The sequence below is a fragment of the Mixophyes fleayi genome, chromosome 4 (assembly GCF_038048845.1).
Source record: "Mixophyes fleayi isolate aMixFle1 chromosome 4, aMixFle1.hap1, whole genome shotgun sequence".
NCBI lineage: Eukaryota > Metazoa > Chordata > Amphibia > Anura > Limnodynastidae > Mixophyes > Mixophyes fleayi.
In genome coordinates this window covers 328,702,448-328,839,542 of record NC_134405.1, presented here as the reverse complement: position 1 = coordinate 328,839,542, position 137,095 = coordinate 328,702,448, and the positions used below count along the sequence as shown (strand labels likewise).

Below are 137,095 nucleotides of genomic sequence, written 5' to 3'. Positions count from 1 at the left end.
AACTGGCACTAGGTCTATGGGACCTACAAGGGTACAGATACCCCCTTCATCTGCACAGTACATGCCCCCTCCCTCGCCACAGTAAATACCCCTTTCCTCGCCAATGTGCATGGAACAGCAGCACGGTGGCTCAGTGGTTAGCACTTCTGCCTCACAGCACTGGGGTCATGAGTCCAATTCCCGACCATGACCTTATCTGTGAGGAGTTTGTATGTTCTCCCTGTGTTTGCGTGGGTTTCCTCCAGGTGCTCTGGTTTCTTCCCACACTCCAAAAACATACTGGTAGGTTAATTGGCTGCTAACAAAATTGACCCTAATCTTGGTGTGTCTGTGTGTGTATGTGTGTGTGTATGTTAGGGAATTTAGTCTGTAAGCCCCAATGGGGCAGGGACTGATGTGAGTGAGTTCTCTGTACAGCGCTGCGGAATAAGTGGCGCTATATAAATGAATGGTGGTGATGATGATGATGGGTCAGTGTGATAAAATATCCCCCTTAATTCTTACAATCTTCCCCTAGATGCAGCACACTTTTTATTTGAACCATGTTCTCATATTAGGCTTTTTAGTCTTTATCTGCACTCCATGATGGAGTGAAGTACCACTTACAGCCTTAAGGTGGCACTATCGCTATTGATAGACATCTTTACTTAGTCAAGTCCTTTTCTAAATAACAGGAACACCGGTTTAACAGGGTATTTTATTCAGTAGAAGAAAAAAAAATGCAGCTCACTTTTATTATGTCTAAAGATAAGCCGGACAAAACGTGTATTTTTACACTAAATAAAACCTTATGCATATCCCTTTAAATAATAACTATTCCACAAATGTAAAAATATGTCAGAATTTTATGGAGTTAATATAGTAATCTCTTGTCATAAATAAACCCCCAAAATACTAGATTACGAGTTCTTATGATATACGCATGTTTATTTGTAAAATAAAGTAGATGATCGATCATTATGAGAGTAGATGATGATCATTATTTTTGATTGCTGACTGGGCGTTGAAAAAACATATCTATATACGGGGTCACTACTAAGCATTTTATTAATAATGGGGACACAATGGGAAAGGAAAGCAAAAAAAAAAATGAGTAACTTTGAAATTGGCAAAACCATGTTGCATTGGAGGGAGAGGTAAATTTAAAAAGTGAGGACAGATTCATAGTTGGGATAGGGCATGTCCTAGATAAACTTTTAATGTCAGTGTAAAAATAAAGTTATCTAGTATTTGTGCGCTACATGAAAAGCAGCCAGTATTTTCCTTATGTGCACAATGATAAACTAATTTGCACCCCTTGCATTGCAACATGGTTTTGCCAATGTTCAAAGTTACTCATATTTTTGCTTTTACTTTCCTTTTTTACTAATGAAACTGGTCCAATAACTTAGTTACCCCAGTGCTTTAGCGCATTGGGCCAGGAGTATCTAGATGTGAGGGTCCAATCATAAAGCCTCTGGTTCGGAGCTGGAAACTGCATCCGATGTGTGGCAATTTGCAAAGCGCCCCCAAAATATTGCCCCTTAGTAAATTTACCCAAAAGGTTGCCAAAAACTATTTCTAGCAGGACCAGGAGATACCGATCAACATTTTCATCCAACCAATTCTGGATTTGAAAAGAACAGAGAAGTGGTACAACTAAGTAACTCAAAACTATATCCACAGAAAAAAAATCAAAACACACGAGCCCTAGCTAGGGGAATCCCATCTGAGCATAGCTCTAGATATTGAGGTAACGGTAAACAGAGACTGGTAGATTTACTAAAACTTCTAAAAAGGAAAAGTAGAGTTGTTGCCTATAGCAACCAATCAGATTCTAGCTGTCATTTTCTAGACTGTACTAGATAAATGATAACTAGTATGTGATTGGTTGCTATGGGCAACATCTCTGCGTTTCTTTTTTAGACGTTTTAGTCTCTCTCAGTGGCGGATCCAGGGGAGGGCGATCGGGGCGATCGCCTTCCCCTAGCAGGGGCTTGCTGCCGGCGGCTGCACAATATGTGCAGCTCCGCTAGGCAGTGACAATGTGCTGCCCGGCTGCTCTGATTGTGTTTTAAACACAATCAGAGCAGCCGGGCAGCACACTGTCACTGCCGAGCGGACCTGCACATATTGTGCAGCCGCCGGCAGCAAGCCCCTGCTAGGGGGGGGGGCGATCGCCCCGATCGCCCTCCCCTGGATCCGCCACTGAGAGAGACTGAGTACCTGTAAATGAAAGACTAATATTAAGCGTATAACACCTCAGAACTGTATACAGCTAGACTTAGCCCTTCACTTGGGACAGTATGCAAACATTAAAAACGAATGAGAATATCTATCATCATCATCATCATCACCATTTATTTATATAGTGACACTGATTCCGCAGCGCTGTACAGAGAACTCACTCACATCAGTCCCTGCCCCATAAGGAGCTTACAGTCTAAATTCCCTAACACAGACAGACAGACAGACAGACTAGGGTCAATTTTGATAGCAGCTAATTAACCTACTAGTATGTTTTTGGAGTGTGGGAGGAAACCGGAGCACCCGGAAGAAACCCACGCAAACACAGGGAGAATATATCTATGAACAGTTTTTACTCAAAACTTCCTGTAAGTGCAAATGCTTTTGTATGAATATGAGACAACAGAGTGTTATTGCTAAGGTACAGGAAAACATGGATTTACTGTGCGTTTTAGGAAACTGTATAGAAACTTTAGTGAGTGAAGTGTATAGTGATTCCTATAATCTGAGAGAATAATTGGATTAAGTTACTATATGCAGAATGCAATTGTGTCCAGGGGAGGACTGGCAAATTTTAGCCTCGGGGGACAAGACTTGGCTCAGCAGCCTATTAAGAACATTTTAAAGAAGAAATAAAATTCAGGTAGAGCAGTGACCCAGCCCAAGGTATCTGTGGCTGGATTACGTATATCATTACTAATTATTGTATATCATTGAAAATGTACTGATTTTATTAGATTGTGTTGCATTGTTGTATTAGAAATGTATTCATTTCTGGGGTATTGATTTCTGATGCTGTAGCCATTTGTTGGAAGAAATCTGTTTTGTAACTTCGAGAGGAAATCCTCATTGAGTTAATTAGACCGTTTCATTTCAATGACCAACAGATCTTTTTAGCTTGGATACACAGCAGGGAGTCATCACCTGTATGAACAATGTAAACAGCAAGTGATTTGGGAAATCATTTATTGGTGTAAATTTTGTTAACTATAAATTGCATTTAAAATCCAAGTTAAGAGAGCATATTACAAGCTGATGCTAACCTTTGAATGTAATATCTCAGACATTTTTGGTGCCTGGTCGAAAAAGGGACTGGTTTACCCCCTGCCAACATATGAGTCAGAAACTGTATAAAAAGAGCTCTGTTTTACAGTGAAATGTATCATTCCATCTGTAACTTCTGGATCGCTAGCACCTCAAACTAGCATATAACTGTCCCTGTAAGGACTACTTGAGCAAATAAAACATCACTGCTTCAAGATCCTGCTTTGACACCTACTTACCTGCTGTAATTCCTGTGAGCTACAGATTAGACCAATCTAATCTGTTATCCAGCGGTTCTCAGGTTGGGACCCAGCATCCAGTACCAACGCTCTGCCCGCTACCCTGCAGCTCTGGACAGTGTGACAGGCCAGGGGGGAACCATCCACAGCAACCCTGATCTGAAGGCAAGTGGTCAGGGGTTCCAGCAAGGGGGTACGCTAGCAGCGAGAGATACCCAAAAAGAAGTGGTTCTATGCGATGGTGAAGGAGTCTAGTGGTGGCAGCAGCGCCTCCTACTGCTTTTGGGGGGGTGCATTTGGGATACAGAAAGGGGACGGTGGAAAGCATATTATGATGCAATACAACATGGGGATTCATACCACCAGAGTGTCATGATAACAGACCACTCCATCGAAACTGAATTAAACAGTGACTTCCCCAGTGAAGGTGGACCCTACAGAATAGAACATATACAAAATAAAAATTACATAAATAACAGAATATACTGGCACGGTGGCTCAGTGGTTAGCACTTCTGCCTCACAGCACTGGGGTCATGAGTTTAATTCCCGACCATGGCCTTATCTGTGTGGAGTTTGTATGTTCTCCCCGTGTTTGCGTGGGTTTCCTCCGGGTGCTCCGGTTTCCTCCCACACTCCAAAAACATACTAGTAGATTAAATGGCTGCTATCAAAATTGACCCTAGTCTGTGTGTGTGTATGTTAGGGAATTTAGACTGTAAGCCCCAATGGGGCACGGACTGATACGAGTGAGTTCTCTGTACAGCGCTGCGGAATCAGTGGCGCTATATAAATAAATGGCGATGCTGATGATGAATATAGACAATAATACGAACACTAAAAATAAAACAGACAGACTGTAGTCACAATCAAGGCCGCACGGCTCCATCAAATTTTCTTTCTAATCCAGTAATCTTAACGTCATTTTAAACATATTAAATGAAAGCATAATTACGTGTTTTACATTCAAGGTTGTATGAGCAGGAAAACCCAATGGTCAATACACAAGTAATTTACACCTAAGAAAACATGTACATTAGGCATACAGTGGTCGTGCCAGATTTCGGTGGGAAGCCATATTTAAAATTACATACAAATTATTTCAGAACATATTCCCGCTGCCAGAGTGTAAGTCCACGGTTGTAATGATGAAAAACGAGTCCAGATACCCTGACTCAGCAAATATATCACTAGTTTAAATACAAAATATGCATTTTACTCTATATGTAAACCCAAATCTTCGAGGTCACTCTCTTTGTGGCTACATTTATGTTATATATAAGCTGTAGGTTCTGTTCATAAATTGATGGGTATGAAGACAAAATGCAGCCATGGTTTCCAAATCAGGGTCAAGAGTTCAGCGCGGTCGTCCAGTAATGGCTCGACAAACATCATATATATATATATATATATATATATATATATATATATATACACACACACATATATATATATATATATATACACATATATGCATATGTATATATAAACACATATATATATATATACACACACATATACATATGTATATATATATACACACACACATATATATATATATATATATATATATATATATATATATATATATATATATATATACACATATATACACACACATATATATATATATATATATATATATATATATTCATATACACACACACACATATATATATATATACATACACACACATAGACATATATATATACACACACATATACATATATATACACACACATAGACATATATATATATATATATATATATATATATATATATATAAACACATATATACATATATATATACACACACATATACATATGTATATATATACACATATATATATATATATATATACACATATATACACACATATATATATATATATACACACACACACACACATATATATATATATTTTTTTTTTTTGACCCTTGATATGCTGAGATGCTGGGATGTATCTGAATACATATATAAATACTTAAAGTGGCTATAGAAAGTCATCATACCCTGTCGAAATCAATGGAAAATTAAATAAATTACACCAAAATTTTTCCAGCTGTATTTACACATTATAACCCTCAACATCAAAGTGAAAATAATATTTACAAAAATTGCTAACAATTAATACAATTTAATTACTAAAATATCTGGTTAAATAAGTGATCATACCCTTAGAGTAACCATTATAAACTTGCTCAGGTACAACCAATGACCTTCCAGATCACACAACAGGCTAATTTGCCTCAGCCTGACATCAATTGTAGTGGGTTTGATTTCTTTAGAATAAAATCAGCTGATCCTTGAGGATTCCCCTACTAGTAGTGTCTGGTAAGACAAAGAATTCACCATGGTTGGAAATGTGACCAGGGGATATATTTACTAAACTGCGGGTTTGAAAAAGTGGAGATGTTGCCTATAGCAACCAATCAGATTCTAGCTGTCATTTTATAGAATGTACTAAAGAAATGACAGCTAGAATCTGATTGGTTGTTATAGGCAACATCTCCACTTTTTCAAACCCGCCTCTATACCTCTAAGTGACTTTCTTCCCATCAGTTCTTCCACATTTATTCTCAAGATCGGTGATTTCTTACTACAAGATCTCGTAACTGAATTAGAAGTGTAATTCACAAGCAATTGTTATACTGATTTATTCTATATTTTTCTATATAATCATTTGGATCAGGTCTGGAGTCTAGTGGAAGTTAATAATATAGGTCTTCCTATCACCTATATGTATATTTTGTAGCTTACTGTATTATTTTTATGTTATTCATGCAATGTGAATTCTATATGTTTTTAAGGTCTATATTGTATTTTTACCATATGAGCTCACATTAGTCATGTATTGATAGAATAATATAAGTGTTTAATAAAGTATTATTAATGTTGCATGGATCACTTTTTGGTTTGTATATAGTTCCAGAGCGCTTTTGCAATTTTAATTTTTGGATTTTGATCCTCTATTGGGGTATGTAGTTCCCCTGCAATTAGCAGCCTGAAAGTAATGACCTACCGAGCGCTAAAAGGTTCTTTTTGTATTTTTTAAGGTGGCAAACAATTGTTTTAAGGTTATTTGTACTTTTCTCTTTTCATTTATTTTCCAACTAGATCTCTGCTCGCTGTGTACTTGTCCAATCAGAACAAAGCACTCGAGTAAACAACAACTAAACTCCAAAAGTAATTTACACAATTAAGTATTAACCTGACAATCCACTGCTGTATGACTTCTTCACAGCGGGAATGATTCATTAAGGAAAGTTAAGCAAACAATTGAGTAAGTTTTCTTACTCAAGTTTTGTGGACAAAACCATGTTACAATGCAAGGGGTGAAAATTAGTTTATTTTTTTGCACATAAGTTAAATACTGGCTGTTTTTGCAAGTAGCACACAAATACTTGATAGCTTATTTGTACACTGAAATTCAAAGTTGATCTAGGACATGTACTACCGCAAATATAAATCTGTCCCTACATTTTAAATTTACCTCCCTCCTCCAATGCAACATGGTTTTGCCTTACTTACTTTTGCTTAACTTTCTTAATGAATCAGGCCCACCATCACAGACAGCTCCAGCCTCCACCACATTTTTAGGACAGCTCCAGTCTCCACCACATTTTTAGGACAGCTCCAGTTTCCACCACATTTTTAGGGCAGTAGGTGATATTTATCAATGGGCGAAGGACCTTTTTGGTGGCGAAAACGAATTTTGTGATATGGAACGGATAACTCCGGTGATAACCCTGCCAGCGGTAAGATTTGGTATTGAATGCCTATTTAGCAACTATTGAGGCGGTACCTTGGCAATAAAAGTTCTATAATCAGTATTTCATGAAGGTGATAACAGAACAAAACAATTAAAATATCTAAATATTCAGTCTGGATACCGAATCTGGCAAGCCGGCTCACACACGCGCCCATCTTTAGAGACAGGCTCAGGCGAAGTGGTAATTTTACTGCTCCAGGACAATATCGCTCAGTGCCACGGTGATGTTGTATCGGTAAATTGCAGAAATCATTTAATCAGACTTATCGCCGCTATGTGGTCCTCAAGGACAGATAGCCCCAATATCAGCGATGGGATCTGATGAAGGACAAAAAGACTGCAGTATGTTGTCCCTGACCCCATGTATGAATCCACTAATCCTCATAGAGCCATTATGCAGAGCAAGTCTATCAGCCAGTCAGTCATACTCTGCCCACTAAATAGGAGAATCACCTCCTCCCTAATACGTCAATCTACTGTAGGGAGGAGAAAGAGAGCGTATTTAGTTAAGTATAAACACTCCAGTTATTTCAATTATATTAGTCAGCTCAGTCAAACACACACTTTGATATATATATATATTTATGTCAAATAGTGGTTTTACTTGCTCTTTAAATACATTGGTTGGATCCAAGCAGTGGGTCACATTGTATTTAGATTTCTATTGAAAGCCTGAGACTGTGTTCCTGAAAACCACTGGTGCATCAAAAACGTGCTCAGGTCCCTTTTTACCCAGGTACTAAATCTTCCAAAAGGGAGGACCTTGGAGGTTTCAGAGAGGTGGGAACCACTGGGACCACACCGCCTCCCTTATATCTTCAATGGAGCGGAGCACATGGCTACCTCCCCTCCTACATCACTGTGCCATGCTGCCCCCCTCCTTCATCACTGTGCTATGCAGCCCCCTCCTTCATCACTGTGCCATGCTGCCCCCAGGGCCTGATCAGCCAACAGGCTGACCAGGCTGCAGCCTGGGGCACTGGGTCCCGGGGGGCGCAGTGCCGGGCACAGTAACATTTTTCTATTAGCTTTAAAAAAAAATTTAATTACCGGTGATCAAAGTATTCTTCTTTCAACCTCGAGGCCGCCCCTTAGTCTCTAGGGGGCGGTCCCGACTGTCAGCGGATCCAATTAGGAAGCAGGCAGGCAGCTAACAGTAATCCGAGGATGTTAGCTGTCCTGCCAGAGCGGGTGCGCTGTCACTGCTTATTGTGGTCACGTGAGATTATCACATCTCACGTGACCACATTAAGCAGTGACAGTTCGCGCGCTCTGGCAGGACAGCTAACATCCTCGGATTACTGTTAGCTGTCTGTCAGAAGACAGAAGTTCCAGCGTCTGAAGAGAGGAGGAGCACAAGACAGCCAGGTAAGTTCTGTCCAGAATATAAAGGAAGAGGATGTGATATAGGTGGCAACTGTGTAGGGATGGGGGGAGATTACTGGTGTGGGGAGGGGATTAATGACTCGGCAGCAATGGGTTTGAAGAACTGCCTGGGGGGGGGGAAATGAGTTGCCTGCAATGGATTGATGAATTTGTGTGTGGGGGGAAGTTAATTAACTACCTGCAGAAGGTTGATTATTGAGGTGGGGGGGTGTAATGCACTGCCTGCAATGGGGTGATCAATTTGACTGGGGAGGGGTTAATGAATTGTCAGCAGTGGGTTAAGAGTTGTGGGGGGGAGGGGGGCAATGTATTGGCTGCAACAGGTTGATGAATTTACCTAGGGGGGGTTACTGAATTACCTGCAACTGTTGACGAACTAGCTAGTGGGGGGGGTGTTTATGGATTGGCTATGGAGGGTTAATGGATTTGTTAAAGTGAGGTGATTAATTGGCTGGGGGATGGGTGAGCAAATAAGTGGTTGGGTGGGTGATGATATGAATGGGGTGTCAAACTTTCTGGTGAGGGTTTACAAAAATGACTGGGGTAGGTGATGAAATAGCTTGTGGGGGACATGATCTCTGTATTGTGTGGCTTAGACGTGGATGCTCTCTGTAGTCTCAGTGGTCACTCATTAGAATGTTAAATACTAGATAGATGGGGCTGGTAGATGTTAGTGTATGATTATAAATAATTTTTAAATATTTTATTGTCTATATGTGCCTGTACTAAGGGGTTGTTTTATTTGGTCATAATGAAGTGTTGTGTTTGTATCATTCAGGGTTTGTTAACATTTTGCACTGTAATAAAATTTTTGCATATTTTCAATACAGGACTCCAAGTTTCCAGAATCCAGCCAGCTAGCAACAACGCTCCAAGTACAAGCAAGAGTATCATTTAGTCTACGCTGCAAGATCAGGTAAGAGAACGGCGCAATTTGTCTAACTTTCACTGCGGAATCTTGCTGTAATGACATTTTAATATGTTTGCAGAATTAATTGTGTTTTATGTATTAATATTGTACAATTGTGTGTGAGTGTGTGTGTATATATATATGTATATATACACACATACGCACAGTGGTGGAAGTGGGCTGGTTTAGACTGTTATACGCCATACCGCCACTTCTACCGTCTTCATTGTAAAACTTTGACCACTGTTTATAAATTGGTGGTGGGTGGCAGGGGGGTGGGGGGGGCGGCAACTGGTGTATTAGCCTAGGGCGGCTGGAACCCTTAATCAGGCCCTGGCTGCCCCCCTCCTTCATCCTTCATCATTGTGCCATGCTTCCCCCCTCCATCACTGTGCCATGTTGCTCCCCTCCTTCATCACTGTGCCATGCTGCCCCCTCCTTCATCACTGTGCCATGTTGCTCCCCTCCTTCATCACTGTGCCATGCTGCCCCCTCCTTCATCACTGTGCCATGTTGCTCCCCTCCTTCATCACTGTTCCATGCTGCCCCCCCTCCATCACTGTGCCATGCTGCCCCCTCCTTCATCACTGTGCCATGCTGCTCTCCCTCCTTCATCACTGTGCCATGCTGCCCCCTCCTTCATTACTGTTCCATGCTGCCCCCCTCCTTCATCACTGTGCCATGCTGCTCCCCCTCCTTCATCACTGTGCCATGCTGCTCCCCCTCCTTCATCACTGTGCCATGCTGCTCCCCCTCCTTCATCACTGTGCCATGCTGCCCCCTCCTTCATCACTGTGCCATGCTGCTCCCCCTCCTTCATCACTGTTCCATGCTGCCCCCCTCCTTCATCACTGTGCCATGCTGCCCCCTCATTCATTACTGTTCCATGCTGCCCCCTCCTTCATTACTGTTCCATGCTGCCCCCCTCCTTCATCACTGTGCCATGCTGTTCCCCTCCTTCATCACTGTGCCATGCTGCCCCCCTCCATCACTGTGCCATGCTGCCCCCTCCTTCATCACTGTGCCATGCTGCTCCCCCTCCTTCATCACTGTGCCATGCTGCTCCCCCTCCTTCATCACTGTGCCATGCTGCCCCCTCCTTCATCACTGTGCCATGCTGCCCCCCTCCATCACTGTGCCATGCTGCTCCCCCTTCTTCATCACTGTGCCATGCTGCCCCCTCCTTCATCACTGTTCCATGCTGCCCCCCTCCTTCATCACTGTGCCATGCAGCCCCCTCCTTCATCACTGTTCCATGCTGCCCCCCTCCTTCATCACTGTGCCATGCAGCCCCCCTCCTTCATCACTGTTCCATGCTGCCCCCTCCTTCATCACTGTTCCATGCTGCCCCCCTCCTTCATCACTGTTCCATGCTGCCCCCCTCCATCACTGTGCCATGCTGCCCCCTCCTTCATCACTGTGCAATGCTGCCCCCTCCTTCATCACTGTGCCATGCTGCCCCCTCCTTCATCACTGTGCCATGCTGCTCCCCCTCCTTCATCACTGTGCCATGCTGCCCCCTCCTTCATCACTGTGCCATGCTGCCCCCCTCCTTCATCATTGTGCCATGCTTCCCCCCTCCATCACTGTGCCATGTTGCTCCCCTCCTTCATCACTGTGCCATGCTGCCCCCTCCTTCATCACTGTGCCATGCTGCCCCCTCCTCCATCACTGTGCCATGCTGCTCCCCCTCCATCATCACTGTGCCATGCTGCCCCCTCCTTCATCACTGTGCCATGCTGCCCCCTTAATCACTGTGCCATGCTGCCCCCTCCTTCATCACTGTGCCATGCTGCCCCCCTCCTTCATCACTGTGCCATGCTGCCCCCTCCTTCATCACTGTGCCATGCTGCCCCCCTCTATCACTGTGCCATGCTGCTCCCCCTCCTTCATCACTGTGCCATGCTGCTCCCCCTCCTTCATCACTGTGCCATGCTGCCCTCTCCTTCATCACTGTTCCATGCTGCCCCCCTCCTTCATCACTGTGCCATGCAGCCCCCTCCTTCATCACTGTTCCATGCTGCCCCCCTCCTTCATCACTGTGCCATGCTGCCCCCCTCCATCACTGTGCCATGCTGCTCCCCCTCCTTCATCACTGTGCCATGCAGCCCCCTCCTTCATCACTGTGCAATGCTGACCCCCTCCATCACTGTGCCATGCTGCTCCCCCTCCATCATCACTGTGCCATGCTGCCCCCTCCTTCATCACTGTGCCATGCTGCCCCCTTCATCACTGTGCCATGCTGCCCCCTCCTTCATCACTGTGCCATGCTGCCCCCTTTATCACTGTGCCATGCTGCCCCCTCCTTCATCACTGTGCCATGCTGCTCCCCCTCCTTCATCACTGTGCCATGCTGCCCCCTCCTTCATCACTGTGCCATGCTGCCCCCCTCCTTCATCATTGTGCCATGCTTCCCCCCTCCATCACTGTGCCATGTTGCTCCCCTCCTTCATCACTGTGCCATGCTGCCCCCTCCTTCATCACTGTGCCATGCTGCCCCCTCCTCCATCACTGTGCCATGCTGCTCCCCCTCCATCATCACTGTGCCATGCTGCCCCCTCCTTCATCACTGTGCCATGCTGCCCCCTTCATCACTGTGCCATGCTGCCCCCTCCTTCATCACTGTGCCATGCTGCCCCCTTTATCACTGTGCCATGCTGCCCCCTCCTTCATCACTGTGCCATGCTGCTCCCCTCCTTCATCACTGTGCCATGCTGCCCCCTCCTTCATCACTGTGCCATGCTGCCCCCTTCATCACTGTGCCATGCTGCCCCCTCCTTCATCACTGTGCCATGCTGCCCCCTTCATCACTGTGCCATGCTGCCCCCTCCTTCATCACTGTGCCATGTTGCTCCCCTCCTTCATCACTGTGCAATGCTGCCCCCTTCATCACTGTGCCATGCTGCCCCCTCCTTCATCACTGTTCCATGCTGCCCCTCCTTCATCACTGTGCCATGCTGCCTCCCTCCATCACTGTGCCATGCTGCCCCCTCCTTCATCACTGTTCCATGCTGCCCCTCCTTCATCACTGTGCCATGCTGCCCCCTCCTTCATCACTGTGCCATGCTGCCCCCCTCCATCACTGTGCCATGCTGCCCCCCTCCATCACTGTGCCATATTGCTCGCCTCCTTTATCACTGTGCCATGCTGCCCCCTTCCTTCATCGCTGTGCCATGCTGCCCCCTCCTTCATCACTGTGCCAAGCTGCTCCCCCCCCCTTCATCACCGTGCCATGTTGCCCCCTCCTTCAGCAATATGCCATGCTGCCCCCCTCCATCACTGTGCCATGTTGCTCCTCGCCCCTCCTTCACCAATGTATGTTTCCCCGGGGGTTCCTGGCAAGTCGCAGGGAGGTAAGACCAAGGATGCCGAGAGGAAGGGGGGGTAACATCCAGGCTTTCTTACTGTCGACCCTTTAGCCAAGGTAGCCTGTCCATTACAAGAGGGGCCCCCTACCTCTCCTAGCACAGTACTACACTTGATCTTAGCCAAGAGGCAGAGAAGTCATTATTGCTGTACCCAAAAACCCTGTTACTTTCCCCTTTTGACCAGTAATCTCTTCTGAACGAGCGATATCTGAAATGTTATGTGTAATCACAGTGACATTTTATGTCACTTTAAACCAAATGTCAAAACTGCCTTTGACATCCCCTCCACTACTCCACCAAATTAATAATTACTAAATAAATCCATGTCACAGATTCCAGATTAATGCCGTCCTATTAGCCGGTTATGTACCAGACGCTCAACTCCAAAGGAAAAGTTGTTTCTGGGGATGCGCAGAACTATTTCATGAAAGATACGCTGCGCACACATACGTACGTCCAAACAAACATGAATCAGGCCCTGTGTCTCTATATGTTTAGGATTTATTTACCAACTAGGTACATGTCTAAGTCAGCTGTTCAGGATGCAGCATATTTCGTAATTAATTTTATTTAGTTTTTGCTTTATTTTCTTTGATACTTGTTGTTCGCCAACCACCTAATTTTCCCAGTCGTAGAGAACTTTTGCTACTGCAGATTCAGTTTGCAACATCAGATATTACAGAGCCAAAATGAAGTTGCAACATGAGCCGTTAATTAAGCTGCGCCCAACATGCGGTCATGTATCAGACGGAAGAGTAGGGCTTAGTCTCTTTACATGGTAAAGGATCTAGAAATCCTTGAGACGTGATCTCCCATTTATCAGGTCATTGCTTTCACCACAAACCTTCTATCTTAAACCCTACTTAATGCCTAGGACAGGCTTTGGATTTTGCAAGATTTTTTTGGACAAAACAAACACCTCCTCTTTTCAGCACCTCGAGCAGCCAAGCCACATAAACCCTAACTACGTTTTCCCAGTTTGTTGTCATTAAATCCTTGGAAACCAGTACGGTGTCTTTCGATGTCTGATTATTGCACGACCTTGAACCAGATCAAATGGAGACAACTCTTGGTTCGTTGACCCAGAAAGGAATGCAGATCGGAATATAGAGTTACAGGCTAATTGCCTATCATTAAGCAGAAATAAACCAAAAATAGGTTTGGACGAAGGAATCTCCGACTAAGAGATTTCAACAAGTTTGTTTATTCTTTGATTCGTAGAAAGGCAAATAAATTATTTAATTTTGGTGGTTTTGCCAGTGAAGACATCTCTATTGAAACCTTGATTTATGATTTCAAGAAACAAAGGCAGCTATCTACTAGGTACTGGGTCCGTTTGTTTCACAGAAAACTAAACTGGGAGTGAATGAATCATAAAAACATTGTTTTTTGTAGAACAGTCAAAAAATCCAAATCGATTGACTACAATTATCAAAATATTATCATCAACACCCTCTTAGATCTACCTCTGACCTGCGCCTTGTCTCGTCTCTGGTAACCATCTCTCATTCCAGCCTTCAAGACTTCTCCTGTGCTGCTCCCTACTTATGGAATTCCCTACCACACTCAATCAGACTTTCCCACAGCCTTCAAATCATTAGACACTCTTTGAAAACCCATCTATTTTTTAGAGGTGACTTTATCCACGATAACACTACTCACACTAATGCACCCTCACAACTATCCCAATCTCCACTCTGAGCCACACTCGCTCCTCTTGTTTCAGCTGTGCCCTCTTCCACTTAGAATTTAACTCTCTAATAAGCAGGGTCCTCCATACCCTTTGTTTTCATGACTGCATTTATTTTGTCTGCCTTTATGTCCTGTTTTATGTATGTTCTGTTTTTCCTACTGTACAGCACTGCGGAGCACTGTGGCGCCTTACAAATCTTCTATAATAATAATAATCATAACGGAACCCAGAATATATTCCCATAACTTTGCTATCGTTTTGCAAAGGCAATCTGGGTCACCACTGATCAAACCCCCATCTATTTAAGAAAGTTCAATAAACAAATTCTAAATAAAAGCTGGTAGCATCAGTGTCGTTCTTCAACTCATTTATGTTGTCCGTTTTCTAGTTTGCTGTTAGTTACCCTATGACACCAAGTAACTTGTGCACTGGTTTGGACTAAGGGGTACATTTATCAAACCTTCTAAATAGAAAAAGTGGAAGTGTTGCCCAATGCAACCAATCATATTCTAGGTAGCATTTATTTAGTGCATTCCCAAAGTGATAGCTAGAATTTGATTGGTTGTTATGGGCAACACCTACACTTTCTCTATTTCGATGGTTCGATAAATCTGCCCTTAAATGTTACAACCAAGACAATTTTCTATGTTAAATCTTCAGAAAAGGTCTGTCTAAGCCCCCCTCCTTCCCTCTAACTACCATTACTAATATCTAGTGAGTGCCTGTATTCATATTTACTGGCTGCTAAGGCTTGTTCAATTGTTGGTCAATAAAATCTAAGTGCAAAAACATTAGATAAGTAGCAAGAGGAGACCCCCAACAGGTTTCTGGAACTGTAGTGACTCACGTACCAGTGTTCATGTGCAAGAGTATTGTGATACCATCATGGAACTATGAGTGGCAAATCAGGTTAAACTTGGTCCCCAGACATGGGGACTCTCATACCCCTTTTCAACACGATAACCAGAATCACATTTAGACTTCTTGTGGCCTCATGGACAGCTGATACCAGGCCCATATTATCCACAAAGCAATCTAGGCAACTTCCGAAGGCTTGAAAATGATTGAGAGCCAACATTCCAACATGACCGGAGCTTGCTGTGTATCATTGGATAGCCAGTTCCGTTGGTAGCGTCTACTGAGTTGACTCGTCTAAAGCAATTACACATACAATCTATATGGTTAACCCTGGCAGGTGATATTAAATACATGGCACCTTAAACATATACTATAATCAGGCTCTTGGGGACACTAAGGAGTTGTCACTAGTCTTAAAGTTCGACTCTATGTAGCACGCTTTCAGAGTTCTCCATGAGGAACTTCCGTAAGGAGTTGATCTAACCATTCTGTAAGGGGACGGGTTATCGGTACTGACTACTCCGACACAGAACAGAACGACATGAGGATTCCGAATGAAGACTACAGCGACCTGTGCAAAAACCTACCTACCGGAATGCAGAAGACTTCACATCACGACTCCGTCTTGCTGGGTTGAGAAAATGACATCATCAGGAAACGCGACTTGGCTTAAAAGCGGCGATGGACGTACCCGCCTGTCATTTATGTAAAGTAAGTACTGTTTTAGGGGTTAGGGGTGTTAGGGATATTAGGGTTAGGAGTTAGGGTTAACCCTAATCCTAACCATAACCTTAACCCCTAAAATAGTAGAATAGAAAAGCATATTAAAAAATAGTGATTATAATGATGGTGAACAATTCCTCTCTTTATTTTTTCCTTTACTTCCTTGCTTTTTAAAGATCATTTCCTTGAAAAGCATGATAAATATCCGACTGGTAGATATACGAAGGTATGACCCTTGTTAGCTTAACAGTTGACATCTTCATTATTGAAACCTGACATCTACTGCGTATACCTAAAAGAAAAAAAGCAGAGAGATAGGATGAACAAATTCCCCAAGGGTCAGACGGCCTTAACATGAGAAAATATTTGTGAATGAGACTGAGGTCTCTTCATCGTGTGAATTCCTCGGCTTAAAGATTAGTCCTGGACAGCAAACAAGGGGTTTGTAGCCCCAACAACAGCCGTATCACCTTTCTGTCAACAGTCATCACTGAGATTTCCTTCCCTAGTCAACCTGAGCTGTGACCTCTCCATTGTGAAGGTCGTGTTCTGACAGGGATTAGCATCGACTACTGAGATATGTAGCTCCATAGACCAAATAAACAGCAGAGTAGAGAATGCCGGGCAGACGAAGATGATACATTCTACATGCTACCATGGGGCAATGGTGGATGCTTTCTTCCTCTCTGTGAAATCTATGTACTAAATAAATCTCTTTACAGAATTGGGTACCCTTCAGCTATCCAGTTGTTTCTGAACTACAACTCCCAGCATGCAAATCCATATATGTGCCAAAAATAAATAAAATAGCAAAGTAAAATAAAAGAAGAAAGAACTCATTGTCAAAATAAATAAATATGTGAGATTTAAGATACCCCTTCACATTGTTTCTTTAAACTCATAGGGGTAAATTTACTAAACTGAGGGTTTGAAAAAGTGGAGAAGTTGCCTATAGCAACCAATTAGATTCTAGTTGCCATTTATGTAGTACATTCTACAAAATGAAAGCTAGAATCTGATTGGTTGCTGTAGGCAACATCTCCAGGGCTCTTCATGTGTTGTGAAACTACAAGTCCCAGCATGCCCTGCCAGATTTCAGCTGGTTATCTACTGGCAAAGCATGCTGGGGCTTGTAGTCTCACTGCACTTGGAGAGTCACAGGTTGGCCAGGCCTGTGCTAACAAATGGTTTCAGAGTTAATTATAGAGGTTTGCTTGAAATATGACTTTGGGTAATGCTGTCTATATCTGCACATTACATTTCTTAATAAGGAGCTAAAGAACTAATCTCACATTGTAATATTACCTTGGCTGCTGAAATATTGATTTATTTTTATGCAATTACATAGATACATACCTAAAAGTGCTATTTCCCTTAAATATAAGTCTGTACCTACCTTATCCTCATACAATCCGTTACAGAGATTTCCTATTTCTTCAGATTGAAAAATTGCACAAACACCACAAATCCTGAGGATAATTGTAGAGCTAAGTCCACAGTTGGTGTCTGTCTCTGATTTCAGACAGAACGTGGAAAACTATTTACTCCAAAAAATATTCTATTATTTTTTTGTTAACAATGTCATTTTCAACTAACATTCCTGAATATATTGAGGTTTTTCGGCATATAAGCTGCGCACATCTACAATGTTTGTTCACAGCCAAGTTTCATAGCTTCTCTGTGGGTAAAGGAAAACGGTACTTAAATCTGTAAGAAAATCCCCGTTATTATAAGACAGAGTTTATTAGATGCAAATGAAACATGTTAATGGTGCGGACCTCGTATTACATATATCGAAGGATACATAGTGTGCCAATGAGAATATGCCCTGAGGCTGGTTGGCACGGTTTTGTTAGAGGGTGTGATAGACGACAGAGAATGTTTAAAATTGGATAGATTTTAAATTCAAAAATGGAGAATTCAATTATCAGGTATTATCCAAAACTAGGTTTGTTTGCTTATTACAATTATGTTTGTACCTAGTCTCTTTAATCATTTATATTATGTATGCTGGTTTGATTATCTTGAAGCTTTCAGGCATTTCGGTTTACAAAAACCCCCCAAAAAACTGGAACTATGGAGGAAAAAGTCACATTTTAAATTGTCTCTTAACTTTCAATAGGTAGTTTATTTTTATACTTACACAAAACCATAAATCAAAGGGTATTTTAGCATAGACCATGGATAGCTGGATGTATTGCAGGTGTCTTTGCTATGTAGAATGCATTGAAGAGCTTTAACGAGGTTGAAACTGGTTGTCTGCAGGATATTCCATGTTAGCTACTGTCATGTTCTTAGCGCCCAGTGGGTAAAGCATTGGTTCAGTGTAGTTCTGCTGCTGTTTTGAGCAGTGCCTTCCCCCCCCCCCCCCCCCAACCCTTCCTGCCTGGGGTTACCCATAATCAGGGCTCAGATATTGCGCCACCAGAGATATTGCGGGTCTGCATGCCCAACAGAGATTTTAGGGTCTTCGTGACCACATGAGTTATAGAGCAAGGAGAGCATCACAGGAGAGGGATCCGCGGACACACTCCGGCAGCGTTGCTGCTCTCCTCTGCACTGTTTTCCGCAAATGGCAACTGCGCATGCGGAACCCTAGCTCGCGTCTGCGCAGTCTAGACCCTGCGTCAAAACCCAGAGTCTTCAGTTGAAAAAAGTCATCGCAGAGACAGCCTTCTATCAGATGCGCTGTCCCAACATGATTATTAGTAAATTGCCCTGCAGGGTCATCTGTCATCATTGTGATGATAGATGATACTTTACAGGGCAAAAAGCCGGTAATTATTAATTAGACCCCTTTGTTTGTTTCAGGGAACCAATGGAGGCACCAAAACAACATACACAGCTGTAGTGGCATGGAATATTTTAGCTTCATTTATGAAAAATTCCACTATTGTGTTTTATTCTTCAGTTTTTGTGGGTTGTGAGGGAGTGACACAAATTTCCAATATCTCTTCCTTTCATTCCAATCGTCAGTTCCCGCATACATTCTTTCCTCTTCTAATTGGCTGACATAAAGCATGTACCGGCTGGTTTTATAACAAGACTGGAAGCAAACTGACAATTTAGACCGTCTCCTGCAGGCATTGTCAGCCCTATTACAAAATATCATTTACTGAAAAGAAGAACAAAAATTCCACCCTAAAAGGCAATTCTTTCATAGTCCCAGAAATTAAATATCAAAAGCCTTATGTAATATAGAGTTAAAGGGAAACACTGAAAAGTGGTTAAAGAAATCCAGGCTTGTCCTACCTCCATGAAGGCAGCTGAGGCTCACATACACTACGGGTCCTATTTATTTATTTTATAGCCCGTTATTGCAGTGACAATAAAATCACTTATTGCTGCAATTTCTAAAAAAAAAATATATTGGCTCAGGGCATCAGCAAGTTGGCAGCCAATGTCCATGGAAAAGAAGCACGGGGGCTCAGTGGTTAGCATTTCTGCCTTACAGCACTGGGGTCATGAGTTCAATTCCTGACCATGGCCTTATCTGTGTGGAGTTTGTATGTTCTCCCCGTGTTTGCGTGGGTTTCCTCCGGGTGCTCCGGTTTCCTCCCACACTCCAAAAACATACTAGTAGGTTAATTGGCTGCTAACAAATTGACCCTAGTCTCTCTCTGTCTGTCTGTCTGTCTGTGTGTGTTAGGGAATTTAGACTGTAAGCCCCAATGGGGCAGGGACTGATGTGAATGAGTTCTCTGTACAGCGCTGCGGAATTAGTGGCGCTATATAAATAAATGGTGATGATGGAAGTAAAAGCCCAGATTTGGCCTTCCATATTTAAAAAAATAAATACATACATACAATAAAATGATGTCTACAAATAAAAAAAATACGTAAACTATATAGACATTAAATAATATATCATATTGTAAATTATTTTCATCTGTTATCGCCAAGTACCACCGTAATACTTAACCTTTTTGTACAGGGCACAATTAAAATAGGTTTGGCGCCCTTTGATAAATCAGTCCCATGGTGTTAATCGGTGATATAAAAGCACTCATTTTTATTAAAAGAAATCCCAAAAAATCCTAATAGAGCAATGATATTTGCTCCAGGAAGATCAGTAACAACAATGAATGAACTTAATTAACCTTCAGGGTCAGGCACAAGTCATTCTGATTGGCTGATTGCATATTGACCTCATTTTCATTGGTTCCATTGTTAGGATCTTCCCATAGCGGTGTTGTGGAATATTGGCAGGAAGAAGCAGCTAATTTGGACTTTGAAAAACTTTATTCATGTTCATTTTGTGTGTGCAATGTGAGCGCTGTTTTAGGTGTTCATGATATTCAGTGCACTATATAGCTCCAGAATAGGGCTGGCATTGTGTACTATGCATTGTGTTTTGCATAGTGATAACTGAAATGCTCTTTGTATTGTATATCTGTCACTAGAAATAATATTAACTACAGGCAGAGACAAGCCAAGCACTCAGCAGTTTTTGTGCAAGTATTTCTCCATTAAGGATAGTTCATATCGAAGCACAAAAGAAAATTGATCATCATCGTCATCACCATTTATTTATAATATTCCGCAGCGCTGTACAGAGAACTCGCTCACATCAGTCCCTGCATCACAGATAATACGTAGAAGGAATAAGTGCAACATTTAGATCAGGACCAGAGGTTGAGCCTTACGGCAGATACGACTTCCGACAGATGTATCTGCAGCTGCATCTCGACCTCAACATAAGTATGTGGTTACGTCTTTAGCTTACTTGCCCTACATTTCAAACGGCGCTTTCCTCTCCTGTTCCACCTCTGTGGACGTACAGAGCAGTAAGAGTACACTAACACATTCTTCATGCACATGCGTAGTACATTTCATGCAACTCTCCATGGGGCTCAATGTGTATGGTACAGAGGGGGCACAATCAAAGTGCTGTCTCATCTGGTGCCTGCGTCCACAGCTGAAACCTACATATCATTATGTAGGCAAGCTTGAGGTGGGAAGGGCTTGGCCAACATGTAGTCAATCTGAGCACCCAACACCATTAGAGTGGTCCTGTGAGGCTCTCTCCAAACTGGTGCCAAATGCACCTTTATATGAAACGAGGCTTATACATACAACGTGCCTGTACGTGTAGATTCTGTTCTGTTACCGATTCTTGCCCCTGAACTGTAATAAGTGTAAACCTAAATAATTTACACAGGTCTACCAAGGAAAGCTACAGGCATTTTCTCCCATTATCTTTTATTGATATTTTCAAAAATTTCAGTGGTACAGAAGAAAATAAACTGAGATGGGGGAGAGAGAGGGGACACAGCCGAACGGTTCTATACATAAAGTAACTTCTTATATTGACATTATAGAAATCAGGTTTATTCTTCATTAAGAGATTTGTTCAATCTCAATAGTTAGTTTTAGATTATCAGGCAGCGTTCATCTGATCAGTGTTATATACTGTATGTTCCACTTATGCTATGTAACTGAAGGGGAGAGCACTGCTGAGATGTACATTAGAGCTTTATGTCTTTTGGCTATAATCTTGGGGAATGATGTAGGATTAGGGACCCACCAATTCTGTGCTAGTGTTGCTCTAGCGGCTAGGAGAATACGACCCTACACATATTGCTACAAGCACATTTAAATGCCTGACGTTCTGCGGAGCGCAAGTAAACTTTCCATACACTTTGGGAATGTTAGCGCTCAACTATTTAGGTGCTCCAGGGTCCTTTAAATAGGAATATTAGAAAAGAGCATATAACATGGATGGTTGAACTCATTTCATACATTGACTGTTTCAGACTGATCTAATCTATGTCCTAGTCTGGATGGTTGTAATTCCAGACACATCTTGTCTATCTGTATCACCCATCTTTCTAGCTGATAATAAAATCTCCTTGGTAATAGAATCCTTTGTAAAGTAACACTGGGATGCGGGACAAAGCTTCTCTTCACAGAGATATAACAAGCCAGACATGTAACACGCCTTCACATCGCAATTAAAAATGCATTACAACCCCTCTGTACTGTGCAACGGAGCTGCGGATGAAGTAGGTTGCAAAACAATACAGTATTCTCAGCACCAAGGGACACACTGTAACAAGCGTTTTATATACACCTAGAAAATAGGTAAAATATTATTATATCAGTACTCTCCTTACCACCCCGTACACATTTTTCAGAGTGTATTTTCTTATAGTATAGTATAAGTTTATAATATAACATAATTAGTTTTCAAACATAAATTTTGTCTTCCACAAAATAGAGTTTATTTAAATAAGTTGTAATACAAACAGCTAATCAGATGCTAGCTTCTCTCCAAAGTCATCCAATTTCTCCCACTTTCAAAATTATCTGCCCCTCACTAGGTTCCTCCTTGCAAGTCTGCATCCATGAACTATTGTATTTCCTGCATCCACCTGACAAGCTGACCTACACAAGCAGACACAAACCTCACATGCACAAATCTTCTTCCCGTACTCTTTCTATTTCTGCCCCTTTTCGTTGCTGATGGCAACATCTCACCAACGTTTGATCACGAATGGATATAATAAGCTAGCATCCATCCATGATAATGCCTCAACCTCCTTCCCATTAGAAAAAACTAGCTTATCTTGTCTGACACTGCATCTCATACAGTTCTTACCTTCAGGGGACTCTTCCTCAACCATATTTCGACATCCGGAGACAGAGCAGCAGGTGTCCTACTTTGTCCACTCCACACTTTCAGTCATATCCTCGGAACCCTACCTCTCCTTCTCTTCATTTGAAGTCCACACCCAGGGCCAGATTAAGGGAATGGAGGGCCCTGGACAAAGGGGACCACCATTCCCCCGTGAGGCCCCCCCTGAGAACCACGATCCCCTGAGAGCTGTATGCTGCTTACTGAGAAGGTCTCATGAGAGTGAGACTCACAAGATATTCTCAGTAAGGCGAATACTGAGCGCTGCGGAAGAACTACAGTGACAGGCTCAGCATCATTGATTGGGCCAGGGGTGGCCCTGCCCCGATCAATAATGCTGCTGAGCACTGTCAAAGGCCCCCTGGATTCCGGGCTGTGAGAGGAGAATCCTGGAGGCGGGCTGTGAGAGAATCCTGGAGGCGGGCTGTGAGAGGAGAATCCTGGAGGCGGACTGTGAGAGAATCCTGGAGGCGGACTGTGAGAGAATCCTGAAGGCGGGCTGTGAGAGGAGAATCCTGGAGGCGGGCTGTGAGAGAATCCTGGAGGCGGACTGTGAGAGAATCCTGGAGGAGGGCTGTGAGAGGAGAATCCTGGAGGCGGGCTGTGAGAGAATCCTGGAGGCGGGCTGTGAGAGAATCCTGGAGGCGGGCTGTGAGAGAATCCTGGAGGGGGGCTGTGAGAGAATCCTGGAGGCGGGCTGTGAGAGAATCCTGGAGGCGGGCTGTGAGAGGAGAATCCTGGAGGCGGACTGTGAGAGAATCCTGGAGGCGGGCTGTGAGAGGAGAATCCTGGAGGCGGGCTGTGAGAGGAGAATCCTGGAGGCGGGCTGTGAGAGAATCCTGGAGGCGGACTGTGAGAGAATCCTGGAAGCGGACTGTGGGAGAATCTTGGAAGCGGACTGTGGGAGAATCCTGGAGGCGGGCTGTGAGAGAATCCTGGAGGAGGGCTGTGAGAGGAGAATCCTGGAGGCGAGCTGTGAGAGAATCCTGGAGGCGGGCTGTGAGAGAATCCTGGAGGCGGGCTGTGAGAGAATCCTGGAGGCGGGCTGTGAGAGAATCCTTGAGGCGGGCTGTGAGAGGAGAATCCTGGAGGCGGACTGTGAGAGAATCCTGGAGGCGGGCTGTGAGAGGAGAATCCTGGAGGCGGGCTGTGAGAGAATCCTGGAGGCGAGCTGTGAGAGAATACAGAAACGGGGTTGTGAGAGAATCCTGGAGGCGGGCTGTGAGAGAATCCTGGAGGCGGGCTGTGAGAGAATCCTGGAGGCGGGCTGTGAGAGGAGAATCCTGGAGGCGGACTGTGAGAGAATCCTGGCGGCGGGCTGTGAGAGGAGAATCCTGGCGGCGGGCTGTAGGAGAATCATGGATTCGGGCTGTGAGAGAATCCTGGAGGCGGGCTGTGAGAGAATCCTGGAGGCGGGCTGTGAGAGAATCCTGGAGGCGGGCTGTGAGAGGAGAATCCTGGAGGCGGACTGTGAGAGAATCCTGGCGGCGGGCTGTGAGAGGAGAATCCTGGCGGCGGGCTGTAGGAGAATCCTGGAGGCGGGCTGTGAGACAATCCTGGAGGCGGGCTGTAAGACAATCCTGGAGGCGGGCTGTAGGAGAATCCTGGAGGCGGGCTGTGAGACAATCCTGGAGGCGGGCTGTGAGAGGAGAATCCTGGAGGCGGGCTGTGAGAGAATCCTGGAGGCGGGCTGTGAGAGAATCCTGGAGGCGGGCTGTGAGAGGAGAATCCTGGAGGCGGACTGTGAGAGAATCCTGGAGGCGGGCTGTGAGAAGAGAATCCTGGAGGCAGGCTGTGAGACAATCCTGGAGGCGGGCTGTAAGAGAATCCTGGATGCGGCTGTGAGACAATCCTGGAGGCGGGCTGTAGGAGAATCCTGGAGGCGGGCTGTGAGACAATCCTGGAGGCGGGCTGTGAGAGGAGAATCCTGGAGGCGGGCTGTGAGAGAATCCTGGAGGCGGGCTGTGAGAGAATCCTGGAGGTGGGCTGTGAGAGGAGAATTCTGGAGGCGGGCTGTGAGAGGAGAATCCTGGCGGCGCACTGTGAGAGAAACCTGGAGGCGGGCTGTGAGAGAATCCTGGAGGCGGGCTGTGAGAGAATCCTGGAGGCGGGCTGTGAGAGGAGAATCCTGGAGGCGGGCTGTGAGAGGAGAATCCTGGAGGCGGGCTGTGAGAGGAGAATCCTGGAGGCGGACTGTGAGAGAATCCTGGAGGCGGGCTGTGAGAGGAGAATCCTGGCGGCGGGCTGTAGGAGAAATCTGGAGGTGGGCTGTGAGACAATCCTGGAGGCGGGCTGTAAGAGAATCCTGGATGCGGCTGTGAGACAATCCTGGAGGTGGGCTGTGAGAGGAGAATTCTGGAGGCGCACTGTGAGAGAAACCTGGAGGCGGGCTGTGAGAGAATCCTGGAGGCGGGCTGTGAGAGAATCCTGGAGGCGGGCTGTAAGAGAATCCTGGAGGCGGGCTGTGAGAGGAGAATCCTGGAGGCGGACTGTGAGAGAATCCTGGAGGCGGGCTGTGAGAGGAGAATCCTGGCGGCGGGCTGTAGGAGAATCCTGGAGGCAGGCTGTGAGACAATCCTGGAGGCGGGCTGTAAGAGAATCCTGGATGCGGCTGTGAGACAATCCTGGAGGTGGGCTGTGAGAGGAGAATTCTGGAGGCGGGCTGTGAGAGGAGAATCCTGGCGGCGCACTGTGAGAGAAACCTGGAGGCGGGCTGTGAGAGAATCCTGGAGGCGGGCTGTGAGAGAATCCTGGAGGCGGGCTGTGAGAGAATCCTGGAGGCGGGCTGTGAGAGGAGAATCCTGGAGGCGGACTGTGAGAGAATCCTGGAGGCGGGCTGTGAGAGGAGAATCCTGGAGGCGGGCTGTGAGAGAATCCTGGAGGCGGACTGTGAGAGAATCCTGGAGGAGGGCTGTGAGAGGAGAATCCTGGAGGCGGGCTGTGAGAGAATCCTGGAGGCGGGCTGTGAGAGAATCCTGGAGGGGGGCTGTGAGAGAATCCTGGAGGCGGGCTGTGAGAGAATCCTGGAGGCGGGCTTTGAGAGGAGAATCCTGGAGGCGGACTGTGAGAGAATCCTGGAGGCGGGCTGTGAGAGGAGAATCCTGGAGGCGGGCTGTGAGAGAATCCTGGAGGCGGACTGTGAGAGAATCCTGGAAGCGGACTGTGGGAGAATCTTGGAAGTGGAATGTGGGAGAATCCTGGAGGCGGGCTGTGAGAGAATCCTGGAGGAGGGCTGTGAGAGGAGAATCCTGGAGGCGAGCTGTGAGAGAATCCTGGAGGCGGGCTGTGAGAGAATCCTGGAGGCGGGCTGTGAGAGAATCCTGGAGGCGGGCTGTGAGAGAATCCTGGAGGCGGGCTGTGAGAGAATCCTTGAGGCGGGCTGTGAGAGGAGAATCCTGGAGGCGGACTGTGAGAGAATCCTGGAGGCGGGCTGTGAGAGGAGAATCCTGGAGGCGGGCTGTGAGAGAATCCTGGAGGCGAGCTGTGAGAGAATACAGGAACGGGGTTGTGAGAGAATCCTGGAGGCGGGCTGTGAGAGAATCCTGGAGGCGGGCTGTGAGAGAATCCTGGAGGCGGGCTGTGAGAGGAGAATCCTGGAGGCGGACTGTGAGAGAATCCTGGCGGCGGGCTGTGAGAGGAGAATCCTGGCGGCGGGCTGTAGGAGAATCATGGAGGCAGGCTGTGAGACAATCCTGGAGGCGGGCTGTGAGAGAATCCTGGAGGCGGGCTGTGAGAGGAGAATCCTGGAGGCGGACTGTGAGAGAATCCTGGCGGCGGGCTGTGAGAGGAGAATCCTGGCGGCCGGCTGTAGGAGAATCCTGGAGGCGGGCTGTGAGACAATCCTGGAGGCGGGCTGTAAGAGAATCCTGGATGCGGCTGTGAGACAATCCTGGAGGCGGGCTGTAGGAGAATCCTGGAGGCGGGCTGTAGGAGAATCCTGGAGGCGGGCTGTGAGACAATCCTGGAGGCGGGCTGTGAGAGGAGAATCCTGGAGGCGGGCTGTGAGAGAATCCTGGAGGCGGGCTGTGAGAGAATCCTGGAGGCGGGCTGTGAGAGGAGAATCCTGGAGGCGGACTGTGAGAGGAGAATCCTGGAGGCGGGCTGTGAGAGGAGAATCCTGGCGGCGGGCTGTAGGAGAATCCTGGAGGCGGGCTGTGAGACAATCCTGGAGGCGGGCTGTAAGAGAATCCTGGAGGCGGGCTGTAAGAGAATCCTGGATGCGGCTGTGAGAGAATCCTGGAGGCGGGCTGTGAGAGAATCCTGGAGGCGGGCTGTGAGAGGAGAATCCTGGAGGCGGACTGTGAGAGAATCCTGGAGGCGGGCTGTGAGAGGAGAATCCTGGCGGCGGGCTGTAGGAGAATCCTGGAGGCGGGCTGTGAGACAATCCTGGAGGCGGGCTGTAGGAGAATCCTGGAGGCGGGCTGTGAGACAATCCTGGAGGCGGGCTGTGAGAGGAGAATCCTGGAGACGGGCTGTGAGAGAATCCTGGAGGTGGGCTGTGAGAGGAGAATTCTGGAGGCGGGCTGTGAGAGGAGAATCCTGGCGGCGCACTGTGAGAGAAACCTGGAGGCGGGCTGTGAGAGAATCCTGGAGGTGGGCTGTGAGAGAATCCTGGAGGTGGGCTGTGAGAGAATCCTGGAGGCGGGCTGTAAGAGGAGAATCCTGGAGGCGGGCTATGAGAGGAGAATCCTGGCGGCGGGCTATGAAAGGAGAATCCTGGAGGCGGGCTGTGAGAGAATCCTGTATGGGGAAGTGAATGGTGAGAGAAGAAGAGGAATGAGACCACTTTTAACAGAGGGAAAGGGGGGGAGTGAGAGAAACCTGGAGGGTGGGCAGGGAAGTGTCAGTATGGCATACCACTGTATACCAGTCCACTTTGACCACTGTGTGTGTAATATATATATATATATATATATATATATATATATATATATATATATATATATATATATATTGATTATATACACAATATATATAGTGCATATCTATCTATCTATATATATATCTATATCCATATATATATATATATATACACATATACACACACATATAGATAGATAGATAGATAGATAGATAGATAGATAGATAGATACTGGCAATCGGCAGATGACAGCCACAAACCACTTCTTGCCTGGAAAAATGATGCTTTTTTCACGTCACAAATAGCACAGCAGACTTTTGTTGGGATGACACCAGGCGACCCTCGCTCTAGCTAGACACAGTTCACCTGCCTAGTTACTGGCGAACTAGCTGGCTTCAGATGCCCTTACCACAAGAGCAGACAGTGTGTTTTTTCTCCACCCAAACACTATAAATCAACCAAAAAAAACCCAAAAAACAATTACACCCCTGTGGTGCAACTGTGTGTTTGTGTGCTGCAAGGGTAACCCTATCTGCAGCCTCTTCCTGCAGACTCCTTGGCTTTCTATCTATCCCTAAGCCTCTTTGTCGCAATATATATATATATTACTGTTATATATCACTATTTTTACACTGTTCAAATTCACTTTTTTATATTTTGCGGATACATGATCATTGTGAAGACAATATGTACCCTGTATGATTTAAACTTATTTAGTAATAAATGAATTTTAAAATAATATACTGTATCTCTTTTTGAGATTGCTTTCCTCCCTTTTGAAAAATGTATTTTACCATCAGACGACAGTAGGGGTGTGGGGCCAAAGTTCAGCAAGTAACATCAGAACAGTCGTACGATATTTAAACTAGACTCAAGGTTGATGCACATACCCAGTAGTGATGGCACTAGACTGACATATACATATAATTTATACATTCCTCCAGCCAGCAAACATTTGCTCCTTCTATGAGGACTGGGAGAGAAGTTTGGTAAAAGAAGGTGGCTGGACTGGAGTCTAGCCGGGGCAGTCAGTAAGTAGTTGTAAAAAGCGCACACACTTCGCTGGGTTTCCTTCATCTCTGGACCCCATAACAGCTGTTCCTCTTGTTGTTACATGCCTGACCTCAACAGCATTCAGTGGTATTTTGCATGGAGCCTGTAGCTGTGTCAACTGGGGCTGTGTGCTTTCAATTTGAGCATTCAATGTGAGGGACGATTTTAGGTACCAGTTGGCATCGGCCCATTAAACACATTTAATAATACTGTAAGTTTGTGCATGAAAAGGACCTGGGATATAAAGTACAGTATGGAAGATATGACGGAATGATCAGAGTGGGTGTTATTTGGGGAAGTGATGGCTTAAAACAAAATGGAATATTTGGGATAACTGGTGTTACAACTGTGTCTGCATTTCTAAGGCTCATATATAATTGCTATTCCAACATTCTCCACTAGATGCCACTACAAAGGCGAGGAGAACATTGACATTCCTTTTCTTCTGTTTGATATTCAAGTATCTTTATAAAAACTCAGTTAAGTGTTTTAAGAGTGTTTTGACGTGAGCATTTTTGGAATATCATAGTAGCTGTACATGCCCTGTAATGTACTTTTTAAAAGTCCGGCACTTTAGGTGCAGACAGGTATTCCCAGAAATGCTAAAGGCCTGTCATCTTATAATTTAAAGTGGAGGAAGTAAGACATGTATCTAGTCATTAGACCCTCCGGGGAGTAATGTAGTACTTGTGGGTAAGAATGTATATAACAGCCAGCCTCAAGAATTCACCTCTTTGTCTGACCACTGAAAAGTATTTACCTCAAGCAGCCGTCATGTGGCCTGAATACAGTCTATTAATTCCAAAGGAACTAACGATGTAAATGAAGCACTTTGTATGGCATATAGCAGACATATGTGGTCTGTAACAAAATTTGATTACGGCCTATGAAACGCGTAGGGTATGTACAGTAGTGGCGTGCCGAGGGTCTTCCACTGCAGGTATGGCATAGTCTTTGTATTAAAAACTACACATATGCCTTCCACTGGTGTATGCAAGGAAGATTGACTATATAATCACATTGGGCCTAATTCATTAAGAAAAGGAAAGAGTAACTTTGAACCTTGACAAAACCATGTTACAATGCAAGGGGTGCAAATGAGCTAATTATTTTGCACATAAGGAAAACAATGGCTGTTTTTTCATGTAGGACGCAAATACTTGCCAGCTTTATTTTTACAATGATATTAAAAGTTGACATGCTCTACCACAATTATAAATATGCCCTCACATTTTAAATTTACCTCCCCCTCCAATAAAACATGGTTTTGCCAAGGTTCAAAGGTACTCACATTTTTTGCTTTACTTTCCTTAATGAATCAGGCCCGTTGTACGTACAGTATAAGAACATCCTGATTTATGCATTTAATGTAAAAAAATTCAAACTTTTTTTTAAAACACATATTTATTGATGATTATAGTATTATGAGTTGATAATTTTTTGTATATTATTTTGTATTGCACATATGCATGCGTGTATACTGCACTCTGTTCTGTCTGTTAACATATGAAGTACTGCTTAAGCAGAGTGCACTTACACCCAGATTCAAATAGAAATGTATCGTGAGATCATCTTGGATTTGAATATGGTGCCCATATTTTATGGTTAAAATAAACAAATCTTTTAACAATTATGTGATTATTTGCTTGATTTTGTAAGAGGTCTTGGCCAGGAATAAAATCACGTATAGTTTCTTATGCCGTAGTTTCTTTTACCAAAGTGCATTTTTCCAATGAAAAAAATACAGATATTGATGCAATATTATTGTAGCAGTAAACTAGACAAGGTACGTCATAGACACAAAATTGTTTCTTCCTACAGTTACAATGAGGAGCTCTAATAAACAATTTAATGAACAGGGGAAGAACAGGGTGTAGTATGGGGGGGATGGGCAGCACAGTGGCTCACTGGTTAGCACTTCTGCCTCACAGCGCTGGGGTCATGATTTCGATTCCCGACCATGGCCTTATGTGTGTGGAGTGTGTATGTTCGCTTTGTGTTTGCGTGGGTTTCCTCCGGGTGCTCCGGTTTCCTCCTACACGGGAAAAAAATACTGGTAGGTTAATTGGCTACTAACAAATTGACCCTAGTCTGTGTGTCTGTATCTGTGTGTGTGTGTTAGGGAATTTAGATTGTAAGCCCCAATGGGGCAGGGACTGATGTGAGGGAGTTCTCTGTACAGCGCTGCGGAATTAGTGGCGCTATATAAATAAATGGTGATGATGATAATAAAAATAGAGAGGTAAATGGGTTTAAAAGTGCTCAAGCATAGATGTGCCTTGTGGTTGCCTGGGGCCTTGGCCTTCTGGCTCCCCTCGCCCTCTTTACTCTCAACCCCTCACCCCCGCCCCCAAGTCATTCCTCTTGCAATGGAAACACATCAGCATATAGATAGATGTTTGACAAGCTGATATTCTTTCATTTGTATCTTGATTATTGCTGTCCCTTAACAGTTTCTGCATCGTAAAAGACTGTTTCAATAGGGGGGTCTTTCCTTCGAACGTCTAGATATTTTGATTAGTTTATTGCAACCCCTCCTTATACTGTCCTTTCTGCACAACTTTGGCTCATTGATAACAATGTTTCAGATGATGTCTTTACTTGCTGACAATATTAATTAATTCTGGCATCAATGGATGTCAATACATGTTATACAGCAGGGTCATTCCACATCAGATCACCCAAAAAAACATGAGTTGTCCACCACCCGTCTCAGAATTGTTTGAACATTTTTCAGTTAAGAGAGGATTTCAAAATAACTATTTCTGCCAAATATCTCGACTGTCTGACAATTAGTTGATTATATATTGATTTTTTAATTTATTAAATAATTTACTAATCGCGGCTTATCCAGTTTATTTGAAGTATTACGGGTGTTTATTAAGGAATCGACACAAAATGTGGACCCCCTAAGGTAACGCTTCCTCCCGAATCCAAAAATCCAAACCAAATTACTGTATCTGCCTCATGTTTTGCGTTACGGCAAAAACGCATGTTTTTTGAATATCAATAAAAGCGCTAGATTCAATTGACATTAGGGATCACATTTTTTTGGGGGTGTTTAAAAAAGGTATAAATTACTACCACAAAAAAAAATCAGCTGGGTACTCTGTTTCATAGTGGAGAAAAAAAATAATGAAGTTGATGCTGATGTTCGATTACTGTTGTACCTCATACATAATTAACACAAGAAATCATGAAATTTAAAACCTTTAACATAACTAAAGCCCTTAACTGAAGTTGAGTGAACAATCTCATTATTTTTCCCTTGTTTGTAACGGTCTGTAATTTTCCTTAAAGTATCAGCAGAAAGTGTATACTGCCTTCCAGTACTTCCTTGGATAGTGGGCACTTCCATTACACAGATGACGTGAATAAAAGGAACAAAACACTTATCTCTTGAAGGCCAGGACAGCACATTTGTTGATTGGCTTCATTAAGTGTATCAGCACATCTTGGGCTGATACATCTTAACTTGTATCATCTTAACTTGAGAAACTTCTTATTTCAGTCTCCTGGACAAAACCATGTTACAATGCAAGGGGTGCAAATTAGTATTCTGTTTTGCACATAAAGTTAAATACTGACTGTTTTTTCATGTAGCACACAAATACTTGATAGCTTATTTGTACACTGAAATTTAAAGTTGATATTTGTGTGCTACATGAAAAAACAGTCAGGCTTGAAAAAGCTACAGAGCGGAACGCACGTTGGCATTTTGTCTCGCTATCCCCAACATCCAGCCTGCCCCTTTCTCCCTATGATCGCTCCCCAGTTACCTACTTAGGCAGGGATTTTCACATATACCCGCGATCATAGGGGACTTAATAATACTTCGTCTCTTCATTCATTTTTTTATGCCAATGCTATTGGGCTATATTACCTAATACTACTAGAAATACCTTGGGTTTTTCAAACTTTATATGGCAACCATCCTAATTTTTGGAGTATCTACTCGATTTTTGCACTTATTATGGGGCAGTTTGATAGGTAGTATAATATCTCTCCCTGATCGCTCTAAGTTACCTATTCAGGCAGGGATTTCCCTTATATTTGCGATCGTAGGGAATTTATTTATGCCACTATAATTGGGCTACACTACCTAATAATATTATTAGAATCACCTTTTGGCTCTTGTGACCTCATATGGTAATTATTCCAACTTTGGAGCATTTACTCAGGCTGAGATCTTTGCACTTATAAAGGCGCATTCTGATAGATAGCAGAGGCAATGCAAATTGTATTTGCATTTTAATTCACCTCCACACTTGTTTGTCCTATATGTGTACTTTTAAATATTTCGCTCCTGTTTAACCAGAACATTTTTTAAAGCATATCTAATAAAGATTTATTTTATTATAGACCTATTCGGAGTGCCCCTTCTATACACTTCTTTTCTTTCCTTCTTGTCCAAAAAAGGATTACAGCATGTATTCTGAAATTCTTCATATCTTAGCAGCAGAAGCTTTTCATGATGGTTAGCAGACTGAGGTTCCAGGATCATTGGTTACTGCATTTGAAACTTCAGTTCTTAGAATCAAAAGTTCTTTTTCTTCATCTGTAGAGTGGTCTCAGCTATATAATCCAATGGTTTTTGAGTAAATAGTAATATGGCAGTCTGTATGTAAAAGACTACCAAATGAGCAGCTGCCATGATTAACTCTGTGTCTCCCTCTCTCTTTCTCTGGAAAGTTTCAATTTTGGTCTCTCTAAAGGGAATCCCCTTCCCATCAGTTTGTTTGTTTCATTTCCTTGTATGGGAGTTTTATCCCATTGCCTCAGTTTAGTTCACTTTTTTGGTATGGTTTTTAACAATGTGTAAATTATGTATGCTGTACAGCAGTAATCGAGCATCAACTTCATTATTTTTTTTCTCCACTATGAAACAGAGTACCCGGCTGATTTTTTTTGTGGTAGTAATTTATACCTTTTTTTAAACACCCCCCAAAAATGGGATCCCTAATGTCAATTGAATCTAGCGTTTTTAATGATATTTGAAAAACGTGCGTTTTTGCCGTAACGCAAAACATGAGGCAGATACAGTAATTTGGTTTGGATTTTTGGATTCGGGAGGAAGCGTTACCTTAGGGGTCCAAATTTTGTGTCGATTCCTTAATAAACACCCGTAATACTTCAAATAAACTGGATAAAGAAGCCATGATTAGTAAATTATTTAATACATTGAAAAATCAATATATAATCAACTAATTGTCAGACAGTCCAGATATTTGGCAGAAATAGTTGTTTTGATATCCTCTCCTAACTAAAAAAAATTCGTAGAAATCTGAGACAGGTGGTGGGGGACAACCCTGGTTGAACTGACATGGAATGACCCAGCACAGTTATGCAGCACAGTGGCTTAGTGGTTAGCACTTCTGCCTCACAGCGCTGGGGTCATGAGTTCAATTCCCGACCATGTGTTAGGAACCCCTCCAGCCGGCACAACACAACCCGGAGTCTACTCTGCCAGTCAGGTGTCCACTGGAGCCCCTGATGGTGGGGACAGGCTGGGCTGCAGACTGACAGAGGGTCGTGAAGTGTGTACCGGCTGGGGAGAACCCAGGCAAGCGGAGTGAAGTCCAAGCAGAGGTCAAGGGCCGGCAGCAGATAGCAATTCCAATTAACAAGCAGAGGTCAAGGGTCACGAGCAGACAGGAAGATCGGTAAACAGGCCAGAGGTCAGGGTCACGAGATACACAAGCAAAGTCCAAATCCAGGCAAAGGGTCATACACGGGTAATCAGCAGAAAGTTCAACAGGCAGGAACAAGGCACAGAGCAGGTCAGCAGACTGGATACAGAAGCTATAACCGGCAATGAGGCAGCAGACCTCACTGCCTTAAATACAGACAGAGACCAATCAGGGCTTGCCCCTGGGAGATACACAGCTGCATACTAATTGCCAGCCATATCAACAGGCCAATCAGGGCTTATCCCTGAGGACTAAAGATGCAGGCTAATTATTGGCCTCACGAATGCGCGTGCGCGCCCAGCTTCCTATATTGCCGGGGCGCCGGGAGGCATAGGAAGCGAGCCGCGGGGGCTGTGCGTACCGCCGCGGCTCGTGACACTATGGCCTTATCTGTGAGCAGTTTGTATCTTCTCCTCGTGTTTGTGTGGGTTTCCTCCCACACTCCAAAAACATACTGGTAGGTTAATTGACTGCTATCAAATTGACCGTAGTTTCTCTCTCTGTTTGTCTGTCTGTGTGTGTGTGTGTATGTTAGGGAATTTAGACCATAAGCTCCAATAGGGCAAGGACTGATGTGAGTGAGTTCTCTGTACAGCGCTGTGCTATATAAATAAATGATGATGATGGTGATACAGAATTATACCCCATTCAGATTAAATACATTGAGGACATGCAAAACTACTGTGGGCTGGGCACTCTCAGTCTGTAGTTAATTTTTAGGTGGAACTCTCATGATTTGATCTGACTTCAAACAAAATTTTAATTCGACTTAACAAATGCTTCTTACAGACTTCTGCAAGATTTATAAGAAAAAAATAATTGTATCCCATTTATCGTGGTTTCATTGCTGATTTCTTGCAGGACCATGTCTGACCTTCGTGCCCGCTATGGATATCCTAAGCACTGTTAAATTGTAGTATTGGTTTTATCCGCACAAGAATCAGATTCTCCTCTATAATCAGTATTATATTAATAAGAAAATTATATATTACAATAGTCATATATTATCCTATTGTTCCTAATTATAAGAGGGGGTGCTCCCAAACATTAGTTCAAGGCCAATTTGCGATATAAAGATCAGAATGTACAGAAAATACAGCACTCCGATCTACTAAATATAATTAAGTTCTTTTATATTTACTATTAAAACATTTCTTCACAAACAGAAAGAAAATCCATCTCTATTATACAGTTTATCGGTTATGTCTTTTATTTTATTTTTATTAAAATAGTAAAGTGTAAAAAAAAGAAAAAGAAACAGTGAATATTAAGAGTTCGCCATTAAAATAGACACAGAAAACTAAATACCCGGCTGGATAGTATTATATTATTTTTATATAATTATACCTAATCTAACAATTTAATCAATTAATATGATGCTCTTTCTGTTATAGATTTGTTAGTAAATTCTTGTAAATTCTAATCATGCCCTAGGTGATCAAGGAGCGTGTTTCTAATAAGATTGTTTTGTTTGTGCCTTATATCACGCTATTGTCTGATATCCTGCTTGTTTTATATTCCCAAAATATTATTTATTTATTAAGACTGGACAAAAAATTCCATCTCTGTTTAGTATAGATAGTATAGAGACTCAATACCAAATGTATTTTCCCTATATCAGGCCGTTCATCAAACGGCTGAGGAACAGTAATATACAGCTTTCTTGAAGAAAGAATCAATGTTCACTGATAGATAGATTTTATAGCCGCTTCTTTAGATTAGCCAGATGTTGGCTGTTTCGACAAAAATGAATAATCTTAGTCAGGATTGAATACTGTATGTCTATCCCTGCATGTCTGTTTATTAAACACAGGATGTAAAGCTATTATTGTTGAAACTTTCTGATTAAACTGCTACATTTTGTCCCCAACCATAACTACATTGTTTTTGTCTTCAGGTACGAGGAACAGCGATGGGGACATTTTGTGCTCCCATGTATGCTAACCTCTACTTAGGCTGGTGGGAGAGAGCATTGCTGAAAAAGTTTATGTTAGCTATGACAGAAAGGTCTCAGAACATAAAGTGCATGGCAGCTTGCTGCGTATGGGGCTGCATAGCAGCAGACCGGTCAGACTGTCCTTGATGACCACCGCCAAAAGCGCCTACTATGGACACATCAGCGCCAGAACTGGACCATGGAGCAATGGAAGAAGGTGACCTGGTCTGATGAATCACATTTTCTTTACATCATGTAGACGGCCGGGTGCGTGTGCGTTGTTTACCTGAAGAAGGCAAGCTAGCAGAGGCAATGTGATACTCTGGGCAATGTTCTGCTGGGAAACCTTGGGTCCTGGCATTCATGTAGATGTTACTTTGACTCGTACCACCTACCCAAACATTGTTGCAGACCAAGTACACCCCTTCAACGGTATTCCCTGATAGCAGTGGCCTGCTCAGCAGGATAATGCTACCTGCCGCACTGCAAAAATTGTTCAGGAATGGATGGAGGAACATGACCAAGAGTTCAAGGTCTTGGCCTCCAAATTCCCCAGATCTCAATCTGATCGAGCATCTGTGGGATGTGCTGGAAACACAAGTCCGAGCCATGGAGGCCCCATCTCGCAACTTACAGGACTTAAAGGATCTGCTGCTAATGTCTTAGCGCCAAAACGTCTTGTGGAGTCCATGCCTCGGATGAATCAGAGCTGTTTTGGTAGCATGATGTGAAGCTACACAATATTAGGCAGGTGGTTTTAAAGGTGTGGTTGATCAGTGTATATTGTGGTTACAATGGAGCATGTTGTCCTCAACTGTAGCAAAAAAAGGCAAAAGGGGGTCTTTACAGCTGTGTTTTTTTCTTGTATCCTTGTTGCTATAAGTGTGGTTCCTATTTGGGATTAGAAATACAGGTATATGTGTGTTTGCAGCAGTGGAATTCGTGTTTCCCTTTGAACGGATGGAAGGTTGGATAATAACTTACCCAACATAGTACAATCAGACTGAATAACATTTTCCATTGATAGTAACCCTGATAACTACGGTTTAAAGTCCCAGAATTTACAATTATTCCCGCCCTAGACCACATATGCTATGTACATATTCTGCTCTCTGGCTAGGCCGCCTGCATAATAATCCCTACTTTCACAGCAGGCACCATTCCTTTTCAATAGGTGACAGTCTGTCAAAAGACACCTTGTTAAAATGGGTTGTCCCGTCCCATACTTATTGCAAGTAGGTTGGCCTCTTCTCCATTACCTAAATCTGAGTGTCACGGCGGCTAGGAATCACAGCCCTGATCCTGCCAATTAGCTGTTACTCACCAAAGGCGCGAAGTCTAACTCAGCAGCTGGTCTTCTCCAGGGACCCCCGCAAGAGGGTATGATTTTAGCGGGTTCCGCAACGCAGGTCGCGACCCTTTGGAGAGTGTGGCGGGATCAGCGGAATTCAGCAACATAGGTATGGCAGAGGGATGATCTCCGGACAATGGAGAAAACACAAGGAAGGAGGTGCAATGGCCAGCGGACTGCAACCAGTTACCATTGGTAAGATAGATAGATGATCTGTGGACAGCAGGATTGAACACTAGGAGGTGAAGCGATGGTCTGCGGAATGCAGGCTATTACCACTGTAATGGTGGAGAAAGATCTGCACACAGCAGAACAGAACGCCAGGAGGTTGTAGCGATGGTCTCCGGACTGCAGGCTATTACCATTGGAATGGTGGAGGTAGATCTGTGGACAGCAGGACAGAACACCAGGAAGTTGTTTCCACAGCTAATTGCAGAGGGAATGAGGACCAAGAACAGGCACTGAAGGTTTAAGGAAAGTGCCTTAATTAGTGTGAGGCAGTCAGAGGACCAATAGGGGGAAGAAAGGAGGTATTAAAAAAGAAGTGTGCAGACCCGAACCTTACATGGCGCCCGGCTGTGGAGGAGCTGGGAGGTAAGTCAGTCTGTCTCGGTTTAGAAAAACCGAAGACCCGGTGGGTGACACTGAGGATTCAATGTCGCCCTCAGAGCTGGAGGACTCAGTTTGTCCATCAATAGAGCCATAATGAGCAGGCACTCTGAATCAGGTAATAAGGGGTTGTTCAATTTTAGCTCTTTAAGATTTGTAACTATTGACCATCATGAAGAGCAAAGGCTATCTCAGAATTGAAAAGAGGGTCAGCATGCACTAGGCTATAAAGAGACCACCTACATGGGGACAGGACCTTCCAAAGGGATAACACACAAGCAATGTTATTAAGAAGCCTACTTACCAATCAGAATTATCCTTGGTGAGCTCTCCTATATTGAAGGTCGTCAGTCTCTCGGCAACAACCTCCATGGTGTAATTGTTTGTCGGATACCTTCATGGCAGGGACATATTGTGAGTATACAATTGAGGGTATTTTATTTAAAAAAATGTAAAAAAAAAATCACCCGCCACCCACAGGCAGTGGAGGCAGACATTTTGTGGGTGTATCCATTCTTTATTAGACAGCAGTCTATTAATTCACTAGAAACCAGTGCCTGTCAGGCTCTCATTCAATGGCAATTGGATCAGCCCACAAAATGACTGCTTCCATTGTGGATATATAACGGATGACATTTTGCATATAACACATACTTACCAACTTTACAATGTTGGTATCCGGGAGCCTGCGGGGGAGGTGGGCGTCATGGGGGGGCGGGCCTCCAAAATACGTGTCATTTTGGACCCGCCCCCATGACGTCATGACGCAAAATGCGTCATTTGACAGTGGGGGCGGGGCCAAACGCCGCGATTCACCAGGAATCGCGGCGTTTGTGACCTAATTCTGCCCACTTCACTAGGAAGTGGGCAGATCCGGGATTTTGCCACACTCGCCCGGGAGTCCGGGAGACTCTCTCAAAATGCGGGAGTCTCCCGGACATTCCGGGAGAGTTGGCAAGTATGATATAACACCACATGCTCTTGCCTGACTATGATTTGTGTAGTAAACAATAGAAAGTTAAAACTTCCCTACCCGCCCCGAAAAAAATGAGGATTAGTGAAACCCAACACCTGCTCTGCAAAATGACTTAAAACACATGTACAACAATGAGGAGAAAACTGTCAGGAGCTACAGAAAGAGCCTGAAGGGCTGTCAGTCATTCCCGCACAACAGTGAGCATCTCTGGAGATTAATTGCACTTTGCTGAAGTATCTAAAATTATCACAGGGCTTTTTGTTTTATTTTAAAGGTGAGATGGGGTGAGAGATAAATGAGATGGAGTCACAGGGAAAATCCCACAGATTTGGGTTGTAAGTAATTATCAAGTCAGCACTGGAAAAACATTTGAAAGCCTTTCAGCGACAAGAAAGATTACAAATATTTAATTATTGAACAGTCTTCATTGATTACTTTAAAATGAAATATTTATGTCCTTTAAAGTGTTTTTTTTGTGTGTTTTTTTTTATTAAACTCTGAGCTGCTTAATTAGAGAAGACATTGACAAAACACTTGACGTAACCTCTGACATTCTATAGACAAATAAAAGTATACTTGTGCAGAAAAGTCAGTTTCCCAAACTATGTTCAGGATATTACTTGAGAAGTATAAGCGAGTTAATACAAAATTACTGTGTGGCAAGGTACAGAAAATCCACTCATCATGTCTGCTCCAACACTAGGCACACAAAGCACTGAGATCTGCATTGCTGAGTCAGTTAAAACACTACTGGCCTAATTACATTGCGATTTACACCGATCAGCCACAACATTAAAACCACCTGCCTAATATTGTGTAGGTCCCCCTCGTGCCGCCAATACAGCCCTGTCCCATCGAGTCGTGGACTCCACAAGACAACTGTAGGTGCCCTGTGGTATCTGGCACGGAGACGTTAACAGCAGATCATGTAAATTACGAAGTGGGGCCTCCATGGCTCTGACTTGTTATTCCAGCACATCCCACAGATGCTCAATCAAATTGAGATCTGGGGAATTTGGAGGCCAAGTCAACACCTATGTCATGTTCCTCCAACCATTCCTGAACAATTTTTGCAGTGTGGCAGTGCACATTATCCTGCTGAAAGAGGCCATTGCCATTAGGGAATACCATTGACATGATGGGGTATACTTGGTCTGCAACAATTTTTAGGTAGGTGGTAGGTGTCAAATTAAAATTCACATGAATGCCAGGACCCAATGTTTCTGAGCAGAACATCACACTACCTCCGCCAGCTGGCCTTCTTCTCATAGTACATCCTGGTGCCATCTCTTCCCCAGGTAAAGAATGCAAAAGCACCCGGCCGTCCACATGATGTAAAAGAAAATGTAATTCATCAGACCAGGCCATCTTCTTCCATTGCTCCATGGTCCAGTTCTGATGCTCATGTGCCCATTGTAGGAGCTTTCGGCGGTGGACAGGTTTCAACATGGCAACGTCCACTCGTCTGCAGCTTCACAGCCTTATATGCAGCAAGCTGTAATAATCTGTGTGTTCTGACACCTTTCTGTCATATTATTATCGTAGATTTGTAAGGCGCCACAGTGCTCCGCAGCGCGTACAGTACGGAAAACTGTACATACATAAAACAGGGACATACAAGGAAGACAAAATAAATACAAACATGAAAACAAAGGGTATGAAGGACCCTGCTCATCAGAGAGCTTCCATTCTAAATGGAAGAGGGCACAGCTGAAACAAGAGGAGCAATTGTGGCTCAGAATAGCCAGCATTAACTTTTTCAGCAATCTGTGCTACAGTAGCTCTTTTGTGGGATTGGACCAGACGATCGAGCCTTTGGTCACCACGTGCATTGATGGGCCTTGGGCATGCATGAGTCTGTTAAGGGGGCAATGCAGGGCTGTAGAACGTTTTTTTAGGGAAGCTCCAACATTGCACAGCCGGCGTCTCCTTGCATTGCCCCCTTAACAGCAGGAATGTAAGTATCTGGCTTCATAATGACGTTCATCTGTGTGCCTTGGTGTTTTTATCTTGCAATTCTTGCCTGTCACTGTTTCAAGCAGTCTGTCGGTAATGAGAGGCTTCACAATTAGCATGTCGGGGTAAATGTTATCAGTATTTTCCTATTCGTTGTAATGACTACCACCAATATAGAGGCATTATGCATCTATATAGTATGGGCATAGGATGCACTGTATGTGTTGAACATTTGTCTCTTTATGATACAGAGTTGGGTCTGAAGTATGCATTAAATACCGATATACATACCAACATTCTAGGGTATCTAGTTTTTTTTTAATAATATAGCTAAAACTTAGGGTTTTCTGCACAAACATCTGGAAAAGATAAGTCCAGATTGCCTTCCTCCTTATTTTCCACTGAGTTTGCACATTGCTGCTTGTTGTATCACTGATTAAACTGTAACCTCTGTTTACTGGGGACTTCTTTCCTATTGCATTCAAGTGTCTGAACTGATATATGATACAGGATGTCCCTTATATGAAACCACTATTTATATACATACAAGTTTGTTTGTTGCATGTGTACATTTACCAGCAGCTGTATGAACCTTCATATGTGTAGTATTCACACAGCACACACCTCATTGACAAGTTTATATCTGTAATTATAAATTCTGACTTTTGCACCATATGATAAAAAAAATACTGACTTTTCTTTTAAGGTAAATATACTCTGTGTTAGGTTGTATATAAGCTATAAAGATCAGTTATTTAATTTCTTATCACATAAGATACAACTATCACAAGGATAAACAGCAGCCATGTGCTCTCTGTGTGACAGACAGCTTATTCAGCCTATCAGAGCACGGACCCCATCTGGCCAATAACATCCCTTATCGGTTGAACCCGTTCTCCAATAGAAATTAGACGTCCTCCGTCTCCCCGGGTTACTATGGCAGCGAATTGGGCGGGCTTTCTTGCAAGATGGCGGCGCCCATGGAGCGTCTGACTGAAGTGTGTATTGAGACAGAAAGATGGGCGAGGGAAGATCTGGAGCGGGGAGACCCGGGTACAGGTGGGGTGCAGCGGCTCACCGAGTTGTTCAGACAGGAAGGGTACAGGTGAGTCCTCCCCATTAATAAACTGAGGGGAATTCACACCCTGTGGTGTAAATAGGCAGCCTTTGCTTCTCTTGTTGTGGAACTACAAGGCTCAGCATGCCTTGCCTTCTTCTGACCTGCTGGGACTTTTAGTAACATGACAGCTGGTGAACTGGTGCAGACCATCCCATAGGCAAGAGCAGTATTGGGATAATATCAGATTAGCATTCTATTTATCAGGGTAGTTATATACATTTCTATTATCAGGATGTGTGAATAATAATTGCTATAAATTCAATGTTGTATTTGGAGAGAATATGTGTATATATATATATATATGTATATGTATGTGTGTGTGTATATGTATGTGTGTGTGTATATGTATGTATGTGTGTGTGTGTGTATATATATATATATATATATATATATATATATATATATATATATATATATATATATATATATACATACACACACACACACACACACACACACACACACACACACACACACATACACATATGAATATACCTTTTTGGTGAATGACAAATTTGGAATCAGTGGAGTGACTATAGGGCAGGGGTGCTGGTGATTCTCCATGCCAACTCAGGTCTACTTCATTTTATTTCTCTCTGGAACCACTAAAGCGCCAGGGTGGAAAGTTTAGCATTTTTAAGGGATTTTCTAAATTAGGATCTTGGTGTGATATCCCTTGAGAATTCAGAACTAGAGAGTCTCCAGTATCCATTGAACGGGTCACATTGGTGCTTCCACATATCCAGGGGACCAGACTCCAATCCTTTAGCAACTCCACTTGTTGGAACCCCTTCAGTCCAAATTTCTGCTCTTGCTCCTAGTATGCTCCCACTTAAGTTACTATTGTAGGTACTTGTGCTGTATTTATTAATTGATTGGAAAGGTGGATTGGGTAACATCAAAAGGAAAACATGGAGTTGCGCAGAAATACTGAAAACAAATGTTTAATATGGTTTAAAACACAAACATATGTAAATTTGCCTAGAGACAGTATAGGCTAACGAAGGATATGTAGAGAGATAATAAAGCATGTATGAGAGCTAGATACATGCATATACACTATCTTACTAGGCATAAAGAAACACATATAGAGTAAATACCAAGCAAAAAAGAAATATGCCTTCATACAAATAATATTAAAAATCTTAAAACATAAAAATCACATGAATTGCAGATATGCACTTAGATCTCCATTAGCTGTAAAAGAATGTCCGATTCAAATGATGTTGACATCAAAAAAATTGTATATAGATATATCTATCCGGATTGGTAGTCAAAAAGAAGACAAATTTGTATAGAAATGACTTTTAGATCATTTATATCCACTTCTATGAGTGTATTTAAAGAGTCAAACAATTATCCACTTTTAAATGAGGAAAAAGAGTAACTCCTTTTGGGCGTCAGTACGGCTGGCACAAACAAAAGACCACATGCAAGCTGATATCGCTGTAGCTGTAACACCCAGTCGTAATCACCCGTTGGGTAAATCTACTTACCGGCTAAGCGGCTAAGATCGGGTTGAAATGAACATGCCTCCGGGAATTACAACATCCGATCTTGCTCCCAGCACCTCACATGAATGGGTCAGAGAGTAATAAAAGGTTTTACCTTCTCGCCGTCACTGCAGCTCGCGGGATAGAGCAGTGTAGAAAGTATCTTCGGTGCGCACCTCCTACGAGTCCGGACAAAATACAAGTATCAAAAAAAGATAGTTCCACTTGTTAACAAGTTCCTCATAGAAATGATACAATCCAGGTAGTACGGGCAGCATGGATAGAGCGACGCGTTTCGTCTGAACCACAGACTTTTTCAAGCAATAAACAACTGAATCAGTAGCTGCCTTTTAAAGAGGAGAGATCTCATTAAGCATAATTGCAAACACATGACTAAAGCGTATGGAGACCCAAAAATGCATAAATCTCTAAAGATCTCATACAGCGAATCATGGATCCATAGATAAATATATAATATAACAGAAAATATATAGACAAAAATTTCCAACCTGTAGAAATATAGATACATATATGTAAATATGCACAAAGTGTATTCTGGACAGGTAACAAGAGTAGTAAATTAAAGGGAATGTACAACTTATGTATGAACTGTCAGTTGCTCCTTTTGGGTTAAAAAATAATTAGACTAAAAAGTGAAGCTATAAATAAAGCCTGTTTCTAAAGCTTAAGCTGGGTACACACTAGACGGTTTTCGTCCCATAATCGGCTCAACCAGCCGACATACGACCGCTCGTTCAAAAGTCGGGTCAGTGTGTAGTGACATGATGGTCGAAAGTCTGCCCAAATGGACGATTGTCGCCTCATTTGGTGGCTCGTACCGTTTAATATTTTCGTTCCAATCTCGTTTCCGCTGTGTAGTGTGTATAAATTTCCGACCGATCCACAACAGTGAGTACGAAATTACAGTCATTGCTCACGACAACATGGCTGTAAAAAGTTGCTAAAGGGACGTCCGCTCTTCCCTTTATCGTCCTAAACAAGGCTAGTGTGTATGCAGTCCATGGACCGAGCGATCGGACCATCGATCTCATGTAAAATCGCTCGGCATAAAAAGTTGGTTGAAATTTCTGTAGTGTGTACCCAGCTTTACTTAGGGCTGATTGGAACACAGTATGGCAGATCCCCAGAGGATTTTCCCAGGTGCTGCTCAGCTTACTACTGCTTGCTTATGCTGTCTGCCTGCCTGTTTTGAAAAAAATGACACGTCATTTGCATGTGTAGTGGAGGAGTGCATAGTATTTCAATCAAAAAGGCCCTCGTGAGTAAGAAAATTAGATTTACAGTCTTTCCTCGTGTTCACTACATTCCCAAGCAATTTCCTTATTAGCTACATGATTGTCATTTGCTCAATCCACCCTCTACCCAGATAGTTTATTTGATCTCTTTATAGATTTTACACTAAATTGTCCGTAGGGACTCTGTAAATATCCACTTTCATAACAAGACTCACCCTAGCCTGCGTGACGTGTTGATGTGAAAGGATTAATCAAAACAAAGCCACCTGTCTAAAAGTGATTATTTTATCCCAATATTATGTCTTGCACTCGCCATTATCTACCCAGTTCTGCCACCAGTAAAATTTGGTTAAAAAGCTGAAACTTTGGAAGTCTTCAGTTACTCGCTTTCACAATACACTCACAACTTAAATTAATCATAGTTGCTATAACCCAAACAGTTATCTGCATAAAATGTAGCATTTATAAACCACTAAGCTAACCTGCCACAGTAATTATTTAAGAACACAAAGACAGAACATTATTAAATGGAGTTTAATATAATAAAAAAAGTCACAATGCTTAAAGTATGTAAAAAAAAAAAAAAAAAAAAAAAAAAAAAAAAAAAAGCATATACTGTAGTATTATTGCAAGACACGTCTATAAAATAAGCAGGAACAAAATATGGAAACTCTCATTTAACTGTGTTGGATGAGGCTGAAACATGGATAAATCTTCAGTAGCAGATTGCCCCTAAGAAATTAAATTTAATGATGGCTATTTGCTGATCACCTAAAATGTGACTTTGCTGTATACTTGGGGGGGGGGGGCAATAAATGAAATATTCTTTTACAACAAAGCCCTCTGATACCTCTTGCTTGTAAATGTTTTCAGTTTATCGTGAGCCACAGTCAAGAGATTTGCCCCATTTATTAAAGAAAACCTTTAACATCAATTTAAGGATGCAAACAACAAAAATAAACACAGAAGTGTATTCCATTAAAAATAAGAATATAAAATACATTGCTGTCTGGATTTGATGGAAGTCTCAGGAAAACATCTCCAGTGAGTGTGAATTAGCTTGAATTTGACTATTGAAAGTGTAACTTTTTCTTTGGGGTCCATCTTCGTCATCTTATTTTCAATGCAATGGTAAAGTCAAGATAAGATTTATGCCCAGTTAGGTCAGCCCATACATGGGGTTGTTTTACAATAGGTATATCTGGGCCAACAACTCCTGGAGCACAAATCTTGTCTCCTTTGGGCGATGCATTAATGAGATTTTTATTATATGGTGTAGTAATACGATAGAAGTCAGATTTTATTTAGCAGCCTGATTCCAATTATATATCTTTAAACTACACTTCTGCAACCTGAGTTACGGAAATTGTATTAATTTGCATTTCAAAGTAGATTATAATATAATTATAACTACATTACTTTTAAGATGTCAATTCCAGTGACTAAATCTATTATTTATTCTCTTACTAATATACCTTTTGGGCAATTTAAACAAATCCATCACAATGGCAGCCAGTTGGAGGACTCTGGTGCTCAAATTGAAGGTTTTGAAGAAGAAATTTAGCGCCAAGGGTATCCATTCTGTTTAGTTCAAGTAGCCTATCAAAAAGCAAGATTATCTATCAGTGCTACCAGACAGGAGAATTCTCTTATAGATGCCGTTAGCAGCTACCTGGGCTTTTTTATGACATCTTTGTCGCATTACAGGATTTCCTTTTGTTAATCAATTAAGTAGCATCATTACTAGCTATATTCTTGGTATGGAGCTAGGTGGTGTTTATAGCTGAGAGTAATGCTCACTGACCGCTGACCGCGTTAAGTAATTTTAACGCTGTTTTTTATCATTTTCGAGCGGGTTAACTTTACCCGCTATTCCATTTTTACATTTTTTTTTTTCATGAAACGGTCCTCTCGCGCTCCAGTAGAAGGTCTATTGAAAGTATAGGGTGTGCGAGAGGCAGAAGCTATTCAATTGTTTTTTAATGCGGCGCGTTAAATAAGAACATATGCTGTTTTATCTTGCACCTATTTGGGGTGTGCTAAAAATAAAAAACCTGAAAACTATTTGAAATCGTGTAATAACGAGAAAAAAAAAAGATATACTATGTTTATCACTAATGCCTAACATGTAAAAAATTAAATAAAAACAAATTAATAATAATAAAAAATTTAAAAATCAATAATTAAATATATTAATGTATGTTTTTGGTACAAATATGTTTGCACTAATGTGTTTTGACATATAGATGATTCTACAGTAAAAACTAGTTGAATAAAAAAATATGCTAAAGAAAGTACAGTAATCTAGATATTATCAATGTGTAATGCAATCTAATGTATGAAAATATATGCTAATCCTTTTTTTTTTGTGTTATACATGACTGCGTTAAAACTCCCCTAAAAACTTGCAAACACAATGATTAAAGCGCGGGGGCAGCGTACCCTGTTTTCCAATTGAATTGCGCAAGTTTTCACGCTGCGTTAACTAAAAACGGTCACTATAGCAGTTAAAAACCCGCGGCTGATTTTTTATTTTTTATTTTTTTTAACGCTGCAGGGAGAAAAAAAACTTGCGGTCAATTGAATATCCCCCTAAGGATCCATTATATGGTGATTTTGAGTACTGTCGTTGTCCTCTGTGTTCTTTCCCCTCCTTCTGCCTGGAGCAGATAAAAAAATGTCTTCTCTTATAGGATGGTGCTCCCATAACACGTACAATATATCATATATCTCACTGCTTCTTTTCTGTGTCTCTGTAATTCAGTATTTTTTTGTATAAGATTGTGTGTGTGGACACTCTGGTATTCCGGTGTTACACTTTCCAACCTGTGGCTGCCTGGCTTGTCCTGACCTTATCCGTTTTGTCCTTAATAAGTATCTTGTGATAGTTCCACATTTCCTGCCATCTGCCCCGCACACTTGCCAGCGTATTTATATTTGTTTGGCTGGCCGTATCGCAACTCTACGTATGCTACAGCTGTGTGTCCGTAGACGGCCTCTCCCATGTGGTAAACCAGAGCTGGGGGGGAGCAGGGAACAGTTCTGCTCACTGAAATTAGTCTCTTAACCCCAGATCCCTTTGGGTGTGTGCACAGACATAGCTGAGCAGCATCCTTAACTCTAAAACGCCAACTGTGAGACAGTCCAGAGCAAATGTTTGAATATAGATTGCCAAAAGTAATAAGTTAAACTTTAAGATATCAACTTTTCACCGTTCTATACCCATGAAAGCTGGTTTTCTAAAAGGCGATCACTTCAGCAGCATACAGAGATGATGCACAGGCCTATAAACGTTTTATTTCATTGACTCTGCTACTTTTTTATATCCTGCATGTGATGCTGTTGTCCTTTGTGCAGAGAGAGGTCTTCTAACTCTTAAACTGATTCTGTAAAGCCGTGCAGTCGTAACTGAAATCTGGAGGTTAAAATAAGGGACGTATTATTTGATTAAAAAGGTACAATTGATTCAGTATGTGTCTATAAATCATATTTATTTAATATGTTAATATTTTTATAATTACTTTCTTTTGCCATTTGCAAGGACACACTTTTCATGTTGTCAGGTAATTCATACCAATAACGAAGGGTCACAAATATAATAAGAATACTATAATCAAATCATGGGGGAATGTAGATAAATGGAGGATGTCTAGAAGAACTTTCAGGCGTTTCATCCAAATATATAAACCCATGGAATGTCCAGACAAACCCTGTTACTTTAAATGCATTGTTTAAGGTGCTAGAATACTGTTTCTAAATATAATGAATTCAAAAGAGCGGGGGTTACACGGTACACGTGAGAATATATGTCACTTTACATCAGTCCCTGCCCCATTGGAACTTAGTCTAAATTCCCTAACACACACACACACACACACACTAGTGTTAATTTTGAGCCACTTAAACGATCAGTATGTTTTTGGAGTGTGGGAGGAGGAGTGTGCAAGTATCATCATCACCATTTATTTATATAGCCCCACTGATTCGCTGTACAGAGAACTCATTCACGTCAGTCCCTGCCCCATTGGAGCTTGCAGTCTAAATTCCCTAACACACTCACACACACACACACAGATTAGGGTCAATTTTGATAGCAGCCAATTAACCTACTAGTATGTTTTTGGAGTGTGGGAGGAAACCGGAGCACCCGGAGGAAACCCACGCAAACACGGGGAGAACATACAAACTCCACACAGATAAGGCCATGGTCGGGAATTGAACTCATGACCCCAGTGCTGTGAGGCAGAAGTGTTAACCACTGAGCCACCCTGCTGCCCACTTAGCCACCACCTGAACATACCAATGGTGATTTGGGGGGATTTGCACCAGTCTTATGTATTGGGTCCCAATGGTTACTGCATTGCTATACTTGCTGTAAAACGGGTGATACAGAAGGTCAATTTGCCCATATTTGACTGTTCAACGTTTTGGGCCGAATGAACGGGGTGCAAATTAAAGAGGCCCGTCTTTCTTCCTGGTTGGCCCACTGGTCTATACGTTCTGACAGATCATCAACCAATATAATGAATTTTATTTGCCAACTTTAAATGTCATGTTGTCAGCTATTAATCTCTGCAATAAAGGTGTTTATTAACGTTACATGAAGAAAGGGGGGATCCAGACATCAATCTTTTAGGAATGGCCGTTCCGTTTCACTTTCCAGTACTGACTTCTCTTCCCCACTGGTTTATGTTTAGAAATAACACTCCGTGTCATAAACGTACATCCTGATTCACAGTGTAATTAGTGAGGAGCGAGACCACAATAATTTCTTCCTTCAGCTACAATTTACAGAGCATTCTCTAGTCAACTTCCTTTGAGTTTGCCATTTTAGTTAGACATGTGAATTTGCAATCTTTCCAAACATAATTGTACTGGGAACGTTTAGTTGGATGCGCTGGAACTGCACAGAAACTTGCATAGTATTTATACACTTTAATTTTTAAAGGTTTATTAAATAAAAAAGACAGACATGCACAAAACTGCGTTACAAGAAATAGTACAGTCTGAATAAAACCTATTTCCAGTGTAGTGTACATTGGCACATAGTGGTGACAGCTACTCCTTTAAAATTACAGCACAATACCCTGTTAAAAATGCTAAATGAGATTTTATTTTTTTATACTTATGACTGGAAAATGCAATTTTACTGTCTGGGTGGTGGAGACACAATCTGGCTTTCAACACTGTTTATGGGGGGCAGTCTGCTATGTAATTTTACGGTGCCACTGACTTGTGTGCAATAATTTGTGGAGTATAATATATCTTGGTGGTGCAAGTTGGTGTGTAATCACTTGTGGTGGCACAGGTGGCATGTCATTTTTTTGGGTGGGATAGGTTGGTGTATTTTGTGGAAACATGAGCTGGTGTGTAATAATTTGGGGCGCACGGGCTGGTGTGTAATAATTTGGGGCGCACGGGCTGGTGTGTAATAATTTGGGGCGCACGGGCTGGTGTCTTGTTCGTTTTTTTTTTTGTTCTTTTTTGTGGCACAGACCGATGTAAAATCACTTTGTGGGGACTTATAGACTAATATGCTGATCATTGCTAGATATGATTCTAATACTTGCCAATGTGCACAACTCAACCCCTGAAAAGCTTGTGGCTTACACATCGTTAAATACAAAATTGCTTGCTTCTAGCTTTGGCTCTGGTTTCTCACTTTTGGATAACGTTTTGTCAAGGCCTCTGTACTACTGGGAAGTTCTTAGAAATGCCCTAGAAGCACTCGGCTTGAGGACAATAAATTGCATTTAGCTGGGGCTGCAGATGGCTCCTAACACGTCAGTACTGCCCCGTGCCCCCTCACCTGCCCATCTCCAAGAACACACTTTTGTGGAAGTGGAAGTTGCTCAGTCACTTAGGAGTCACCTTGTGATTGGTTTAGTCACCTGTCATCATTAACAAATCTGTGCTTAATAAAAAATCTAGTAGATGTGGCAGGCCCTTAATGACAAAAAATGAGCCACCCTCTGTTAGAACGTTCCATGTTGCATCACTTTTTAAAAATAAATAAATATTTAGAGAATGGTCCATTCTGGGAGATTTCATCAGCGAGCTCTTATAATATGTACTGTAATAAACTTACAGCTGGCATTATATCTGGCACAGACCGAAGTACAATTATTCTTTACTGCATGGTAGCTACTGCTTTATTTTTATATACTTTTCATTGGGCAAAAATTTCCTTTCTGCTTTACTTACTTGAAATAATTGAGTGTTGCGTGCTGGGCAGTGGCTCACCACTAATGCCTTCATCATTGGAGTGTTTCAGCAGAGAGACCAACAAGCTGCCTCCTAAGTGTGGGGTTTTGGGCTGGAAGCTCAGGTGAAAAAAAAAAAAAAGTGACCTTAATTTTCCTTCTTCTAAGTACTCAAATATATTTTTATAACATTCTTTCTGTAAATATGAATTAATCAGTGCCATATGCTTTCCTAATCTTCCTGGCAGTACCCGGCTCAGATTAGACTGCTGTGTGGTTGCGTTGCAGTGACAGCCTAGAATTGCATATTTTCAGCATTACAAGGTGTATGTGCACATAGGAAGCCTTTCCCTACGAGCTGGGAGCCACCTATTGCACTCAAGTTAATCAGTCAGTCAGTGTGTACTCAAGAAACATTGGCTTTGTAGAGCTGGATGTACAACCGATTCAGTGAAACTAAACCGCTTTTGTTCTTCTTTCTCTAAAATTGTATGTGTTTAGTGCTTTCAACACAGGGTATGCTTTAGTTTTTATACCGTTATTATCATTTATATAGCGCTATCAATTACGCAGCGCTGGACAGAGAATGGTTGCCATTCACATCAGTCCCTGCCTCATTGGTGCGTACAGCCTAATTCCTTACCACATACAGACACACACACTTGGGTTTATTTTGTCAGCAGCCAGTTAACCTATCGGTATGTTTATTGTGTGGGAGAGAAACTGGAGCACCTGCAAACACAGGAGACCATACAAACTCCACACAGCTGCGGCCCAGGTCGGGAATCGAACTCATGACCACAGCGGCACTTTGAGGCAGTATTGCTAACCACTGTGCTATATGGGGGGGATTAAATCCCCCCCTATATGGCAGCGTTGGTAGCGCACCGAAGTAGCGCAGCGTTAAACCTATTACCGTTAATACGGTAACTTTAATACTAATTTCTGCTCGCGGCTCAGAGAGGTAATTACCAACGTTACTTATGCGCACTATTACCATAGTAACGGTAATAATGCACAGGCCACGTTACTTTTGACAGTAACTTGACCAGTTGAATATGCCCCATAGAAAGGAACCTCCTTAATGTCATTAACAACCTAAAATAGAATCACTTGGGTAATGTGCTTGTGGGATAGCTACACTTGACTTTGGTAACTGTGTGTTTGGAAAAATAAAAAAAAAAAGAGGTAAGCTGTAACCCTTAGCAATAAATAGGATGTTTGCTGTCATGTTCTAACCTGTACTGGCGAAAATTACAGAATTGGATTGATTTCCATAGGTTACAGCTGCTTTTATCACAGTTATCTGTACACTTGGTTTCATAATTGTTTCCTAATAAGTGATATCACAGCTAGGCCTAGCTAGTGACCGGATACGGTGCCTTTACATGGATAGTGTTTGAGCACCAAAAGTTTCTGCCTGATTTGCTGGTATCTCTGGTTCTAGTAAATTTATCCTTACACAATCTGCAGGGAATCGGTACTTTTTACATTCCTGCAGTTGATACTAATAGAAACACAGATCAAATTAGCTGAAATCTGCCCATCGTCCGTTGGGTGTACGCCATTATTTACAAAGCTATTGGTAGTTCCGCAATAGCTTTATTGCTTGTGCCCTTCTATGTGCGGGGTGCTAACAGTGATTTCATGTTCACAATATTCCTGCACATCGTCTGTATTCTGGCATAATTCCAAATATTTCTCTGCCTTTGTAAATTTATACATTTGTTCTTTGTGGCTGTGTTTGCAATGCTGGGTTTGTAAATATGCCAACGTGCTGATGCATTAATGCCCAATTAACTCCCATGATGCTCAGCAGGCTTGTAATTCAGCAGCTGATGGTCTGCAAGACCGTATCTGTCCCTGATCTATAAGGTAGGGTGGCTTTAGCTCTTGCTGGAGACTGAATGCAGGGCCTTTGCTCAGGGAATATGCATTATAAAACCGTGTCAGATTGCTTTATAACTGGTACCTTTGTATTCTCTTGCAGAGAGATCGCTGATGAGAGGACATTCACGTTGATCTTGAAGATATTATCTAAGGGATCACAGGAGATCAAGGCAAAAATCGGAGTGTCTCACCAATCTTTAGAGCGTTGGTTTGATGTGTCCGCCGAATGTTTCCGATGCCTAAGAAATACCTGCGTGCAGTGCCCCCGAAATCAGAATACGATCAGGTAAGTCCAGTATGGTGACCCTTGTTAGCGACACAGCAAGGGTTGGGATGGGCGACGTTAGACACTTTAGTTCATGGTCAACTACTTTGTTAGATTAGGATAAACAAATACTGATACAAATTTGTGGCTGATTCAGAGTACCATTAACAAATGCTTTAGATTTACATGGGAAAAACTGAGAGTGGAGAAAGGAGTTTTAAGCAGCAAATGCATCTGTTACAGATAACTATCCGTAGGCAGATGAATCGTAGCTGTGACTATATCGCATGTGGAATAAAGATTTGCAGTTGGTCACTGTGCGAAGAGCACTCATTAGAAGCCACGTAACAAGGTGACACAGATAAATGAATGTGGCGCTCTTATAGAAGTACGGATGTGTCCCCTGAGGACGCGGATTGTTCTGGTCACTGTACAGGTTAAAAGGAAGCACTGAGTAAGCATAATCTGTGCTCCCAGTTGCCTTGGCACACAGTGCCCTGTGTAAAATACTTGTATGTTCGTGCGGTTTCACTGTGTGGGGCTGTATGCTCTCCCTTTAATTAGGTAGAGAAAGCTTGCATAAACTTACCACAGAGCTTAGGGAGCTGCTGAGCAGATGTCACTGCAAGGTTTGGAGATCTTGGGGTTGAGTACGTCCAGGAAATGGTCTATGGAGAGACCATCAAGCTGAAAGCCGTGGCTCTTTAAAGAGGAGCGTTCATGTGAAATTACAGTTACCCAGTGTGTCATTTTTCCTGCTAATATTTACTAGTAGAATCGCATATGTCCACGTATCCTGTTTCAAACACTAGTACTGCAGTGTGAGGGGAGAGGGCGCAGTCATTTGCCCAATTCTGCAAGATCGCTGCACTTTAGTGAGGACCTCTGTGGCTCGGCATCTGTAATTATGTTTGAGTGACGTAGGAGGAGAGGGCAGCACGGTGGCTCAGTGGTTAGCATTTCTGCCTCACAGCGCTGGGGTCATGAGTTCGATTCCCAACCATGGCCTTATCTGTGTGGAGTTTGTATGTTCTCCCCATGTTTGCGCGGGTTTCCTCCGGGGGCTCCGGTTTCCTCCCACACTCCAAAAATATACTGGTAGGTTAATTGGCTGCTATCAAATTTACCCTAGTCTCTTTCGCTCTCTCTCTATGTGTGTGTGTCTATGTGTGTGTGTTAGGGAATTCAGACTGTAAGCTCCAATGGGGCAGGGACTGATGTGAATGAGTTCTCTGTACAGCGCTGCGGAATCAGTGGCGCTATATAAATAGATGATGATGATGATGATGATGCATGGCTTGAAATGAATGGCAGATCCTGATTGGAGGAGTGCAGAGACCATACACTGGGGAACCAGCTCTCATTTCTGGCCATGCATGAGGTCCCTGAGTTGCTGAAGGACATTGCAGAAGCTGGCCAGTAGAGGTCCTCACTAACTGTAATTAATAGGGCCATGACTAAAATTGGAGGCGGTCCCAGGGGAGGGACCGCCATAAAAGTTGTAGTGTGAAGAAAATGGGAGGGTGGTTTAAAAAATTCATAATGTTTTTTTTTTGTTTTGTTCCTGTTTACATTTGATAATGAAGTACCTGAACTCTGGTATGCTAAAGTCCTCCGGTACTTGAAGTGCTTTTAGTGTACCTACTGCGTGTAGTTACACCTCAGCCCCCGTCATTGCCAAGGTCTGATCCAATGGCACAGTACCTTACACTGCAATGAGTGTATTGTATTAGGATGTTGGTATTCACAGATTTTATTTTATTATGAGGAGGTATAGTTGTAAAAAGTTTACGTGTGTGTGTGTGTGTGTGTAGTTTTTTTTGGACTAAATGTAATCCACTTTTTTTAATTCTACATTTCTTTGTAACAGAAACATGGGGCTGATTGAGGAATCCGTATCTCTCATCAAAGTCTTCAGTACATCAGACACGTTGCAGGAATCCTGTTTAATGGGTGCGCAATCTACAAGTTCCTCTTGTTTTCTGGTGATGTGATTTTATTATTAGTATAGGACAGAAATATGTTCAATTGCAAAAGGGTACAGTGCCCACATACTTAACGTTGCCATCTTTGTATCACAGGCACTTAGATTGTCAGTTGCACTTGGGCACAGGGCACTGTGTGGCGGGCACGGGGCTGGGGCGGTTGTTGCACTGCGTGGCGGGCACGGGGCTTGTTCGGTTGTTGCACTGTGTGGGGGGCACGGGGCTGGGGAGTTTGCCGCACTGTGTGGCGGGCACGGGGCTGGGGCGGTTGTTGCACTGTGTGGCGGGCACGGGGCTTGTTCGGTTGTTGCACTGTGTGGGGGGCACGGGGCTGGGGAGGTTGTTGCACTGTGTGCCGGGCACGGGGCTGGGGCGGTTGTTGCACTGCGTGGGGGGCACGGGGCTGGGGTGGTTGTTGCACTGTGTGGCGGGCACGGGGCTGGGGAGGTTGTTGCACTGTGTGGCGGGCACGGGGCTGGGGAGGTTGTTGCACTGTGTGGCGGACAAGGGGCTGGGGCGGTTGTTGCACTGTGTGGCAGGCACGGGGCTGGGGCGGTTGTTGCACTGCGTGGCGGGCACGGGGCTGGGGCGGTTGTTGCACTGCGTGGCGGGCACGGGGCTGGGGCGGTTGTTGCACTGCGTGGCGGGCACGGGGCTGGGGCGGTTGTTGCACTGCGTGGCGGGCACGGGGCTGGGGCGGTTGTTGCACTGCGTGGCGGGCACGGGGCTGGGGCGGTTGTTGCACTGCGTGGCGGGCACGGGGCTGGGGAGGTTGTTGCACTGCGTGGCGGGCACGGGGCTGGGGCGGTTGTTGCACTGCGTGGCGGGCACGGGGCTGGGGCGGTTGTTGCACTGCGTGGCAGGCACGGGGCTGGGGCGGTTGTTGCACTGTGTGGCAGGCACGGGGCTGGGGCGGTTGTTGCACTGTGTGGCGGGCATAAGTCTGGTATGTCATTGATAATTTTGGCTGTATAACATATAATTTGCAAAGTATGATATGCTGTTAATATGACATGCAATGATGTACTACCCTGCACGCTCTATCGCCAGGTTCTAACACTTACTTTTGCTTTTACATGTGTATTAACCAGTTCTCTGTATGTTGTAGAATATACTATACGCACACACTGTGTGCTGTAGAAAATATATATCTAATAATAATGTTGGCTCCTAAAGCTAGTGCTTATGAATTGATGTACTGGCGGCCCTTTCCTACCCCAGTCTGACACTGTGCAGACTGAATGTATGTTAGAGAGTGGGAGAGTTTTTATCTTCTTATCTTTGGATATATGAACTTGTTGTTTTATTGAGATGTGTTTAACACCACAACCTTCCCACATTAATAAGGCCGGAGCCTCACATAACTACTCTTTGCTGTTGCTCCACTTTCCAGCTCCAAGCTTCCTGTTGGCCTCCCTTTCCCTCATCACGTGACATTGCCCCTGTCACGTGACATTGCCCCTGTCACGTGACATTGCCCCTGTCACGTGACATTGCCCCTGTCACGTGACATTGCCCCTGTCACGTGACATTGCCCCTGTCACGTGACATTGCCCCTGTCACGTGACATTGCCCCTGTCACATGTAGTCCTGTGCTCACTAACATGCTCACTCCAGTGATCACTGCCTCCCACATGTTCAGCTCACTCCTTTGTTAACATTATGTGTGCTCTTGTGAATTTCTACCTGATTGGCTGCAGGTTGTACTATATGTGTCTACTTCAATGCTGGTCAAGAAAATGTATGTGGATAAAATATAAAAATTAATATATTGGGGCTGATTCCAACACCTCTAAATATAGGATATTTACGCCCATATGCTGAATTGGAGGCACCCCAAGTTGTATAGAGCTCTGCACCGATCGCATATGTGCTAAGTTTCCGTCAGGTGTACTTCAGATACACTTCCACCCAACCAGGTCATTGGCAGAAGAAAAGTTGTTTAATGTTTGTTTTGATAGCGAAAAATGCATTCATTATTAGGTTTGACTTAAATAAAAGAAACCTCTATGAAATAGTAGTTATAATCCTTTTTTTGTCTGCAAATGAAATTGGCAAAAAAAATGAATTCTAAAATACACCTACAGAGTCTTATTCTCGCGATCAACGAGGAACGCACCTATCCACTTCACACATCAATCAGCCAATCACAAGCGGCTAGCTATGACTGGCCACCTTCGTCGTCATCATCCGTGTGTATTTGCACCAGTCCTCCGGCTACTAACAGATGTGTCTGTGTTTCCGTGCCGGTCTGTCTCAGTTTGCAACTACACAAACATGTACTTACTGTACTTGGTCTGCATTTGCACACCGCTTCCCTCCCCCATTCCGCCTGTCCAAGCCTATGGAGGCGCAAGTATAAAATCTGCATACAGACATAGGTGTACATTTTTTTTTTTTTTTTTTTTTTTTTTGTAAGCATGTGCAGTACAAATTTGCATAACCCTTCTCAGCATGAGCCCATTAAGTGATCATAGATAAACGCATTTAAAAGCAAGTTGGTTGTAGAGGTGAAACGCTACAGTTTTCCATCAATTTGGTAAGCGCCTGATATCACTAGTCTGAGAGTTATAGAGTAGAAGGAGCAGGGTCCTCCAACAGCACAGTCTGTGGCTTCCTGCTGCCTCCATTCCCCTCCTCACTTCATGTCACTGCCCCTGTCACATGCCGCCCATGTCCTGTCTAAACTGAAGACATTCCAGACAAGTGAGAGTTGTTCATTAGATGCAATAAGGTGCTCAGACAGTAGTCAAATGCAGGGTTGTATCACACTGGCAATTTTTCACCTGCAGTTTTTCACAGAGGAAAATGACTGTTCTTATTTTCGTGAGCAATTTATGAGCGGATTTCTATAGCTGAGAATGGCTGTCCTTTTGTTCGTTCAATCGTGATATGTAACCTGCAAAGGAACAGTGAATAGACTGTGTGTGGCAGGTGCTTGCCATGTACCATTCATATCAGTAGAGCTGCATTTTATCCATCACCGCAGTTACAGCTAGCACATCGCTAGCGAAAAATGCTGCTGTCACATCCTCCAATAACATGTAATGGATGTCTATGGGAAGGTATTTGCAGCAATTTTCAACCGGCTACAGAAAAGATACCTTAAATGCAGCTGATGTATTTACATGGTGCATCGTTGACACTTTACTTTATGTGCTATCTTTCATTCATGTTCCAGAATTCTCCCATCATTCTCTCTGGAATAAACGCTCTCTTCAGTAACCTTGTTTCGTGCTTCAAAATATTAATTATGTTTTGTTAAATAAAAAATAAATTAAAAAGGACACAAAGTACAATATCAGAGTCTGTAGGTCTTGGGCTGATGATATGACGTGTGAGCCTTCTGATTCACATGAATAGTCGTTGTATTCCTATATATGACCCTAGCGATAAGTGGTACAGGGCTGACTATAAGAATAGTACATATATGAGACGGTCTGTCCTGCATTGCAAACGATTAAACCACTTTTTTTTTTTCTTTTTTTGTGGCCTACTAATTGCCAGTGAAGGGTCAGTATGTACTATAGGACGTAAGATGCTGGGAACTGCTGTGCTCAGAGTCTCTGGCAAAACATCTAGCACTGCGGTCTTCAACAAGTATATATTCCACTCTGTGTTTTACTAAGCGCAGGGGCAGCATTGTCATTAAATAGACAGTGATTTATTAACTATAGAAAATTAAAACCAGCTTCTCAATACTCCTCTATGCTAATAGCTCTGTTTCACTTAAATCTGTCATGTAGTTCTCAAATCGCATTTACTGAGGCCGTTTCTACAGCACAATGACGGAGTTTTATTTATGAAAGCACCTTTCTCATCCATTGTAGAATTCTCCAGTTTGATAAATCTATTTTACTGGGATTGTTTAGGTTCATTTTGAGTCCTTGACTTTATATTACTATACTTTTGTAGATTAGTTTGTCCTTAATACAGGTGGGTGGTAAACTGGAATGCAGGTGAAAAGAGGGAGCACACTTGTAGTTCTTTCATAAAGCACTTGATTAATGCATATTTTAAAGGTTTATTGGACTTTTAGACATTTTACAAAATGTTATTAGTATATATTCAAAAAAACTTATCCCTGCCCTGGTTTCCCTCCTTGCTACCTGCAGAACGGAGGAGATTCTCACTTTGAGCATACATGTTCGGGAGGGCGGAATCCCTCCATGCCACAAATTTGCAGAGACCTTGATGGGGTCAAGGTCCTCTGAAGTTGTCCAGTAGAGCTGAGTGGTGGCTGGGCCATGGTGGCGGCCGGGCCTGCATGGTGGATATACGTTTTCTGTAATTGAGGTTGGTAAGTATGCAATTGGTACTTTGAAGTTATTGATTTGGAGTGGACCAGATCTTGATGGATGCTATGAGATGCTCTGACTTTAACACTGTTGATGTTATGTAGTGGATTAGTAGTGGACTTTAGACTTTTTCACATCTGCTGGAAAACCCTCCAGCTTGTTAGCGACATTCAATGATCATTCACACAATCTGAGCAAGTGGTGGGCACAAGAGAGCCAGCCTCTGTCACAGTAACTTCCGGGGCATGATTGGACAGAGGGCTGGAAGACGACCAAACCCAAGAAATTGTACATTTTCATATTCAAGGCATAAGAATTATGGATGTGTCTCAGGACTCTGAAGGAAAATGCGACGGTACAATAATCCCCATCTTTGCTGGTGTGGGATCAGCTGACGGGTAAACGCCACTTTGTGATTCCCTCATGTGGCATGATTGTGGAATGACCAGTGTGTTTGGGCACACGGTAGGCTGGATTGTCCAGAGATCACAGCCGCAAAGACGTTTTATCAGATATACAGCTCGTTCTGCTCAAGAACTTTAATAATTTGAAGAACAGTGATATGAAAAAACAAATACTCTTCTAGAAAATACTCTGTTACCTTCCGAAGCAATAAGATGCTTTAGGTATGGCAGCAATGCCTGTGTTATTTGCTCATATATCATTAATGAAGACGTTCATTTTAAATCTGAGGTCACCAAGAAAATTAGAGAATCCATTCATTCTGAAACTCCCTTGATGATTTACCTTGTAGAGTGTATTTGTGGCCTATTGTATGTGGCCGCACCTACGACTTCTAACGATAAACCTATAAAAACACAGTGGGGCTCATTAGGAGTTGGCGGCATACCCGCCAAAAGCCCCAAAAACCCCCGCTGCATGTACATGTTTATTTTGAATTACACATATCTAATGGTATGTACAACTTAAAACTCCAAAATGCGTTGGGTTTTATGTTTGAAGCTCATAAATATACATTTTAAACATAGTGTCTTATGCCTATAAGGTTTACTGAATGTGTTTAGCAAAATTAAGTGAAAATAAAATTCTAATGAGTAAGGTATAATTTATCCTCTAAGGGGTTTGCAATGTGCAAATTAACTTCTAGTGCTTTTTCAGTTCCAAGAGCACAGTTTTTATAAGCGCTCAGTCAGGTTGACGTGAGGAGAAAACCTCTTTCCTCTGTCGCACACAGGCAATTAAACTCTGAAGATCCCACTGCAATTCTTTTTCTAGATGAAAAAGGTTGGCATTTAAATCTCCCCTGTCACACCACCCTTACCCTTCAAGTGAAATGCGCTGTTTCAGATATCTCATGTTCAGCATGAGGTATAAACGTTTGGAATGTTCAGAAATGTGCTCATACCGGTATAAACCAATCTGGAACTCTGTTACTAATAGATTACATTACCTCCTGGATTGCAATGACGTTTGAAATTTGTCCACTGTGAACTGATGTCGTCTTCGAACATTTAATTATTGCGGGATTCCAGTTTCTCTCTAATTGGTTGTATTCCCTATGAACTCTTGATGGTCAAGTTTAGACTGGCGCTGCTTCTAAAGGCTTCAGCCCTTTCCAACTTCCCCATCCATGTGATCCAGTTTAGCGCTGTATAACGGATGAACTTCCTGTTCTGATTTATTACGACGATTCCGCTGGACTGTAGTGGGTTTGTCAAGGACAGACAACAAGTTGCATTTCAAATTTATAAACCTACTCCTGTGCAGGAATATATATCTATCCACTACTGATTTTATATTCTGTGCTCATTTTATTTTCTGCAATATATTATTTTCCTCATTTTAAAGAATTACTGTGTATGGAGCCAGCTGAGCTCTGTTGCTTCTGAAGACAAGGCTGTAATTATTCTGTCAGAAGAGTATTTATGTTATTATTTTTTCGGGAAATAATTATGGGAGTGTGACAAATATATTATACTTATGAAAATGTAATATAAGTTTAACCATATTTTATTTTTAATGTTGTTTATTCATTTGAGTTATTGGTGTTGTTTTTGGCTGTTCGGAGTGGCCTAGACATTTTACCTCTCAATGACTATAAAAATAAAGAAGGAATTTCAAGTTCTCTTTTCCCCTTACTTTTATTTTTAAATCATGTTTGTAATAAGATCGTGGAGATCAGGTTTTTAAACATGTAAATGTTCCACCTTTCAGAACACACCTCCTAATGCCATTTTCTTCTAGAGTAGAATTGCTGGCTGTGAAGTATTGTTACAGTAATAAAACAAATTAAATTCAATGTAGGTTTTTATAGACTGTGAGGAATGTGTTTTTTTTTTTTTTTTCCATTTTTGTGTTTTATAAAGTTTTATGTAAATATTAGGTTTTAAAATTAAAAAATACTGTACGGATAATGCATTGTAGCCAATCGGCTTCCTCGATATATCTGCACTGAGCAGGGGAGAATGACCAATACCCACAGAGACAGGGCTAACATTTATGGGAAAAGTGGGGTTTTTGTAATAGAAACCCTGCAATTCTGCTATTTGGGGGTAAATTTATTGTAAAATAAAAATATTGGGATTCTCCTCTAACATTATAGAAGTATAGTGTGTGTGTATATGTATGTGTGTATATGTGTGTGTGTGTGTATATATATATATATATATATATATATATATATATATATATATATATATATATATATATATATATATATATATATATATATATATATATATACATTTAATGATGTGTGGTGTACAGAAAAAAAAGGTGCTATAACTCATACCAAATCATCAGAAGCTGTTATTTTATTAGTAGTATTGTAGTATTGGTAGAAGTCTTATGGGTAAATTTATCAAGCTATGAGTTTCTGGTGAGTTTGAAAAGTGGAGATGTTGCCCATAGCAACCAATCAGATTCTAGCTGTCATTTTGCAGATTGTACTAAATTAATGATAACTAGAATCTGATTGGTTGCTATAGGCAACATCTCCTCTTTTCAATCCCACTGCAGACTTGCAACTTGATAAAATTAGCCCTTAGTCTCATTTCCATCCTAGACATTTTCAGCTTAAGAAAGAGACATCCAAGCGGAGATTGCTGGCTGACAAGTGGAGACATGAGAGATGAGGGTCCGGGGAGAGGTGGGGGGAGGTGAGGTAGATTTGGGTGTCAAGAGTGGACCTTTGGGAAATACTGACAGGCAAGGGGAGAGGAGATGAGGTAAATGCTGCAGAGGCACCTTATATTTGGCAATAAGGAAAGACTATTTGAGGCATCTAGTAGCTGGTTCTCTACGAAGTTTCCCTCATTAGTGACCTTATTGAGGGCACTTTCGGTGGCCCTCACGAAGGGCAATGTTTTGAATGCCAGATTGAAGCGGGTGTAGGAGGTAGTGGGAGGAGAGGAAGGTGGTGAGTGAGGCGGTTGTTGACATATCGTTCGAGAAGCTTGGAGGCAGATGGGAGAGGGCAGGTGTTCCTGAGTAAATACTAAAAGATGGAGATATCCCTTTAAATACATTCAGGATAATCTAGAGAGATTGGTTTCCAAAATTCGTATTTGCAATTAACTTTTCAGCTGTGTACAAAATGAAGTAACATTTTATTCAATATGTGGAAAGCGCTTATTACAGAGTCTTCATCACCAAGGATTTATTTTCTGACCTAAAATCCACCTACATTCTTTGTATTTAAGTAGTATCTTGGTGCTTATGTGCCAGACTGGTCCGTGGCTGGAAAGTCGGATTTTGTCCAATATCTTAGGGGTAGAGAAATATAAATGTTGTTCCGACCCTCTAGATACCGGTGACTTATAAAAGGCTATTTTTAACAAATTATAAAAATACTGAGGGATGGACAACAGTTCTCCATGTGCAGTCTGGTCATCCCAAGCTGCAATTCATTCTAACGTTTCCACTTCACAGAATGAGGTAATCCCTTCCGAAACCTGATTCTTAAATGCCAATTTGAGTGGGCTTGTGGGTACTTCAACTTTTTATTGCTATTTTTATAGCTTTTACTTTAAAATTTACATATATAAAGTGGAATTAAACCCCCAAAAATAAAAATGCCTCTTTTAAAACCCTGTGTAAATTGGGTATTTCATATTTGTCAGTTCTACAGTCTGACCTTTTGTCAGGCTCTGCCTCTCACACCATGCCAGGTGTCGGGAGCGGACACATGTCTCTTCCGTCGGATCCCCGCGAACCCGCAAGTACGTCCCGCTGCTAGGCAACAGGACGTATTTCTGGGTTCACGGCTGTGCAAGCGCAGTGTGCGCGTCCCGTTGCTAAGCAACGGGATGCTTTTTCCTCCGTTACATCGGCAGTCAGGTGGTCAGGAGCACCAATCAGGGCTAGTTCCCTACTATAATAAGCCCCTCCTTTTCCTTATCCAGTGCCAGAGTATTGGTTTCACCTTTCTCCAGCGTTGTATCCTGTCCCCATATTCTAGTGACCTTTGGTGTTTGACCCCTGGCTTGTTTCTGACCATTCTCTGTTCCACGATTTGGCTTCTTCATTTATTGTATTCTGACCTTTGGCTTTCCTCCTGACCATTCCTCTGGATCACCCTTGTGTACCGTGCTATCGTTTGGCTACGACCCGGACTGCACGACTACTCCTGCAATATCCCACTGCACTGTTAACTAGCGTGAAGGACCGCGACCTGCGTGCCCCACGCAGCCAAGCCCATACCTCCTTGCGTGGGGGTTCCTGGTGAATACCGGGGGCACGTTAGACTCCGCGCCTTCCTGCCTAGTAGAGTCAATACCAGTCAGCGGCATCTCCAAGTCTGATCGTGACACCTTTTTTCTGAATGGGATGTGTCATGACATTATCTCTCAAAGTCTTTACTCCTCACTTCATTTAGTCAGAGTTGCTGTGTCGATTAATCCTATTTCTAAGTAACCGGCGTATACACCATTCTGCTTCAATAGTAAAAATATCATCCATTGAGAACAGTGCCTCCAGTGGCTGATTGTCATGATGCATATTCACTGGTCAACAGAATTTTTGCTGCCCAACATGTTAAAGTTGTTTTACGACCAGTTTTTGGTGCCGATTCCAAATATGTAATCAGATTTCCCAGATTGACTACAGTTTTTGAGAAATGAGGGGGTCACGAAACTTCATTGAAAACCAACAATTTAGCGTGATCACATGGGTATGATCATAAATAATACATAGGTAATTGCACAAAAAGAACACATTTTATTTTTTCTGAAGCGCACATAAAATCCCTTCCAATAATTACAACTAATAAGTTAGAAAATCCTGTAAAAATCATTTTGTAAAGCAAATATTCGATCGTCAATTTTCTTATACCTTTCAATAACGCTGCCTGTAGGATTTTCTTTTGTACTGTAACTTAGAACAGTCACCCTGGAGGTTCCAACAGTGGTCGGGCATCATATGTATGTCCCAGCTGCCTTGGTATCTCTCCTCCATCACCTTGATGTCCTGGTGAAACCGCTTCCCTTGTTCTTCACTAAAATCACCAAGGTTGTGTCGGAATTTGTCTAGGTGGCTATGAAACCATGGGCACACCGAAGCTTAAGCTTTTCTGTTTCCCATTTTTCCAGTGTCGTAGGTCCTCTACACATGGTTTGCAAACCTTATGTGGAGCCCATGCCTTGTCCTGGTCTCCTAATTTGATCCCAAAATATGCCAAATAAACTTTGTTTCACAAAGTTGGTGATGGGTTTTCTTTGTTTCACAAGAATATAGCTACCACTTATGTAGCAGAATATTTCTGGGTCATTCAAACAGCTTCTATGGGAGGAATTTATTTTTCCGCAAAAAAACAAAACAAAGTTTTATTGACATTATTTATATGTTTGACCAAAGTGTAATAAGCTGCACAACTTGTTATGTTAAAGGAAACTTTAATGTAAAAAGACAACCCAAAAATTATCCACCCATGTTAATCAGTAGCAACGCAAATGTTGCGGAAAATGCACTTGGCTGCTAGAATAGTAGCTATAGAGCTATCTACCTCTGATGAAAACGGCAGCACGACGATAAATGCGTCAGGAAGTCTATTTATCAGGAAGTTTTTACCAGGTGTTGGCCAGTCTTTAACCCCGGGGTGACTTGGATTTTTAGAAAATTCGGCTTGCAATTTGGAAATCATCTGCATGTTATGCTAAGTACTTTATTAGTACCATCTATGACTGTCTTTGGTAATCCTATAGGCTCATACTATCAGATAAGTACCTGTTTACCGTTGAAATCAATGCTGCTATTGGCACATAAAGGTGTATACATTTGCTGGATACCTATACAGTGGATGTTTTTCTGCATGTTATGCTAAGTACTCTAGTAGTACCATCTGTGACTGTCTTTGGATATCTTACAGGCTCATAATATCAGATAAGTACCTGTTTACTGTGGAAATCAATGGTGCTATTGACACATAAAGGTGTATACATTTGCTGGATACCTATACAGTGGATGTCTTTCAGGCTTGTCTTTTGAGCATATTTAGGATTCAACATCTTCATGCTACATCTTCAATTTATGCTACAAACTTTTCAAACTGCGGAGCGGATTTTTGCATTTTATATGGTACCATATTATATATTTTTTGGCCATCATCCTGGGAAATTGTTTTTATATCAGTATTTCTGGGAATACATTAGTTGAGGATTACTATATCCCTATTATAGAATACCATTATTAGGAATTTATCCTGAATAAGCGGTTTACCTATTTGTGTAACAATATTTATATGGCATTATATATGTTTTAATAAATGTTCATTATGTTTGTTATTTGCTGTTTGCTTTGCGCTCTCTTTTCCCTCTTTTTTGCTAGAATAGTACCTCGCATATCTCGCGAACTGTAGTGAATTGCGAAAAACGGATTACATTTCTGAAATCTGCACCACGGATATACCCCAAATCCATTTAAAGTTTCTGGGCAGCAGAAAAAAAGTAACATTTTGTTGAGCAATGATATTCGAAAGATAACAATATCATAGGTTTTAATCCAATGATCTTCTATCTCTCATGAAGTAGAGCTCTAGAAAACATGAATATTTTTGTTTGTTTGTTATCTTGACCTTTACTAGGGAAACATGTTTTTTTTTAGTTTTTTTTTAATCGTTTTGTTTTCCACTCAGGCCAACCTGTCATTTGTGACACAGCGATTAGACTATTTACATCACATGCATACATTTAGAGAATTGAAGACCTTTAAAATCAAATGACCATTTGTGGGACTGAATTTTTAATATAATAATAATAATATTTTTACTGGGTGATTTGTAAGGAATTGTTGAAAGTACTGTAAAATTAAGGAAAGAAAAAAAATAATGCTTCCTCACGTGGGTGGACACCACAAGCTCATCTTAAATCTCTAAAGTGCTGTCAAGGTATAGAAACCTTTACATCTACTCCTACAAGGTATAACATTGAGGTGAAGCTTGTTGTACGGCTGTAATATGAGGCCTGATGTGTTCTGTATAAATTAAGCGTTTTCCCCTAGTTCCGCACTGCGGATCGACAGTACATCATTCTGTATGGTCACAGTGGGTGGCTGCACATCTGACATATTCTTGTTGGTTTTCTTGGTTTCCTGGAGAATTTTGCTAAATGCTGAAATATTAACTACAGTACAATATTCTGACAGTTCTCTTTAATTCATTAATGTGACACTGTTTAACTTGCAGCTGAAGATAGAGCTTAATGTGATAAAGAGTTGTAGAATTCTATTTCTTGTAGGGACTTTGCATTGTTCTAGAGATTGCCAAGGTGCTTTGCGTCTTACCCATCAGAAGGCTCCTCTTCATTGCCTGTAAACTGCAGCAAGCTTTCACTATTGGCAGATGAAGCTGCAAAGATGACAAATTTAAGAGCTGCTACAGTTCGGTCCATTTTAACTGATTGCAAGTCCATGGAAAATGCTCTCTGTTTGTGTTTGTTGCGTTCATGTCCGTGGTGCGACACGCTGCGTCCAATCTGGATTTGCTCATAATTGTCCAACTTTCCTTTATTCCTACTAAGCAGCGTTTTTTTTTTTTTTTGTCTTTTTGGGTTTTCTATTTTTTGTTTTAACAATTATTTTATTTTCAAGATTAAAAATAGAAATCTCCTAATCTATCGCACTCTGTCAAGAACAACTTTCTGGGGTTTGAGGTAAACTTGTTCCTTGTTTTATAGTAATTACGCTTCTGTGCACAATTTGTTTTTAATGGGATTATTGTCCATTAAATATATATTCCTTTTTTCTGTAAAGACTTGTTTCCACATATAATTTCTACCGTGGTTTACCAGCAGAATAAAGATAGGCTGTTCTACCACACACTGTAGTTCTTTATTTGTTTTTAATTTAAAATTAAAATGAAAACTACCCACTTCCAGAAAAGGATTGAGACGTACAACGAGGTTGGTGGGATACATCTGACACGACGTGCAGTTTTATTACATTGTCCACTATGAATATGTGCTGCTCTTAACAGTGGAAATGTTCAGCCTGCTGTGTTTGGGCCTCGTCATCCCACTTCAAACTTATTTCTACATGGGGTGACAGAGGATGGGCTGGTGTACTTGTGGGGGGTATTTGGGTGGTATGTTGCAATAGAGAGCCCTAGGTATAAGACTGAATACCTTGAATAGATGAAATGTAACCAGTTATAGTATCTTTTTATGCACGTATAATTAGTAAATGGATCGTAGCTTAAGACACTATTAGAGTATTTGGGTTGTGGCGCTATTGTGTTGGGGGTGAATGGTTGACGTTGGCTTTGACACTGAGGTAGACGCGGAATCGGCAGTCAATTACAGTAAACAGCGTGTCTTCTGTCGATCTCAATGCATTTTGGCCAGTGTACTTTATCCTGGGAGAAAGCAGATATGCAATAAGGGGCTTTATCCCGATAAATCGCATAGACTTGCTCGCACTTTTGAACAGATCACTGCCTGCCACAAGACCAGGGCAGTCTTCTCCTGAAATATGTTGTGAACGTTCCAAACTGGTTGACTACTAACTGTTCTATCTGTCTTTTCTTCAAAACTGGTAACAGACGTATGTACATATGATGAATTAATACAATAAGTGCTCTGACCCCAGGTAAACGCCTTTAAAATTAGTTGTGAATGAAACTTCATTCTAAATGTTAGGTATGCTGGACACAATGGTTTTACTGCCCCAGTTGTATAATAGCCTGACATCTCTATTGTGCTGTTGGGTAACCCCTATGCCTTCCACTATATAACTCTCTGACGCTCTGTGGCTTCCCACTTGCCGCCATTGTCCTCATCACATCATGATATTGTCCTTGTCACATGGAGAGCTGTCGTCACTAACACAATCATACCAGTGGTTCGGTCACGGTGTTAGTCAAATGTGCCTAATAAGCAAAGTGGAGAATGTCCCCTTTTAGGAAGATATTTCAGCGAATTATTAAAAGCCATGACAGGGGGTTGAGTTGATTGCCCAACCGGTCAGTCCAAGACATCAATCATTGGAGGTATCTTTTGCAAGGATTCAGCACAAAGGAAATGGTTCTTTGTTTCAGAACAATCTGCTTCTGCATTATAGAATATTTCTGTTTCAAGTCTTTTTTTTTTTTTATTTTTAATGAAATAATTTCTCTTGTTGCGTTTTCAGCTTTCCGCTGCGGCCTTCAGTTCCTTGGCAATGTAGCAGGAGGGAACCAGGATTCCCAGAATAGCATCTGGAAGCATGCTTTTCCACATCTCTTCCTGTAAGTATGAACAAGCCGCTTTTCCATCTGATGCACTAAATCCCTGTCTTATAATTAGCAATTTTGTGGCAGGCACAACTTGTAACCCAACTGGTCTTCGCTGATAAGATTTATTCACTTTCTATGTTCGGAGTTGACCCGGAACAAGTGATGAGGAATCCAACAACCAGCTGCAAATCTATTTGTACCATTCTGCTCTTTAATACAGACAGACAATGCAAAGGGTGTAGGATATAAATAAATCCTGTTCTTTATTGTTTTATGTTTTTGTGTTCTTTGTTTTTTCTTTTTTTTTTTGCATAATATGTGTGTTTGCTCCCCTTCTTACATGATCATACTGTCCCTGTCACATGTAGCCTTGTGTTCCCACTAGAGTAAGGAGCAATGCTCATCTGTTGGAATACTCTGTACTGATGTCAACATTCTAATGTCTTGTTACAGTTCCCAACTGGTTACATACAGATTTACTGCAATGAAGAATGACTATAATAGGCACTCTGACCCTAGCCGCACACACTAGGATTGCTGTATTTTTATATTATTCTTAAATTAAAATGGGACCAGAAATGGTGTGCTACTCTCCTACTTTCGTTGAACAGTCCTGAGCTCTGACTGGTATGTGCGTGTGGCTTAATGGCACGTGGGAGTGGCTATACGTAGCATGTGAATGGCTGGACCATCTGTTACTATCAAGGGGATATCCCTACTTTGTCTTACTGGTAGCATTGGGATATTTGGAGGTATATGTTTCTCGGACATGGGAGCTCCCTTGCTTCATTCTGCAACAGACTAATATGTGCATTGTTTTTACTTTTAAGAAACGTTTTCTATGAATGATTGTTCTTCTGTTGTAGGAACTGCCTGACGCATGAAGATGACAAAGTGTCTGCTTACAGTTCCATGGTGTTGTTCTCATGCATGCGGGAAGACAGAATGGGCGAGTTTATGGAGCCGGCGAACCTCCGCGTCGCCTTAAGCGCAGTCACCGCTTACGGCAAGCGGCCGGATGCAGAGTGGTTGTATGTACTTCCTACTTTAAATCATTTGTTTTCAAATAGTTTGAAGCTACATAAAGGCGCAACAAGTCCTTTTTTATTTTACTTATCTATTTGTCTAAACTGAGACCTGAATGTATAAATATATTGTTGTTGAAACACTTTAGCTTTAGCGGAGGTGTCGTTAACTATCTGCAAGTTTAACACCACAAACAGAGGATCATTGTTGTTGTTTCTGTCCTTTAACATTCATGTTTTCTTTTAAAGTCCTCCGGTCAATCTAGGGATTGTGTAAAAACGTTCTTGGGGGCAGATTCAATTCGGCCACTTTAGTCTAGGATTAACGCGGTGTTAGTAGTATTACCTTTAATACTGCACACTTTTACCGTACTAATGGTAATAGTACGCTGGTCACGTTATTCCTAGAATAACGCGGCTGAATTGAATTGGCCCCTAAGTATGTACGTTCTAGGTGAACACTGATCCTAAAAGATATGTCCCAATTTGTTTACAGTCCGTCCTTGTGTTGGTCTATAGCCGGCCCCTCTCCTATAATACGACGCATTGTTCTACAACTGTGCCAGCTTGGATGTCCATACAGAAAGGTCTGCGAAAAATGTGGACTTACAGGGAGAGGCCTTTCAAGAGTTTGCAGGCTTGTTTTAGATCGAACAGATGTTTAGTTAGATAAAAGTGTAATTCCTGCCATTCATTCCTGTTACTGCTGCTTTTTTTTTATTTTTATTTGGGAGGTCATTTGTTTTACAAGTATATGGCTTTAACCCTCGTACAATTAAGACCTCCAGTCCTGTGAAATGCCTTTACCAAGATATAAAGGAGAATTAATCTTATACAAGTGAAGTGATTCACTGAATGAATAGCTTGCAGAAGAAGAAAACCTCCCACTTCAAACACAGAAAGAGGGAGAGTGCTTGTACGATGACCGCTGCAATCATAGTGATTGCTCCCAGTCCAAGTTTCTCCAACGTTTTTATGTGAGCCAAAAATACATTGGTCAGTTCTGTACACTTGGTGAGCATGTTGCCCAGTTGTAGATCCCACTAACTCCTCTCATCCATTTCTGAAGTTGAGGGACGTACAATGGGTTTTATTGTACCAAACTGGACGCAAGCCTAAAAATCAAGGGCTTACATGTCCAGCGTAAATGGAGACAATGAGTCCTCTTAATCTCTCTTCTTCCCTTTGGTCTTAATCAGACGTCTATTTACTCTGCTCACATCTGTGTGTTGCTGAGATTGTAAATTGCATGGTTAGACGACGGGCATTAAAGGAGAAATATAACTTAATGTTTTGAAAGATATTTCCAGTTTCTTAAAAATTGTTGTGAGAAGCATTTTTGCAGGAATTTTACTGCAGACAGGCTGACATTTTGCTCTCCCAAATGATTGTGTTTTTGGGGCCTGCAAAATGTGAACTTTTTATCTCTCTGACATCCATTCGGGGGACCCCGGAACATTGGAGTATCGAGTGCAACCAGGGATCTTTAAATTAAAATCATAGCTCCTCCCCTGTTCTCCTTCATACTCTGCCAGAGCAGAAATCAATTTTTTAAAGTGCCCTTCAGCGGGGTAGTCTAAGTTAGTACTTTTTTATTTAGCATTAAATTGGCGTCAAATTAAAACACAAAATATTCGCAGTGCGCAAATAGTTTGCATACGTGTCTCTCGAGCACATTTTGATCTGTTCGTATAGTGCAAAGTGCAAGTTCTTTGAAAGATCCTTATAAACTCCACTTGGTAATCACGATTAAACATTTGAAACCAAACAGACCGTAATCCACGCGTCTTCCCCCTTTAGTTACCCGAACAGTTCGTCCAGTCTATAAAAAGCAAAGGTAAGGGGTCGCTTCCATGGTGTACTAACATTTAAAACTGTTTTATTAAAAAACGCACAAATTCAACACGTACCGTATGTGAACATATAGCAACAGAAAGCTGAACATCATCCGGATATTTCAGTTTGTCCTTCCCGCATGTAGCGGCTTACATACAATGAACGATTGTGAGCCAAAACCCTCTATGGGTTTCGTCAGAGGCTTCATCATTATTTCCACAAAAATCTTGTTCCCTTTTTTTTTTTTACAATGCACAAATCAATTTCCATTAAATTAGACATAAAGCAAATTCCTTATATTCTAAAACCTTCTATAAAAATTGTGTTAATCACGAAACATTCCACATTAACCTTCACAATTTAACCCGTGGAGGCAGTCGCTGCACCACCGCACATTGGAGAGCTCCCGGTGTGCGATGATAAACGCTATCCCAGCAAATAGTGTTGGGAGAGAGTTTCACTTCAAGCCGCGGTGAGGTTCCAGGGCTAAGGGCTAGGGGCTGTATTTTATTAGTAAATGGCAGCGACAGTTAGCCAGGGGTCAGGTAGGGGTTACTATGACAGTAATGCCCCTACTAGGCACTTGTGCGGACTGAGGCGGCCGTCCTTGGGGAGCTAGAAGTAGCAGACCTCTTCAAGTCCAGCTCTCCCCTTCCATACCGCTGCTGCGGTGAGTTATAGTTTGTGGGTGGTTTATGAGTGAATTCTAACTCGGTTTACTGGTATTGGGTCTGTGAACTGTTTTTGTTTGATCTGTGTTCTGTTGATTTGTATTCGAAATTCTCTGCCTTACTGCTTTGTCTAATAAAGTGAGTTCTTCCAGAGCTAAAGCTGGGAAGGTGATTTATGTAAATATTTTTATATGTTGTAAATGCCGTGTTAAATTACTTTTGGGACAGACAGGCGTGGATATCTTATTCGCAGCCTTCTGTAAATGCCTGAAGGCTCTGGTTCCAATATGGCGGAACCAGACTCTGCTAAGTGTTTAGCCAGTACAATTGCCGAAATTCTTAAGCTGACCTGCTCTTGTGAGAGGAGTCCAGATTCCTACGGGTTCAGGAGGAGAGTGTTGTAGACATGTGTCTATTTTGGTTATGCCTAGCTAGGGGTCTGTGGGTCCCATGGAGGCATTGTGCATTTTAAAGGGAAAAAAAAAATGCACTTTCCGTTTCATTGTGTGTGCCTTAATGAATCGGGCCCAGCTTGTCTACTGCGGTTCAAGGGACTAAAAATCATTCCCTATGTGGATGATCTGTTCATAGAAGCAGAATCGACCAGCCATGCTTCTGGCCCACGTGCAGGAGTCTATTCAGACTTTAGAATCCACATGTGGGTTCCCAATATCATAAAGTCCAAATTAACTCAGTCACAGCGAATGATGTGTTTTAATCTTTGTTTTGACTCCCAGAAACATGGTGTTTTTACCGGCGGACAAAATTCTGTCCTTGTAGAGTATAGTAAAGTCTCTGTTGGCTAACAGACAGTACATTTCTGCATGAGGGTACTGGCAAGATGGCCTTGACTATCAAGGAGCTTCAATTAGAAGTCATCTATAGGTGGAACAAATCCCTCCTTTGTCTATCCAGAGTTACCTGTTCCTTTGATGGCTGAGGAAAGGAGTACCTCAGCAAAGGTTGTCTATTCTCCATTTGAGCGTGGACTCTAGTGACTACGAACACTAGCCTCAGAGTGGGGAGGGGGCAGCTGTCATTCTTCAGGCCTGCTATCAAGGCCTTTGGAGGAGTCTAAGCTTCCAATAAATGTATTAGAGTTGCGAGCAGTATTCTACGCACTAGTTAGTCAGTAAAGATGCAGTTGACCATGGCGGTGGCATACCTCACCACCAAAAAGTTACAAAAAGTAATTTCGTCATACTAGAGACCGGCAAGATCTTGCGATGGCCAGAACGGAGTGTTCAGGCCATCATGGCAGTCTTCATCCCAGGGGTAGACAACTTTGTGAGCAGGCAGACTGTTCACCCAGGGGAATGGTTTCTTCACCCACTGTTCTTTCACCAGATTGTAAACCTGTAAGGTCAGCAGGACATCGATATGATGGTGTTCCAGTTCAACCACAAGATGGACCCTTTTTATTCAAGGGCAAAGGACCCAAAGGCAGTCTTAGTAGACACCATGGAATCCATCTAATTTGCCCATTTCCCCCTTGTAGTAGTGGTTCCGAGAATTCTGAAAACAGTGAAGAAAGAAGGGGTTTTGGTCATTTTGGTGGCTCCAGATTGGCTGTGTACATCCTGGTCCACATACGTCGACAGGTCGGTCGTGGTGCACCCAGGTTTACGGTGTCGAGCTTTAACTGCGTGGCTGCTGAAGCCATGATTCTCAGAGCAAAGAATTTGCCTAACAGTGTGGTCTTAACCATGCTCAAGGCGAGGAAACCAGTTTCAGACAAAATTGACCTCAGAGTGTGATGGAATTATATTGCCTGCCATATAAAATTTCCAGGGGCCCAGGCTCCTTACGTCCTTACAGGATGGGCTGGATGCAGGGTTGAGTCTTACCAAATATTATGCGAACTATTGAAAAATTGTTTGCATCTATGTATTTGAAACCGTAAACTGCTGTGTTAATAATCTGTTCACTGAGAACTGCCTGTACTCTAACTGGCGTTCCCATGGTAGTATTGAAAGAACTACTTGTGCACCAGGGATTAGAATTTCTAATGATCCTGAAAAACAAACAAACAAATGTTTTTTGTCATTTTAGGTTAATGACCAGCATGTCAACTACAAGATATTTTGCCCAAGTTTGCAACAGTATAGTGAAATGGGGGTGGGGGAGATTTAAATGCTAATAAAGGTTTTTTCTTGTTGTATTTTGTTCATAAGTGTACTGTTTTTTTATTTATTTTTTATAGATGTACGCGGCGTGTTGTGTAAATAATCATGGGTAGACTCCTGTCTCGTGTGCGATTTAGGTGAATATACAGAGTTAAAGCCTGTTTGTGAGTGTAACTAAAGATTTACACTAGTATTTCTGATTGTTATAGAAGGGATCTTCACAATAGAGCAGCTTTGTACTTTAATTATACATTTCTATTAGAGTCGTTTATAGCCGAAACAGAGTTCAAAGCTTCTAAAACCTCCAGCGGTTGAAAACCATCGGTTTTCTATGAAGCAATATTAATTCTAGTCCAGTAAATCACTGCACAGAGCAGCTTATCTCCAGGTTCTGGACCATATGCCTGGACTTCAACTAAACTCTACCACAAATGGCTTTTAGATTCTACTTGCTTATTTAGCCACAAAATAAAATGCTTGCTTTAAAACGGATTGCACTTTTTGTTTCATCAGCTTGTTCATTCATTCCAACAAATACATGCAAGCTTAAATGATGCTACCTGCCACGTTATAAAATTGTAACATTCTATTTATTATTATTACATATATCGTTATTGAGAATATAAAACCATAATGCTGTTCCCCTTCGTCTCGTTGTCGTATGTCGTAGGCATTCTATAAATTCACTGCTGTTGTGAGCAGAAATGACACTAATCTCATGTGATCATTCTGAACCAATAGAATAAAAGCTGGCAGCTGATGTCACAGAATGTTTCCTACGAACGCAGTGAGCATGCTCCTGCCAATACATGGGATGGGCACACTGTAACTAATACTAATGAATATTCATAGCTGTCCACAAGATGACTTCACTCATGCTGGCATGTAATGAGGTGTATGTCCATAACTCAAAACATTCCAATTTATGGAATCCATGTGGGGCTTGACCACCTTGTGATGAGACATACCTCACAACTTTTCCAGCAGTCTGGACAAACGTCGTCTTAGCTATCAGGATGACAGAACAGCCCCCCTTTGCTATTTTAATCAATAAGCATATTGATTACATAAAAAACGGTAGCCTTTAAACAAGCTCTTTAAGTTTCTGAGCCTTGTCCACAGCAGGTAGTTGACAGGGCCAATAAGTGTAAATAGATAAAACGATTTAGGGATATATGTATTAAACTGCGGGCTTGAAAAAGTGTAGATGTAGCCTGTAGCAACCAATCAGATTCTAGCTGTCATTTTGTAGAATGTACAAAATAAATGACAGCTAGAATCTGATTGGTTGCTATAGGCATCATCTACACTTTTTTCAGTTATATACCCCTTAGTATCTGAGCAAAGCATCCAACCTCTGCATGCTTCCAAAACTTGTTGGACCTGACCATTTTTCAAAAATCAGGGACAAATTTGCTTGCTAAATATTTGCCAATAAAATATATTTATATATTATATCCGATCTCTGAGAGATTACTATTCACAAAAGTCTTTGCTTTGTCCTTCCCTTTTATGATCATGCGGACACCGTGTGGCGCTGTTCTACCGCAGATTGTGGAATTCATTCTAATCTCTCCGCCAAAATAGGCTGCTATCATTGACACATGTAAAATTATTCATAAATAGCCTATGTTTTCCCCTTTTCAGTGAAATATGCAGCGTGCCAGACTGCATTTATCTCTAGATCTCCCCGTTAAGGTTTGTTGTTTTTTGTTTTGTTGTTTTATTATGTTGGAGAACCATCCCCGAGGCTGGATGGCTCCGCGGTGTCACCTTTTGTTCACAGACAGACATGTCTGACGTCATGGAGGGGTGGGGGAACGACGTGTTGTTATTTGTCTCCTAACATTGTTAGAAGTTTATTAGCCCCACAAATGTCTAAACTAAGTATTTCTTTCTCTCTCTGTTCTTCTTCTAGTTTGTTCAGCCTGGCTTATGAGCTTACGCTCTCAAACAGTCTGTATAACCGTTTACTGCGCTAAGTCCGGGTTTTGTAAAAGGTTTACAGTGAGTGACGTTTAGGGATTGAGGTAAATGCAAAACTTACGTGGCTTTAGGGGAACCAGTAATACAGCTAATGGTTATTTAACTTGTCGAAAGGAATATATATATTTAGAATTTTATTTGTGTTAAGGGGTGTAGCACATTTTTTTTTTTTTTTTTTTTAAGTATTTTTGTTTTTTTTTTAGGTATGTCATCGCTTAATAATTACTTCATCTCCCTCTTTACATCACCATTGTTCTTAAGCGGCGGGAAGGAATTTTAGGAGACAGATATTTGATGCAACCATAATTATTTAAAAATCTTACTGTGCGTCAGAGGATAATGTACTGTATCATCTAGCCTTTCCTTGAATGCCAAAATAGCTATTATAATCAGGAGCTAATAGAGAATTTGATCACTACATGCTTCCATATTTTTGTAGAACACTATCCCAAGTCCCTGGTCACTGACTTTAAGCGATGAGTCATCTTGTTTGCAGCTGTTTATGCTACAGGAGACTTTGTCCCTTTGACGACTTTGTCACCTGTAAAAGAGTTGCCCACCCACGTCATTTTATTTATTTCAATGAACACTCATCCCCTTTCGCAATGGCAGTAGTCCGATGTCCTAGCGTCGTATTTCTATACCAGCCATTAGTTCTGATATTAGTCTGAAAATCCTAGTTTTCTGCAACTTGAAGCCGTGAGGACCACTGGCAACGGGGTGTGGTCTCTTCTGAGAAAGGGTGTGTCTTGGACATTTCAGGGTGTGATTTGGGGCATGGCCTAATTTTCAGCTCCCGTTCTAAAAAAAAATGAATGACTTGTTTGGAATTTAAGACCATGGCACAGCCTATTTCTCATGTATTACTGTACACTGCTACCAGTACATCACATTGTATTGGAAAAAGTGAAACGCGTGGAGATCTCTCTCAATGCCTGCACATGGCTTTCAAAAGCTTTTGCTCTTTTTGTTTCTGCTGTTATTATATTATATGCTGATATTGATATTTCAATATCTGCTTATAAATTTGCTGAGCTGATTCGGTGATTGCCCCCTCCCCCCACCCCAATAGATTTCAACAGAATTCTCTAAGTAATGCACAGGTTGCATTCTTATAATTGTTGCAATTATGTCCACTGGTGTAGTTATTGCCATCAACATTTTTTTGGGGGGGAAGGGGGGGGGGGGTTGTTGAGCAATTTTAATATTGTGGACTGCTGCCTTTTAAGTAATGTGTGTATAGAGCAGCCATGTTTAGTATTTACAATCCAGAGCTATATACAACATGACAAACACATACAGCTATACAATGACATCAGTTACATAGCATAGATATAAAGCCAAGCTTTTATAAGCCTGGGACAATCAGTAGATCCCTGGATCTTTCCTAGATAACTGTAGGTAGGTCCAGGAGTCCCTGGCAAACAGCCTTTGTATAACTCGTGCTATTTATGGAGCCTTTCTCTCTTGGACCTTTAATGTTAGCATATTGCAGCCATAGTCTTTCAGTATTGAGAATAGGGATAAAGGAGAACCGTCGGCACTGCCCAGATCCTTGTCCTAGCGGATCAATCAGGATCTGCATTTACTACACAAGCTTACTATTATGAAGGAGGCTGGATCACTACGGACAGCTCTCTGCTCACCATCAACATCACAGGCTGTGCACGGCTGAAATCCGGGTAATATGGCAACCACTTCAATGGCGCAAAATTAATTTTCAGTTTTTTTTTTATCTCAGCCTCTCCTGCTAGCAAAATTAGTCATTGCCTGGTTTGAAATTTTAACTAAGGAATTAATATATTTTGAAATGTCTATATAATTACATTAAGTTTGACTCCCTTGTAGGGTCATTGGTTCAATTCAGACCAGTCCTTATCTGTGTGGAGTTTGTATGTTCTACCCGTGTTTGCGTGGGTTTCCTCCGGGTGCTCCGGTTTCCTCCCACACTCCAAAAACATACTAGTTAATTGGCTGCTAATAATATTGACCCTAGTCTTTCTCTCTTGGTCTGTGTGTGTATGTTAGTGAATTTAGACTGTAAGCTCCAATGGGGCAGGGACTGATGTGAGTGAGTTCTCTGTACAGCGCTGTGGAATTAGTGGCGCTATATAAATAGCTGTTGCTGATTGTTAAACCAGTATTCTTATAAAGTTCCTCAGTGACCATAGATAATATTTAGTTTTCGGTTTTCTGATATTTTGTTCATATTCAGGTGGATTTATCCCCAGTTGTGTTAACACTGGTTTAATGTGCATTAAATTGCTTTTCAAAACAAAAAATGCACTTAAATCAGGCAAATGATCACCTCATACCACTTCATTTTTGAAGTAATATTTCATTATAGATACCAAAATAATCCTGTGATATTGCATATTTAAGGCTATTGTGGACACTGCCAAACTTATGTCATGCACCCTGCTTACTGCGTTTCGCTTCATAATCGCCTATCCTCAATATTCAAGTGTTACAGTACCAGAAGTATACTGGGCTCTAACATAATATATTCTCCTTTATAGTGTAATTATGTATTAATATAAACGTCTGCTCTGTTCGCCCCATATATACGGCACTGGGGACCATTTGTGGTGCCTTATAAACAAAACATTATAATAAAAGTATTTATCCTGGAAGTTATCCTATCGCCTGCAGCCCAAAACTAAAGTGACCAGTCTCGTAAGAAGGACTAACTTTCCCTAATGGGCTACAAGGTTATTGTCCCTGGACTACCTAATCATTATACGTTTCGTTAATGGCTTTATCAAGATCCATGAGTATTGTAACTTTGTGTATCTAGGGAAAGAAATATCTCAGAGATAGGATGAACCTTGTTTCATTCAGCAAAAACTCCACAATGTGTATTTAGGGGCTGTGAAAACTGATGCACCGGAGAAAGGTGTTGTAACCCATAGCAACCATTCTAACCTTTTGATTTAATTTTCAAAACACTTCTAGTAAAATTACGTTCAGAGACTGTCTGGTTGTTACGGGTTACATCCCCTGTGTCGTGTGTTTTCTTAAATGTCACCCAGGTTTTATAACAACTGTTTAATGTTATTTTAACGTAGATTGTATGTTGAGCAGTTCCGTATTTGCTACATTAACAGAATCTGTTTTCCCTTTCAGACACCTGATTGTAACAGACCGTTTCCTGAGGTGCCCGGAGCTGGTAAAGCAGATGTATGGCATGGAGTGCCATGCTGACAGGTAATCCTACACCGGCCAATGTAACTGGATGTGTTCAGCATCCCGCAAAGTGCACCCTTTTTGACATAATCTAGAAAGCAGAGTGGTTTCAAAGCTGGCACAAATTCCCTAAATACATGTTTCCACGTCTGTAATGGTTTTAAATTGGTTGGTTAACATTATATCCCGGCCACAAGCTGGCATCAGTTTATGTAAGATTACAGGATCCAGGTTGGCGCCATTACTATAGAAGAGTCTTGACGGATTTAAAGTACGATCTCCTCTTATGACTGAAGCCTATGTAAGCGAGTTTAGGAGCTTTTGTTTTCTTTGTGTTTACAAATATCTGCGTTTTTATGGGGCTTTTTGTTTAGTAAATTATGTATTTAGAAAAAGCAAAGTAAAGAAATATCTTTACAAATATATTGTTGCGTTATTGCTTCTTGTAATGAATAGTTATTTCTGGCAAAGTACACAGACATTTAGGATTTAAACATTGAATATAAGTTAATAATTTTACTTTTGGGTAGACTAATTCTATCAAGGCAGATCTTGGACGAATTATTTATATTTCACAGTTGTGATGTCACTTCTCAAAAATATAACTGTTTCTCTATCATCCAATCTGGGGGACACTGCTTCACCATGGGAATATATAGGTGACTCTGGAGCTGGGAACTTAGGAGTTAATTAAAAACAAAGAAAGACTCCTCCCCTCTTTATATCCCTCCTCCTGCAGGAAATCTCCAGTTTATAATTAACAAAGGCCAGAGAAAGGAATAATAACAAAAAAAAAAACTCAAGCCAGGGTGCGTAGTGTTCCCCAGGTGGAAACAGAGAAATGGATTTAATGAAAGTCCAGAAATCTTCTTTTCTCGATCATCCAATCTGGGGGACACAGCTACCATGGGGACGTTCCAAAGCTGCCCCTAAGGGAGGGTATGCTCAGACAGGACTGTGCGTAAAACTTTTTTTTTTTTTTTTTCCACCAAACAAGCATCCCTAGGTGCAAAAATAGAATTTTGTAAATTATGGATGGAGGGACCAATTATGTCGGACGTCACCTAAAAAGTAATTACTAATTTGGTCAAATGAGCAGAGGTGTTGCCTGGCACTGGCTTACCTGAACAGAGGTAAGACTGGTGGATAGTCATTTTTATCCAACTAGCAATAAATGCGTAGTCTCTGACCAACCCCCAGTGTTCTCCCAGCACCTATTTCCTCGGGATATGCCGCTGTTTTTATTTGCCACTCGGCTTTTGGAGCCCAACAGAATCCTATTATGAAATAAACCATTGTTTGTACTATTAGAACAGGCACAATGTGAGCACTACAGCCAGCAGTGTGTGTTAGACCACTGACCACCAGTCTGACCAGTCCTGGCAGGTGGGGGCAATAATCTCCAACATTTTTCAATATTGTTGCAAAGTATTATACTGCCCCCTCCTAGCAACTTCTTAATGCCACCTGGCTGGCAAAATTTTCTGGGGAGAACACTGCCAACCGGGCATCATAAAGGAGTAGAAGAGAATCCATCTTCTGAACATTAGCAGTCACATTTTAATAGATCTGACCACATCCAGAAGAAAACTTCCTGATTATCCACCGAACCTCCTTGTTTAAAGAAAGAATGAGGATATCCTAGTTAATGTGAAACAATTGAAACCACCTTAGGCCGACAAGATGGGACAGTTTTATCCAATGAAGAAGATCTGCATGACAGAGCTCCAGTTCTGAAACTCTCCTTGATGAAGAAATTTCAAGGAGAAAAAAACGTTTTCCAAGTAAAATATATAAGCTCCACCAAATCCAAAGGTTCAAAATGAGGACGACGTAAAACTGATTAAGGTCACATGGTTCACTGTGAGGATCAAAAGGCGGCTGGACTTTTAAGAATTCTCTGGAATCATAGCGAGCTTCTTATGAAAGAAGATAGAGAAACCAGAAACCTGAAAATTTAAAGAACTTCATTTTAGCCCACTGTTTAAACCATCGTGAAGAAAACATAGAATTCTGGGCAAATTGAAAACTGAAGTCTGGAATTCTCTATGTTCACACTGTAACACATAGTCTGTCTGTGTGTGTGTGTGTGTGTGTGTGTGTTAGGCAATTAAGACTGTAAGCCCCAATGGGGCAGGGACTGATGTGAGTGAGTCCTCTGTACAGCGCTGCGGAATTGGTGATGCTATATAAATAAATGATGATGATAGGTCTTCCAAACTCTGTGACAACTCTGAAAATATCCTGACTCGGCTGTCACTCTGCTTTACGGTGTTCGCGCTCTCCTGGGCTGCATCCTCGTAACACCTCCGCCAACACCAGCGACGTAGGGAATGCTGAAGAATGTGGAAGACTCCTGGAAGAAAGTGTAACTCTCTACAGCTCAACACAGGAGCCGAGTCTGCTACGTATCACCCACTGGACCCACTGCTGAGCACCATTGTTTTATACTTGCTTAGTGCAAAATACACTATAAGATGTATAAATAAAATGGGATCCTGGAACCTGTTGCCATATTCTCTTTATCTCCTGGAAATATCGGTGTTCTCTTTGGTTTCACTACTTCAATGTTTATTTGGAAAGCTTGTGCATAATATGGAATACTCCACCCCCTACTGTAAATTATAAGGGATATTTCCTGGGTTTCCTAGGAGCTGCATTAAAGATTTTGGCATCATGTTTTGTACATGGCCATGTAATTTCTTGGTAATTGGTAATACCCTTATAACACTCCTTTCCTTACAAGAGAGGAATCTTGTCCACTGTATTCTATAGTATAGTACATTGAAAAATACCATCTGTTGTGTACTAGGACAACATGAACTACTAACAGCAGTCTGTGTTACATCCCCAGGGTGACACTGTTGGAGCTTATTATTGCTAAATTGAGTGAGAAGAGCCCTCTGTCTGAGGGGGAAGTGAGGAGTCTACAGAGTATAGCAGAGTTCCTGTGCGAGTGCTTCCAGAATCAGTGCAGAGCGGTGCTCAAACTGGCTGCCCCCGGGGACGGAGAGGAGCAGGTAAAGTGGTTCCATTCGTGGTGTGTCCTAAATAACCATTGGTGTAACTGTAACTAGGCATTGTACATAAATAGTAATGTCACATTCTTCTATGTAGAGTCCAGCTTGTAATGTAGATGTGAATTTTGCGTAGGAGAAGTTCTATAATACCGTGACGAGTGATTTCTCTCGTCCAGTTGGACCTCATGACCTGACTTCCAAGAACAATCCTGACAAGTTTACCTTGACTAATATGTCTAAAAATAACTTTATACGTGAACTTCAATGACGTTACACTATTCCCTGACGTATGAGTGACTTCATCCTCTATGTACGTATAACATATAGATTGTGTTTCCACAGGAGGCCGTAGTTGTGGTCAGACTCCTGGATCTCCTATGTGAAATGACCTCCAACAATGAGCATTTTACTTGTTTGCAGAGCTGCCCCGGTTTACTGGACACCGCGGTAGGTACGTATGTCAAAATGTGGCTGAAGTTATGTTAGTAAGGTGGGAATGCTACCATTTGTGAGACTGCGCCCTGGCAGTGTATTACCGTACCTACTGCCCAATATTATAGATGCTTTTTCTTGTGTACTTGGCCAAAGGCAAGAAGAATGCATTGCTCTCAACTGAGTGCCTTACATCTACTCAGGAAGCATACCCTGCCCCTTTGTATCTTTTAATTACATTTCTAGAAAGTAATGTTAAACATGCAAAGATATATGTAGTTTGCCTCCACCACATTTTAAATATATTAAAAGCTCTTCGTAAGTCTTGTGGTTTCCAACCTCCAGATTTCACCAGCAGTGTGGTGGATAGATAATCATGCGATCAGAAGTTACTAGTGGTTTTCAGTGTGGAGATCTTCACCGCCCCATACATACCGGCCATCGCTCAACACTCATGTTCGACGTGAGAAGGTCCTGCAGCCTCATGTATTCCTGCTGCTAGGGCAAGAGGTGTGCAACGGAGGTCCATGACTCCAGTAGAACCAGGTGGCAGATTCCGTACATACCTTCTATCGTTATGTGATCAGTTTCTTCACCTTTTCATCAGCGCAATATGGTAACAATGCAAGACCACCGCCGATGTACTATTCTCGGAGGTTACTTGACAAATGATGGGGGACCGTTGTCGCAAGCAAGATCAACTTTAAATGAGTGAAGTGGTTACTCCTTAATATGTCTCGCGCTCTCCAGCAGGTTTCTTTTGCTGATTGGCATCTTCTAATTGTCTACTGCAGACACTTTGCGTCTGATACATCTGGCAGGAAAACAGAGCAAGAACGTCTTCACCTCCGTTCACACCATGTCTCTGGGAGAGAACCTGACGCACGCCGCGGTGGGGTTCAAAGCTCATCTCATTCGCCTAATTGCAAACCTCTGCTACAAAAACAAGGACAACCAGGATAAGGTAGGAGTATTACCTAACTGTAGAGCTTTTTTTTTTTTTTTTTTTTAATTTGTTTTATACGTATATTTAGCCGTGACATAACAAATACATTTATAAAGCACAAACCTACACCGGTATTCTTCCAGGTTCATCTCACAGAGTAGACAGTGGTTGTCTTATCTATTTATCTGCCAGTACTTTGCTAATTGCTTCTTCACTTAACTTCCAATGTGATTTTCTGCTTTGTTTTTCTATTAGTCGGGCAGGAAGCAGTAGGAGCGTTTGTACAGCTGCCACAAAATATCTACATTTATTTCTATAGATATGTATGGGATCTGTTATGCAGAAGCCCAGTATCCAGTTATGCTGCGTCATGATGTCGTACATGCAGATGTGATCATTATATGCCTTTCCCTAAAACTATTACCGTTTATACGGTAATTACTTGCTGAATTTCATCTCGCAGCTCCCTGTGTATTAACGTTTTTTGCGCGCAATATTACCGTATAAACGGTAATAGTTTTAACGCGCTCGTTTTTCCGGCGGCCGGAGGAACAATTGAATACCCCGCTGTTAAAACATATCCGTAATTGTGTAACATGAATACAACACATCAAAAATGACGGGGTACTACATACATACAGTCCAAATGAATGTCTATAGCTCGTTGGACGCCGCGAGACAACAAGCAAGTTCCACTTGACGTGACTGGGTACCCGGGATAAGAAGATCCATAGAGAATTGGAGATCCACAAGGGCACGATCTTGGACCATCCCAACAGAAGCCACAATGCCAAGTTAATCAGTCCCGCAGTAGAACATAAACACCCAAAGGATGGCTGACTGCCCTTTTAAGTCTGCTCTGGTTCCCACGGTGGTGAATTCAGGGGAGAACAAAAGGGCACTAGTTTGACAGCTATTGGAACACGCTAAAGGCTTCATACGAGCAGTCATTGGAACATGCTAAAGACCCCATACGAGGTATCCATAATCGGGACCATCGCAGATAGCACTCACAGCGGATTGGACGTAAACTCACTGTACGTGCATAGTACTTGTTTCGTGATGTGTTTAAGTTTGGATTTCACTAACACAAGCATCCATATTTGTGTTTATTCACATATGGGATTGGAGACCACATTTCATAACACAAGATAGGACGAAGCATATCTGAGACTATACATACAAGTCTCCAACGAGCTATAGACATTCATTTGGACTGTATGAATTTAGTACCCCGTCTTTTTTGATGTGTTGTATTTATGTTACACAATTACTGATATGGTTTAACACAGTTCTGCATAGTTCAATTTATTGTTGGATATAGTGCGGCAGAGATTGAGCGCTGCGATTAGTTACATTCCCTCTGGTTTAATAGAGGTAGATCCCCTCAATTGCAGCTGCTCTCACTGACCCAATAGATATACTGTGCGTGAGCGCTTACTTTATTCTTTTAACACATGTACATTGCCTAGTTTTTCATGTAGCAGACAAATACAGGGCAGCTTTAGTTTTACACTGTGGTTTAGAGTTGAACTAGAAAGTGCTCCCTCTCAACTCTAATTTTTGTAAATGGCACGAACAAGCTATTATCATCATCATCACCATTTATTTATATAGCGCCACTGATTCCGCAGCGCTGTACAGAGAACTCATTCACATCAGTCCCTGCCCCATTGGAGCTTACACTCTAAATTTCTTAACAAACACACACAGACACTAGGGTCAATTTTGATAACAGCCAATTAACCTACCAGTATGTTTTTGGAGTGTGGGAGGAAACCGGAGCACTTGGAGGAAACCCACGCAAACGCGGGGAGAACGTACAAACTCCTCGCATATAAGGCCATGGTCAGGAATTGAACTCATGACCCCAGCGCTGTGAGGCTATAATTGTTTTCGGCATAGTGTAAGGCAATAATGGATAACGGGCCGCCCATGGACCACATACGGCCCTCCGAGCTTTGCCTGTGGCCCCAGGTCCTTTCTGCTTTATTGTCAGATGTTTGTTATAGCTGTAACAATTAAAATGCTGATATGCTATTGCAGATAGTTGTCTTTCTTTTATTAAATCTATTGTTTACCCTTAATCTCAGTAATAAGTTTAATGTGCGGCCCTTTTGAAGGTTAGAGGGCCGCACTATGCATCCCCCTGAAGTGTATCTGGTTGCCTGTCACAGTAATAATCGATTTCCTGTGTACGTATATGTATTTGAGAATCAGCAGGGAGAGAATAGTGTTAGATGCTGTATCTGTGATCCGCTGTGCAATGTCCATCTAGCGATGTACGATTTACTAAGATCGCTGCCGCTTTCAGATGGACTGAAATTCTGTAGCAACATATCGCCAAAAAAGTATATTACTATTATTAGTTCACTGAATGATCGCATTGAAAGGGAAGTGCCATCTGCTTAAGTAAAGGGCATTGTAGAATCGGTAACTGCCCAGTTCGAGTTGAACCATCGTTGACGGACATAGAATGTTGGGGTTTGTAGTTGGACACATCTAGAGATCCACAAGTAAGTCAAGTGTAGAATTACCTCTTATTGTAGGATCCCTGCCAGCGTTTCTGCTGGGTCACAAACTAAACTGACCTGAAAGTCTTAATTCTATGCGGAAGGTAAACACTGATTCAACATTTGCTCTCCACAGCAAGTCTTTTGATGGCAATTTCATAATTGTTTGCCAGAGATTTATCATATCACAGCCCAGCTCCTTAGTTTGTATCTGATGCCCCTTTAACTGTTGAAGGGTTTCTATCTCGCCGTAAACTGCTTGAGGGGCAGGAAAGATTAGGTAAATATGCTGAGTGCTCTCAGACTCCGATGTTCACTTAGACCTTCAAAGACCCTAAGAAAACCAGAAGCCCATCCCAATTAGGCAAATAATTTATGATGAAGCAATGAAAAAGGATATTTGTACAAACCCCCCAGCATCTCCCATCAACATATCTATATAAACTTCCCTATATGATTTCCTGAGCCTGCGGAGATAGAATTGTTATTTCTGGTGATAGACTTTAATCCTTGACGTTTTTGTGTATCCTGATAAAATGGAAATTCATATATAAAGGACATCTAACATAATATAACATGTATCAAAGAGACTCTGACTTGGGGTTTTCCGGATAGGGCTTCCTCTTGCCATAATTGTGGAGCACCATGCCTAAAATATACTAATTCAATTAAAAATGTGTTTCTGCACACTGCTCCTGGCATTCCCCTCCTTTTTAAATCTGTTAGCAGTGCTCCTCATAGTGGCCATAGTAACATGATCACTGAACTGCAGTTATTTTTCCCCCCATCCCCTAAAATTTCTGGATAATTGATTTCATGTGTAGCGGTGGAAGTGGGCTGATATACGGTGGTACCCCATACCGCCATTTCTCCTTTTGCCTCCATTGTAATGCTATTAAATTCCATTCACTTACATTTTTCATACCGGCACTTCGACCACTGGTTGGATCTATAAATATAATTAGCAGAAATAGATGTTTTATCTTTTTATGTTTTTTTTTTTTTTTTTTTTTTTTTTGTTTTTTTTTGCTACAATCATAGGCATGATGGTGGCTTGGCTGCCATTGTAAATCTGTTGTCGGAATCTAGAAACGTTAACTTCATGACCTCCTTCCTTTCCTTTCCCTGGGATAACCATCAGTGAGTGGAACGTTTGTAGACACCGTACATTGACCTTCGATGAGTGTGGGAAGGGATAATCATAATAGAATTTTTATTTTTTGAAGCCGAAACCCATTTTTCAAAGGACACAAGTTGAAAACAAATGTGTTCATCCAAATGTTTATATTTACAACTAATTAGTATTTTGTATCTACTTTTTTTTATCACACTGTACCCTCCATCCACTGCAGCAATTTATGAGGACTATGCTGGAGGTTTGGCATTTAGTTATTACTGACAGAATCTCTGCCGTTGTGGGTTCTCTTTGTCACTGATGGCTGGATGTGTGCGGCTGTCCCGTATACCCCATTAGCGGGGCGGTAGCGATCTAACTTTCCATTGAATCCTGTATTCTTGTGCCCTTGCTTAGCGCCTATAGTATTTAGCGCCTATATACCATGAATAACAATGTTATCACGATTTTAAAACGGCAGCCCTGCCTGTGGGGTAAACAGAGCTACATCGCGTCACCCCCACTCAATTTCCACTAATCTCCAAAAGATAAAAAAAAAAAATTGAAAACCGCTGAGGTTTTCTAACGTACATTGGTGCTAGCATGTATTATCTGGGAGCTGCCGTTATTACCTGTCTCTCTCTGTTGCAGCATAATTATAGTGCTACATGTTACATGGAAATGCATGTTAAGAGTATCCTGCAGTAACACATTAATAGTCATTTTTTATAGATAGAAGTCGGTCACCAAGGAGGAGGATTTGAAATATGGCGTTAAGTTCTGAGCAACCTCTGAAAGAGTTTTTGAGTAAAAGCTTCTCTGCACTTCAATTAGATTTAAGAGTCTAGTTTTCTGTCCTCTATATCATTTTTTTGTTGCACTTTGAGAGGGCAGTATAGTTTCATTTCTTTGGAAAGTGACAACCTTCTGATTGATGCTCTTATTAGATGCCAGGTAGAGATCAGGTGGAGGCGAACTTCCGCGCAGCCCTCCTTGAACTCAAACCTGTCTGTCGCTTTTCCCAGAAAACTCCTCTCCTGCCTGTAGAAGCCAGTCTCTCATGATAGATGGCGTACAGGTCATGAAATTATCTCTTCAGGGGTGAAAGAATGAATGAATGGGATCAGAGCGTGTCTGCCAGGTTTACAGAAGTCCGGAAACATTCGTACCCTAGAGCTGTGTGCGCTACGGTCGATCGTGAATCACATCTTTTGTCTCCCACGTTCCTTTTCATTTCCTGCACAAACCTTGCAGAGACAGCGTTACACCAAATTACATTATGCCAGTCTTGAAGTTTCCATGTGCAAGATTTAGCATGTTTCACATTCTCTTTTTTTTGGCAATATAATTTTATATTGGTATTAATAAATCACGCTTTAAATATTGCATTGGTATCAACTGATTAGGTGAGAATAGAATCCTCTTGTGAAGATGTTTTTATTTGTGAAGACACGTTGTGAATATATTCTGACGTTCTGAAGCTTCTCGGTAAATACTGACTAGGTAGAACATTTTTCTAATCGGCTTCTTGAATCAAGGTGTATCTTCCCCTCTTAACATCAATTAAGGCACAACACATCCTTTTAAAAAGAAAAAAAAAACAGCACATTGGAAATATGGCGTATGATTATTTGGGAGGAGGTGGGGAAAGTATTTATAAAACCTGGGGTAACTGTGATAACGGTAGTACCGAGACACATTTTTTTTTTGTGTGTTCATCTGAGTTCCTGTTTACATCACGCAGTCATTTGGGGAGGACATAAACTGATCGGTCTAGCATATAAAGTATTTCTTTCCCATCATTTTTTTTATTTTTATCACTGTTCAAATTTAATGTGCTAGGAATACAGCAAATCAGACGCGTTAAGTTAGGCGTTATATCCTTCAATACATTCTTTTAATGTGTTCTGTTTCCATATTATGGTATAGGCAGGTGGGGTGTTTAATCCCAAATGATTGAAACTAGTTGCTTTCCGGTTGATGGAGCCTGCTCTGATTTGCAGCACTGTTGCTAAAATCTCTTAAAAGGCACAATAAGCTGAACTGCCTCTAACTTGATGTATATTTCAGATTTACTATGTCTATTGCTACCCAGCCACGCTTCGCCCAACTATTAGAACCGCGGGTTTCGTATGCCAGACACCGGGAGAGCCGGTGCTTCTAGAGAACTTCTAGCTGGGTGGAAGTGTCCAATCAATGCCTGTTGGAGACTAATCCAAAAATGTTGTTTCTCCATTGTGTTGGGTGTCGGGTACACGGTAAATGATATGCCAACCTTTAGTCCCCTTTTGTCATAAATATGACAATGACCCAAATAGACGTAAGCTATTTGGGTCATTATTTTGGAAACAGGTTGTAGTGTTGGAAGCTGCACACTCCCCTTTCCTGACCTGCAAACCCCCAACCCCCCACCAACATCATGTCAAACGCCTCCCTTACCGGGAGTCATATGATGCAGAATGACCCCATTGGCGTGATACAGCTTCAGATAACGTCAGGGTAAGTCACACTCCACATCTTACCCAGAAGCCCCACCTCAGTGGGATGATCAGTGTCTTACTCACCACGTTCTTGGGAAAGTTTCACCATACTTTTCATGCTTCTAGGAAATATTCTGTCAGTGCAGATAGATCCCTATCAATCCTTGAGCTGTTCAGGTAGCTGTGACAATATTTAATTGTGCTCATTCAGACGGAAGCTGGCATTCGGTATATAAGTGCTGCCGGCTAAGTCGTCTATCCCAGGCATGGTGTAATCTTGTCCTAAATAATACAATTTCTTCCATAGAAATAATAGGTGAAATATCAGAATGTTGACTCTTTTTTCCCCAAACAATCCTAAGAACATCTTCCTGTATGTTTGTGCATTTATTGTGTTCCTTTATTAACCATTATTATTGGAGGTTCACACTGCTCTCCCCAAACTTAATCAAATGTATTTATTTTTGTGGAATAAGCTGGGTTTTCTTTTACACAAAACATCTCTTAGACATTGGGTGTACGTTTGTGAACACGTTGGCAGTGTGGGATTAAGGGGCTGGTGGATGCTTCAAATGACATTGGCCATTGAATTGTCCAATCATCGTAGATAAAGAATTAACCTTAAGATTGAGTAGTTTCCATTCCCATAAAGTTGAGCTCTCCTTTCTTGTAATATCAAGTTATTATTTGTAAAATACAGTAATTATGTCTTTTAAGGCAATTTATTTAGGATCAAGTATTTTTGGGGACATTTACCTGTTAATACCACAGAGGAATTGACTGCAGAATAAGACCTTATCAGTTCCATCCCTCAACATTTTCTGTTTCCAATGGACAAGACCTTTTTAAAGACATTTTCCACCGTCATACAACTTTCAAAGTATTTGTTTTTACATGCCCTCCGGCCATGTCTGATAAATACATTTGTTCCCCTGTCCCTTCTGTGCTTTACAGCCATGCATTCATGTGAGAGTTGTTCATTTTCGTTGCTCGTGGATACGACAAAAGCTCTGCTGCGTCCTCTGCCTTGAATACAATGTCATCCACAGAACAGTGTGTCGTATCCCACGGCAACTGAAATAAATAACTCTGCATGTAGGTTAGTAATGTTAGTAATTACATTGTCATTCCTTTCCCCAAAGTTCCAGCATATGAGAAGTGTCTGCTAGAGGGTCTATAGCAGTGTTTGCTACTGTGACACTTCAGGTGTTGTGAAACTACTAGTCCCAGCATACCCTTCCAGCAATAAGCTGCTATATATTGGCAAAGCATGCTGGGACTTGTAGTTTCACAACACCTGGAGTGTCACAGGTTAGCCAACACTGGTCTATAGGCTGAGTGTCTTTTTGCCTGCACTGGCTATGACATTTGCAAATTGACTAAAACAGATGTCATTAAAAAATCTAGGTAGTCTTTTCAAAAATGATACTTCATGCTAGGACGTTAGCGTGGGCCTGAACCCTACACATAGCAGAAGCGGCCATCTTTATGAGCTAGGATGTCACTAGTATCTGCAGGTGACAGGACGACTCACATGAGATATATACAGAGCAGAATTATTGTATATCATGCAATAAATCTCCTATGCCAGCCATGAATCCTGGTGTACTGCAGGCATTGTCTCAGATCTTCATGTTTTTCTTTTCTTGAAATAAACCCATATTATACCTCAAAGTTACCTGATTTATTTACTGTCCGTTAAACCTGTTTGTAGTTTCTTTTGTTTTACATATCACGTTTTGCTCAAATTCAACTCTGTATCCATCATGTGGCCAAGTACCTGCAAAATAGCTGTACTTAACCAAGTCATTTAAAGGGCTTACGTTGCATTAAGGTGTCTTAGTTCAATCTGGTGCTTCTGGTTTGCTCTACAACATTGTCTTCACTTCTTTTTAACCCGGTCGTTGCTTTTAAGGCCACGGATCTTACTGTGTGATACAACGGGTGCTTGGAGCTGCTCCTCAGGGGTTAAAGAGACCTTCCTGAGGGAGCACGGCTAAGTCCTCAGCAGGATCTGGCTGGGGAACATCTGTACATCAAAAAGCAAAGCTTAATCCCCTGATTACCTGCTAGATGCACCTTTTGAAAGAGATGCACAAAGATAATTAGAGGTAGACACACATAAGACAAAAAAAAAGTTCCCTTTAAAAGTCTATTCTTTGTTTCTGAAAAATCTTCCACCCCCCGTTACCATTTCTTCAATTTTATTTGCAGGGAGGGGAGGTTACAGTGATTTGATGTAAGCTAAAAGCAACACAGAGACACCTGTAGATAAAGCATTGTATTCTAAATATCTTGCATGATAGCTAAAATTGCTGTTTATGTCTGCATACACCACCATTATTCTATTTATCATCATCATCACCATTTATTTATATAGCGCCACTGATTCCGCAGCGCTGTACAGAGATCTCACTCACATCAGGCCCTGCCCCATTGGAGCTTACAGTCTAAATTCACACACACACACACACACACACACGGGTCAATTTTGATAGCAACCAATTAACCTCGTAGTATGTTTTTGGAGTGTGGGAGGAAACGAGCACCCGGAGGAAACCCACTCAAGCTCCACACAGATAAGGCCATGGTCGGGAATTGAATTTATGACCCCAGTGCTGTGAGGCAGAAGTGCTAACCGCTGAGCCACCATGTTATTATTTGTATTCTTATTATTTATTGTAGTTAGTACATTTCTATATTAATAATAATTGTCCTCCACTTTCTGGGATTATTGTTGTCCCAGGACACCCTTTAAAAGTATGACACTGATATAGATACAAATTATCGGATTATATTTATTTGTCCAAAAAATATTTTTGTTTAAATAAAATGGGGATGGGAGGGGGTTGGTTTAGATTATCACCTTGCAATTAGAGCTGAAAAACAGAATTCGTATGAGTATAGTATAAGTTTATACATAAAGCTATTCATCCTTCTCAGACTGTTCTCAAGGTGTTTTCACCGAGAAAGAAGCTAACGGTTGTTTAACGCAATGGGGCTTCCAATGGTTACTAACCAGTATGAGTGACTACCAAACCCCCCCACACACATCATACCTGTGTTATGATTATGCCATCAAAGATTATATTTCCCGTCTACCTGCCATTCTCTCTAGTATTTATTATTTATTTTTTTTATTATTCTTATATACAACTGTTTATACAATAATATTATGTATAAATATCTAGATTGGTGTAAAGAAATTTTAATAGACTGTTTTCCTCATGTTAATAAAGAGAAATTGAATGCTGACCCTTGTATACATTTCATTATTCATAATGGCCAAAGGAGGCGCCAGCGTTCTGCTGTATAATCCAACAAGACCTAGCGAAGAACAAATCCTATTTCTGAAGGTTTGTGAGTTGCAGCAAACCACCCACATATGTAGGTTTGCTGGCACTTTCATGTTCGTCACACCTTCGTTTAAATGTATTGTGTCGCACTGATTCTCTACGAATGGGGGATTTAAAATTGCACAAGAAATCTTCTAGAATAAAGTACTGGCTGAACCGATCCTGAAGTCTGCATGCCGGATTCTGGAACCTTTCCTGGCACTACAAAATCTTCTGGCCTAATTAAAGTTTTAGTGATGACTTTAAATTGCGCATGATATTTAATGATGGGTTGTGCCATACAGTCCTACTGCACAGCAGAGCTGGCTGATGCTATATTAGTATTGATTAGCCACTTGGAGAAAAGCCGTTTGCATCAACTGTGTATCGGTGCTGTGCTTATAGGGAACAGTGTAGCATGTAACACTTAGGGCAGTGATTGGTACCAGGCGGCCCAAGGACCATCTGTAGCTCTCCGAGGCCCCCCTCCTTCCTGCTTTATTGTCAGATGTGATACTTATACCATGTAACACTTGTTTTAAATGCCTGCTATGTTATTACAGATAGGTGTCTTTCTTTAATTAAGTGTATTATTTTAATGTATTACTGAGATCAAGGGTAATGTGTGGCCCTTTTGAAGTTTAGGAGGCTGCACCTCGTGGCTCGTGACGGGTATCCGGTTGCCCATCGCTGCTTAGGAAGTCCAGATGAGATCTTTCTAGTTACTATCAGTTGGTCAGCAAGGTGGCTCCGTGGTTAGCACTTCTGCCTCACAGCACTGGGGTCATGAGTTCAATTCCCCACCATGGCCTTATCTGTGGAAGTTTGTATGTTCTCCCCATGTTTGCGTGGGTTTCCTCTGGGTGCTCCGGTTTCCTCCCACACTCCAAAAACATACTGGTAGGTTAATTGGCTGCTATCAAATGGACCCTAGTCTGTCTCTCTCTGTCTGTCTGTGTGTGTGTTAGGGAATTTAGACTGTAAGCTCCAATGGGGCAGGGACTGATGTGAGTGAGTTCTCTGTACAGCGCTGTAGAATCAGTGCCGCTATATAAGTAACTGGTGATGATGATGGTCGGTATCAAGATCTGGAGCCAGACTGGAGGTAACGAGAGCATTCTGGAGCAAGGCTCTAGAGTAGTGTTGTAGTTTCATAACACCTGCATTGTCACAGGTTAGACAAGTCCCAGCATACCCTTCCAGCAATAAGCTGCCATATATTGGCAAAGCATGCTGGGACTTGTAGTTTCACAACAACTGGAGTGTCACAGGTTAGCCAACACTGCTCTAGAGTTTGAGGTTGGACCTTAGTCTTCTGTCGCTGCTCCACTTTCAGCTGACCTCAAATGTTTAAAGTACTTGGGAAATGTAACTAATAATTATATCCATTTAACATTTGTTAAACATTTCCATCTTCAATGTATGCTACACGCAGAGCCGTAACTAGGGTGGTGCGGGCGGTGCCGTCGCCCAGGGCGCAAGCCCCAAGGGGGCGCAGTAGCCGCCCGCTACCTAGCTCTTTTGTCAGTGATAAGAAAAGCCAGTGATAAGAAATGCCTTTGACTTCCGCAGTGGAACGCATGTGCGTTCCACAGACAGGAAGTTCGGCATTTGGAACGCACATACCGAACTTCCTGTTTGTGGAACATGCGTTACACTGCAGAAGTCAAAGAGGGTGCAGACCTTGGTAATGACACAGAAACCTGACTTGTTGTAGTGTCTCTGTGTGCGTGCACTATTTTGTGAAAGGTTGCAGTACATGTGTGCGTTACACAGGTAGTGTATATATGTATATCAGGAGGGTCACTCCTTACCGATGCGCTGACAGGTACTAGACAGCTGGCCAGGATCTTTGCATAGATGTTCCGGTAGAAGGAGCATGCTGCCATGTCTGTATATCTCGGTGGTCTCCTACACGGTCCCTAGGTCCTGGTCACTTTTTCGGTCTCTTTCTCTCCTGCACTTTTTGCCGTCCTGCTCACATCCTCTCCGGTCTTTATACTGTCTTTGTCTCTTCCTTTCTCCTCCTTATACATCAGGTCTCCACCCACCTCCTGTATCCTAACTTCTTGCAGTCTCGCCGCTCAGTTACCACCTCGGTCTGACCCTCATTGCCCGTCTTCTTTTCCTGGTTCACACCTACCTCCTCTGTCAGCTCTGCCTTCTTCTCACTTCCCATTTCTTTGCTACACCTCCTATTTTGTCACTACAGTTCTTGTACACCTGTCCTGCCTTTATGCCGCCTTACTCCATCTTCTTATGTCCCCCCCTCTTACTATGAGATACCAAGGAAACGCTGTTTTACATTTTGTTTCAGGTATGGTCTACTTGGAGATGATGTACTACAGTTCAAAGAAACTACAATTTGTTTTAAAGTTGTTAAAGAATATGAATAACTTCAATTTGGTTAGGTTCAGTTTATATGTCATACCCAACAACCTCCTTTGGAGCTCTCTATGTACCATCTATTTTTGAACTTTTTTATTATAGTTTTGCATTAATAATATTTCTCCCTTCCTTCTTGTTTATGTTTTTATGTGCTAATGTTTTATAATATGACCCATGGTCTGCATTTATCTTTATACCTCTTTATTAGTTTACCTGCTATTTTGCAACCTGTTTTTCCTGTCACTGACTCTGCGCCTAACTTCTAGGGATAATTATCATAGTTTGTGTGATTTTTTTCAGTAAAGTGCTAGCCACACCCACACATTAGGTTGGCCACACCCACTTGTCAAATGCCACTCCCACATAGATGGGGGGCGCCGGTGCCCTGTCTCTCCCAGGGCACTAAAATGTCTAGTTACGGCACTGGCTACACGTACATAAAAAAATCGAATTTATTTATGTCTCCCAAGCTGGAGGTTCTGAAAAGTATTTGGAGCAGCAGCTCCACGCTGCTCTGGGGTAGCTTCAGGGTTGGAGTTGAGAGTTTTTGCTTGTTCTGGAGCTAAGTTAGTGGAGCCAGAGCGGTCAAACTTGTTTAGTTAAGAATATTGTTTTGCTATATTAGTATAGGTGTTATTTCTGAATACAGTATTCACTTTAGTTGCAGGATAATTCTTAATCCACCATAAAATATTGTGTGTAGTTTCTATGTATACTGACCTTTTAATTATTATTTTTTATTTTTTATTTCACTTTAATTTTCATACTCGCTTTCTGGAGTTAAAGTAGAGACATTCATTTCTAGAGCGTTTCGTTTCCATAGATGTTGGTGGGAGTAATGTCCATTATTCTACTACACATTCATCCCATTGATGTGCTATGTAAGATGTGTTACACAGCCCAATGTAAAAACAGCCTCAAACATATTGTTTAACTGTGACAACATCTGTGTTTGTGACCACTTAGTGACTTCTAAGTCTGACAGATATGATTTTCCAGTACGAAAAGGTATCTTGTAACATTGACAGACATGTATATACCTTTGCAGGACATCAGCAATGTATGTAACTTATGTACAGCACTGAATGCTGCAGCTTTTATTAATGCTGCACATACACAGGAAGATCTGTTTACTGAGACAGAGCAGGTGGTTCTACTTCAACTGTGGCCTTATCCTCACGCCGCACGGTCGTTTTTTTGCCTATGCAGCTTAGTCTAGCATGAATACAGTCATGGATGTAGACAAATAACTTTAATTCAGATAAGCTCCTGAAGCTTTTACAAATCTTATTAACTGCCTCTCTGAAACCATCAGACCTAATAGGGAGCGTTTTAAGCTACTACCTGGTGACGCTATGTAAATAAGCAGCGCCCATTTAGTAGTGACTTCATTACATCTCTGCATTATTTTTGAGCGGATGCTGGTGCTTTTCTAGCAATCAGTTTGAATTTCAGATATGTTGGGCTTATAAATATCTGGTAATCGATTAGATTCCTTTGTAGAACATCATACTCTGTTTCCTTGTGACGTCCGTCTTCTACTGTAGAACCCAACCTGCTCAGTGAGTAAAATCTTGTAGCACCAAAAATGAATGGAGCACTTTATAAAAGGTAGTCGTATAGATACACACTCAGTATATCTCACACACAGGGAAATATGTGGCAGTGAGGTGACCGTCCTTGTCTGAAGAGCTTACACAGGAGGAAGGCGAGACAGACAGAAACAAGAGGAAGGGGGTAAGTGTAGTAGGGGTGAGCAGGTCCCTTCTGGAAATCTTCTAGAGAGGAAACTCTTTATATTTTACTCTGTCTGAGTCACAAGCTGCCAAGCACGTAAAATGGAGCTGGCAATAATTGAACGTTGCATTGATAAAATAGTATGTATATTTGTCTCTAGGGCATAGTCCTAATTGTGAGGGATCATGTGGGAGCTCGTCTTTGTGCGGGAGCCCCGGGGTGCTCGGGAGGGGAGCACGGCACAGAGTCCTTGCAGCTTGCACACACCATTAGTTATACATCATCTGCAGACAAAACGTGTCCTGGATAACTATATAAATCACAGCAAGAAAAATGAACTTCTCACATTTCACACAGATTGTAATCTCGGCAAGTCGGCCAAAGATTTAGTACTGCAAACTTTTAGGAAATTAGTCTTCCTTGGAAAAATCTCTCAGATGAGACACCGTGCATTGCTCCTGGATCGTGGTGGTTGACACTGGTTTAATACCAGGCTGGACTTGGCTTAGACACAGAGAGAGAAAAATGGAGAAAGGTGTGGTACCAATGACCACCTTGGGCTAGATTTACTAAACTGTGGTTTTGGAAAAGTGGAGATGTTGCCTATAGCAACCAATCAGATTCTAGCTGTCATTTATTTAGTGCATTCTACAAAATGACAGCTAGAATCTGATTGGTTGCTATAGGACACATCTCCACTTTTTCAAATCTGCAGTTTAGTAAATATACCCCTTATCTAGAGTCTGATGTACCATTGAAGGTTCATATTATAGAGACCAGCCCATGATTCACACAATGGGCAGGGTACATATTGTGCCATTTTTCTCCATTGTTGTAAAAAAATGCATGTACATTATAGGAGCAGAAGAAATTAACTTTTTTAAGTCCAACACAGTTGTTGCATAGCTTAAGATTTTTGGGCACATGCACTCCTCTTTCTTCCCCACCCCCAACGTATTCAGGTGGTCACTAGATTAAAAAAAAAAGTTTATCCAGAGGACTGTTCATTTTTCAGAGACATCCTTTGAAACACAAATATCCTGCTCCCTGTACCGGTGTACCAGTGCACCTGTAACGGCTTAATGGGCCCACCCTTCTCTGCGTTATTGCGACTACTATAGAGTCTGAGCTTCACAAAGGAGGACCAAGAACTGACCGCGGCACGCCGTGGAGCCCTGTACGCTGGAAGGTCATATGCGTGTGACAGCCATTACTGCACATCCTACAGCAGTAGCGCTATATTCTATGTATACTGACCTTTAAAGAGCCAATCATAATAAAGGGTTAAGCAGACGGAATGCTTAGATTTCATGGCTAGGGGGTCACAGAATTAACCTTCGAAGTGGTAAGGGGACAATTGTTTACCACTAACTAGTTTTATCCAGTCGTGGAAATTCCACGTTTCCACCTATGCTAGGATTTACATGGACCTCCTAATTCAGATTAGCTGCGCTCCATGTATGCGCTGGCTAAATAAGTATATTTTTTTGTGACATTTTTATGTTCTGCTGCATTTATAGCTACTCTTCCCAGCAATTTAATCATATAAAAAAATGGGCATTCTCATATGTGAAAGATGAAAGTAAACGGCTCCGTTCTATCCTAGAACCTAGGTGCCAACGGGAGTAAATGTTATGTGAGCTTCCGTCTTCTTTCTGTTTATCTGTTAAAACCTGGAACAGAGGGGAGATGTAATTATCATCTAACCTACAGAACATATTTTGTAACCAATATCTCTGTAAAAGGTATCTCCAATATTTATTTTTTACTAATTAGTGTGGAGGCTGCTGTTAAACTTGCTTTCCCCACTCCTGCTTTTCGCAGTGTTCTAACACCTCTGCTGTTATCATGTCCTTATAATAATAATAATAAGGTTCTTTTATAGTCACCAAAATGACAGGGGTATAGGCAATGGAGCTCCGCTTTATTGGTCAATGCTGGGTAGTAGTTACATGGTAAATGTGGCTGGTCTTTATTAGGCTAAGGTGCACTCCAAAGGTTGTGTAATAAGGAAAGTTATTTGAAATGAAAACTTTTTAAATGGTCTCCAGGACCAGTATTCAGTTGCAATCTGATCGGATTCTGGTTTCCATCTGTAGGTTTCATGCCACACTATCTCCGCTGTATACCGTGTCTTATATCTCACACGTCCCTTTAAATGTCCGTAGTAATCTGGTTTTGTTTTTAGATCTGGCTAGCGACTACTGATCATTTGGAAAGCTTAATATATCCTCCCGAACTGAACCAAATGTAAGGGGCTGATAACTAACCTTTTAGGCTTATTGAACTCAAAGGGGATAAAAAAAATAAATAAAAAAATAAAAATTGTCTGACAAAAACAAATGTGAGCTCAACCTGATCGCATCAGTCAGCTATTTAAGCTGTTAAGGATACAGTCAGTGTTGGGCTTTGGCAGCCGGGCACTTCTTGATTAGCGTATCCTGAGGCCTAATGGATCGGTGCCCTTTTCTAAACTGCCAAGACGTGACGGTGCAGCTGTGGAATATTTATCCGCCCTGGTGCTATTCTCCCCTGCCCACCCATTCCCATCATCCATCATAGTCTTATTCATATTAAAATGCTCTTATATCGGAAAGAGAAGTTTTAGGGTGGAGCAGAAGCCAATTGCTGTAGTATTTCTAAATAAATAACAGATTGCCTAATTTGAGATTCCTCTGTGTGACGGGCTGCACATCACAGGGCAGAGAGTCTCCTTTCATCGTGTTTGCTCTGCAGATTGACAGCGCGGTGCCTGCTCGCTGCTACCCTTTTTGGAAAGCAAGTCTGTACAACGACATGTGCTCTTGGCTGTAGAAATGAATGTGCTTAATGCAGCTAATGTAATCTTCTAAGCTGCAAGCGTAATAAAAATAATATTTGCTCTATATTATCAATAGCATATTTTCCTTGGCAGCACCCATCCATCAAAATTTTCAAGACAGGCAAGGCCGATCAGACGTGGACCAAACCTAGCAGTCTGCACAGTAATGACAAGACCAACACGAACAACCACGTAAAAAAAAACGTGCCTCTTTCTGACACTATTAAATTGTATACATGTTATAATGGCTCACTAAATTACGAGGCACATAGTGCCTCACACCTCAATGAGGTGCCCAGTTCCTAGTGAATAGATGAGCTGCATTCTCATGAATGAAACGGCGTTCCTCCGCTGTGTGCCGACAAGCATTACACCGAAAGTCATATCTGTTCTACTGTTGTGGTGTCGGTTGTAGTGTCGGTGTAATAATTATCTCTGCTTGGAGTTTATTTCTCGTTTCAAAGTTTTTCTTGCAGCAAAATGATTTAAAAATAAAAAAAAATTAAAAATGAGTTTGCTTCAAAGGAAGCCGTGTTGTTATGAGTGACAGGGATTGATGAGGTCTTCTTAATTTCTGTGCGAGAGAGAGAATGGGAATTGTTTCCTACATAAAGTGATGCTGAGTGATCCCACGTTCTACCTAAGGGTATATGACAGCCCAGAGATATAACAGCGAATGTAATCGGCAGATCCTTTACATGTGGCGGCCTCCTTTTGGTCCACCTAGTGACCTTAACTGATTCAAACTAAATGGAATAACAAGTTCATAAAAACTTTATAAGGTGACTTTTGTTATTAAATTAATTTCTATTTTTTTTTATTTATTTTTTTACTAGGTTTGGCTTTAAAGAGCACGTTTAACGGCTTTATGACACTAATATATGTCACAGGCTACGTATTACTGAGCCGAATATTGTGCATTAAATAATGGGTCTGTATAACCCCACACTCGGCAGCAGGGAGGTGCTGCCCTAAGTCTGGGCAGTCGGTGGAGTTTGATTTGACATGTCAGCGCCCTGCGTGTGAAATACACGGTTTTACTTTTATACGTTTAAAGTTTTACCATGCATTCTTTACATTGGGTTGATCAGGCAGCGTTGGGAAACTCGCAGTGTTACGTACTCCACTCTTTTTGCTTTCCCTCGCGGAGGGGAGGTCCAAAGGGCGAGGGAGGGGATGGGCGCGGTAACACGTTTAGCGTCATGATGAGCGATAAAGGATCAGGACCCGCCCAGCAAGGTTTGATTATGCAAATTACTTCACCACAGCCCCGCCCTCCGGGAAGGAGGTCTACTCCCCCAGGAGTCCTGGAGGTTTCCCCAAAATTTAAGAGTTTCCTGGACCTTCCATGGGAGTAGGCTAAGTACGCAATGTTTTCCGAGCATGAGTAACTTAACAAGTGGGGTATGGTTTTTCTTTTTTTGTTTGTTTGTTTTGAAAAAAAAAAACAATGGTGTTTGCACAACACACAAAATCGAGGCCAGTATATTTGAAACAGAACTCGTAGAAACTGGTTATTTAGTAAGAGTTTTATATACAACTTTTAGAGCTGCTTTGCAGAACAGCACTGTGTGGATTGGTTGATTCATATACAGGGGCGGGGCCAGTGATGTCGCGGAATCTCAGATGACTGCACTGTCAGCTTTTTGACCTGTGTCAGATCCCGTTGGGCACCGTTCTTAAGATGTGGGAGGAGCTTTAGCTGTCTGTTATGGGGCGAGGAGGTAATACTTTACTTTCTAGCAGAGCTGCAGTGTAATGACTGGGTAACACTGAACAGGATTTTACATTCCTGGTTCTGGACATTTGGAATTTTGGGGCTTATCTGTCCATTTTTAGAACTAGATTTTATTTCTTGAAATTACTGAATAAAGAAACTATAACTCAGCAGAAACGATAACGACCTGTAATATTAAACGGGTACTGTGAGTGGTTTGGCATGTAAGGTCGTAGATTATAATACGTTACACCGGATCCATGGTTGGCTTAATCACTATTGTGTTTTATCAAATGTAAAAATGTAATTATTGTTGCTCTGTTTTGATCTTTTACTGCCAAGTAATAAATGTTGACAGGCGTTTTGCCGCTCAGGAGAGTAACTTCTTTTGGTAACATACTTTTTATAAATATTTTAACTCCCAAGAAAAGTCGGACAATTCCAATTTAGTTTCTTTTTAATAAATAAAAGTCTTAATTCACTTGCTGACCCCAAGGTGAACCAATATTTAGATTATAATACAGGGAGTGTACTTTTGCACAATTTTCAAACAGTCTTGAAAGTGAACTAGTCTGATAATTAGTGTGCACAAACCAACCTCGGATCTAATTGAAAATATGTGTAGCACTTGAAACGCCTCTACAAGGGCCCGGGATTGTTATCCGCAGAGCGAAGGGTGGAGGAGGCTTTTCATACAATGCTCTCCACACTTCACATTTTTGGTAGGATGGCAATCTTTCATTCAGGTATTTGGACAACACTTGAGAAGTCACTTCCCAGCTTTCTAAAAGTAAACGTTTGCTGCGCCTAAGGTGATTGAAGAACCTCAGAAGTCTGTCGCTATGGAGGGACGCAGAGCAACAGGATGCCGGCTGTTTATTCAATGACATTGACGAAGTGTTTCCAATCCATTGCTTGCTCTGGTTACTTGCCCTCGGTACAATATATCCCTTTAATTAACTTGATTGTACATGTGAAGTGAGAATGAGGAATGTATTAAAACCAGGCAACACTGTATGGAAGACACACCCTTAATGCATGTTTATTTACTAAAAAAAAAAAAAAAAAGATCTTAAATCAACAGCTATCTCATAGATTATGGTTAATGGATTAATGTGTTAAGAGGTACTGAGGTTTGCAGCTGCTGTGTGCGTTTAAATTAATATATATTTAGGTAAGTATAGTTTGGTTATTCTCAAGGGCAAAGAAAAAATGTTTTAAAAGTGCTGAACAAGATTTGTACAGCTTAAATATAATGTACAGTTATTAACACACAGTGTGCTAAAATATTTCCTTGTCTGTCTTGTATTTCTGCCTGTAATCCTATATATTATTTAAATTGATAGTTTCTGTGGGTTGAAGACCCTCCTGTGATTATTCAGAGCCAATCGGGAGCCCGTTAGATTTCTTTGGAAAGCATCTCCAGAACACAGGGAGCATGCTCCTACCAGTGCTCCATGCTCCTACCAGTGCTCCATGCTCCTACCAGTGCTCCATGCTCCTACCAGTGCTCCATGCTCCTACCAGTGCATGGGACGGTTGCATTCCCTTTAAACCATATTTTCTCACCTCTCTGCAGCATTTTGCCATGTTAGGTAGGAGGTGCTTGTCCAATACGGTGAGGGGACTCTGATTTGGATGCAAAAGATGGCTTTCCCGTGCATGGATAATGTGTGTCTGCACACTTGCATTTTCACATCCGTATTTTGAGCAAGCTGGACGTGCCCACACTCTTACTGCAAAACTAATCCACTTCTCAGTGCCTAAGGGACCACAAATGTCCAAAACAGGTGGCTGAAAAGGCTGCCACAAATTATCGTAGATTATCAAAGTAAATTTGTAAGGAGTCACAGTGCTCTGCAGCCCCATTCAGTAGGGAAAACAGGACATACATAAAATACAATGCAGATAAAATAAATGCAGACATGAAAACAAAGGGTAGCGGACTCTGCTCATTAGAGGAGGGCACAGCTGAAACAAGAGGAGCGAGTCTGGCTCAGAGTGTAGATTGGGATAGTTGTGAGGGTGTATTAGTGTGATTAGTATCATCAGGGATGAGGTAAGCTTTAAAAAGAGATGTGTTTTTAGAGAATGTCTAAAGATTTGAAGGCTGTGGGAAAGCTTAAGTGGGCTTTGTGGGGAGCTCCCGTGCTGCTCCCCACTTATGGAGAAGTCTTGCAGGCGGGAGTGAGAGGTCGTTACCAGAGACGAGACAAGGTGCAGGTCAGAGGTAGATCTAAGAGGGCGGGAGGGAGAGTATTTTGATATGAGATTTGAGATGCATGCAGGGGTAGTGTTGTTGAGGACTTTGTAGGTAAGGGTGAGTAATTTGATTCTGGAGGACACAGGGATCCAGTGCAGGGATTTGCAAAGTGATGCAGCAAATTGTGCGAATGTTCAGTGAGATGCACAATTCTGTTGCGCAAATTCACTTGTGTCCAAATCTAAATCAAATCCAGAGTGACTGACAGCCTGGCAGACGTGGTTTGCGTGAGTGGACTGTATAGATTCATACACAGGGGCCAAGTGACTGCTTTTTAACCTGTGTCAGAATCTATTAACTCTCCTACTTATGTGGGAGATGCTTCAGTTGTCTGTAATGAAGTGGAGACTGGTCTGCTTTAAATGACTTTGATTTAAGCACCATGCTGGGGGGGGTAGTATGCATCCCTTTTACAACTGCGGAGAAACTAATACTTAAATCTCTGGTGAACACAAAAGAAAAAGAGAATCGGCCAGTACAGTCTGAGCTGTGCGATCTTCTTGAGCCGAACATGAAGCCGCTGTTCTAGGGAGACACATGCTTTCTCCAGCAGGGCTTTCTGGCAAATCAACCTTGGAGGGAGGGCAGGACATTTTAGGCAAAGGGTCTTGGAATAAAGATGTATACATTTTATATTTACTGGAATTTTAAACACTACTAAATCACAGCAGAGACAGACATGTTTTTTTGCTATTTTTTTTGTCTGACCAACAGTAAACAGAATGTATCCATATTTTTTATTTTATATATACATTTAACTTTCATAGTGACATCACTATAAGGTTCATATGCTTTGATTACAGATCCAATTGGTTTCCTGCCTCTACTACAACTGTATCCTCATTAATAATTCAGCCCTAATGTTGTAAAAATGTTTTTTTTTATAACTGTTTCCAAGGATGGTCAGTAGATGTTTGACGTGTTTCATTATCTGTTTATTCCTTCAGATATACCAGCTAGAAGGGATTCCCCTCATCCTGGATAACTGCAGCATTGATGACAACAATCCATGTATCCTTTCTTCATCGGCCTAGTGTACCACTTCCTGTTATACATCAAAGCAATGAGTACTGAGGACAATGACACAGTATGATCTGTCCAAGATAACTCCCTTCTCACATATAGCCAATATGCTAGATTCCCTGCACTAGTTACTGCAATACCTCCCATAGCCCATTAGCTATACATGTGGGACTTGGTTGATTAACTAGGGGTCAGCTTAAGGAGACATTATTTTTCTAAATCTATATTCTGTTCTCTGCTTCCAGATCACAAGGTACAACACATCACAATCTCTAAATATTGTGCATTGTAAATGTGAATAGGACCATTCATTTAATTTAATTTGTTCATTGATGTTAAAGGCTTTAAGTTTTATGTCCGTTAATCAGGGATGGAAGGGGAAAGGAGAAAGGACGGTGATTGGTCCTCTGAAGGTTCCCGCTCTCCTCTTTTGAGCCATGCCTGGGCTATTGCTGAGAACCCGTGTTTCAGTTCACCACACTTGTGCTGACGTGATACCGCTGTTGGCGACTATGGGCCACCGATTATCTCTGGTACCTGTAGCAGCTGCTGCCCCTGTTACAGCGGTAGTTACCCCATACTTACCAACATGGGCAAGATAATTCCAGGGTGCAGGTGTGTGTGGGCGGGGCTCAAAGAATCCCGTCATTAGCCCCCTCCCCAAAACGGACATCACTACTCTGGACCAATAAAAGCGGGGCGGGGCAACGATGACGCACCCATGACGTCACTAGGCCCCGCCCCTGCGTTTAGTTTACACAGCCGGCCAGGATCAGGGAGAATTGCCTGCTTTCCCTGGAGTTTGGGAGTCTCCCGGACATTCCGGGAGAGTAGGCAACTATGAGTTACAGCACTCCAGTTAATAGTCAAGGTTAATTTAAAAAATTTTTATTTTTTTTTAATACTAAATTCAGGAGCAGACCTATATCTCCTGCAGGAAGTAGCTCAGGTTCTTGTCTTTATGTTTAGGCAGTGATTAATGGACAACGAAGCCCAAAAATGAAGTTTTTATTTGTGAAGCTTGGCATTAAAATATTCTATTTGCCTACCCGGCTTTCTGCACTGTTAGGCAGTAAAGTGTTAGTTACATCCTGCAGTCCTCAGACAATAACTAAACTGCAATCTGTAATAGTGTATTTATGTTACCTAGCAGACTGTAAGCCTTGATTCAGGCAAGATAGAGAACTATCATATTTTTCTTCCTGTTTTTTCTGCTAGACAGGGAAGATATATTATTCTGCACAGATTTTATAGGTATGAAATATTCTCAAACTTCATTTCGGAATACCCCACCTGACCCCCTCTTAGGTCTGCGCCTCACAAAGCCATCACTGATGCCTAAAAGACTTCTCCCGTGACGCTACCAACCTATGGATTCCGCTACCTCGCTGCCTTTAAATCTTTATACGCTCTTTGAAAACGCCACCGCTTTACTGGAGCCTACCCTTTCCCACATATACTACTTACACAGGTACACTCTTATTAAAGTCACAATCTCCACTCTGAGCCACACAATCGCTCCTCTTGTTTCAGCTCCACTATATTGTAAGCCCTCCATCCTTTGTTATTACATCTGCATTTTTTTTTTATCTACCTTGTATGGCCCTCTTTTATGTGTGCCGTGTCCAGTAAGGCAAAATTCTCGCGGCGAGCGCACTATTACCGTCATTACGGTAATAGTGCGCGTAAATACAGGTATTACAGTACTTTTCTCGCTGGATTTCAGCTCGGGGAGCTGCGAGCTGAAATGCAGCTTACTATTACCGTAATACTGGTAATAGTTTTTCTGCGGTGGAAACCGCGGACAATTGAATATGCCCCTATGAGTACTATCCTTCTCACATCCGTCCAATTTCTGAATACAATGACAACTGCTAACAGCCTGGAACACTTCTGCTCTTGTAAATGGGTGCGATGAAGTGGGGAGTTACTTTACTATGATTTAAAGATAATTATACCCAAACTTTGCAAAATTTAGCTTTGAGAGGAGGTGACTAAATTCTGTAAAAACATACAGTTCTATTGACCTGGGACACAGACGGATCCTCTAAAGGCACTCCGTCCCCCTAAAGGCAGACCTGCTTCAAACCCTTCTGATCAGAGTACACACCAGGTAGGCAAAATTGTGTATTTTATCATTACTTAGTGAGCTACACACACAACTAAATATTACGTTTTGGGAGGTGTTCTCCTTTAAGACAAAAGTCATATCTGCTTATGTGTGTCACCCGACCAAACTCTGGGCTTTTTATATGGAGTCCCGGGCTGTCTCCAGCTATACCTGCCCACTTCTTCCCTGTGGTCACTGTGAACAGGGCCACCTTAACAACTTAATGGGCCCCCTACACAACCACTCACAGGAATATAAATGTATATTATCAATAAAATTAAGTTTATATTTATTGGTACCTGCAACAAAAATCAGTATTTAAACATTAAAAAGCATGTTGTACATCTGTGCCTTGATACATAGGTGAATAGATTTATTTTTTATTCTATTTGGCCCTGCCTATGGAGCCCATACGCTCGTGGGGCCCCTGGGCAACTGCCCAGGGGGAAAGACGGCCCTGACTGTGGATGTAGTCACCAAGTAGCGTTGTTTCCTTAATGAACACCAATATAAAAGCTACAAACACATTTTCTTACAGTCTCCCGTCTTCCGCTTTATTTCTGTGATAATGTGGAAGAGCCTCTGTGAGGTAGCTGCAGAATAGTTCTGGCTGTCTGGCAGCCGCCCGTATAATTGTGGTTTAGGAAAACCTATGGCTAAAACAAATCCAAATTCAGTTGCTCTGGTCTACAACAATGGCATTTTGTTTTCGTGCCATGCCAGGAAAGACAATATGAGGGCCCACTTTATTTATTTTATTTATTTATTTTTTCCTTTAATCCGGTTACATTTTGGCCTTGAGATTGCAAACCAAAGCAGAATATCCTAGGATTGAGTGGAAAGAGAGCCATGGAAAGACTCAGATAGTAGTTTTTATTTTATTCTTTCTGTCTTTTTTTCTTTTTTTTTTCTTCTTGTTTGTTTGTTACAATAAGGTAATGTGACATCATTGTACATTTTTTTTTTAATATTAACATTTACCCATAAACGCGCAGTAGAGGCAGCCATTGCGGGATATTCATTAGAATGTAGCCAATCCGCTCACTAGGGGCGTGTGACCTCCGAGTCATGGGGCACCTCGTGCCGCAGGTTTCACTGATGTCATTAGTTCTTAGTGAGTTGATGGTAGTTTATCTCACATCCTGGCTCCTTCCACTGTGCTGCTTCAACATTCTAATCCACAAATACTAATGTACATAATTCTAAAGGCATCACTGCCTGGAGAAATAGAAGGGAAGGTGGAACACGGTCATTGGTACCCAAACGGTTCAGCTCTCCCTCTGCAAATGTACCTCTTAATGCCAACCCGTAGTATCTCTACATCCTGTTGTGCTGATACTTAGCAGATTACTGACCGCATCTCGTTCTAGTAGTATCTGGCAGCTGTATTGTTGGCTAATGGGGACCTGATCAGTCGAACACAGCACCCAATTATTATCTATTGGTTATATAAGAGGGCCCTATTGGTATGTTTTGTTGGTTTTAAGTTTTTTTTTTTTTTAATGGCATGAAGTAAGCATATTATCATAAAGGGCATATAAGGCGTCGGACAATCTGTTTATTCTACATATGGTTACGATGATCTGCATTTGGTAATATAATAGTCTGTTACACTGTGTGTCTCTGTGTGATCTCGGTTAATTCTTGCACTGTATTGCATTTCTTTACATATACCAAACAATGGAGGTTGAATAGGTCGCTCTGAGGATAACTGATGAGCAGAATTAACTTTTGCCTCTTGTCAAAATTAAATATTACTTAAGGGTTTAAGACTCCTTTTGGCTGAACTTGATTACAAGTTGTAAATCACATTTTGTTTGTTTATTAACCCTCCGTCTGATTGTTTGTTTGTTTTTTTTATTTTTTTATTTCCCCCCTCTCGCTGACATTTAAATAGCGTGACTGATTGTATCTCTGTAAGGGCCATTACCTGCAAAAAAAACAAAACGCAAACCACAAGTGAAATTGTTCATACAACAGAATCTCAACTTATCACAGAAGTCATATTCATTTTATACACATTTATCTTATTTTTATGTTTTTTTTACATTGATGTTTTTATTCCTGCCAATACAGTTATTACTTTCCATGTAATCAACTACCAAAACACGTGTAGTTACCAAGTTTAGATTAAAGGTATAGAAAATATTTGGCATGCAAATTTTTTAAATGTTATGTATTACAGAGCTGAGTAATATACATAACACAATTCATACACAGGAGCATGGCCTCTGATGTCACAGCAGCTCAAATGACTGCAGACAGCATCCTAAAGATGTGGGAAGAGATTCAGCTGTCTAGGAGGCAATAATTTACTTTTTAGTTTACTTTTTTGTCGTTCACTTGTGTTATAAATGTTCTAAATTACACAATTGTCTCAAAATATCTTTGTTTTATGTACTTTATTTACCTAGTTAGACTAAGAGAGAAAAAGTTATTTGAGATGAAGCCAGTGCAGCAGAAGAAACACAAATTGTTCTGGCCTCCCTTACCCTTTTGCCATCATAACTCTCTTAGACCTACTGATTATGACAGGTTATTGGTACCTGAACCCCCAAGACTGGCTATATTCCTCCACTTTACCACCAATTATATAGAGTAGTCTTTGCTTTTATCTACAAAGCCCAGCCTCAGTCTCTGTATGATGACGTGGGTCATAGGGTTTGATTTTTCTGGATGTCCCAAAGCCCTTCGACTTAGTTAAATAACTTGCTTATTTAAGTTTGACCGGTACTAACGTTCAGTGTTGGATTTGCCCTCAATGTACCAATTCAGTGGCAAATTAATGAGTCTGTGATACTGTCCACGTTATCGCTCACCTGCTCCGTTAGTCTCATGCCTGCCCCTCCTTGTCTCCCATCTGTCCCAATTCGTGCTTGACTGTCCCCAATTTACTGTTTTTCTTTCCTTCTGTCCTGGCCTTGCTTCCCCGTTGTCAATGTCTTTTTTTTTTTTTTTTTTTGGCCGCCATAGTCTCATACCTGCCAACAGTTTAGTCCCTCCTTGTCTCTTGGCTACCTACCTTCTGTGTGTAGCGACTAGCTTTTGCATATCGGTGATGTCCAGAGTTCTGCTGCACACAGCAGGGACCTGGAAACTGTGAAAGCATGCAGGAACATGGTGAGAGGACCTCGCCTGCACAGCACTCCCACCAGGTTTTGCAATTTGAAGTCCCCAAAATCTCTAGAGGGTCCACACACAAAACTGTATGTAAGAAGTAACTAGCTAGATCATCTCAGGGCTACGACCAGTGCACGGATCCCTTTTGGACCTGATGCATCTAAATTTTGCTCCAAGGTTGAGTCCTACTACTGCACTGTATTCATTATCTTTCTGTGTACATTGACCTCGATTCATACTCCCATGAAAATTGTATCGTGTAACTGCAGGTGTGTAGAACATTGGATGGAATTTGTGAGTGTTTTTAAGGACCTTGTGGTAGGTTGAAAACTGTCGTAACCTAGGAAATGTTTGCATAATATGTCTTGATTCCTTACTACGGTTGTAAAGAATGTCCGTGGCCTATATACCCGGATGGACCTATTATGTGTGATTCAATATATAGATATCTTAATGTGTGATGCCCACACAGAGGTTATTCTGGCATTCCCTGTGGGTGGTCTGGTCACCACATCTGCATGCTCTACAGCAATATGGTTCACCACATCAGAGGTATAGAGAGGCCTAATGTATATCATTTCTGTCACCGCACTGTAAAAAAGAATGTAGGATACATTGTCCAACACAAAATAAGATAACATCTGCAGGACTGTTCGTTAACTCCTGCTTGGCACAATTCAGATCTTTATCCCACAGAATGTGTTCGTAGCTGACTTGTGTGTTGCTATCAAAAGTTTAAGACTTTCCTACAATGCAGTGATCATTTCTTATTTTTGATATTTTGTTGGTTGTCTTATTTTGCCCCTATAATTATTAATGACAATATGCTAAGTATTTTGTTGGTTTAATACTGATTGTTGATGTGCAAGTTAAGGAATATGCTTATGAAATTTGCTAAGCTCTCGTCTAGTTTTGCCACCAATTAAGTTTTAAAATGTTCCCATTTTGTGCTTTTAAGAAAAGTCACCAATAGCAAATGAATTGGGCGGCTATTTTTTCAAGATCGTTGGTTCACTTGCACAGAATGGCCGCCTCCATGTGAGGAGGCGTAGGGTGCACAGTAAACAACAGAAGACACAAAGCGAGTGTAGTTAACGTAAACAATGCACTGAAGTAAACAGCAGTTGCTTGAAATATCAGACAATGGTAATAACGAACATCATACAGAACTGACTAGACAAAACAGTGTATTTTAGGTGGGGAGATGGGGGAAGTGTAATTTAAAACCAAAGGGGGGACCCCCGGTGCCCAAAGGGCTAGACTAAAAGAAAAAGTTTCTGAGGGTAGATGGGCACGTTAGTTTTAATGTTTAGCACTTCTGCCTCACAGCACTGGGGTCCTGAGTTTGACTCCCGACCATGGCCCTATCTGTGTGGAGTTTGTATGTTCTCCCTGGGCTTGCGTGGGTTTTCTCCGGGTGCTCTGGTTTCCTCCCACACTCCAAAAACATACGAGTAGGTTAATTGGCTGCTATTAAATTGGCCCTAGTCTGTATGTGTATATTTTAAGGAATTTAGACTGTAAGCTCCAATGGGGCAGGGACTGATGTGTGTGAGTTCTCTGTACAGCACTGCAGAATTAGTGGCGCTATATAAATAGCTGATGAATGGGCTATAATAAAGAAACCATTCACCCCAAATTTGGGTAAATTTATGGGTCTTGTTATTTAAGTACTCAGAAATTTTCTTTATTGATGCCAAATACCATATTTTATGGCAAAGCTGTTATCTGTAGGGGGGGGGCATCTGGTCACTTTCATTGTTTTGCATCCAAGCATCTGGCCGCATTGAGAATTTGCATAGAGAGTTTGAGTATTTATCCAGTCTCTAGTGGGGAACCAAGAAGGGAGGACCATGGGCATTTAGAAATCATGAATTTAGTAATGTCACTAATAAAGTTGGCTACACTATCCCAGAACTGAGCAATCTTTGGGCAAGACCAACATCCTACCCTGCTGCAACCTCTCTAGCATTGCTCAGAGGTTGTACAATAAATCAGTTTTAACAGTGTTGGAACCAGGTTCCATCTAAAGTCTACTTTAATGGTATTCTCCTTGACGAGGGAAAAATTAAGGCTTTAGAGACTTTTTCCCTCACTGTGGTCCGTGTCCTTTCCCAGTGATCTGCCCATATCAGTTTCCCAATTAAGTTCATGTTTGGGTGTAGTAGCTTGTTTGGACAGAGACCTAGTAATATAAGGCTTAAGAACGAAGTCTGCATACCTGCAGGTGAAGCATTTTGTAAATGGGCTGATAAATTGGAAATCAAGTAATTCCTGTAGGATCGCAGTTGGAACGCAGCGGTAGGAATCAGACATCTCCAACCAATCCCGATACCTTTCTCATGCCAAGATAGGAAGCGAGAGAGACCTTGCCCTGCAGAGAAGTCAGGGTTGTTTCAGAGGGACATTGAAGGGGATGGAACTGAAGTGGTCTCAAAATGAAATTTGCTGTGATCCCAGGTTTGACAGGTGAAAGTAGTGACCAGGTGTGAACTTACCAGCTGGTTCACACATGGTCAGCTTTATGGAAAATGCTGACTCCAGAGAGGATTTAAGGCCTACCCACCTCAGACCATGTTTGCCTGCAAACCAAGCTACGGCTTGACTCGGGGGAGTCACAAGATAGCATAAATGGATGTCTGGAAAGCCCCTTCCGCCATTAAAGGTGGCCCTATGCAAGGTTGAAAAACTGGTACATGGGGCTTATTTTTCCCCAATAATTGGGAGAACCAGTGGTGTGATTGTGTCAAAGTAGATCTAGATACCCTGACTGGAAGGGTCTGGAAGAGGTAGAGCAGACGAGGCAGGACTACCAACCATGAAATAATTGATGTTTGTCATCTGAGCAGATCCAATTTGATTGAGTTTTGATAATTCGGGGCAAATTTTCTGCGTAAAGAGTTTCTCAAGGTGATCTAAATCCTCAGATATCTGATTTTGGTATGCTGCCTGGAGAGTTTAAAATTGCTCTTAAAGTGTTCTACGGTAAAAGGTGATTAATGAAGAATAAACTCAATTTATAATCTTCAGCCCCAACTATAAGACTCCTGATGTCCGAGAAAAGGTGAGTTCTCGCCGCCAGGGGTTGGATATCTAGAGGAAATATAAGGGGTGACATTGTGCCATTAGTAATTTGAAGATAGGTTGACAGTACGACATTTACAGATACTCTGGCCGACAGACGTGAGTACAAAGCCTAAATCCCCTGAAGACAGTCTCCACCAATGCCAACGTTCTTGATGCTTTCTAGCGTAAATGGCCAATTAATCCGATTGCGTCCAGAGAAAGCACCAGGGGCTGTTTTTTTTTTTTTTTTTTTAGAGTTTATACAATGGACAAGGCTAATGATCCGCCTGGTGTTATCACAGGCTTTCCTACCAGGTATAAAGCCTACCCGGTTGTTAAGAATTGATTAGGTAAAACAGCGTTAAGATGCTCTGCAGGAATTTTCGCATACATGTCAGTGTTCAGCAGTGAGAGAGGTCGGTAATGAGCGCAGTTGGATGGATCCTTGCCCTCTTCAGGAATTACAACAATTTTAGCTTTTGAGGACCTCTCGCGAAGAGGAACTATCTTTTAACACCCTGATGAACGCTTCAGCAAGATAAGGCGAGAGCAACAAGTAAAATGTTTTTTAGTAGATAGCCATGAAGCCATCGGGACCTGGTTCCTTGTTAGATTTTAACTTTTTAATAACATCTGAGATTTCTTGGATAGTGAATTGGGCACCCAGATCCTCGAGGGCAGCAGTAAAAGGTAACTGGGTAGGTGGCACTGGGACAGCAAGTCTTGAGTCGATTCCGCAGGAGTAGAAGAGTGATCCACATTTTGTGTAGTCTACTGTAGAATCCTCTTAACTCCTCTGCGATCTGATTAGGGTCGTGCGTAATTTTACCTGAAGGTGATTTGACGGCAAGAACATTGCTCTGTGAAATGTTTGACCTCAGCCTGAAAGCTACAAGCCTATCCATCTTATCCCCATTTTCATAGAAAGCTTGCTTTTATTATTTATTTTAAGTATACAATGCTCCTTTATAAATATACGTTTAAACACAGACAAAGTTTTGCAGCCACTTTTTCAACAAATATTTTCCATATATCTTATTTATTTAAATGAATGGTGCACATAGGATGTAACTTTCTACATAAGTCCACGTTCGCGTAAAATGCATACATCCCTTTCTGTTTATTCAGACACTGTGCTCCACCATTATAAGGTCAGTCCATGACTGGACACCTCTTTGCTTAGTATTGAGGGTCTTTCTCATGGGACCCTCTTCCTGCAAAACTGTCACAGCTGAGTTTTGAAGAAAGTGTCAGAATTGATTATCCATGGCGCTCTCTCTTTTTAGATACGTTCCAAATTTACATTATGGCATCAACATCATAACGCAAAGACCCCTTACCCACTGGCATGAAAAAAAAATCATGGTTTTACTAATGTTTTAATATTCGTAATATATAATCCTCTGTTTTACTGCAAGTGAACACAGGGTCACTGTATTGGACTCCATTGATATCCCCAACCACAAGCTCTGTGTTTGACGAGTGTCCTCACAGCGAGTAACCAGTCTGCCTGCTACCTGCTTTCGGTCTTTGTTTATTCCGTGAACGAGACGTTAAACAGAAGTTACCAACACTTCTTCTACTTTCCCTTTTCCTGCACATGACGTAATCCGCCTCTACTCTCTAGACATTAATGCGGATTATAATATGTCATTATTTAGTATCGCAGCACCTGTTCATCGAATGGGCATAGTAACACTGTAAGAAATCTCACCAGCTAGAATACAACACGTTAAAACACAATCTCAGTTTTGGCCACAGAGAGAGAGAGAGAGAGAGAGAAGAAAAAAAAAAAAAAACTCTGGCCATGCCAAATTATGCGTGGTATTTGTGTGATGTGGACGACAATTCACTGGAGTCTTTATGAGGCCATCAGTTGACTTTCAAACCGAACCACAAGCTGGGCTGAAAGTCCACAGTGTACAGTACTCGTTGGCTATTCATTAAACATCATTTTCCACCTCCAATGGACTTTCTTATAAGAACAAAGCAGAGAGTGGAACTTTGAGCGAGCGGAATTTTCTGATTCGGTCAACTCCAAATCATTTGTGCTGTATTCCCGACTGTTTCATGAAATGCATCGCTCCCGATGTTGCTATTTATAGGCATAACTGGAAACGTTCCACAATCATTAACATAAACAAGTTACGCTGGTGTATTGTGATGTGTGGCTTTATCTTTGCTGTATATTCCTGACATCTGTAAAATGCAAGTCTCATTGCTCATTGTGCGCACGTTACCAATGCAGTTGTAATGCCGATTATTTAAAACATAGACAAAGCTCTGTTTGTTTGTTGAGCACCTTTGCTGCTAATGTACAGTAGTTTACAGACTTACTTTATCTAGCCACCTGTCAACAACCATTGCAGCATTTGTAAGTAGTGGTTATTATTTTTGCTAGAAACATTTGGACATAGCAACCAATAAGCCTAGAGCAGTGACGGCCAACAGGCAGCCCTAGATCCGCATGTGGCCCTCTGAGCTTTCATCTGCGGCCCCCAGCTCCTTCCTGATGTTTGTTATAGCATAGAGAGTATACAGGTGATAGTAATTATCAACTGAACAAAGTAGTGTGCGAGGCACTCCTGTCCATAGGAATGAATGCATAAAATCAACTTTATTGATAATTATTATTAAAAAGATTTAGATAAATAACCAAATGTCATAATAGTCGGCGAATTTAAAAATTAGAAGTGAAACAGACTGAAATAAAGTGTAAGAGAGATAAAAAATGACCCGTAGGGAGAGCCGGCTATATCTATTAAATATCAGATTCGTATTGTAATTATCTTATTATGTGGGTCTAATCTATACTGGAATTGTTAATGAGACCACTGGAAACTGATACAATGTGTCTAATCAAGGTATTCATTCATAACAAGTGCAGACATCATCGTAGCTATCAAAGGGTTATTATTAATCCCAAATTGATGTTATCATGCATATATATCCCAAATTTATGTTATCATGCATATATATGAAGCATTCTCACATGTTATTGTAATTTTTACTCAAAGGGCAAAATTGGTCTTATTACAATTTAATGGTGGCAGATGCTTGTGTTATCATTGACTGTAATCCATCACGAATGCTAAGAGATATAGGTAATTTTGCAACATACACTCACAGCCATTATTACTAATCTCATATAAATAGAGATATAGGGCTAGATTTACTAAGCTGCGGGTTTGAAAAAGTGGGGATGTTGCCTATAGCAACCAATCAGATTCTAGCTTTCATTTATTTAGTACCTTCTACAAAATGACAGCTAGAATCTGATTGGTTGCTATAGGCAACATCCCCACTTTTTCAAACCCGCAGCTTAGTAAATCTAGCCCATAGTCATATATATTTATGTGATATGTTCATCCTTTACCCTAGGGAAAAAGGTTATTTCAAGCTTATTTCAAATTACTTATGGCAAAGGCTTATATTGGTAAGTATTAGTTCCCACATACACAGGAACTGGCCATAGATATGGGTGATTTAACCCCACACATGTATGGTGGATTTATATGTAAAGTCTGTAAGTTATCTGAAACTCTCAGCCCTATTATACATGGAGGATAGACTTATTACAAGATGATAACAGTCATGTTTACCGTTATGATCTGAGAGAAAATATAAAAGCCATTATATCTGTGTGGTAGTATCCACAAATGGAAGCCTTTCCACAAAGTATCCCAGCCACGAGACCTATCCACGGATAGGATAATCTGAGCCACCCATTAAGTATATCAGTGGACTGGAAGTATATATAATGCCCTCATCTAAGATGTCCTACTGGAAATATATGTAATGCCCTCATGTGAGATGCCCTATAATAGATTGCTACATGGTAGTTGAAGGTGCCTGCCGTTATTGTAAGAGATTATAACCTTGATTGTAATGAAGGATAGAGGAACACCAATCGCCTATCACTGAGTGGGGTTGGCAGAAGCATCCAAAAACTCCACAACCAGAACCTTGATTTAGTAAACCAAATTTGTATAGTTTAACTCTGTTTGCAATGATGAGATCTAATAAGGATGAAACAGTAGACAAGGTTGGCATATGGCTCTGCCATGATAGAACCAGCAGCTCCATATGTATAGTTGGCCCAAAAGTACATAAAAGGACTGATTTGCTAATATCAGACCTTAGTGCCTAAAGTTAGGATTAAATTCCTCTTTTATAGATATGAGACAAAGCTATCTTATGGCAGTCTGAAGAATACCTTTTATTTTGGGTAAAGCTTTTATTGGTTACTGTACGAACATTCAAAAAACATACATAAATCTTTACCATAAACGTTCTTCATTACTTCAGTTAAATAATAGTTATGCTGCCTTCTATATTCTCCATCAAAACAGTACCTGCGGTTGGTGTGCATCAATTTATCTAGCGGTAACTGTTCATTACATCATCCTTAGAATAGTGACATATTCTTTTCCGGCCCACGGGAGGGGAATACTCGCATCACGTTCCATGCAGACAGCATTGTCTTGCGGACGCTTGCATACTTCATATTACATTGTTCTTAAGTTGTTTTTGAACTCCGTATTCATCTGCTGTTCAACCTTAATTTCGATATGGGTAGTGTTAAACAACCTGTAGCCAATCGGATGATCAAATTGTAGGGTGATGTCATATCAAACGTACCTTTAAATGAAACTATAGACATCAAACTTGTTATTCTGCTATGAGAGAAATACAAAGTATTCATTTTAAAATAAGGTTTAAGCATTATGTGGGAAAAATAATAGAACACATTCAAATGGTAGAAAATAGAGTACATGCCTTTCAGGTTATGAGACCAAAAATTAAAAAAAACAAAAACGAATTCTGCAAATATCCCGATTTTAGAAATATTATTTAAATGTTTAAAATGCTGCAATCCCGTCTGCAATTTATATAAGTAAATTAAAGCAATTTGTTGTGTAAAATGTCCTTTTTGCAATAAGTCAAAATCTGCTATAAAGATTGGCTTTCTGCTAGGAATCCATGAACAAAGCTGCAGAGATGTGTGTGTAAATGATGTTTTATTATGTCATGCATTTTGTTTTTTTAGATACGGGTAAACACATGGATTTGCACATGGGCTGCAGAATTTTGCTCCATCTCGTTTTGAAGGTGATTTTTGATGAATGCAACTAGGTGCAGGAAAGATTTAAAAGTAACTATCTGTCATTGCCATGTAATTTACACGGGATGGTTTTTGCATTGACATGATTATGCATTAATAATAGGTATACAAGTGCAATACAAAACATAAAGGTGTACAAATGTGATATTAAATAGTGATAGGCAATCTGATACAGAGTTCAGCATTTCATATCATATCCTGCCCCTCCCTGCGCTCGGCCAATGATCGCCGCTTCTTCTCCACTCTTATCACCTCTTCCCACTCCAGAATCCAAGACTGTTCCCGTGCAGCACCCCTTCACTGGAATGACCTCCTCGTTCCATCCGTCTCTCTCCTAATGTGTGCTCCTTCAAACGTGCACTCAAAACTCACCTGTTCCTCAAAGCCTACCAACCATCCACTTAACCCCCTCATCTCCTCCGCTCGTTCTCCCCTCTCTCCTCCCGGCCCCCCTCTTCTCTCCCCCATGCCTCAACTGGCTCCCCTTGTGCCTGTTCTGTTTACCCTCCCTTAATGGGATCATTGAGATCTAACACTTGTTTTGAAAGTTTAGAAGAATTCAAAATAGAAGTTAAGGGAATTACACCTGTGATATCTGAATTTGAAGCGATCTAGCAGAGGATTGGGGGGGCATTAGTTGTGACAAATGAGTAGCTCATAGTATTTCAGGAAGTCTCATCTTCCACCCTCACAAGGTGGTCTAATAAGAGTGGAAAAGTTTAACCTTATTTGACCAAATTAATTTATTGATTGCTGCAGGGTGTTGCAAGACACAGGACAGAATCTGGGGTAGGATATTCATTGTTACAGCTGAGATGCAACCAGGAGATAGTTAGTGTACCACCCCCACGCATGCAGATCTATGTGAATGCCGGAAAAGAGGGTGGAAAAGTTCTCTTTGTAATGTGAAGAGTAGAAGGTTGTAATGTATATTCCCAATTATTTAATTTTTTTAGTTCCATTATAATTTTGCAATAGAAGTTGTTTATCAGTTTCCTGGATATGTACCGGGAGAGCCTAAGACTTTTATATTTATTTTATATCCTGAAACATCAGAATAGAAATTAAGAACTCTGTATAGATTTGGAAGGGAGATATGCGGGCGGTTCGGGCGAGCAAAATATCGTCTGCAAATAGAGATAATTTGTAGGTCTCATCTTCCACTTCTCCAAAATTTGGATTGTGCCTGATTAGGTCTGCAGGTGGTCCTGTAAATAGTACGAAATTTAGAGGACAGCCCTGTCTGGTGCTATTGCGAATCTGAACGAGCTCCGAGATAATGCCGTTGGTCGCTAACCTGGCTGATGGCTTTTGTATATAACGCCTTGATACCGCCTAAGAAAATCTACACCTGTCCCAGATCTACCCAAAGTTGGCGAAGGGGTTGTGTTTACTTTTCCCAACATGCGCATTTCCATCTTGTTCAATCCCAGCAACAGGGGCACAAAGTGTCTTTAGAGAGGGGGTTCTGTTTGCACCAATGTCTTCACAAGATGGTTAAATCCATATTGAGGTTAGCATATGACCTTTATTGTTTGTTTGTTTTTTTAATCATTTTCTAATTTCATCTCGCATCCTTTTCAGATGCTTATTAGGAAAACCTAAATGTCAGTGTTATATTGACCGATGAAGATTGAGGTGTGAGATTGATAGATCAATGGGCAATCCTTGGTAGCCACATTGGGCAATCTTGCAGAATTCTATAAATATTATCGCTAGATTATTCAGTAAGGTCTTCCCTAAGCAACTTCCCTCTGTATTTTTGCACAGCAAGCCATTGATATTGCTGAGATCTTCTCTGGAGAGAATAGCCGGCTGGGGGTCTGTCTCTTTGTGAACATGAGAGATTGTCCCCTTGAATTGTTGATCGGTATTAGTTACGGATAGATTCGCAAACTTCATCCCTTCAAGCTTTTTATTTCATGTGAACAGATAAGTCTCAGGCAAGCAACAGAAAAAAAGCATTCAACTTCTTTGTCAAGTGGAGAGTTGGGGCTGAATACAGCCCAGTGTATAATATGGAAGCTAAACTCGTTGTAATCCATTTGTATGGAACTTCAGTAACTGGAAATCTCCCGGCAGTGAGAACTCTGTGCAAGCCATTTGTTCTCTGCTTGCAAATTCATTCCAGGAGAGTCACAAGTTACAAAGAGTGAGTGCCGGCTGTGTTCTCTCAATCACCGCTCATTGACCAAAGCCGCGCTAAGTGTGCCAATAGCTGAGAAACCTCTTCACTGGCTACAATGACACACAAATGTGTGTTAAGATACAAGGAATGGGTGGTGTTGACGAAGAAAAGCTATTTATTCTCAATGAGCTCTCCGCGTAGTCTGCCACTCATTCAATCTTGATTATCACCTACAAAGTGGTTTTGTAGCATCTCGTTATATGATACACAAGTGGAGTTACTCTATGATAATCTTTTTCTTTTAATAACATCCACATAACCAATTTGTATTCCTTTCGGAAACACTTTAGTATCATAAGCAATAACCTACCTACGGCTGGAGATTAGGAGAATATTATTTAGTTTTGTGTAGAACTGTGATTTGCAGCTTTATATATTTACTGCACTCAACTGTGGTTTCTCATTTACACGGGGAGGGTAATTTCCATTTCATAATCTACCCCCCGCTGTTACTTATTACTGACGTTAGAAGGTGCTGAGGAGTTATGCAACAAGATAAAGCCACAAGGTGTTATTTTTTTTTTTTGCGAGCTAGAGAAAATCCACTGTCTCATATCCATAATCAATAATAATCAATTGCATAGGGGCTATGTAGTTATTTTATAATGCACATTGAACACGTTTTTGGTGGCAAACCATTAAGCTTACAAATTATAAACCATGACATCAGAGCTTCCCGTTTGTTAAGATAGTGTTTTACCAGAATTTATACCGCCATTTGATTGTTTATTATGCAATATATTACCCATGTTTAATATGTTGCTGATTTTTCTCAAGATGATATTGTATCTAGTTTGTAATCCTGTTAAAAGTTAGAATTTCAGTTTTTGAGAAGGGACATAATCACTTCTGTGTTTGTAACGCTGCTATAACCAGTTTATCATGCTTTTGCCTATATAGACCAGCAGCAGGGGTGTTTGTAAGAGCATTTTAGGCATTAACCACACTTCATAAAGCAATCGTCGCTATACGTTTACTTAGCAATTATGAAGAGCACTACATAGATTTGTTTTTCCTAAAGCGACGCTTCCTCTTTAAAAGTCAATTTCACGGAACCAGGAAAAATAAGGAGTTTAACCACAGCGTTCACTCAGTCCATGGGGCAAGTCACACAGTGTGCCAGTTCATAGGAAACATTGGGAGTCCGTATACCACACAATAACAGGAGGCACGGTGCTGAAGTGAGGAAAATATTCATTTTTAAGTAAAAGCATTATCCAACAATAACAAAATAAATAGACAAAATAATTAGAGGGAGAGGAAAATGTTCAGGCAGTATTTTTAGATCTTTGTTCTTCCATTATGTATATCAAATTTATGTATCGGCTCCAAGCAAACCAAAAATTAAAGGGAAACTCTCTCTGCCCCCCGCTGATCCCTTTTGTCTGTTTCAAACCCTCATTAGGGTAAATGACATTGAATAATTTTAAACCAGGATAGTTGGGCTTTGAGGGTGTTTGCGTAACCGCGTTTTAAAAGAAGGAGTGTCTGTTGTCTTGCTAACCCCTAAAACGATTAATGATCTGGTGCTCCCTAATACGGGAGTACACTAGATTTGTGGCACATACTTGTATCAAGCGCCAATTCTTAAACATCAAAATGGCCCACAGTTATCCCATGTTGTGTTGTATAATTTAATTATGATCTGTAGTTTTCTTGCCTTGTATATTCATCCTATTGTCTTTCTGAAACAGAATTCATAAGTTGCAGTTTCTTAAGGTGCTATGTGACATAACTTTATGCATTTGTACATTGCTCTCATCCTTCCAATCGGTGGTCTCTACATGTGCCATGCTTATTATGTATGGAGAGCACTGACCAATCAATGGTCTCTATACGTGCCATGCTTATTATATATGGAGAGCACTGACCAATCAATGGTCTCTACACGTGCCATACTTATTATGTATGGAGAGCTCTGACCAATCAATGGTCTCTATACGTGCCATGCTTATTATATATGGAGAGCACTGAATAATCAATGGTCTCTACACGTGCCATGCCTATTATGTATGGAGAGCACTGACCAATCAATGGTCTCTACACATGCCATGCTTATTATGTATGGAGAGCACTGACCAATCAGTGCTACAGACAAGTTCCTTTATGTCAAAATTCGCTAGAAGTATGAACTCTGTGAGGCCCCATGGTTTTGAAGTGTTTAGTCCTAAATGGCAGGAATACCGGGCATGGGACAACTGCCTTTGTAGTATGTTTTATTTTTTAAATATGTGTTTGTATGGACATCTCCTTTCGCTCAAGGTCTCATGAATAGGTCCATGACTTGCCTCTGCTTCCGCTAAAACAACAAGTTACAAATAATGTATAGTGTAGATTTAATGATCAGTCCTTCTGCATGAGATGAGATTTCGGACCTTCCCAATGAGATTCGGCATTGTCTGGCAGGTCTTAGAAAAGGCATTAGGACAATTTTGTATAATATCAGAACATAAGTAGAAAGGATTTTCCACAATCAAGTGCTGCTATTGTTAGAACCCCACGTACTGAACTTACAAGTTACACACATTGCATACATACACAGTATCAATTCACTAACATTTGTTTTTGCAGCTTATTCCACTTTTCCCCTCAACTTTTATAAAAAAAAATTAACAATGGTAGGTGGCAGTTTCCACCCATATCCCTATAAAGCTAAAATAGCATTTATAGTTTTGATAAATTACTATTGAAGGCAATAGATTTATGCCAGAACTAAAGGAGTTTTTCTTTAATATTGAGTAACTCGATGTTATGAAAATCCCAACTATAGTAGATCATCCAAAACATTTTAAGGAGAGCAGTCACTGTGAATTACAGTACATAAAAGGCTACTTCTATCTCACGCTAGTCATGTGTATATTATATTTCTTAACATATTTCTTTTTATTCTTATTAACTGCTAAGTCTTCCTAATGCTAGTGAAAATTTATTAACCTGAAACGAAGGAGACACATTATTACCTTTTTGGATTAAATATGTTCCAGAATCACCGATGAGAGGAGGAAGGGCAGTGTGACACAGACACCAATCACATGCACTTCCTCCTGAGGCCACGTTATTAGCAGCAAGGGGATTTGTGTATGCGTCACTCTGTGCTTCCTCCTGCAGTTATAAAGGATATGAGAAGAGACTTGGGAAGGGTGGAGGACACATGGGGAGGGCCTCATCTTTGAATCGCCTGAAATTTGTACAGCCGTAGGCACGGTTTATATGTCTGCTTATAGTAGGAGCAGTCACAGTTTTATGATAATACAGCAGGTCTTTGTGACCTTTAAGCCATCTGCACCCTGTGCAAATTCCCTGACACATTCCTAGATAACACCTGCATGGATGTGCATTTTTACAAAACTGTAAACCTACCTCCAGAAATATTTTTTTTTTCATTGATAACAAATCTCAGGATTACTGGTTTTAAAAGCTGGTTGAAATTGTTGGTCCATGTGGATATACGAATGAGTCACATGCGGTCTGTCGCTGAAAGCTTAATGAGCTGAGAACTCAGACAACTCACCTTAATTTTATAAACATTTAATCCTTTAACAATTCTGCACCTCTTACAGCAACCAAAACACTGCACCTTGCTAGCAACAGTCCAGGCTCACTTCAGCTAGGCATGCATTGTTTCAACACGTTGCTATTTGTTCACATTTCAGTAGAAGAATGGTTGAAATCTTAATTATACATTGCTTTTTTTTTCACCCCTTAGGCTTTTAAAGTTTTTTTTTTTTTCCCCAACTAGTGATGATTTCAATTTATTTTTAACATGTACACCTAAGGTTCTGTTTCCATTTGCAGTTTAAAGGACAACTAAACCCCATAATTGGAACTTTCCAGTGCAGCTGCCTTAAAAAAAGAGATTTAGTGAGAATTTTTTTTTTCCTCCATTATGTGAACTGTGACATCACTATATAATTCAGCGGACACTCGCCTACTTCACCTAGCCCTGTCGTTGATACATCAACTGGGACCATAACCATACACTGTCTCATGAAAAAAATAGGTCACTTGACAGACGGAGGTAGGATGTCACCAAGGAGTTCTGTTACATTGGTTTTTTTGTTCGCTAATCTTGCATGCTCTGAATGTGCACTGTTGTAAGATAGAGAAGCCTCACCTTCCTAAATATTGGCTGCATTCTCTCCGGTCTAGCACATACAGCATGCTGGGCAGGTACCGGTAATTCATCTCCTTGTGGGCAGTTGTAAATAAGTGTAAACACCTTGGTTATTTTAGGCATATCATTTAGCTCTCATATACACGGCCTTTCATCTTTGTTAATGTTACTGGTTTTTAAAATTGAATTGTAAAAGGAGGTACCTAAATAGTTGTGAGACATGCTTCTTTTTGCTGTTTGATTCATTTCATTGTGTTATTGACTGTATCGCTTATTTTATAATATAGTATTTTGCCTACATTTTAATGAATTAAAGTGCCGGGGAAGCCAGGATCTGGGAACGGCTTTAAAAGCTGCTAAATATTGAATTCTCATAAAGGGTTAAAAAGCCTTAATGTATTTTGTTTGTTTTGACGACTTACTGATAGATAGATAGATATATATATATATATATATATATATATATATATATATATATATATATTTATTATTGGCCTGTATGTATTTTCTTCTCTATGTTCCTTAACCCTTTCCACTTAAGTTGTCAATCAGTGGGCGGTTTACGCCATTAGAAACCTCACCGACCGCAACGAAAAGAATCAGGAGCTGATCGCTGGTATGGAACGTCAAGGCTTGGCGGACACCTCTGTGCTGGAGAGTATGGGGCTACACGTGGAGGAACGGGATTCCAAATTGCTGCTGAAATCCGTCAAGAAAATGTGATCCCTAAAATAAACACACAGAACATTACAGGGGCGCTTTATTAATGTCTACGTTCAGAAAAGAAGGTATGACAATAAAGTACAAATTTAGGTCCCAGGTGTGATGATCTTTATGGCGGTGGATCATATGGAGGATCACAAATGAATCTAGTTCAGAGTAATATATTTTTTACTAAACACTTGTTAAAATTGCTGCTTTGCATCTGGCATCGCTTTCTATTCAAGTTGTAGCTGAACCATAAGGGGATGACTTGTGAGTAGTTCCCCTTAATGATTTAAAATAATAAACTACAATAGTATCATTAATTAATTAAATCTTTGTAGTACAATTTTCTGACTCAGTAGAAATAAAAAAAATTGCCCATATACCATAAATAATTAGCTCTAGCTCTTTATCTTAACCCAGAGCATTCTTGTCAGTCTTATTCCTGGGCATTAATACTATCACAGTACAATATGTTGTGGGCAAGACCTGTTGGCTGGGCCTCACTATGGCATAGAGAGAGAGAGAGAGAGCATAAAATTACACATAGGATTATTTCTTCTGTACAAGGAACAGTTGAGCAATGAATAATGTTGCTTAAAGTGCCTCTAAGTTTTCTCTGCTAATCCCAGACTTCCTGTGTGCAGTGAAGACAACATGGAACAATTTTTTAAATTTTTGATTTCTAAAAGTAAATACAGTGTTTCAAGCATCTTTTATGTTTTGTGATAGGAAAGGAATATTTACATTTATAGACCAACTGATGAGATCAGTGGGAACGTGGAAAAAACAGACAAACCTGCCAATAGTGAAATCTTGCATTTTTTTTTAATACAAGAGACTTGTCCAGTCTTGTTTTTTTTTTTTTTTTTTTGCCCATTATTGTACTGTAAGCTATTTCTACTGCGATGAGAAATATCTCCTTAAGGCATTATGTATTGGGTTACTGAGAAAAGATGATGGAGTTTTTAAAGATTTGTGAAAAATGGATTATGAAAATCCAATGTATAACCCACCTTCACAAGTAGATTTATAAAATATATATATATATATATATATATATATTTGTGCATTGCTAGAGGTAAGGGGTCTCGTTTGCGCATAGGTTTACAGGACAACATGTTTACAGAGGATCGGATGTTTCCATTGGCTGATGAGCCAAGTGACAGTGTTGCTTGCAAAGTAGTGGAGTTTTGCGCAGCAATGCAACAGTGGGATTTTCTAAAATTATGGAAATGAGATACAGGGCTGGAGAGGTTGCAGCCATTTTCACCTCCCAAAAACTCACAGCACTGGGATCATGAGTTCAATTCCTGAACATGGCCTTATCTGTGTGGAGTTTGTATGTTCTCCCCGTGTTTGCGTGGGTTTCCTCCGGGTGCTCCGGTTTCCTCCCACACTCCAAGAACATTCTGGTAGGTTAATTGGCTGCTATCAAAAATTGACCTCTGTCTGTCTGTGTGTGTGTTAGGGAATTTAGACTGTAAGCTCCAATGGGGCAGGGACTGATGTGAATGAGTTCTCTGTACAGCGCTGCGGAATCAGTGGAGCTATATAAATAAATGGTGATGATGATGAAAAACTCTTGAATTGTGCACCAGCTTTAAGCCGGCGATCAGCGGGTCTCATCCTATATAAGACACGTTCTGCACATAACCATTGTATTTTGGTAGATGCATTTTATTTGTACTTCTTTGTACACTTCTAGTGTAGAAAGAAACTTCAAACATAAAAGTTCCACATGTAATAAAGACATTCCCATCTCCCATCAATCTCATTCATTTAATGAAATTCTCAGCGCCATTAGAAACTTCACCGACCACAACGGAAAGAAACAAGGGCTGGACCATCTAGGTACCTCCAGTGCAATACCAAGGGAATTTGATGTTTGCAAAGGTCCAGTGTTTTTCAATAAGAATCTCTTTAAATATTTATCAATTCCCCATCAGGTTATACACCCTTTTTAATACCCAGTACTCCCTAAGTCTAAATATTTACCTTGCACCTGTTACATTAAATTTATGAATTAATATCCTACATTGCTAAACAGGTAACCGGATTAGATTTAAAAATGTTGCAGCAACCTCTAATAAATTGGTACAGAATAAAGGATAAAAAAATATAAGATATCAAAGGTTACTTTTACTAAAATATAACTGTCTGAGGCAGCTCTCAGATCTAAGGCACCCAAATTGCTGAGAACCCCCGTTCCAGGACACACCAGCTCTGTGTGAGACTGAGCTTAAGTTTAAAAGTCTCTTTGGGCTGGAGAGTCGGCTATAACGCCTGTTTTTCTTTAAAGTTTCCCAGAGAAGCATTTTCAGGGCCCCGGCAGGTCACTGAAGTGCTAGTTTCTCACTGTGATTAATTCTGTGGGGTTCTTTTCATTCTTGCTCCCTTCCCAAAACATTGACAAAACTCATTTCCAGTTCATTAATTCAAGAGACACTGAAGTACGGAGTGCCTTCCCTCTTCATTTTTGATATTGTTTGTGAACCCGGGCTGTACAGAAAGTGCCGCTAAATGAATAGAGTGGAAGAAATGTATTCAAGAAATTCTCCACATCTCTTTGCATTGAGTATTTGTGCAATATACACGTATTGTATTCTGTCTATATTGCCTTTCACCCGTCCTGCTACTAACAAACCTCTAGAATCTTTTCCTTCCCTCACTTTACCAGAAATGCACGGAGAATATTTAAAGACATAAGTGAACTTTTTTTTTTTTGTTTAAACTCATGATCTACAAGTTTACACAGTTGTCATCAAGGATTTTGCCGATTTGAACAAGAGAAATATTTTCAACTTCAAACCTTTTACCGACCAAAGGGAAAAATTCTAAAAATTCAGCACGTATGCCAATTAATTATATATATTTTTTATTTTTTTTCAAGTATTGTTAATTCTGAAACCGGATTCTAAGTAAGTGGTTTAAGGGTACAAAATGAAATTAAGTAATCTGTGCATTTTGTTTTTTTGTATTTATGGTCTATACACATGCTGCAGATGAAACCACCCAGACGCTGGTTTTCATGTCGTGTTTATGACAGGCAGGAACACTAATCAGTTATCACTAGAAACCCGCCTTTGTTTATATTTTCGGTCACTAAAGCTTATGTCCCTGATTGAATCATGTAATGTACATGTTTTACGCAGAACAGCAGCATGCAGTGCCCATTCTCAACATAACTTAAGATTTCAAAAAATAAATAAAACCCATACCTTTTATGTTTATTGTGGTATATGTTGCTGCTTTGGACACTATCTTTGTTATTTATATATGCTATTAGACCAGTGATGTACAAGCTGATACACTTCTGGGGCCGCCCTCTAACCTTCACAATGGTCGCATATTTACCTTTAATGTCAGTAATAAGTTAAAACAATAAATTTAATATATGAAAGATACACCTATCTTTAATAACATAGCAGCAGACATTTTATTGTAATTCTTTATTTTGTACAGAGAAAAACAAGACACCTCTTATAATGACAATGAGTCCAATATGGTGGGTACGGACCAATGTATTACAGTATTAAACATAATAACACAAGTAGTAAAATAGAGCTATTTGTTCCCCCCTCCTTTCACTCTTAAAATAAAGGATTGGGGGAGAATGGGAGGGCAGAGGACTAGTGCGGAATAATCAACATCCTTGTCTACTTATATTACGGGAATTTAGGAGGTATCTGAAAATTATGGGCTGAAGTGAGGGTACTCTAGAATGTGGTAGGGGGAGAGGGAGTGTGTACGGAGCACCTGTCCACTGTGTATTGGTCAAGAAGGAGGCTCAAGAGGCGGAATGGGAAGAGGGAGTGTGTACGGAGCACCTGTCCACTGTGTATTGGTCAAGAAGTAGGCTCGAGGCGGCATGGGGAGAGGGAGTGTGTACGGAGCACCTGTCCACCGTGTATGGGTCAAGAAGTAGGCTCAAGAGGCGGAATGGGGAGAGGGAGTGTGTACGGAGCACCTGTCCACTGTGTATTGGTCAAGAAGTAGGCTCGAGGCGGCATAGGGAGAGGGAATGTGTACGGAGCACCTGTCCACTGTGTATGGGTCAAGAAGTAGGCTCAAGAGGCGGAATGGGGAGAGGGAGTGTGTACGGAGCACCTGTCCACTGTGTATTGGTCAAGAAGTAGGCTCGAGGCGGCATGGGGAGAGGGAGTGTGTGCGGAGCACCTGTCCACCGTGTATGGGTCAAGAAGTAGGCTCGAGGCGGCATGGGGAGAGGGAGTGTGTATGGAGCACCTGTCCACCGTGCATGGGTTAAGAAGTAGGCTGAAGAGGCGGAATGGGGAGAGGGAGTGTGTACGGAGCACCTGTCCACCGTGCATGGGTTAAGAAGTAGGCTGAAGAGGCGGTTCCACTTAGATAAGACAGCATCCAAAATTCTGTAATTTGGAATATCATTCCCTTACATGTAGGATGTTGTCTGCAGATGCAATCAAAAAGGAGTATTAGAAGGGAGGTAATTAATCTTTGGTAGAGAGCGCAAAAATGTTGGATTTGTAGGCATTCAAACGAGTTTAGGGTACAAGTCGGAGACTTGTGCTGTAGATCAGCAATGGGCAGCCATTAAGCTTGATCAGCTTGGAGCCAGCTAGTAGACCTAATTGCAGATGCCCCCAGTGGGAATGCTGGGTTATGCCAAATAGGAGTCATAGGGGAGGTCATGTTTAGTTTGAGCGAGTTCCAAAGCTTCGTTAGGAATTTTAAGGTCTTAGTAATTTGGGAGACTGATCTATCTTCTATGTGCATTCAGCAGGCATTTTAAACAAGTGTTACAAGCTATAATAAACAAATGTGACAATAAACATGGAAGGAGCTGGGGGCCGCATGTGGGCCATCACAGTATTAGACTATATTATTACATTTCACTCCACTAATTTTAGAATAAATGTTGAATAAGGGCTTGTATGCCAGTTACTTACAGACCATTTTTTTCACATTGTGATCCAGAAAATAGAGGAATACAAGAAAACCCTGGAAAGGTTTGCGAGCAAATGAACTGCAGTGCTAATTTTGAGGAAGACCCAAATGTGTGAAATTCACGCATGTGCTGTTATCTTACATTGTAAAGATGCATCACTCAGTATTTTCTGAGTATTTTTTTCAAATCTTACAACCAGAAATTTTTCATCTGGTCAGCCCCTATAAGTAAGATGTTTGAGTGCAATGTTTTGCAGAATTTTGCCAAAGTGGTCAATGCCTCAAAGTTTAGTTTCAGGCACAGGAGCAAGATGGAGCAACCGTAAGATATAGATAGATATATATACATATAATATATATTATACATCGATCCGCCACAACATGTAGACATGTGTAGGTCCCCCTTGTGCCACCAAAACAGCTGATCCGTCGAGGCGCGGACTCCACAAGACCTCTGGAGGTATCCTGTGGTATCTGGCACCAAGACTTTAGCAGCAGACCCTTTACGTCCTGTAAGTTGCAAGGTGGGGCCTCCATGACTTGGGCTTGTTTTTCCAGCAAATCCCACAGGGTTGTTTGGATTAAGATCTGGGGAATTTGGAGGCCAAGTCAACACCTTGAACTCTTTGACATATTCCTCAAACCATTCCTGAACAATTTTTGCAGTGTGACCGGGCGTATTATCCTGCTAATAGAGGCCACTATGGTGGTGCTATGAAGGGGTATGCTTGGTCTGCAACAATGTTTAGGTAGGTGGTACTTGTCAAAGGAATCCACATGAATGCCAGGACCCAAGGTTTTCCAGCAGAACATTGCCCAGAGCATAACACTGCCTCCGTCGGCTTGTCTTCTTCCCATAGAGCATCCTAGTGCCATCTCTTCCCCAGGTAAACAATACAAACGCACCTGATCGTCCACATGATGTAAAAGAAAGCGTGATTCATCATGCCAGGCCACCTTCTTCCATTGTTCTATGGTTCAATTTTGGTGCTCATGTGCCTATTGTAGGCACTCCCGGCAGTGGACAGGGGTCAGCATGGCCACACTGACCGGTCAGCAGCTACGCAGCAAGCTGCAATGCACCGTGTGTTCTGACACCTTTCTGTCATAGCGAGCATTAACTTATTCACCAATTTGTGCTACAGTTGCTCTTGTGTGGGATTGGACTGGACAGGCTAACCTTCGCTCCTCACGCGCATCAATGAGCCTCAGGCACCTATGACCCTGTCACCAGTAGTCCTTTGGACCACTGTTGGTAGGTACTAACCACTGCATACCAGGAACACCCCACAAGACCTGTCATTTTGAATATGCTTTGATCCAGTCGTCTAGGCATCACAATTTAGCCCTTGTCAAAGGTGCTCAGATCCTTACGCTTGCCCATTTTTCTTGCTTCCAACACATCGGCTTCAAGAATTGACTTTTCAGTTGCTGCCTAATATAACCCACCCCTTGACAGGTGCCGTTGTAAGAAGATAATCGGTGTTATTCACTTCACTTGTCAGTGGTCTTAATGTTGTGGCTGATCGGTGTATTTATATATATCTATATCAGTATTTAAGGCATAGATTCCTCTTCCTCCCATATGGAATATTTTCAGGTTGGGTCCCACTTAAATTCAGTTGTATGCATTTATAATTTACATTTGGTATAACTTAATTCCAATTATTATAAAGTTATGGATTTAAGACATACAGACAGCTCCGACAAATGGTGGGAAAAAAAAATCATTATTTTTGATGTTCCGTGGTAATATAAAGGAAGAAATGAACACTAAGGGCCCCCTTCAGATTCTGCTACATTTTGCGCTCTAAATGTACGAATAAAGATTCTGTCGCCAAAAACATGTCACCAGGTAGATCCTGAATCCAAACCAGAGAAAAATGCCGCACTCGGTATATCCCATATTGTATGTGGTACCAGCTGCGTGGCATTATAAATGCACATATATGTAAACAAAACAAAAAGTTGTCAGCACTTCTCCTTTACACTGCATATCTGTGTGTGTCTAGCAAAATGAAAACATGAGGTATTAGTTCAGATTCAGATCCTGAATCCACACTGTGAATCGGGTATACAAATGTATATAGTTACGGCTAGCATAGTGTCTTTATTAAGTGCGAAAGCCTAGATTACTGTGTCCCAACTGTTCAGGATAATAGATCCCATTCCTGTATATGATTTATGCACAGTATTGGCCAAAAGTAAGTCTTTTCTTTTTGTACTTATGAAAATTTGTGAACCCTCCAACAGAATATTCTACAATCTATCCATTATTGTACGGACTGTTGTATTACAACGTAGACTGGAGAGGAAGAAAAATTCAGGATTTTCTAAATAAAAAATGCAGATCTTTCACAGCGAAAACACGCCGATTATTGTGAGTGGCTTTAGATTCTCTCGGTTTAATCCCCTACAAAACAACAGCCCCACTGTCCTCCATGCTATAGTGTGCAAGTCTTCAATGCTTGTCTTACATGCTAGAGGATTAATACTTCACCCCAATCAGCCATTAAAAGGAGGCCCTATTGTGGCCACATGGAAGGAAACTGGAAAGATCAACGTATTCTCAATCCCACCAATATAGTGCTTCAGGAATTAGGATCAAAGTTTATAAACAAAATTGTCCTATGTATTGTGTAGTTTTTCGAAAGTCACTTGAAAAAGTAAAGAAATTATTTAGTGCGTCAAAACAGTTTAAAGGTCAAGGCCAATGAGACCCGATTAGAGAACACAGTTATCTAATAAAGCTGCGTATCTGCACTAAAGCTATAGCAACCAGTCATTGTTTAACTTACACTAACCAGATGAAAGCTAATTGCTCATTGGTTACTTTGCTTGTGCTTTGACCCTCAATGCCTGTTAGGCCACTCATCTAGGCAGTCCCAAAATAGGCACTGCAAAATATAATATGCTGGCTATAGGCCTGGGCCATCATCTGGGGTGAACATATATTTGAACATAAATGGCTTTAAGATGTAATTTAAAGGTTATATAAAAGGTATGTAAAGTGGACGGGTCATTCACTCAAACTGGAAGCAGCCAGTGACATCTCCAAGGTCTTTTCTGACTCATACTTTCAGAAATATAAGGCTTGATTCCAGTTCGAGCGCACCTTGGATGTATCACTTGCGGAACTTTGAGAATTTTTCTAGCCGTATTCAGATCCAAGTGTCTCAAGATAGATTTCGATTTGAATCTGGGTGGAGGTACCCTCTGCCTACACAGTACTTGCTGTTCGTAGACGCAGAACAGACTGCAGTATTCACAAATGCTTAAGTACTTAAAATGCTGACGTCAGAACTCATAAAACATTGTTTTAACATAAAATAACTCAACAGAATATTCACTGATTGAAATATTATAAATATATATATTTACAGAAATAAAGATGATTTCAATACATACTGTGCATACAATGCGCTTATGCGCTGTAACGCTCTTCCTGTACTTGGCCTACATTAGTCCACGTTTCCCTCCACCGTTCCGCTTCACAAGTTATAAACAGGCGTAAGAGACATTTGCATTCAGACTTGAACTGTTGTTTGTACTCTGTGCGAGAGGAATGGATGCCCAAATCTTTCTGAGAAATTATATTAATGGAAATGCAGAGTTTTAGATAAACAATCCCATCACTAACCTCTTGCTGATAATTTATTCTATATAAAAAAAACAAAGATTTAAAAAGCAAAAATATTCTTTATATTTTCTTTTGCATTTTTCCAAAATTGAATCGCATGGTGTGTGATCAAAAGCCCTACAGTCATCTGAAATTGATTGGGTAAATTAGGCATGTTCGTAAAAGCTCTTGGTCTCTGAGTTCAGTTATCTTTCTTCTGCAATTACATCTAAGGTGTGGAAGAGTTCTGGTAGTTTTCGTTTAGTGTGTTGATAGTAAGCAATAATCTTAATTTCATTAATTTTTACCCAGGCTGAAAGTTTTATTTGCATTGACTTGCTTTACAAATACTTAATTTATTTGTTACTTGGGCCCAGCCAAAAATAATATATTAATTTTAGCCATGTCCAGCCTGATTTTTTTTAGAGCTGTCCAAGGTTCTGATGAGAAAATAACCAATATTTTTAAATTAATTTGTGCATCAGGTGAACAAAATAATGTAGGATTCAGGAGCCAGTCGGTCAAATCTAGAAACTATCAGGATCATTTCAGTAGTAAGCAAAAGTGTGCGTCCAATTGACAACAGGACAGTAGAGACTGGTTGGTTAAGCCCTGTAAAAGCTCTGGCTGCTAATCATTTATTCCATGTCTTGGACCCAACACTGCCGCCCAAGTGGTAGAACTTCAGAGGTTCGGTCTAGCATAAGCTTAAGACTCGGCTCATATGGTCCTCCCGACTATGAGCAAATGAATGGAAACCAGTTAGACAAGCCCATCATGATTATAGTTTGGGGGTTGGGAGTCCATGGGCGGGAAAGAAAATCTTTACATAGAGTTTTCCTTTTAAAATACTCCATCATTCTGCCAATTATGCTATACCTCAGATGGTAATGCCACTTTTGCAGAATACCCGCCAGGAGTAAAAGAGGTATATTAAAAAGCACAAGTTGTCATACCTTGTTACGGATGAGGTAATGAGTTGTAGTCACAGTAGGCTGAGGAACACAAACTCTGGGACTTGATAATTGGAAGAATATTGCCTAATCTTATCACGATTCTCGATCTTTGTGGGAGCCAACCATGCAGACTGTAAAGTAGCATTATATCATTGCAGAGCTGAAACCTCAAATACTACACAATGTTGTAACATTGTATGCTGTAATGTATAGTGATCCGCGATCTCTTAAATAAACAGCATTTTCAAAGTTAATATTACCCTCCCATCATCATATAGTCTCTTCTTCTCTGATACACTATATGGACAAATATTTGGCCACACCTATTAATTATTGAATGGAGGTGTTTCAACCAAACCCGTTTCCAGAGGTGTATAAAATCAAGCATCTAGCCAGGCAGTCTCCATTTGCAAACATTTGTGATACAAAATGGGTTGTTCTAAAGAGCTCAGTGACTTCAAGCGTGCTACTGTGATAGGATGCCACCTTTGCAATAAGGCGGTTCGAAAATTTCATCCCTGCTGGATATGCCACAGTCAACTGTAAGTGATATTGTTATATAGTGGAAGACCACGTAAAATCACAGAGCGCATTCAACAACTGCTAACGCGCATGGTGCGTAAAAGTCGCCCACACTCTACTGATTTCATAGCTGAAAAGTTCTGAACTTACACTGACATTAATGTAAGCACAAAAACTGCGACGGGAGCTTAATGGAATGGGTTTCCATGGCTGAGCAGCTGCATGCAAGCCTTACATCACCAATGCCAAACGTCGGATGGAGTGGTGTAAAGCACACCGATACTGGACTGTGGAGCAGTGGAAACGTGTTCTGTGGAGTGTCGAATCACGCCTCTCTGTTTGGCAGTCAGATGGGCGGATGCCAGTAGAACGTTACCTGCCTGACTGCTTTATGCCAACTGTGAAGTGTGGTGGAGGAGGGATAATGGTATGGGGCTGTGTTTCAGGGTTTGGGCTTGGCCCCTTATGCCCAGTGAAGGGCTTCAGCATACCAAGTCATTTTGGACAATGCTGTGCTTCCAACTTTGTGGCAACAGTTTGGGGAAGGCCCTTTTCAATT

General features: G+C 41.4%; 1 protein-coding gene across 1 annotated transcript; it reads left to right on the top strand.

Annotated features, from left to right (window-relative positions):
- The first annotated feature begins 42,236 nt into the window (after positions 1-42,236).
- Positions 42,237-126,555, top strand: ATXN10 (ataxin 10). Its single transcript, XM_075210344.1, has 11 exons — positions 42,237-42,394; positions 53,352-53,537; positions 55,387-55,469; positions 69,379-69,475; positions 70,330-70,494; positions 80,234-80,314; positions 83,148-83,313; positions 83,656-83,764; positions 84,540-84,709; positions 106,007-106,070; positions 126,347-126,555. Exons 1-11 carry the CDS (start codon positions 42,258-42,260, stop codon positions 126,526-126,528), a joined length of 1,440 nt encoding a protein of 479 aa, XP_075066445.1. The 5' UTR covers positions 42,237-42,257; the 3' UTR covers positions 126,529-126,555.
- Positions 126,556-137,095: the final 10,540 nt, after the last annotated feature.

Coding starts and splice junctions, on each gene's coding strand:
- ATXN10 (XM_075210344.1), top strand. CDS start 42,258: ATGGCGGCGCCCATGGAGCGTCTGACTGAAGTGTGTATTGAGACAGAA. Junction 69,476..70,329: donor GCTTTTCCACATCTCTTCCT/GTAAGTATGAAC, acceptor CTTCTGTTGTAG/GAACTGCCTGACGCATGAAG. Junction 80,315..83,147: donor ATGGAGTGCCATGCTGACAG/GTAATCCTACAC, acceptor TTACATCCCCAG/GGTGACACTGTTGGAGCTTA.